We start from the raw sequence: 103,429 nt of genomic DNA on the forward strand, positions 1-103,429 counted from the left end.
GACTGTTTCGTTTATTCACGTTGTTGTTTTGTGTTTTCGTGTTCAGTCAACAAAAAAAACATGAACACGTGCTGCGCTTTGGTCCACACCTTCTTCCACAGACGATCGTTACACAGTTCCATAAATCACCTTTATAAATATGCCTTTCTCCAAAGTGGTGGGGAGTAATTCCATAATGGCAGGCATGTGCAACAAGAGTAAAAGGGGTCATATAATATTTGTTGTTTAACGGTCAATAAAAACACACAGTATCTTTGTTGTAAACCATTGAGTACAGAGCACTCATATCAGTACGGCATGAGACACCGACACCTTCTATAGTTACATTGTATTGACAGGGCAGAAGAGGACATCCTAGAGCCATATACAGGTATATAGACCTCTATATGACTCTGGGTTATTGTCATCTTTACAATTTAAAACAGGAGGATCCTGGAAACTGTCCAGGAGACATTAGGCGACCTTGACAATATGTACAGCACCTAACTTGAAGTACCCATCTTGAAAATGGGCAGAGAGACAATAAAAACCCAAGAAAATGCTGTGGGTCCATTTCTCTACCTCAGATGTCTTTCCAATAAACATGGAAATCAAGTCCAGTGCAGAAGTAGAGATGCTGTCAGAGTGCTGATAATAATGAACACTAGAGAGGCAATCTTCCCCCTGCTATTGAGCCTCAGTCCCAGACCATATAATAATACAACAACACCATCAACACAACAGATAGTATTATGCCTCTCAAATCACAAGGAGATGGATGGATACCTGCAATCTGGCGAGCTGGGCAGTCCTAGCTACAATCTTATTGTAGGGGTCAACGATCTTTGTCCTTCTCCTACGAGAGAAAACAAATAGGTTGAGTGCTGTTACTAGAGGTCTGATTTATTGAGGGTCTCTGAACACAAGTGGCGCAGCACTCTAAGGCACCGCATCTCAGTGCTAGAGGAGTCACTGCAGACCCTGGTTCGATTCCAGGCTGTATCACAACCGGCCGTGATTGGGAGTCCCGTAGAGCGGCACACAATTGGCCCAGCGTCGTCTGAGTTAGGATGTCATTGTAAATAAGAATTTGTTTTTAACTGACTTGCCTAGTTAAATAAAGGTGAAATAAAAAATGTTTAAAAAGTTATATTTTGCCTTGATCATTCCCTGTGATGATGTGTACCGGTCTTATAGGCTTGGAGTAGGTAGATAACGCACCTAACCACTGATACAGGGTAAGATGTTTTTTCAATACTGAGAGACGCACTGATGCTTATATCCAATTGTGTGACAGCAGCGCCCCCTATGGAATGTCTACAGCACTACAATGACAGCATATATTCCAACAGAGAAGTTCTTAAACTTTTTGGGTCTGGGGACCCCTTTTGTGATAGCAAATTCATCAGGGACAACCTCATTATCATTACACAAATAAATAAATAGTATTTTCTGCAGTGCGAAAATAACATTTAAAAAGGGCTCTCTTGGCTAATTTCCAGCAATTCTACACATTTCGTCATGGGGCACAGAGATTTTTTGTTGTTAGTGCTTTAAAGCTAATATACATCAATTCTACACATTTTGCCACGAAGCAGAGAGAAAACATTGATGTTTTAAACTTCAATTACAGTGCATTTATGTAAAAAAATATACTGTATATAATCAAATCAAATTGTAATTGTCACATGCGCCGAACACAACAGGTGTAGTAGACCTTACAGTGAAATGCTTACTTACAAGCCCTTAAGCAACAATGCAGTTTAAAGAAAATACCCCCCCCCAAAAAAAGTAAGCGATAAGAATAACAAATCATTAAAGAGCAGCAGTAAATAACAATAGTGGGGCTATATACAGGGGGTACCGGTAGAGAGTCAATGTGCCAATGTGCGGGGGCACCGGTGTCAAGGTAATTGAGTAACATGTACATGTAGGTAGAGTTATTAAAGTGACTATGCAAAGATAATAAAGAGTAGCAGCAGTGTAAAAGAGGGTGGGGGGGAATTGCAAATAGTCTGTGTTGCCAATGCAAATAGTCTGGGTAGCCATTTGATTAGCTGTTCAGGAGTCTTATGTCTTGGGGATAAAAGTTGTTTAGAAGCTTCTTGGAAGTAGACTTGGTGCTCCGGTACCACTTGCTGTGCGGTAGCAGAGAGAACAGTCTATGACTACGGTGGCTGGAGTCTTTGACAATTTCTAGGGCCTTCCTCTGACACCGCCTGGTATATATGTCCTGGTAGGCAGGAAGCTTGGCCCCGGTGATGTACGGTGCTGCTCGCACTACCATCTGTAGTGCCTTGCGGTCAGAGGTCGAACTTTGCCGTACCAGGCAGTGATGCTCTCGATGGTGCAGCTGTAAAACCTTTTGAGGATTGAGGACCCATGCCAAATCTTTTCAGTTTCCTGAGGAGGAATAGGCTTTCTCGTGCCCTCTTCATGACTGTCTTCGTATGCTTGGACCATGTTAGTTTGTTGGTGATGTGGACGCCAAGGACCTTGAAGCTCTCAACCTGCTCCACTACAGCCCTATCGATGAGAATGGGAGTGTGCTCGGTCCTATTTTTCCTGTAGTCCACGAACATCTTCTTTATCTTAAATCACGTTGAGGGAGAGGTTGTTGTCCTTGCACCACACGGTCAGGTCTCTGACCTCCTCCCTATAGGCTGTCTCATCTTTGTGTCATCAGCAAACTTAATGACGGTGTTGGAGTTATGAATGAACAGGGAGTACAGGAAGGGCCTGAGCACGCATTCCTGCGGGGCCCCCGTGTTGAGGATCAGCGTGGCGGATGTGTTGTTGCCTACCCTTACCACCTGGGGGCAGCCCGTCAGCAAGTCCAGGATTCAGTTGCAGAGGGAGGTGTTTAGTCCCAGGGTCCTTAGCTTAGTGATCACTATGGTGTTGAAAGCTGAGCTGTAGTCAATGAATAGCATTCTCACATAGGTGTTCCTTTTGTCCAGGTATGTTTATTCCATGTGCAACTCTGTGTTGTTGTTTCTGTCTCACTGCTCTGCTTTATCTTGGCCAGGTCGCAGTTAAATGAGAACTTGTTCTCAACTAGCTTACCAAGTTAAATAAAGGTGAACAAATTTAAATAAATGTTTTAAAAGGGCAGTGTGGAGTGCAAGAGATTGCATCATCTGTGGATCTGTTGGTGAGGTATGCAAATTAGAGTGGGTCTTGGGTTTCTGGGTTAATGGTGTTGATGTGAGCCATGACCAGCCTTTCAAAGCATTTCATGACTACAGACATGAGTGCTACGGGTCAGTAGTCATTTAGGCAGGTTACCTTAGTGTTCTTGGGCACAGGGACTGTAGAAAGGCCCATGGAGATGGTGGAATTGTCCTTTAATTCATGGCCACTTGCTCAGCCGGGCCAGGGGCGCTTTAATTAGGTCAGGTGGAAATGTCCGACAGATCTCAAATCAGTAAAAGGAGGACATCGCCACTGCCCAACCTCGCTGCTTTCTCTTCCTCAACTCCGTCTAATCCAGACATTCTGTGCGTCCATGAATCAACGTAACTCCATCGAATCTGTTACCTTTCATCTGAACTATGCTGCAATCGGGAGAGCGGGCCATCAGTTATTGTTTATAGTTATTACTGCGGAGCGAGGCTTGGAGCGCACGCTTCAAACCGGTTGTGTTATGTATATGCCCAATGATCACAGCCCTACAGACATTGATATATAGTTAAAATGTAATGAAATGACATGTACATATGAAGACTAACCTAGAAGGATGAAATATGAAACTTAATGATTTACTGACATGATAAATTCTTATATCAAATTTATGGAGATTATAGATTGTATAAATTAACAATGCATTTGCATTAATCCTTCTCTGGATTAACATGGTTATGATCATAAAGGACTCCATTCTGCTTCATATTGAATTCCTATGGAACCTTATTGCTGAATTATTCTGTTAATAATGACAATGATTGTTATCATTTGACTTTCTGATTTGAATTTTTATTGGGTACATGTTATTCTGTTTCTTTTGTTATACAGCACAGACAAACTAACCAGTACATATACCACTTTGTGGTTAAAGGAATTCCTGCCTCAGTCTCATCCATTCCTCTGTCACCTGACCATCTGTTCACCTTCACTTTTGCCAGTCATCCTACCTGTCCAGCTACCCACACAGATTCCAATAATCTTTCAGGGACTATGGTGGTCTGCTTGAAACATGTTGGAATTACAGACTCAGACAGGGAGAGGTTGAAAATGTCAGTGAAGACACTTGCCAGTTGGTCAGCACATGCTCGTAGTACACGTCCTGGTAATCCATCTGACTCTGCCTTGCTGTAAATTGTCAATGATTTGACTGCACAGTCAACTCGGTAGCTCTCATTCCTAAACGACTACGTGGCTGATACACCTAGTTAAATAAAACAAAACATACACCTACGTGAAGTAAAGCTGACTGACAGAAAAGTACTTAAAATGAATGTTAAAATATAGCATTTTACCATCATTTAGCAGTGAATTCGTTGATGCTTCTCTACTACCCTCCATGTTCGCCACTTCATCACACGATGACGTAGAATTTCAGCGACATGAAATGAACCAAACCAAACATTTTATTATTCTTAATAAAATATCAAATTATCTGTATTTGTATCAACGTGCATTGTTATAACGTTACTTATCAAATAAATCCAAAAATAAAAAATATTTAAATTCTTTTTAGGTTCAAAGGTAAAACATGAAAGGTTGTTCGGAGGACACGCCCACTAACATACCGCGTGTTATTGTTTGCATTCGGGTGTTTGTCATCTTTAGCTAACTAGCTAGCTTAATTACATTAAATATGAACGTTATCTAGTCACACCAACGTTAGAATAGGTCATAAACTGCATGCAACAAACAGTTTCGACTGTGGAAAGAAAAGCATTGCCATGCCAATCTAGCTAGCTGGCTAGCTAGCTAACTGACTAGCTCACTTTAGTGATTAAAACGTACTGTACGGTCTATGAAAATGACGACCACCAACATGATGGACATGTTTGAGGAAGGGAAAGTTCTGAAAATCTGTGCTCCTATGGTCCGGTATTCAAAGTAAGATTATCTGATATTCGTACATTTTCAATGACTTGTTCAGCGGTTTTGTGCAGATAGCTGAAATAGGTTGAGCAATAGCTATAACTCATCGTTTATTTTCAACTTTTCCAGGTTGGCATTCAGGTCACTGGTGAGGAAATTCGACTGTGACATTTGCTTCACTCCAATGATAGTTGCTCCTGACTTTATGCGTTCTGTCAAAGCCAGAGACAGTGAATTTACAACTAATGAAGGTAATATGAGATCACTTTTTTTCTTCAAGGAAATATTAGATGCCTCTCAAACTATAGGGATTTGGTGTCTGTTGTCATTGATGTGTGGAGACTGTCAATTTGGTGTCAATTAAATCCAACTTTAATGCTCTCTGTCTCTCCCATCAGCTGACCGTCCTCTGATCGTGCAGTTTGCTGCTAGTGATGCCCAGACCCTGGCTGATGCAGCCTGTGTGGTCGCACCCTTCTCTGATGGAGTGGACCTCAACTGTGGCTGTCCCCAGCGATGGGCCATGTCAGATGGCTACGGGGCATGCCTTATCAACAAACCTGAGCTGGTCAAAGACATGGTTCGACATGTCAGGAACCAAGTTGACAATCCTAACTACACAGCCTCCATCAAAATACGGTACGAGTGATCATATCAACAAATATAATTGTTTCACTTTTACTTCAATGACAAAAGAGCTTGTTAAAGCTTTATTTAGCAAATAACCTAAGTGTCATGAAGTTCCTTTTGTAGTTGTTGTTTCCTCTCTCTTTTCTCAGAATTCACAAGGACCTGCGACGTACGGTGGACCTGTGTCAGAAGGCAGAGGCGGCAGGGGTGTCCTGGATAACGGTCCATGGTCGAACCGCAGAAGAGCGCCACCAGCCGGTCCACTTTGACGCCATCAAGACCATCAAGGACAGCCTGTCAGTCCCTGTCGTCGCCAACGGAGACATAAAGACCCTCCGAGATGTGGAGACCACTCACCAGCTCACTGGAGTTGATGGTCAGTTCAATTTGTGCAAATCGCAATTGATTCTTTATTCCCAATATTGTGCACTACTTGTGACCAGAGACTCCGCAGTCACACGGGACTCTGGTCAAAAATAGTGCACTCTGTACTCATGAGACAGATCCTTAGTAACTACACATGTGTAGTTATTTCAATGGAAAATACACTCTTGAAATAGCTTCATATTAAATTCCCTTATATAGGCCAAAGTGATCCACAATGAAAATAAACCTACAACATGGGGGGTTTCTGGGGGGGAGCCACTATCATGGTTTATTTTCAAAGAACTGCATAGTCCACTGTTTACTCGTTATCATAAACACTTTATCTGCTTTTCATTTGCATTTATTCTGTAACCTCTCATTCCCTCCAGGGAAATCATTTTCTGTTTATTGTGCCATCTTAACATATATTCATTGTAAGTACATAAATGGGTAGCTAGAGGTTCCATTCACAGAAATAATTTGAGAAAGATGGAATATATCAATACAGGATCTTTATTGTTAAATGGCTCACTCAAGACACTTCCCACCCCACGTGCCCTGTCCTGTAGGTGTGATGGCAGCCCGGGGGCTGTTGTCCAACCCGGCCATGTTCGCTGGCTACAACGAGACCCCTCTTGAGTGTGTGTGGGACTGGGTGGACCTCGCCACGAACCAGGGGACCCCCTTCACCTGCTTCCACCAGCACCTCATTTACATGCTGGAGAGGGTCAGCTCCCAGCCCGAGAGGAAGGTGTTCAACTCCCTGCAAAGCACCGCCGCAGTCATAGACTACCTCCACAACACATATGGATCCCCAGACACACAGACAGTAGGCCTATCATGAACACTGGCTGGGTATAATTTATTGTATGTTATTAATCATATTTCCAATGGAATAAAAGCTTTTATTTACTATATTACCTTTTTTTAAATCTCATTCTGATAGAGGAGTGCAGTGTGTCAGCACGTGACCCTCTACCTGCAATAAAAATCAGATTCACTTCAACATGTCCAGTCAGAAATTGTCAAAAGGTACAAACAAAACCAAACACATTACACCGAATTTCAACATATTTGTAATTTCCATGATGTGTACAGTATGGTATTAACAATATATGGCAGAACCTTTTTGGTTCTCAGTAGAGGATAAAACCGTAAACGAACAGCTACTGTAAAACGTTGTGTATGACGTCGTTCCAATGAGACGAAATAGGAGGAGTGAAACAACTGTCTCCAAAGTTTGCTTTTCTCTTTTCAACCTCCGGTTTCTTTGTTCGGGTGCCGCAGAGTAAGTTACATACTTTGCATAATTATTACGATATTGAACTTGATCATATGTGTAGTTACTGTGTATTTCATAAAAGTGCTAACGTTAGCTAGTACCAGTTAGCTAGATAGCTATTGTGTCCTGCCTTAGAAAAATATTGCCAGCTATAGTACCTGGCAGATGTCACTGCATGAGGCAAAGTCTTTAGCAATATATAGCTAGCTACTATTTCTATGAGGCACAACTACTATTTCTATGATATAAGGACGTATGTTACACACTGAATGAAACAGCATACATTTAGTACTACTGGCTGTTTTTTACCAAGCATGTGAACTTTGTAACATTACGTATCTAGCTAGGATAAGAGGCTTATCACTGAAACAGGAACAGCACTGTTCGCAATACATTTGCATTGGTGGTTTCACAGTTAGCTGAAATATATCCATAAGAAACTAGCTAGCTACGTAGCCAGTTAATTGTTTCTGTTGTTGACATCAACTATTAAACCAGTCCGTTTCCATTCTGGCAAAATAACCTACTGCCAGACTGTAAAAAGGACCTCTGTTGCTTAAAATGTTTAATCTTTTACAGACTGTATTTTTAGAGATGACTTTGCAATGGACTGCAGTTGCCCTCTTCCTCTATGTGGAAATAGGTGTACTCCTTATCCTCTGTCTACCCTTCATCTCAGCCACCAGGTAGGAATGAGCCCTAGGCAGTCCTGATACTGCAACAAGCCAGTAAGCAAAATTAAGTTGAAATCATGTCTAAAATACGTATTTTCCAGACATTGAGGTCAGGTTCATTTTCAGTTCTGAATGAAAGTTAAAGACGTCATTTATAGACGTTTTTTTTTGTTGTTGTCATTGACGGATTACCAGGACGCGTACTCGGAGCATGTGCCGACCAGATGGAGTGTTTACATTCACATTTTTAACATCTCCCTGACCCAGTCTGTAATACCCACGTTTCAAGCAGACCACCATAGTCCCTGTGCCAATGAACGCCAAGGTAACCTGCCAAAATGATTTCCGCCCCTTGCACTCATATCTGTAGCCATGAAAAGCTTGGACAGGCTGGTCATGGCTCACATCAACACCATCATCCCAGAACCCTGGACCCATTCCAATTCACATACCGCCCAACAGATCCACAGGTGACGCAATCTCTATTGCACTCCACACTGCCCTTTCTCACCTGGACAAAAGGGACACCTACATGAGAATGTTATTCATTGACTACAGCTTAGCGTTCAATACCATAGTGCCCTCCAAGCTCATCACTAAGCTAAGGACCCTGGGACTGAACACCTCCTTCTGCAACTGGATCCTGGACTTCCTGACGGGCTACCCCCAGCTGGTGAGGGTAGGCAACAACATATCACGCTGACCCTCAACACGGGGGCCCCTCAGGGGTGTGTGGCTAGTCCTCTCCAGTACTCCCTGTTCACCCACAACTGCGTGGCAATGCATGACTCAACACCGTCATTAAGTTTGCAGACTACACGATGGGGGTAGCCTGATCACCAACAGTAATGAGACCGCCTATAGGGATGAGGTCAGAGACTGCCAGGACAACGACCTCTCCCTCAAGGTGAGCAAGACAAAGGAGATGATCGTGGACTACAGGAAAATGAGGGCCAAGCACACCCCCATTCACATTGACAGCGCTGTATGGAGCGGGTCGAGAGCTTTAAGTTTCTTGGTGTCTATATCACTAAGAACCTATCATGGTCCAAACACACCAACACAGTCATGAAGCAGGTACGACAACGGCTCTTCCCCCCCAGGAGGCTGAAAAGATTTGGCATGGGACCTCAAATTCTCAAAAAGTTCTACAACTGAACCATCGAGAGCATCTTGACTGGTTGCAACACAACTTGGTATGGCAACTGCTTTGCATCTGACCGCAAGGCGCTACAAAGGGTGGTGCGGACAGCGCAGTACTTCACTGGGGCCAAGCTTCCTGCCATCCAGGACCTCTTATACCAGGTGGTGTCAGAGGAAGGCCCTAAAAGTGGTCAAAAACTCAAGCCACCCAAGTCGTATACTGCTCTCTCTGCTACTGCATGGCAAGCGGTACCGGAGCGCCATGTCTGGGACCAAAATGCACCTTAAAAGCTTCTACCCCCAATACATAAGACTGCTGAACAGTTAATGAAATGGCTACCTGGACTATTTGCATTGACCCCCTTATTTTAATCTTATTTGTTCTTAACTTTTGCTATGACTCTCTTGCACAGGCTCAGTGTACACCCACTGGACTCTAACCACTCACTCACACATACTACACTGGCACTCCAACACACACACACACACACACACACATTGACGTCACACATATACATTCACACTCTTCACATACGCTGCTGCTACTCTGTTTATTATTTATGCATAGTCACTTTACCCCTAGCCACGTGAACAAATTACTTGAATTACCTCAACTAACCTGTACCCCTGCACATTGACTCGGTACCAGTACCTCTTGTATATAGCCTCGTTATTGTTATTTTGTTACTTTTTTCCTTTAGTTTATTTAGCAAATGTCTTACTTTTTAAAAACTCTGCATTGTTGGTTAAGGGCTCACAAGTAAGCATTTCACAGTAAGGTCTACCTAAACCTTTTTGTATTTGGCACATGTGACAAATACCATTTTATTTGATTCTATGGCCAAGTTTCAACTGCGCATGCACTACATCACCAAAAGTATGTAAGTATGTGGACATCTGCTCGTCGAACATCTCATTCCAAAATCATGGGCATTAATATGGAGTTGGTCCCCCCTTTGCTGCCATAACTGCCTCCACTCTTCTGGGAAGGCTTTCCACTAGATTTTGGAACATTGCTGTGGGAAGTTGCTTCCATTCAACCACAAGAGCATTAGTAAGGTCGGGCACTGATGTTGGGCGATTAGGCCTGGCTCGCAGTCTACGTTCCAATTAATCCCAAAGTTGTTCGATGGGGTTGAGGTTAGGGCTCTGTCCTGGCCAGTCAAGTTCTTCCACACCGATCTCGACAAACAATTTCTGTTTGGACCTCACTTTGTGCATGGGGGCATTGTCATGCTGAAACAGGAAAGGGCCTTCCCCAAACTGTGGACACTGTGAAGTCCATGGAGAACAAGAGCACCTCCTCCCAGCTGCCCACTGCACTGAGACTAGGTAACATGGTCACCACCGATAAATCCATGATTATCGAAAACTTCAACAAGCATTTCTCAACGGCTGGCCATGCCTTCCGCCTGGCTACTCCAACCTCGGACAACAGCTCCCCCCCCCCCGCAGCTACTCGCCCAAGCCTCTCCAGGTTCTCCTTTACCCAAATCCAGATAGCAGATGTCCTGAAAGAGCTGCAAAACCTGGACCCGTACAAATCAGCTGGGCTGGACAATCTGGACCCTCTATTCCTGAAACTATCCGCCGCCATTGTCGCAACCCCTATTACCAGCCTGTTCAACCTCTCTTTCATATCGTCTGAGATCCCCAAGGATTGGAAAGCTGCCGCAGTCATCCCCCTCTTCAAAGGGGGCGACACCCTGGACCCAAACTGTTACAGACCTATATCCATCCTGCCCTGCCTATCTAAGGTCTTCGAAAGCCAAGTCAACAAACAGGTCACTGACCATCTTGAATCCCACCGTACCTTCTCCGCTGTGCAATCTGGTTTCCGAGCCGGTCACGGGTGTACCTCAGCCACGCTCAAGGTACTAAACGATATCATAACCGCCATCGATAAAAGACAGTACTGTGCAGCCGTCTTCATAGACCTTGCCAAGGCTTTCGACTCTGTCAATCACCGTATTCTTATCGGCAGACTCAGTAGCCTCGGTTTTTCGGATGACTGCCTTGCCTGGTTCACCAATTACTTTGCAGACAGAGTTCAGTGTGTCAAATCGGAGGGCATGCTGTCCGGTCCTCTGGCAGTCTCTATGGGGGTGCCACAGGGTTCAATTCTCGGGCCGACTCTTTTCTCTGTATATATCAATGATGTTTCTCATGCTGCGGGCGATTCCCTGATCCACCTCTACGCAGACGACACCATTCTATATACTTCCGTCCCGTCCTTGGACACTGTGCTATCTAACCTCCAAACGAGCTTCAATGCCATACAGCACTCCTTCCGTGGCCTCCAACTGCTCTTAAACGCTAGTAAAACCAAATGCATGCTTTTCAACCGTTCGCTGCCTGCACCCGCACGCCTGACCAGCATCACCACCCTGGATGGTTCCGACCTTGAATATGTGGACATCTATAAGTACCTAGGTGTCTGGCTAGACTCTAAACTCTCCTTCCAGACCCATATCAAACATCTCCAATCGAAAATCAAATCAAGAGTCGGCTTTCTATTCCGCAACAAAGCCTCCTTCACTCACGCCGCCAAACTTACCCTAGTAAAACTGACTATACTACCGATCCTCGACTTCGGCGACGTCATCTACAAAATTGCTTCCAACACTCTACTCAGCAAACTGGATGCAGTTTATCACAGTGCCATCCGTTTTGTCACTAAAGCACCTTATACCACCCACCACTGCGACTTGTATGCTCTAGTCGGCTGGCCCTCGCTACATATTCGTCGCCAGACCCACTGGCTCCAGGTCATCTACAAGTCCATGCTAGGTAAAGCTCCGCCTTATCTCAGCTCACTGGTTACGATGGCAACACCCATCCGTAGCACGCGCTCCAGCAGGTGTATCTCACTGATCATCCCTAAAGCCAACACCTCATTTGGCCGCCTTTCGTTCCAGTTCTCTGCTGCCTGTGACTGGAACGAATTGCAAAAATCGCTGAAGTTGGAGACTTTTATCTCCCTCACCAACTTCAAACATCTGCTATCCGAGCAGCTAACCGATCGCTGCAGCTGTACATAGTCTATTGGTAAATAGCTCACCCATTTTCACCTACCTCATCCCCATACTGTTTTTATTTATTTATTTTTATTTTTCTGCTCTTTTGCACACCAATCTCTACCTGTACATAACCATCTGATCATTTATCACTCCAGTGTTAATCTGCATAATTGTAATTATTTGCCTACCTTCTCATGCCTTTTGCACACAATGTATATATAGACTCCCCTTTTTTTCTACTGTGTTATTGACTTGTTAATAGTTTACTCCATGTGTAACTCTGTGTTGTCTGTTCACACTGCTATGCCTTATCTTGGCCAGGTCGCAGTTGCAAATGAGAACTTGTTCTCAACTAGCCTACCTGGTTAAATAAAGGTGAAATAAAAAAAATAAAAAAAATAAAAAAAAACTGTTGCCACAAAGTTGGAAGCATAGAATCGTCTCGAATGAAAAACAGCCGTAGACCATTATTCCTCCTCCACCAATCTTTACAGTTGGCAATATGCTTTCGGGCAGGTAGTGTTCTCCTGGCATCTGCTAAACCCAGATTTGTCCGTCGGACTACCAGATGGTGAAGCATGATTCGTCACTCCAGAGAACGCATTTCCACGGCTCCAGAGTCCAGTGAGCTTTACACCACTCCAGCCGACGCTTGGCATTGCACATGGTGATCTTAGGCTTGTGTGCGGCTGCTCAGCAATGGAAACCCATTTCATGAAGCCCCCTGACGAAAAGTTATTGTGCTGACGTTGTTTCCAGAGCGGTATGGAACTCGTTGGTGAGTGTTGCAATGGAGGACAGATGATTTTTACGTGCTTCAGCCTCGGCGGTCACGTTCTGTGAGCTTGTGTGGCCTACCACTTTGCGGCTGAGCCGTTGTTGCTCCTAGACCTTTCCACTTCACAGTAACGGCACTTACATTTGACTGGGGCAGCTCTAGCAGGGCAGAAATTTGTCGAACTGACTTGTTGGAAAGGTGGGCTGTGACACTGTCACTAAGCTCTCCAGTAAGGCCATTATACTCCCAATGTTTGTCTATGGAGATTGCATGGCCGTGTGCTTGGTTTTATACACCTATCAGCAATGGGTGTGGCTGAAGTAACCGAATCCGCTAACTTGAATGGGTGTCCACATACTTTTTGTATATATACTTTGCTCAAAAAACTAAAGGGAACACTAAAATAACACATCCTAGATCTGAATGAATGAAATATTCTCAGTTCCTATGCTTCCTGGTTGATGTTTTGGTCACTTTTGAATGCTGGCGGTGCTTTCACTCTAGTGGTAGCATGAGACGGAGTCTACAACCCACACAAGTGGCTCAGGTAGTGCAGCTCATCCAGGATGGCACATCAATGCGAGCTGTGGCAAGAAGGTTTGCTGTGTCTGTCAGCGTAGTGTCCAGGAGACGCTACCAGGAGACAGGCCAGTACATCAGGAGATGTGGAGGAGGCCGTAGGAGGACAACAATCCAGCAGCAGGAACGCTACCTCCACCTTTGTGCAAGGAGGGGCATGAGGAGCACTGCCAGAGCCCTGCAAAATGACCTCCAGCAGGCCACAAATGTGCATGTGTCTGCTCAAACGGTCAGAAACAGACTCTATGAGGGTGGTATGAGGGCCCGACATCCACAGGTGGGGGTTGTGCTTACAGCCCAACACTGTGCAGGACGTCTGGCATTTGCCAGAGAACACCAAGATTGGCAAATTCGCCACTGGCGCCCTGTGCTCTTCACAGATGAAAGCAGGTTCACACTGAGCATATGTGACAGAGTCTGGAGACGCCATGGAGAACGTTCTGCTGCCTGCAACATCCTCCAGCATGACCGGTTTGGTTGTGGGTCAGTCATGGTGTGGGGTGGCATTTCTTTGGGGGGGCCGCACAGCCCTCCATGTGCTCGCCAGAGGTAGCCTGACTGCCATTAGGTACCGAGATGAGATCCTCAGACCCCTTGTGAGACAATATGCTGGTGCGGTTGGCCCTGGGTTCCTCGTAATGCAAGACAATGCTAGACCTCATGTGGCTGGAGTGTGTCAGCAGTTCCTGCAAGAGGAAGGCATCCAAAGAAGAAAAAGAAGCCTGAAGGAAGGAGGAGAGATTAAAAACTCATTTGGTTTACCGTTTTATCTGTGGATTAATTGTCGGAGTAGTGGACCTTGTGCATTTCATGTAAAATAACAACCCAATGTCTATATCCCAGGACAAATGAGCTAGCAACAGCAAGCTAGCTAACAAAATTGCCATAAATGTTTAATGCTTTTTGACTTGTCCCCAAATTAATATAATTGGTTCAGAGTTTGTTTTTGATATTTCTACCTGTGTTTACTGATCGCTTCTGGTGCGTGTGAACAAAATCAACGTGCTCAGGCATCCAGTTTGGTCAGCATATAAGTTGCTCTGGATAGGAGCGTCTGCTGAATGGCCAAAATGTAAAAACAAATACTTGCATAGCATGCTGGGGAATTTTCTAATGACCCTGAACAAGTTCAAATTTGGTCAGTCCGGACCAGACCAAATGTGAATGAGTCATAGACATCTAGGCCAGTGGTTCCCAACCGAAGTGCCGCGGCACACTTGTGTGCCTTCAAGAACTCTCAGCTGTGCTGCAAAACCTTTCATAATCTTGATTATTATTTTAGATGGCTCATTTATAAACCTGTGGAATGCACATTACTTTTTGACTTGGGAGTGCTAATTCCGGTCATATAATGCATTAAATAGCACAAGGTTACATCTGTCTAGTGCACTCACACTGTTATTACAGTTATGTCACACGTTTCACGAGCAAAGTAATTTGCATAATTTTACTTCATCTGTGAAAACAGGCAGGTCTGATTAGGATTAGCCAGAGTAATTTATTTCTTAATTATATGCCTCTGGGCTTAGCTATACCTTCCATAGAAACAACGTTTCTCCCATTCTTTTCTGCAGATCCTCTCAACCTCTGTCCGATTGGATGGAAGCGTCGCTGCACAGCTATTGCACAGCTAAGTCCGGGGTCTGACTAGGCAACTCAAGGACATTCGGAGACTTGTCAACGAAGCCACTCCGGTGTTGTTTTGGCTGTGTGCTTAGGGTCGTTGTCCTGTTGGAAGGTTAACCTTTACTCCAGTCTGAGGTTCTGAGCGCGCTGAAGCAGTTTTTCATCAAGGATCTTTCTGTACTTTGCTCCGTTCATCTTTCCTTCAATCCTGACTAGTCTCCCAGTCCCTGCCGCTGAAAAACATCCCCACAGCATGATGCTGCCACCACCATGCTTCACCGTAGGGATGGTGCCAGGTTTCTTCCAGATGTGACGCTTGGCATTCAGGCTCGAGTTCAATCTTGGTTTCATCAGACCAGAGGATCTTGTTTCTCATGGTCAGAGAGTCCTTTAAGTGCCTTTTGGCAAACTCCAAGTGGGCTGTTGTGCCTTTTTTACTGAGGAGTGGCTGTCTGGCCACTACCATAAAGGCTTGATTGGTGGAATGCTGCAGAGATGGTTGTCCTTCTGGAAGGTTCTCCCATCTCCACAGAGGAACTCTAGAGCTCTGTCTGAGTAATCACTGTGGTCTTGGTCACCTCCCTGACCAAGGCCCTCCTCCCCCGATGGCTCAGTTTGGCCAGACGGCCAGCTCTAGGAAAGTCTTGGTGGTTCCAAACTTCTTCCATTTAAGAATGATGGAGGCCACGGTGTTCTTGGGGACCTTCAATGCTGCTCAAATTTTGTGGTACCCTTCCCCAGATCTGTTCCTTGACACGCTTGGAGCTCTACGGACAATTTCGTTGACCTTATGGCTTGGTTTTTACTCTGACATGGACTGTCAACTGTGGGACTTTATATAGACCGGTGTGTGCCTTTCCAAATCCCGTCCAATCAATTGAATTTACTACAGGTGGACTCCAAGTTGTAGAAACATCTCATCTCTCATAGCAAAAGGTCTAAATACTTTATGTAAATGAGGTATTTCTGTTTTATTTTTTATATATTTGCAAAAAGACCTAAACCTGTTTTGGCATAGTTTTTTAGGGTATTGTGTGTAGATTGATTAGGGGAGGAGTATTTAATCCATTTGAATCCATTTTAGAATAAGGTAGTGTCTTTGGACTATCATTAGACTGTTATATTATCAAATTCTCTGATTACGTGATTAAACCATTCTTGTAAAGATGAATTAACTAGGAAGTCGGGGCACCACGGAAAATGTTGTTGAAGAGTTACTATTTCCCGAATGTAACTCTCTTCAGATATTTTCTTATCAATTACAGTCACTTATTAATCTATTATTACCTCAGTCTTATTCTGAATGTTGCAAACTCTTGGATATCTGCACAAACCCTAGCATAAATGATGAGTCAGCAATATACAAATTGACGTAATTTATTTACCAACTAACTAAATAATCACACAGAATTACATAAACACACACAGGATAGGTTACACATTGAGTACTACATAATGCAATGAGTCCTTAGTGGACTAAACCGATATGACGGCTTGTTACACAAAATTAAAGGGGAGGGCATGTAAGAAAGAGCAGGACAGAAGACATAGGAATTCACTATCGTACACACAGCTGATAACTAGGCTCATTGAAATGCTAATACTTTGCACATGAACACCCGCTCTTTCGAAAGGAAGTGCAATTTATATATTTACGACTGTATGTCTTGTTGTTTCTCTGTTGAAATCGCTGGTCCATCTGCTGGAGTGTCAGCGACAGAAAGTCTCTGGTTTGTCCACCAGAGATCAGTCTTTCGTAGTTGTAGCTCTGTTATAATGGATACGTCAGATGTACCAAGGGAAATGTTCTCCAGAATGGATCTTTCAGAGGACCAATCGGTAGTTCGATATGGAAGTGTTCTCTTGTTTTCGGTCGAGTTTACTAGACTATTTTACATATACAGCTGCAGACTGTGAATGTGTAGTCTTGTAGTTTTCTTAACCAGCTCCATGCTCTCTGGTCTTTAGAGTAGAAGCCATTTCAACATGGGGACTCCCGTCCCTGCGTTTTCTTGACTAAATGTGCTATTTACATCTTCTCACAAATAGTTTCATATTTAATCATATCAGTTTCCCAACATTTGGGTGTGACCCTGGTCACTGGGAAATATACACATTCAGAGACACAGTTATGTTGTTATACTGTCCTTCATGGGATCCCAAAACACAACTGATCTAACATAATTGTTATTTAAGTGCCCACGGATCATTCCAACCGTTTGGGGAATTAAAAAATATTTCTTTGTCCAATCTGTTGTAGTTTTTGGCGGGAGGACTCCCTTTGTTCCACAGAGGTTTCTTTCCCTCAATATTGCATGACAAGGAAGAGCGAGTTTCTGTAAGGTATTTACGACCATCATAAAATGGCCAACTTCACCCCTCTCCCCCTCTGTAGAGCGGATCCACTGTAACCTGATCCTTCGGATCCTCACAGGAGTCATGACACTGTAATGTGTGAAAAGGGAAGGGGGGGGTGGCCTTAGCCCTCACCCTCTGATCCAACAGTTCCCAGACCTGCTCAATGGGATTGAGATCTGGGCTCTTCGCTGGACATGGCACACTGGCATTCCTGTGTTGCAGGAAATCACACACAGAACGAGCAGTATGGCTGGTGGCATTGTTATGCTGGAGGGTCGTGTCAGGATAAGCCTGCAGGAAGGGTACCACATGCGGGAGGAAGATGTCTTCCCTGTAACGCACAGCGTTGAGATTGCCTGCAATGACAACAAGCTCAGTCCGATGATGCTGTGACACACTGCCCCAAACCATGACGGACCCTCCACCTTCAAATCGATCCCGCTCCAGAGTACAGGCCTCGGTGTAACACTCATTCTTTCGACGATAAACACGAATCCGACCATCACCCCTGGTGAGACAAAACAGCAACTCGTCAGTGAAGATAACTTTTTGACAGTCCTGCCTGGTCCAGTGACGGTGGGTTTGTGCCCATAGGCGACGTTGTTTCCGGTGATGTCTGGCGAGGACCTGCCTTACAATGGGCCTACAAGGCCTAGGTCCAGCCTCTCAGCCTATTGCGGACAGTCGGAGCACTGTTGGAGGGATTGTGCGTTCCTGGTGTAACTCGGGCAGTTGTTGTTGCCATCCTGTACTTGTCCCGCAGGTGTGATGTTCAGATGTACCGATCCTGTGCAGGTGTCGTTACACATGGTCTGCCACTGCGAGGATGATCAGCTGTCCGTCCTGTCTTCCTGCAGCGCTGTCTTAGGCGTCTCACAGTACAGACATTGCAATTTATTGCCCTGGCCACATCTGCAGTCCTCATCATGCCTCCTTGCAGCATGACTAAGGCACATTCACACAGATGAGCAGGGACCCTGGGCATCTTTCTTTTGGTGTTTTTCAGTAGAAAGGCCTCTTGAGTGACCTAATGTTCATTATTTGTTTATGGTTCATTGAACAAGCATGGGAAACAGTGTTTAAACACTTTACAATGAAGATCTGTGAAGTTATTTGGATTTTTACGAGTTATCTTTGAAAGACAGGGTCCTGAAAAGGGGACATTTGTTTTTTTGCCAAGTTTATATATCTGTGTGCGTGCGTGCATTCTGATCCCTTGACTTTTTCCACATTTTGATACGTTACAGCCTTATTCTAAAATGTATTAAATAAAATAAAAAGCATCAGCAATCTACACCCAATACCCCATAATGACAACGCGAAAACTAGTTTTTAGACATTTTTGAAAATGAAAAAAACATACCTTATTTACATACGTTTTCAGACCCTTTGCTATGAGACTCGAAATTGAGCGCAGCTGCATTCTGTTTCCAATGATCATCCTTGAGATGTTTCTACAACTTGATTGGTGTCTACCTGTGGTAAATTCACACACCAGTCTATATAAGGTCCCACCGTTGACAGTACATGTCAGAGCAAAAACCAAGCCATGAGGTCGAAGGAATTGTCCGTAGAGCTCCGAGACCAGATTGTGTTGAGGCACAGTTCTGGGGAAGGGTACCAAAAGAATTCAGCAGTATTGAAGGTTCCAAGAACACAGTGGCCTCCATCATTCTTAAATGGAATAAGTTTGGAACCACCTATACTCTTCCTAGAGGTGACCAAGAACCCGATGGTCACTCTGACAGAGCTCTAGAGTTCCTTTGTGGGGAAGGCAGAAACTTCCAGAAGGACAACCATCTCTGCAGCACTCCACCAATCAGGCCTTTATGGTAGTGGCCATCCATTTAAAACACTGTATCACCATCCATTTAAAACATCTCAAACATGTCCATAATTCTGCGTGCCCAGTTTAAAACCAAATTGAAAAGACCCCACACAATAAATCAAACATGGAATTAACACCAATAACAATTATTCCTAACTGGTGTGCGTGCATGTGGTAAACCATAGGACAAAAACACACAAATGTTCAGGCATTCCTTATCTGGAAGCTCCATTTACGGCCTAATCCAGATGTCTTTATACTTATAAAACTGCAGAATTTCACTAACTGCTCTCCCAAGACCACAGTTTTGGGAACATTGCAAAGAGCGAGATAATGACACCCCATCCTCTCCTGGAGGAGAGAGTGTACATTTCTTTAGCGAAAGTCCACTGTCCTCCCTCCAATCATTAAGCGTTTGTTTTAATCCACCCCAACGTTTATGTACCCTTTATTTAGCATATACTACCCATAGACACGGTGACTTTTATCTGGCCACTGAGTCTAACCATTTACTCCTGTATATGACTGGTCTCTCTTTTCCCCATGATTTTCCATAACCACCGCACCACCCGAACAAACATTTTTTTAAATTCATTTTAGGTTTGGTAACCCCAACTCTAATTTCTCGTGACCCCTCCTCCCTTTCGTTCATTCTATAAATCTATTTCATCATTCTTTTTTTAGACATTGTCTTTAATCCTCGCAGGGATTATCCGACCCCAAAATCGTCTCCACTTCCTCCAATGTAAAATTATCCGGGTCTTCGTTACTGGTCCTGTGTTTAAAGACAGGTAGTAATCGTATCGCTTTCGATGCTGCCCCTGTTACTTTGCTCAATGTAACGCTTTTCCCTGTCGTAAATGTAGCATATTTCTTATTGTAAGGAATCGGCGATATTTGATCCCAGGCATCTATTAGAAAGTTGTGTGAGACGTGGCCTCCAACGTCTCCCTTCACATAGAAACTGCCATATCTATGAACCCCTATCGAACAAACCAAGGCCGTACACCATTTTGTGAGAGTTTCCTGCCCTGCTCTCTTCAAGAATGTTCGCTGCTTGTTCTTTAGTAAAAAAATTCAATGCAAACGCTCGCATTGCAGCATTCCCTCTGAATGCAGCGGGTGCAGTATTCTCCATTACCACACTCCACGTATTCTTCCAATAACCAACGGCCCCACATATAAAACAGGAATCTATCGCCCTACACTTTGATGTTTTTTCGCTACGTTTCCCTCCCTGTTTTTTTGTCTTACCTTGGCCATTGAAACCACTGTTATTGACTTTCATTGTGACTGACTGTATTAACTAACCCCTTGCACAACTGCGAAATTAGCGGAGTTAGAGCATGATGCTTTGAGAGTGGAATCTATTTCATCCATATTCAAGCTGATTTGGTAGAATGCTTGTGCGCCTCTATGGCTTTTTTAAACTGCTCTTCCTCTAGCCCCGCTTTACAGGGAGAATCGGGACCGCTGGTCGCAAATACAATATTTATTATTCTGAAGCCTCTCCCGACGGTGTCCAGAGTGTATCGATTTCTTCACTCCCGGCTCTAATACACGCCTTTTTTATTAACTATTTCCCAAGGTAGCGATACCATAATTACTCTCCGGGGAAGTGGGTATTTGTGCCTATTAATTGGTCACGGCACCTAAAACCTTGTACTCGAACCAATGCTATAGCGTCTGCAAATGTATTACTGGAGAATACTGGTGACCTGTCTTATTCCAGTGTTATGCCACATATCACTGTTGTTGATAACACACATTACCAACATTATTCCCACTTGTCTTCCTATTTCCACATAATCTGTCACGGTTCCCTGTCCCAATAGGGCATTAACCAACCTCTCACCTTATTGCTACTGCTAATACACTCGAATTATGTTCAAACATCATTTTAATATATTTATTTATTTATTTTCTAACCATGGATGAGGCTCTCCTCCAGAACTTACAGGCAACCTTTTATCACTATCCACATACACTCTACTGCCTCACTGCCACTGTGGCTGGCACTTTCATCCCCCTTCCAGATCTCACAGAGGAATACCCCCACTAGGGACCTATCCTATACGGAACCTACCCTACACTGTAATGTCACTCATGGATCTCGGGACCTAACCTTATGGAACCTACCCTACACCATAATGTCATTCATGGATCTCGGGACCTATCCTTATGGAACCTACCCTACACCATAATGTAATTTATGGATCTCGGGACCTACCCTTAATGGAACCGACCGTACTAGTACACAAGCATAACAATTTGTCCATACACACTCTCTGCGGCCTTACGATCACCACAGCTGGAACTTTCATTCCCCCTTTACGGGTCTAGTGGGGAACCAACCCCACTCTGGATTTAACCCCTAGGACTTACCCTCGTACCAGCCTGGCGTACCTTCCGGGATTTAGCCTAAAGCTATGACCGGTCGTAATACAATGGGACTACTGAATATGCTCAGGCTTTCTAGGTCTGTATCCTATAATTGGTTCAGCCTACGGCAACTTCAGGAGAGTAGAAAGCCAGCGGGAGGGGGATGGTCAGGTTAATATGTTTTATTTTTCTTCTGGTTATCTTGATCTCTTGCTCCCTCTTGAGTCATTTGTCTCATTTAATCAAACAGATCACTTAAATCGTCAAACAAGCATCTTAGATTATCTTATTAAAACACGTGTCTATATATGAAAAAATACATGTATGAAAATGTAGACAAATCTATTAGTTCGAAAGAACAGACGACTTTCGGTCTACTAGGATTTGTTTTAGTCGGGAACAGTCCTAAGCTGCATCCGGTGCTATTTTATTAGACATTGACTTGCTGTTGCAGTGTTCTGAGTCTCAACATTATGTTTTTGTGCTGTTTTGCAGATGGCAGTGTATCTTCCAGCTGAGAATATGGAACAAAATGGCCAGGTTTTGGAATAAATTCTTCCTCGCCATGATCATAATCCTTATAGTCCTCTTCCTTGGTAAGCTGATGTCAAAAAGTGTCATGTTTTAATTTACTCACAGATCATAATGACAATCTCTCACCAGAGATCTTACAATCTCAGGTAATACTTTTGCAATCTCAATGTTTTACCATGTTTACCGATGTCGTACCACACCTGCACACCCTCCTGTAGATGCTTTGCGTGAGGTGAGGAAATATTCGGGCGTGGGAAACGGCAAAGATGCTAATCTGCATCCCAACATGTTTGACCACCTCCACATGAAGCTGTTCAGAGCCCAGAGGAACCTCTACATCTCTGGCTTTACCCTCTTCCTCTGGCTGTAAGTCCTGGATCGGTCTGTCCATCACTCACCCATCAACATACTGAGTCCTCGCTGTGTCGTCATCACATTGGGATGGATACTGGTGAAAAGATAGCCAGTGCATGGATCGTCGTAGTCATAGAGATGTCTTAATTCATTACAATGACCATAACACTCTGGTCGTTTTCAGTAGGGCACACCGTAGCAAAATGTTTATCAACGGAAAACAAAAAATGTGTTCGGAAGGACAAGTTCAGGTGGCAGCTGAAGTATTGAACACAATCTATGTGTGTTTTTTCCCTACAGAGTTCTGAGGCGGGTGATCACTCTGATCAACCAGCTGGCGACGGAGTCTGGCAGCACGGCCTCTCTGCAGATCAAGGCAGAGTGTGCCAACCAAACTGCCAAGAAATACATGGAGGACAATGAGCTATTGAAGCAGGTAAGATCATACCCAGTATCACTGCCCTTTCTGCACCTGAGCCCGTATTTAAAAGGGTCTCAAAAAGAAGAGGAGCGCTGATCTAGGATAAGGCCCCCCTTGTCCATGAAAGCGTATTCATTTTGATCTAAAAGGCGTAACTGATGCTATATCAGAATTCCTACTCTGAGATGTGGGCCTTCATCCACACTAAAATAAACTAAAGATATTTTGGTACTGCATATGGTTGAGAAGTGTGGTAAGTGGTTCATGTTTGTTATTCTTCCTCGCCATGACCTGTGTTTGTTTCAGACTCTGATGTATGGGAAGGGGGACAAGGCCACAGCGGAGGGAAACGAGCTGCTGAGGTCAGAGATGGAGAAACTGAGAGGAGAACTGAAAGGCTCAGAGGAAGGTAAGGAAGAAACACACAATCATTTTGTGACAGACTGAATAATAGAACCACAAATCCAATAATTTTTCAATAAAGTGAAAATTTACAACTACAATAACCAACCAAATGAAATCAGACTATAATGACCATAAAACAAACATGGGCTTCAATTTCTGTTCGAGAATGTGCACTCTGACCCATAGCATGTCACCTTGTAGATAGATTGGAGGATATGCATGGGAATTGGATGATAATGGGAATGCTTTGTGGTTAATGTTTTCCCTAGCCTTGGAAAAGTCCCAATCCGAGATGGAAGCTATGAAGAAACAATCCGATGGACTGACCAAAGAATACGACCGACTGCTGAAAGAACACCAGGTAACCCCAGACTTGCTCGTACATATAGTATCTACACTTAGCCTACAAAAGTATTCACACCCCTTGACTTCATCCAAATCTTGTTAAATTTCGCCAATGGTCAACACACACTACCCCATAATGTCAAAGTGGAATCATGTTTTTTGAAAATTGCTGAAATGTCTTGAGTCAAAGTATTCAACCCCTTTCTTATGGCAAGCCTAAATGAGTTCAGGGGTAGTGATAGTGAATGTTCCTGAGCGGCCAAGTTAGTTTTTACTTAAATCTACTTGAAAATCTATCTATGGCAAGACCTGAAAATGATCAACAACCAATTTGACAGAGCTTTAAGAGTTTCGAAAAGCATAATGGGGAAAATACTTCTCAATCCAGGTGTGAACAACTCTTAGATTTACCCATAAAGACACTCCGCTATAATCGCTACCAAAGGTGCTTCTACAAAGTATTGACTCAGGGGTGTGAATACTCATGTAAATTAGATATTTCTGTATTTAATTTTCAACAAATAGTGCCAAAAATGCAACTTTCTTATCACTTTGTCTTTATGGGGTATTGTGTATAGATGGGAGAGAATATTTTTTTTTATTTAATCCATTTTGAATTCAGGCTGTAACACAACAATGTGAAATTAATGAAGAGGGATGAATAGTTTCTGAAGGCACTGTATATATTTGATATTACTGCTCACCCTGCCTTGTTCAAAGCTGTATATTATTACCCTGCTCAAATGTAGACAGAGAACTACAGCTCTGACTTTAGTACTACTATTGTACATTTACTTGTGCCACTTCAGATATACTGTATATATTCTTTATTTTTCCAGGATCTTCAAGAGAGTGGAGATAAAAAGGATGATTGATCGGGCTTATGACTACAGCGGTCAGAATGTTTACAGATCGTACCAAGAAACCAGAAATACTGTCAGGCACGCTGTCACTTTCCTTTGACACACTGAAGCACTGTGCATGATGTCACCAAAATACTCCTCCAAGGCCTCACTGAGCCGCCAAACCTCAGATAAAAAGCACCTGAGCACGTTTGTAATAGAATAGCTACGAGACCAGCCTAGAAATAGTGTTTCTATAATTTGCTGACTTTTGGAGAATGGATGGCAGTACAAGCTTCAGATTACAGTGGTCGTCTACTGTGAATATATTTTTGATGTAATGTGCTTGCTATGTCGTTTTTTTCCCCCTGTATATCGCAAGAGCACCACCATTGCATTCATCCTTCTTTTCTTTTTTTACCTTAGCAGCAATGCATATTACAGATTTGAGTTGTATGTGTTTTATAAAACAAAATTAGCATTGAGTTCATAGGGGTAGAGAAGCTATATTGAGTCATTTTTGTTGTTGAATATTTGATATCAATGTTCTTCATTCCTCTTAGATGTCGAGGGTTTGTGAATATTACACAGGGTCACGGTCATGATTTTCTGTTTTGTAATAAGGATACTGAAATGGAAAAGTCTGGGGAAATTCATCTTTCCTCTTCTCACCCTGACTCCCTGTATTGACTGTCGTAGCCCAGGGTTTGGGTTGGGTAGACTGGGTCAGCACTTGTGGGATTGATAAGCGACCAACAAATCTTCCTCTAGCCTCCATCCCCTAAGTACTTATCTCTTCGGGCCCCAGTACTGTACTGTACATCCCCTAGTACTGTACATTCCAAAACTAGCGGACAGTAGCATCGCTGACAGAATAAGTGCCTTTCAGATGATTGTAGATATAATTTCAAGTACAAAAATCTGGTTGGAGTAATATTTCAGTATGGCTCATTATTAAAGTTGTTTTTGCGGCTAAATCTGTTATTTTTTACTTTGGAAAAATTGTCTCCACATACCAACATGTTATCCCATATTAAAAATGTTTTATTATTGTAGATATTCTCTTTGTTTAATCGAATAAATACAACTATATACATTCAGATGTTTTAAGGGTGTGAGAAATGCCATCCATTTCATTTGTTTTTAAAAAAACCCCGAAGGGATTCAATTAAAAATGTTCCTTGGTATCACTTACCAAATCCACATATATTTGGCCCACGAACCCCAGTGATTGAAATAATCACCTGTATAATATTTAGTGTTTATTCACTAAATGTAGGTCCAAACTTCATTCAACCTGAGAATTGGCTATGATGTTTTTGTTCTGATATTTTGGCACATTACGAACTCTATTCAATTCGTATCGTGGAAATTCAGCACGCGTGTGATTAAAATATAAAGGCAGATTCCAACGTCAGCGGAGACTGCATTCACGGTAAACGCGGCATACAGTGCATTCGGAAAGTAGTCAGATCCCTTGACACTTTCCACGTTATGTTACAGCCTTATTCTAAAATGGATTAAATGCAGTTTCTCAGCAAACGACACACAATACCGCATGGCAAAGCGAAAACAGAAATACCATATTTACACAAGTATTAAGACGTTTTGCTATGAGACTCGAAATTGAGCTCAGGTGCATCCTGTTTCCATTGATCATCCTTGAGATGTTTCAACAACTTGATTGGTGTCCACCTGTGGTAAATTCGATTGATTGGACATGATTTGGAAAAACACACACCTGTCTATATAAGGTCCCATGTTATCAGTGCATGTCAGAGCAAAAACCAAGCCACGAGGTGGAAGGAGTTATCCGTAGAGCACCAAGACAGAATTGTGCCGAGGCCCAGATCTGGTGTAGTATACCAAAAAATGTCTGCAGCTTTGAAGGATCCCAAGAACACAATGTCCTCCATCATTCTTAAATGGAAGAAGTTTGGAACCACCAAGATTCTTCCTAGAGCTGGCCGCCTGGCCAAACTGAGCAATCGGGGGAGTCAGGGAGGTGACGAAGAACCCGATGTTCTCTCTGACAGCTCTAGATTTCCTCTGTGGAGATGGGAAAACCTTCCAGAAGGACAACCATCTCTGCAGCACTCCACCAATCAGCCCTTTAAGGTAGAGTGGCCAGAAGGAAGCCACTCCTCAGTAAAAGGCACATGACAGCCCACTTGGACTCTCAGACCATGAGAAACAAGATTGAACTCTTTGGCCTGAATGCCAAGCGTCACATCTGGAAGAAACCTACCACCTACTGTGAAGCATGGTGGTGGCAGCATCATGCTGTGGGGATGTTTTTCAGTGGCTAGACTGGGAGACTAGTCAGGATCGAGGGGAAGATGAACAGAGCAAAGTACAGAGAGATCCTTGATGAAAACCTGTTCCAGAGCGCTCAGGACCTCAGACTGGTGTGAAGGTTCACCTGCCAACAGGACAACGACCCTAAGCACACAGCCAAAACAACGCAGGAGTGGCTTCGGGACAAGACTCTGAATGTCGTTGAGTGGCCCAGCCAGAGCCCGGATTTTAACCTGATCGAATATCTCCGGAGAGACCTGAAAATAGCTGTGCAGCGACGCTTCCCATCCAACCTGACAGAGCTTGAGAGGATCTTCAGAAAGGAATGGGAGAAACTTCCCAAATACAGGTATGCCAAGCCTGTAGCGTCATACCCAAGAAGACTTTAGGCTATAATCGCCAAAAGTTCTTCAACAAAGTACTGCGTAAAGGGTCTGAATACTTATGTAAATATGATATTTCAGTTTATGTTTTATAAACTTTCTATGTCTGAACCTGTTTTTGCTTTGTCATTATGGGGTATTGTGTGTAGATCGATTGGGGGGGGGGGATTAATCAATTATAGAATAAGGCTGTAACTAAATGTGGAAAAAGTCAAGGGGACTGAATACTTTCCCGAAGGCACTGTATGTGGGCTCAATTGGAAATTGCCTTTACATTTCTATCCCGCAATCGTAACGCTTCAGCGATAAGGATTGAATAGAGCCCTAAAACGTTCAAACGTACATACACAACCTATACACATTGACAAGCAGACTGATTGACCAATAAATTACGCAAATTTTCTTTACTTCTCATAATGAATGACACCTACAGTGGATGGTCACTGATGGTAGAACTATAAAACTGTAATGGTTCAGTGGATGTGCATTTGATATCTATAATGATCTTTGCGTTGTTAATTGTATGTATCACAATTCATTGTGATTTTACTGTAACTTTCTAGACAGAGATTAATTTACTACCAGTATACAATACTTCCACCTAGTGGATTTGATCAGAATTGAAATAAGAAAGGTCCTGCTGCACAACAAAGGCAGAGAACAGCTATGGTAAGCTGGCACAGTGGCATCCTGTGGCACAACACAGTCACACAGACATGAACAGTAGCCCTGTTTATACTTGGTGCTAACATGTGTCCATTGTCCTCATTCTGATTGTGCCCACATTTTTAGACCGGTGCATTGTGATGTGATTGTGATCAGATCTTACACAGCAAATTCTCCAGTGTTAAATCAATACTGAGTGTTACATTTAACACTGGTCCTTGTCTATACTGGTCTACACTTTTCAGTGTTAAATTAACACACTGCTTAGTGTAAAGACTTAATTGAATGTTTCCCAGAGTGCCTTGCCTTTCGAGTGAATTGTGGAGTTACCACCCATGACTGTATTTGTTAGTGACAAAGATATGGTTGTTGCATTCATCCAAGTTTGGTCCTTTGGACTTCACCAAGTGAGAACTTAAGTGAATATGTTATCATTAAAATAAAATTATAAAAGACAGTACAACACAACTCATGAGTCCTTATTTTGAGTTTGAACCCTAATACAGTGGCCAGAAACTCACAGGCAAAATCAAAACAAATCAAATGTTTTGTCACATGAGCCGAATACAACAGGTGTAGACTTTACCGTGAAATGCTTACTTACAAGCCCTTAACCAGCAATGCAGTTCAAAAAGAGTTAAGAAAATATAACACAATAAGTAACACAATAACAATAACGAGGCTATATACAGGGGGCACCGGTGCCGAGTCAGTAGGCGGGTGTACAGGTTAGTTAAGGTAATCTGTACATGTAGGTGGGGGTGAAGTGACTATTATATAGGTCCTGGATGGTAGGAAGCTTGGCCCCAGTGTTCTATTGGGCCGTTCGCACCACCCTCTGTACCGCCAAATGCCGAGCAGTTGCCATACCAGGCAGCGATGCAACCGGTCAGGATGCTCTCGGTGGTGCAACTGTAGAACCTTTTGAGGGTCTGGGGAACCATGCCAAATCTTTTCAGTCTCCTGAGGGGGAAAAGGTTTGGTCGTGCCCTCTTCATGACTGACTTGGTATGTGTGGACCATGATAGTTCATTGGTGATTTGGACACCAAGGAATTTGGATCTCTCGACCCGCTCCACTATAGCCCTGTCGATGTTAATGGGGCCCTATTCGGCCCTCCTTTTCCTGTAGTCCACGATCAGCTCCTTTGTCTTTCTCACATTGAGGGAGAGGTTGTTGTCCTGGCACCACACTGCCAGTTCTCTGAGCTCCTCCATATAGGCCGTCTCATCGTTGTCAGGCTGTTGTGTCGTCAGCAAACTTAATGATGGTGTTGGAGTCGTGTTTGGCCACGCAGACATGGGTGAACAGGGAATACAGGAGGGGACTAAGTACACACCACTGAGGTGCCCCAGTGTTAAGGATCAGCTTGCCTACTCTTACCACCTGGTGGCGGCCCGTCAGAAAGTCCAGGATCCAGTTGCAGAGGGAGGTGTTTAGGTCCAGAGTCCTTAGCTTAGTGATGAGCTTCGTGGGCTCTATGGTGTTGAACGCTGAGCTGTAGTCGATGAACAGCATTCTCACATAGGTGTTCCTTTTGTCCAGGTGAGAAAGGGCAGTGTTGGGTGTGATTGAGATTGCGTCTGTGGATCTGTTGGGGCGGTATGCGAATTGGAGTGGGTCTAGGGTGTCCGGGAGGCTGCTGTTGATGTGAGTCATGACCAGCCTTTTAAAGCACTCATGGCTACCAAAGTGTGTGCCACGGAGCGGTAATCATTTAGGCAGGTTACCTTCGCTTCCATGGGCACAAGGACTATGGTGGTCTGCTTGAAACACGTAGGTACTACCGACTCGGTCAGGGAGAGGTTTAAAATGTCAGTGAAGACACTTGACAGTTGGTCCGCACATGCTATACGTACACGTCCTGGTAACGTCTGTCTGGCCTAGCGGCTTTGTGAATGTTGACCTTTTTAAAGGTTTTGTTCACATCGGCTACTGAGAGCGTTATCACACAGTCATCCAGAACAGCTGGTGCCCTTGTGCATGTTTCAGTGTTGCTTGCCTCGAAGCGAGCATAAAAGGCATTTAGCTCGTCTGGTAGGCTCGCATCACTGGGCAGCTCGCGTCTGGGTTTCCCTTTTGTAGTCCGTAACAGTTTTCAAACCCTGCCACATCCGACGAGCGTCAGAGCCGGTGTAGTAGGATTCAATCTTAATCCTGTATTGATGCTTTGCTTGTTTGATGGTTTGTCTGAGGGCATAGCGGGATATCTTATAAGCATCCAGATTACTCTCCCGCTCCTTGAAAGTGGCAGCTCTTGCCTTTAGCTCGATGCGGATGTTGCCTGTAATCCATGGCTTCTGGTTGGGATATGTACAGTGCCTTGCGAAAGTATTCGGCCCCCTTGAACTTTGCGACCTTTTGCCACATTTCAGGCTTCAAACATAAAGATATAAAACTGTATTTTTTTGTGAAAAATCAACAACAAGTGGGACACAATCATGAAGTGGAACGACATTTATTGGATATTTCAAACTTTTTTAACAAATCAAAAACTGAAAAATTGGGCGTGCAAAATTATTCAGCCCCCTTAAGTTAATACTTTGTAGCGCCACCTTTTGCTGCGATTACAGCTGTAAGTCGCTTGGGGTATGTCTCTATCAGTTTTGCACATCGAGAGACTGACATTTTTTCCCATTCCTCCTTGCAAAACAGCTCGAGCTCAGCGAGGTTGGATGGAGAGCATTTGTGAACAGCAGTTTTCAGTTCTTTCCACAGATTCTCGATTGGATTCAGGTCTGGACTTTGACTTGGCCATTCTAACACCTGGATATGTTTATTTTTGAACCATTCCATTGTAGATTTTGCTTTATGTTTTGGATCATTGTCTTGTTGGAAGACAAATCTCCGTCCCAGTCTCAGGTCTTTTGCAGACTCAGGTTTTCTTCCAGAATGGTCCTGTATTTGGCTCCATCCATCTTCCCATCAATTTTAACCATCTTCCCTGTCCCTGCTGAAGAAAAGCAGGCCCAAACCATGATGCTGCCACCACCATGTTTGACAGTGGGGATGGTGTGTTCAGCTGTGTTGCTTTTACGCCAAACATAACATTTTGCATTGTTGCCAAAAAGTTCAATTTTGGTTTCATCTGACCAGAGCACCTTCTTCCACATGTTTGGTGTGTCTCCCAGGTGGCTTGTGGCAAACTTTAAACAACACTTTTTATGGATATCTTTAAGAAATGGCTTTCTTCTTGCCACTCTTCCATAAAGGCCAGATTTGTGCAATATACGACTGATTGTTGTCCTATGGACAGAGTCTCCCACCTCAGCTGTAGATCTCTGCAGTTCATCCAGAGTGATCATGGGCCTCTTGGCTGCATCTCTGATCAGTCTTCTCCTTGTATGAGCTGAAAGTTTAGAGGGATGGCCAGGTCTTGGTAGATTTGCAGTGGTCTGATACTCCTTCCATTTCAATATTATCGCTTGCACAGTGCTCCTTGGGATGTTTAAAGCTTGGGAAATCTTTTTGTATCCAAATCCGGCTTTAAACTTCTTCACAACAGTATCTCGGACCTGCCTGGTGTGTTCCTTGTTCTTCATGATGCTCTCTGCGCTTTTGACGGACCTCTGAGACTATCACAGTGCAGGTGCATTTATACGGAGACTTGATTACACACAGGTGGATTGTATTTATCATCATTAGTCATTTAGGTCAACATTGGATCATTCAGAGATCATCACTGAACTTCTGGAGAGAGTTTGCTGCACTGAAAGTAAAGGGGCTGAATAATTTTGCACGCCCAATTTTTCAGTTTTTGATTTGTTAAAAAAGTTTGAAATATCCAATAAATGTCGTTCCACTTCATGATTGTGTCCCACTTGTTGTTGATACTTCACAAAAAAAATACAGTTTTATACCTTTGTTTGAAGCCTGAAATGTGGCAAAAGGTCGCAAAGTTCAAGGGGGCCGAATACTTTCGCAAGGCACTGTACATACAGACACTGTGGGGACAACGTCGTCGATACACTTATTGATGATCTCTCTTTCTCCCTGATCTCTCTTTTGAAGAACATATCAAGACCATTTCAAGGACAGCTTTTTTCCATCTACGTAACATTGCAAAAATCAGAAACTTTCTGTCCAAAAATGATGCAGAAAAATGTATCCATGCTTTTGTCACTTCTAGGTTAGACTACTGCAATGCTCTACTTTCTGGCTACCCGGATAAAGCACTAAATAAACTTCAGTTAGTGCTAAATACGGCTGCTAGAATCCTGACTAGAACCAAAAAATGTGATCATATTATTCCAGTGATAGCCTCTCTACCCTGGCTTCCTGTCAAAGCAAGGGCTGATTTCAAGGTTTTACTGCTAACCTACAAAGCATTACATGGGCTTGCTCCTACCTATCTCTCTGATTTGGTCCTGCCGTACATACCTACACGTACGCTACGGTCACAAGACGCAGGCCTCCTAATTGTCCCTAGAATTTCTAAGCAAACAGCTGGAGGCAGGGCTTTCTCCTATAGAGCTCCATTTTTATGGAATGGTCTGCCTACCCATGTCAGAGACGCAAACTCGGTCTCAACCTTTAAGTCTTTACTGAAGACTCATCTCTTCAGTGGGTCATATGATTGAGTGTAGTCTGGCCCAGGAGTGGGAAGGTGAAGGAAAGGCTCTGGAGCAACGAACCGCCCTTGCTGTCTCTGCCTGGCCGGTTCCCCTCTTTCCACTGGGATTCTCTGCCTCTAACCCTATTACAGGGGCTGAGTCACTGGCTTACTGGGGCTCTCTCATGCTGTCCCTGGAGGGGGTGCGTCACCTGAGTGGGTTGATTCACTGATGTGGTCATCCTGTCTGGGTTGTGCCGTGGCGGAGGTATTTGTGGGCTATACTCAGCCTTGTCTCAGGATGGTAAGTTGGTGGTTGAAGATATCCCTCTAGTGGTGTGGGGGCTGTGCTTTGGCAAAGTGGGTGGGGTTATATCCTTCCTGTTTGGCCCTGTCCGGGGGTGTCCTCGGATGGGGCCACAGTGTCTCCTGACCCCTCCTGTCTCAGCCTCCAGTATTTATGCTGCAGTAGTTTGTGTCGGGGGCGCTAGGGTCAGTTTGTTATATCTGGAGTACTTCTCCTGTCCTATTCGGTGTCCTGTGTGAATCTAAGTGTGCGTTCTCTAATTCTCTCCTTCTCTCTTTCTTTCTCTCTCTCGGAGGACCTGAGCCCTAGGACCATGCCCCAGGACTACCTGACATGATGACTCCTTGCTGTCCCCAGTCCACCTGACCGTGCTGCTGCTCCAGTTTCAACTGTTCTGCCTTATTATTATTCGACCATGCTGGTCATTTATGAACATTTGAACATCTTGGCCATGTTCTGTTATAATCTCCACCCTGCACAACCAGAAGAGGACTGGCCACCCCACATAACCTGGTTCCTCTCTAGGTTTCTTCCTAGGTTTTGGCCTTTCTAGGGAGTTTTTCCTAGCCACCGTGCTTCTACACCTGCATTGCTTGCTGTTTGGGGTTTTAGGCTGGGTTTCTGTACAGCACTTTGAGATATCAGCTGATGTACGAAGGGCTATATAAATACATTTGATTTGATTTGATGAAGCCGATGACTGAGGTGGTGTACTCCTCAATCAAATCAAATCAAATCAAATTTATTTATATAGCCCTTCGTACATCAGCTGATATCTCAAAGTGCTGTACAGAAACCCAGCCTAAAACCCCAAACAGCAAGCAATGCAGGTGTAGAAGCACGGTGGCTAGGAAAAACTCCCTAGAAAGGCCAAAACCTAGGAAGAAACCTAGAGAGGAACCAGGCTATGTGGGGTGGCCAGTCCTCTTCTGGCTGTGCCGGGTGGAGATTATAACAAAACATGGTCAAGATGTTCAAATGTTCATAAATGACCAGCATGGTCGAATAATAATAAGGCAGAACAGTTGAAACTGGAGCAGCAGCACAGCCAGGTGGACTGGGGACAGCAAGGAGTCATCATGTCAGGTAGTCCTGGGGCATGGTCCTAGGGCTCAGGTCCTCCGAGAGAGAGAAAGAGAGAAGGAGAGAATTAGAGAACGCACACTTAGATTCACACAGGACACCAAATAGGACAGGAGAAGTACTCCAGATATAACAAACTGACCCTAGCCCCCCGACACATAAACTACTGCAGCATAAATACTGGAGGCTGAGACAGGAGGGGTCAGGAGACACTGTGGCCCACTCCGAGGACACCCCCTTCAATGCCATTGGATGAGTCCCGGAACATATTCCAGTCTGTGCTAGCAAAACAGTCCTGTAGTGTAGCATCCGCGTCATCTGACCACTTCTGTATTGAGCGAGTAACTGGTACTTCCTGCTTTAGTTTTTGCTTGTAAGCAGGAATCAGGAGGATAGAATTATGGTCAGATTTTCCAAATGGAGGGCGAGGGGAGAGCTTTGTATGTATCTCTGTGTGTGGAGTTTTTTTTCTCTGGTTGCACATGTAACATGCTGGTAAAAATGTTGTAAAACTGATTTAAGTTTGCCTGCATTAAAGTTTCTGGCCACTAGGAGCGGCACTTCTGGGTGAGCATTTTCTTGTTTGCTTATGGCCATATAGAGTTGGTTGAGAGCGGTCTTAGTGCCAGCTTCTGGTGGTAAATAGACGTCTACAAATAATACAGATGAGAACTCTCTTGGTAGATGGTGTGGTCGACAACTTATAAGGTACCCTACCTCAGGCGAGCAATACCTCGAGAATTCTTTAATATTAGACATTGCACACCAGCTGTTATTGACAAATAGACACAAACCCCCACCCCTCGTCTTACCAGAGGTAGTCTCTGTTCTGCCGGTGCATGGAAAATCCCGCTAGCTCTATATTGTCCGTATCAACGTTCAGCCACGTCTCGGTGAAACATAAAATGTTAGTTTTTAATGTCCCGTTGGTAGGATAATCTTAATCGTAGGTCATCAATTTTATTTTCTAATGATTGCGTATTAGCAAGAAGAACGGATGGCAGTGGGAGTTTACAGTGGGAGTACGGATTCTCAGAAGGCTGCCCGATCTGCTGTCCCTTTTCCTGCATCTTTTCTTCATGAAAAAGGCGGGGATATGGGCCTGTTCCAGTGAAAGCAGGATATCCTTCTTGTCAGACTCGTTAAAGGAAAAAGTTTCTTCCAGTTAGCGGTGAGTAATGGCTGTTCTGATGTCCAGAAGTTATTTTCGATCATAAGAGACGGTAGCAGCAACATTATGTACACAATATGTTAAAGAATAAGTTACACAAATAAACTAACAAAATAGCACAATTGGTTGGGAGAATGTAAAACGTCAGCCATGTTCTTCGGCGCCATCTTGATATAATCAGGTGTGCAGGTCACATTATGCTGGGTGTTAAAGTGATGTGTAATTCCTAGTAGAATCCAGACAGAGTGGGATTAGCCTACGTTTGGAGCAACCTGGCATTCGCCAGCAACCTGCATTCAGAATGATTGGCGGGTTGGGAAAAATAAGAGATGAGACTACCTAAAGCATCTAAACTGGAACAACCATTTCAGTGCCGGGTGCAATAAGTCCAAGTAACATATTGGATTAGTTTAGAAAATTGCATGTTATTTATATTTGAGTAGCATAAGATAAATTAATTAATCAATGTACATGCAAAAACATAGATATTGAAATAAACCATTTTAAAAAATCTACCTGCAATAGAGCATTCTGGGAAATATAATGATGGGTGTGGTTTAACCCTTGTTATTAACACCAACAGTGGGGTTCTTTTACACCACTGAGTGTTAATTTAACACTTGCAGAGCTACAAATGTTAAACTGAAATATCAACACTAGGTAACACTGACCAATTTGCTGTGATTAAGTGTAAACGGACAAGATCAGGATGAAGGATGCATGTTCGAACCAGGTATAAACAGGGCTATTGCGATCATATTTTGGCAATGTTTACAGTAGAGAAACACAGAGTGTCTGACATTCTCTTTCAACAGATTGAGGCTGTCTAACAATATTATAATGTAGACGACCTTGGGAGTTGTTGCAAAAATACTCAGTGACCGAAACTGGACTCTTGCTGCAGTAAAAACAATTAACCAATGGTTAACAAATCCAATCAAATACTTTCTTTGTAAAAAAACAACAAAGATGACATTCTTTGTTGTTACATTTGTGTTTTTGTCAAATACAGCAGGTACATCCATGAAATACGTCAGTTATATCAAAACATGTTTTTTTTTTTTTTTAAATATACATGACCTAGACAGGTTCAGTACAAATATATAATTTATGTTCTATGAGATGGTCTGGCGCAGAGTGTTGTTGGTTCCTGCACATCTCGCGTGTGTGTGTAACATGAGAGATCAGGGGAGATTGTCTCAGACTGTCACAGCCGTGTCTCTCTCTCTGTGTTGTTGTAGTCTGTTGTGGAAGTCCGTAGCGATTGGTCCGAGTTGGAGGCTAGGACTTCCTCTTTCCTGAGTACCTCCAGTTCTGCTCCTCCGTTGGCCACTTGGTGGGCACTGCGTTCCTCTCTCCGCAGGTGTCGTTTGAGCAGCATGAATCCCAGTATACACAGCAGGAAGGAAACTGTCCTCAGTCCCATAGTTAGACCCAGGTAAGCTATCCTGAGGAGAGAGAGACCAGGGGATACACACACTCAACGTCTTGACATTACACTGGTGATTCAAGTGGCAAGGCTACTGGGGTTGCCTTCAATATTGTCTTGAAAATCAATGTTCAGCAACTGATGTTATAGAGGGTATGCCTCTCCGACATTATCACATTGAAGTAAGTGTGTGCGTTTTTGTTGTGTATCAGGCTTGACCAGTAGTGTGTATGTGTGCATTACCTGTATGCTGTAGTGTTGTATATCCGACAGGCTCCTCTCCCTCCGCATCTCTTCTGGCCCCACTTCAGACACGTGGTGTCGATGATCGCCCCAAAGTAGATGGGCGCTGGGATGCCCGCTGTTATAACACAAGTACACACAAAATGATCTACCAGTAATACGGAGGTGGCTAATCTTGGTCATGGAAAAGGGCAATGTGAGCAGGATTGTGTTCCAACCCAGAGCTAACACACCTGATTAACAAGTAATCATTTTTCAAGGATTACCTTTGCAACAGAGTGGATGTTTAAGAGGATTTTGTTCAGGGTATTACTCCTAATAGAAGCTTATTAGTGGAGAAATGTGTGACTTGGAAACAAACTGGCTGCAGCTAGTTTTATATAAGGGTTGCTAAGCTGCGTTGGCTCTGAGACAGGTATGGCTTGATCAGACAGGAGTAGGAGGAAGTTGCCCCTAGACGCTGATCTAAGGATAGTTTTGTGCCCCCCCCCCCCCCCACATGTTAACATTTTGGGTGGTAAACGGATCCTAGATCTGTGATCTGACAGTATTGACTCACCAAGTGTACGTGTGGACAGAGTATGGAACCCCAGAGCCAAGGACTTCAGTTGAGGCTTGATACACCTGCATGGGAGAACACCATCATCAACTTGAACTTTACCATAACTATGAAAACAGATAATAGATATAGATCTGAAGATATTATAAATTAAATGTCATGATATGATAGTATCCACAATTTAGTTATGGTTCATTATTAAGTTTGCTTCCTCAAACCGCTTTAACTTCTTATGGCTGGGGGGCAGTATTGAGTAGCTTGGATGAATAAGGTGCCCAAAGTAAACGGCCTGCTTCTCAGTCTCTAATATATGCCTATTAATATTGGATAGAAAACACTCTAAAGTTTCTAAAACGGTTTGAATGATGTCTGTGAGTATAACAGAACTCATATGGCACGCAAAATCCTGAGGAGAAATCAAAACCGGAAGTCAGAAATCTGATCTTGGTATGTATTCACCACAGTTCCCATTTGAAATCCCCTTGAGATATTAATGATGTTGCACTTCCTAGGGTTTCCACTAGATGTCAACCGTCTATAGAAATTTGAATGAGACTTCTACTGTGTTGTGGGACTGAATGAGAGCAGAATGTATCAGGTCAGTCAGCCATTTTCTGATCATGCGCATTCCTCATGGTATCCACTTGTGTTCCATTGCTCATCAAGACACAAAGGAATACTCCGGTTGGAACTTTATTGAAGCTATATGTTAAAAACATCCTAATGATTGATTCTGTACTTAGTTTGAAATGTTTCTTCGACCTGTAATATAACTTTTAAAAGTTTTTGTCCGATGTAACGCTGACCAGAATGAGCGTTTGGATATGTATACCAAACGCGCTAACAAAAGGAGGTATTTGGACATAAATAACGGACATTATCGAACAAAACAAACATTTATTGTGGACCTGAGATTCCTGGGAGTGCTTTCTGATGAAGATCAAAGGTAAGGGAATATTTATCATGTAATTTCTTGTTTATGTTGAAGCCAAAATGGCGGCTATTTTGACTATTGTTCTGAGCGCCGTCTCAGATTATTGCATGGTTTGCTTATTCCGTAAAGTTTTTTTGAAATCAGACATATCGGTTGCATTAAGGAGAGGTATATCTATAATTCCATGTGTATATCATCTACATTTATGATGAGTATTTATGTTGAATGATGTGGCTATGCAAAATCACTGGATGTTTTTGGAACTAGTGAATGTAACGCGCCAATGTAAACTCATATTTTTATATAAATATGAACTTTATCAAATAAAACATACATGTATTGTGTAACATGAAGTCCTATGAGTGTCATCTGATGAAGATCATCAAAGGTTAGTGTTTAATTGTATCTCTATTTGTGCTTTTTGTGACTGCTATCTTTGGCTGGAAAAAATGTATATGTTTATTGTCGTTTGGTGGTGACCTAACATAATCATTTGTGGTGCTTTTGCTGTAAGGCATATTTGACATCGGACACTGTGTTGGGATAAACAACAAGATTACCTTTAAAATGGTATAAGATACATGTATGTTTGAGGAATTTTAATTGAGATTTTTGATGTTTTGAATTTGGCGCCCTGCACTTTCACTGGCTGTTGTAATATCATCCCGTTAACAGGATGTCAGCCCAAAGAGGTTTTAAAGGTCAATTCAAAAGACTAGTGTTGACATAATGTAAGTTGACTGAAGACGTTCTGACGAAGCCAGTGAGTACCAAAGAGTGAGTACTACTGACCTCTGTTGGTAGAGCAAGGCAGTACACTGTCAGAAATGTCTGCCCTTACTACCTTGCTATTTTGTTTTTATTTAATTTAATTTGGCAAGTCAGTTTAGAACAAATTCTTATTCACAATGACGACCTACCAAAAGGCAAAAGGCCTCCTGTGAGGCCGAGGGCTGGGATAAAAATAAAAAAATACAAATATAGGACAAAACACACAAAGAGAGACCTAAGACAACAACATAGCATGGCAGCAACACATGAAAACACAGCATGGTAGCAACACAACATGGCAGCATCACAACATGGTACAAACATTATTGGGCACAGACAACTGCACAAAGGGCAAGAAGGTAGAGGCAACAATACATCACGTGAAGCAGCCACAACTTTCAGTAAGAGTGCCCATGATTGAGTCTTTGAATGAAGAGATGAAGGTAAAACGGTCCAGTTTGAGTGTTTTTTGCAGCTCGTTCCAGTTTCTAGCTGCAGCGAACTGAAAAGAGGCGCGACCCAGGGATGTGTGTGCTTTGGGGACCTTTAACAGAATGTGACTGGCAAAACGGGTGTTGTATGTGGAGGATGAGGGCTGCAGTAAGTATCTCAGATAGGGGGGAGTGAGGCTATTCAGCTGTTCTCTCAAGACCCAGAGCAAAAACAGAAGCAGACCCATCTCAGACAACTAAGAACAAAAGGAAATAGGCCACTGCCAGTAACTTCATTTGTCCCAGTAAGGGCAACACATTTCGCCAGGGTCAGCTGATCGAGCTTTGGGCCGATCTGCTGGATTGTGGTTTGTGTTTGTGTGTGTGTGCGTGCATGTACATGCGTGTTTGTGTTTGTGTGTGCGCATTTGTGTACATGCTCAAAGCTGGCCAAGGCTAATCAAGGACTAGTTTTAGCCAGTAACAGTACCGCACCAAATCACATATTCTACTTTCCTGAAATACAGTAAAACCTCTATTGCTGACTTTCCTATAACCCCTATGAAGTATGCCATGGGATAAAGATTTCAATTAAATGTACTTAAAGTGTACTGAATCTATGTTTCCTGCTATAACCCTGAATGGACACACAAGCAGAGAGTAGGAAGAACAATGAGCTGACTCATAAAAACTTCTCATTCCAGTCAGACCACGTAATTCAATCACCTGAAAGCATCATGTGACTGTCTCCTTGCCCTCCATAAAGTCTGTTGCAACCATAGAGATAGATAGAAGACTAATCTTTGTATATGTGCCATTATAGCGTCTGTGACAGCATGTGCAGCGCCATAGTGCCCCACAGTGGAGGTATCAAAATACCTATAAAACCCAGTGGTCAAACAAGGAAATGGTTCCAATCGTTTTTCCACCATTCATTTTTTATGAATATTATGACTAGAATATTATGAAAGGCTATTTACATTTTCTTCTTCCCAATTGGCGGATCACTCCGGATGACCCGGTTGGACATGACTCCAGCCAATAAAGTTGGAAGTCCAATAAAGTTAGCGGAGACCGCGTTCATCATAAACACTGCATATGTCACCTCAATCAAAAATGACCTTGAAATGGAGCTTCTGGTCAGCCATTCTGTCACCCATTGTGAGCCAATGTCACTACAGTGAAATGTGAGAACTTTCTGGGTGAGATCATTCTGAACAAGGTGGTGCAAGTAAATGTAGTAGACTTTATGCAGGTTAGGTTATCTCAGTAGCCATGGTTACACCTTGCATTAACGTGATTGTCATCATCCGGTCACTATCTGATCGAGATTTTGTTGCGTCGACACATGGTAATATATGTCTCTTATCTGCCCACTTCGTCCCTATTGTGACCAGATTCCCTGGTCCCTCCCTGTATGCAAATGAATCCAACCTCCCTTGGACCTCCCATTATGACACAAGCTGTATTAAATCGACAGGAAACAGCACACTTTTATAGTCAATAGTTTTAGACTCATCATTACAGCCTAATTTTGTTACCCAACGATTCAAGTTTGGGCGTAATAGACTACTGTCCCGATAACCTCGACTTGTCCACAGATGGACAAATAACAAGTCAGAGAATCTCTCCCATCTCTAAAAACGTCACCACACAAATGAGCTGAGTATCTGGATGTGTGTACAAAATACAATTATTGCACAGTATAAATAAAAATTATACTTAGGCCCTAATGCACACAGTGAAAACAGAAACAGGTTAAGTTACAGGGAATGCCTCTCTGAATGCCTTGGCATTTCTGTAGCCTAAAATGTTTTCAAATATTAGAATTTGCGCTGGCATTGGACGTGGGAAGGGGAGAACCTCTTTTCTCTTATTCGGGACAATATCTCTTCATAAATATCTTTATTTCTATTTGCCATTTTAATCAGAGCTGGACGGGGTATTAGACTGTGGCATATCTGGCCACAGTGTCAGTAGGCAGTTGGTTTCTAAAAACATGTTCTTAATTCAATTGGCTGGTGTGATTTTTTTAAGAGGCCGGGACAACTGTGACGTTGGCCAAATGTATACACTTTCGATTTGTTTACACCAAGGATATCCGTACAAGATGCGTCTTTCACTACCACCAGAGGTGGTCAGAAAAATACAATCACAATCAGATCACATTGCGTCTTGATTGTCTACACCTGTCAACACACAATACGAATGTGGACATGATCAGGACAACGGACGCATGTTAGAACCAGGTACAAACGGGGCTTCTGATTGTTTCCCCTTTAAGGTACCTTGTTGAAGCCGGAGTCCCAGATTTCTTTGTGCTGTCTTGCCAACTGCTATGACCATCCCTTCTTGTTTGTGTATGGGTGTGTGTGTGACTGACCTGATGAGGACCATGTAGCCTGGCGTGCCACCCAGGGAGATGATAAAGGAAGTGATGACAGAGAGAGCCAGGAAGTAAGGGAAGACACGGTCACAGTCGTCTCTGTGAGGACAGTGGCCTACACTGGCTGTCAGGTTACCACTGCTCAGCCCTGCTGCCACCGCACAGCTACAGTTAGAGAACACCTGCAGAAGCACACATACAGACAGACAAGACAAGACAATTTGACACAAAAACAATTTGACACAAAAACAGAAACAACATCATAACTTGCTGCTTCAAAAGTTTTCCATAAACCCACAAGGGTGCGAGTCAATTCCGACTGAAATCATACTGAAATTAAATTGGAATTGACCTTTACCCTGTTGGTCACAAGTCAGTTTCCATCTCAAATGGCACCGTATTCCCTATATAGTGTACTACTTTTAAACAGAGCCCAAAAGTAGTACACTACATAGGGAACAGGGTGCCATTTCGGGATGCAGCCTCCGTGCTGGCTAAGATCCTCATCTCACCGTGTTCTTCCCTGATCCTGTGGAGGTCTGGCAGCCAGCCAGGCAGGGAGAGACGTACGTGATGCCGTTCTCTCCACAGACAGGGTCCCAGTCTCTGTCTGAACACACACAGTCTGAGTTACAGGCTGAGAATACTGAGCGCTCCTCATACGATACACCAACCACCCTGAGAGAGAGAAAAAAGGGAGAGAAAGAGAGAGAGAGAAAGTGGGGCTGTTATTAATAGGAGATTTAATTCAGATGGCGCTTTTCTTTAAACAGATAATCTAATGAATACAGACATGATTTGACCTCTGCCCGTTCAGATACAGAAAGTGTGTTAATCAAATGCATAATAAGATATATCCTGAACAAAAACATAAATGCAACAAGTGTCATTCCCATGTTTCATGACCTGAAATAAAAAAATCCCAGAAATGTTGTGCACAAAATTGTCAACATCCCTGTTAGTGAGCATTTTATCATTTGTCAAGATAATCCATCCTCCTGACAGGTGTGGCATATCAATAACCTGATTAAACAGCATGATCATTACAAAGATGCACCTTGTGCTGGGGACAATAAAAGGCCACTCTAAAGTGTGCAGCTTTGTCACACAACACAATGTCACAGATTTTTGAGGGAGGATGCAATTGGCAGAGATATAATGTTAATTTCTCTACCATATAGTTTTAGAGAATTTGGCAGTACGTCCAACCGGCCTCACAACCGCAGACCACGTGTAACCACGCCAGCCCAAGACCTCCACATCCTGCTTCTTCACCTGCGGGATCTTCTGAGACCAGCCACCCGGACAGCTGATGAAACTGAGAAGTATTTCTGCCTGTAATAAAGCTCCTCAGTGGGTGGGCCTGAGTCCCAAGTGGGTGGACCTATGGCTGTGCCCCTGCCCAGTCATGTGAAATCCATAGATTAGGACCTAATGGATTTTTTTTTAATTGACTGATTTCCTTATATGAACTGTAACTCAGCAAAATCATTTAAATTGTTGCATGTTACGCTTCTATTTTTGTTCAGTATACTTTCACTGATTCAATGAATACTAATGTTATCAACCAAATTCAATGCCAGTTCTGATATTGACATTAGCAGCAAACAGTCTTGACAGAACCAGGGGGCGTACAGTACAGTAGATGGGTGAAATCCCTGATTCGCTATTCTAGACCACCTCTCTCCAGTGTTGGAGGTCTGCTGTCCTCTAGGAGCAATTATTAGCATACGCACTTCAGCAATTTACCCGTTTGTGGTGCTGGGAATAGAACATTTACAGAGGGTAAATATGTATGTACCTAAAGGCAACTTCTACCAAGAGCTGTGTGTGTGTGTGTGTGTGTGTGTATCCACCCACCGGTTGTAGGGCAGCGTGATCCCAGCCACTTTGGCGTTCTCGCAGCTCATGACGAAGAAGAAGAGGGATAGGAAGTAGCCTATCAGAGAGGTGCCGAATGCAAACTTGGCCGCTCCCATGATGCTCAGCTTCAGCCTCTTCATGAGCAGGCCGCCAGTGAAAATTCCTAACGCCACGGCAGGGATGTTGATTGTACCTGGAACAAACACACACTCTGTAAACATTAAGACATAGGACTCATTCTTTAGAAATGTTCTTCATTCCTAGTCATGGAGGATTTAGGCCAGGACTAAGGTCTTGACGACAGGTTCAATGGGACTGAAACACCAGGTGAGCCAGCCAAAGCCAGTGCTATTCCACAACCAATTACATACAGTACAGCAGAGTAGAACCAGGCCATACCGCCTGAGACTCAGCCTTTGATATAGTTGACAGTAGAGAGAACACACAGTAGCGCTGTCCAACTCCCACTCAAAGACCAAAGCGCTTGGTCTTTTTCATACATCAATGTACAGATATCATATTCTACAGTGCCTTGCGAAAGTATTCGGCCCCCTTGAACTTTGCGACCTTTTGCCACATTTCAGGCTTCAAACATAAAGATATAAAACTGTATTTTTTTGTGAAGAATCAACAACAAGTGGGACACAATCATGAAGTGGAACGACATTTATTGAATATTTCAAACTTTTTTAACAAACTGAAAAATTGGGCGTGCAAAATTATTCAGCCCCCTTAAGTTAATACTTTGTAGCGCCACCTTTTGCTGCGATTACAGCTGTAAGTCGCTTGGGGTATGTCTCTATCAGTTTTGCACATCGAGAGACTGACATTTTTTCCCATTCCTCCTTGCAAAACAGCTCGAGCTCAGCGAGGTTGGATGGAGAGCATTTGTGAACAGCAGTTTTCAGTTCTTTCCACAGATTCTCGATTGGATTCAGGTCTGGACTTTGACTTGGCCATTCTAACACCTGGATATGTTTATTTTTGAACTATTCCATTGTAGATTTTGCTTTATGTTTTGGATCATTGTCTTGTTGGAAGACAAATCTCCGTCCCAGTCTCAGGTCTTTTGCAGACTCCATCAGGTTTTCTTCCAGAATGGTCCTGTATTTGGCTCCATCCATCTTCCCATCAATTTTAACCATCTTCCCTGTCCCTGCTGAAGAAAAGCAGGCCCAAACCACGATGCTGCCACCACCATGTTTGACAGTGGGGATAATGTGTTCAGGGTGATGAGCTGTGTTGCTTTTACGCCAAACATAACGTTTTGCATTGTTGCCAAAAAGTTCAATTTTGGTTTCATCTGACCAGAGCACCTTCTTCCACATGTTTGGTGTGTCTCCCAGGTGGCTTGTGGCAAACTTTAAACAACACTTTTTATGGATATCTTTAAGAAATGGCTTTCTTCTTGCCACTCTTCCATAAAGGCCAGATTTGTGCAATATATGACTGATTGTTGTCCTATGGACAGAGTCTCCCACCTCAGCTGTAGATCTCTGCAGTTCATCCAGAGTGATCATGGGCCTCTTGGCTGCATCTCTGATCAGTCTTCTCCTTGTATGAGCTGAAAGTTTAGAGGGACGGCCAGGTCTTGGTAGATTTGCAGTGGTCTGATACTCCTTCCATTTCAATATAATCGCTTGCACAGTGCTCCTTGGGATGTTTAAAGCTTGGGAAATCTTTTTGTATCCAAATCCGGCTTTAAACTTCTTCACAAATGTATCTCGGACCTGCCTGGTGTGTTCCTTGTTCTTCATGATGCTCTCTGCGCTTTTAACGGACCTCTGAGACTATCACAGTGCAGGTGCATTTATACGGAGACTTGATTACACACAGGTGGATTGTGTTTATCATCATTAGTCATTTAGGTCAACATTGATCATTCAGAGATCCTCACTGAACTTCTGGAGAGAGTTTGCTGCACTGAAAGTAAAGGGGCTGAATAATTTTGCACGCCCAATTTTTCAGTTTTTGATTTTTAAAAAAGTTTGAAATATCCACTAAATGTCGTTCCACTTCATGATTGTGTCCCACTTGTTGTTGATTCTTCACAAAAAAATACAGTTTTATATCTTTATGTTTGAAGCCTGAAATGTGGCAAAAGGTCGCAAAGTTCAAGGGGGCCGAATACTTCCGCAAGGCACTGTATCTGTCCCTTCTATTACTGTAGTTATGCTAGATATTGCATTACCTTTCATACACAGCATGCAATGGTCAGGTCAATAGTGGAGCATGAGGCCTATTTAGATCCGCATTCACATTTGAGGGTTGAATCATAACACATTGTATAGCTCAATAAAACAGCGCCTTTGAACTCCTATTGCTTGATCTAGTCTTAACAATATTGCATGCATGTGCTTATCTATCCATAAAGCGAGTCCTTTCAAGTTTCCAATCTAAATTGAATTAGCTCATGCATGAGATGAATCAAGGCCAGTGTCTGGAGTTACGGGGTAAAGCGTTACGGGGTAACGGGGTAAAGGGTTACGGGGTAAAGGGTTACGGGGTAACGGGGTAAAAGGTTACGGGGTAAAGGGTTACGGGGTAATGGTTACGGGGTAAAGCGTTACGGGGTAATGGGTTACGGGGTAAAGCGTTATGGGGTAAAGGGTTACGGGGTAATGGGTTACGGGGTAAAGCGTTACGGGGTAAAGGGTTACGGGGTAAAGGGTTACGGGGTAATGGGTTACGGGGTAATGCGTTATGGGGTAAAGGGTTACGGGGTAATGGGTTACGGGGTAAAGCGTTACGGGGTAAAGGGTTACGGGGTAATGGGTTACGGGGTAAAGGGTTACGGGGTAAAGGGTTACGGGGTAAAGCGTTATGGGGTAACGGGTTACGGGGTAAAGGGTTACGGGGTAATGGGTTACGGGGTAAAGGGTTACGGGGTAATGGATTACGGGGTAATGCGTTATGGGGTAAAGGGTTACGGGGTAATGGGTTACGGGGTAAAGCGTTACGGGGTAAAGGGTTACGGGGTAATGGGTTACGGGGTAAAGGGTTACGGGGTAAAGCGTTACGGGGTAAAGCGTTACGGGGTAAAGGGTTACGGGGTAATGGGTTACGGGGTAAAGCATTACGGGGTAAAGCGTTACGGGGTAAAGCGTTACGGGGTAAAGCGTTACGGGGTAAAGGGTTACGGGGTAAAGCGTTACGGGGTAACGGGTTACGGGGTAAAGGGTTACGGGGTAATGGGTTACGGGGTAATGCGTTATGGGGTAAAGGGTTACGGGGTAATGGGTTACGGGGTAAAGCGTTACGGGGTAAAGGGTTACGGGGTAATGGGTTACGGGGTAAAGGGTTACGGGGTAAAGGGTTACGGGGTAAAGCGTTATGGGGTAACGGGTTACGGGGTAAAGGGTTACGGGGTAATGGGTTACGGGGTAAAGGGTTACGGGGTAATGGATTACGGGGTAATGCGTTATGGGGTAAAGGGTTACGGGGTAATGGGTTACGGGGTAAAGCGTTACGGGGTAAAGGGTTACGGGGTAATGGGTTACGGGGTAAAGGGTTACGGGGTAAAGCGTTACGGGGTAAAGCGTTACGGGGTAAAGGGTTACGGGGTAATGGGTTACGGGGTAAAGCATTACGGGGTAAAGCGTTACGGGGTAAAGCGTTACGGGGTAAAGCGTTACGGGGTAAAGGGTTACGGGGTAAAGCGTTACGGGGTAACGGGTTACGGGGTAAAGGGTTACGGGGTAAAGGGTTACGGGGTAAAGCGTTACGGGGTAAAGCGTTACGGGGTAAACGTTACGGGGTAAACGTTACGGGGTAACGGGTTACGGGGTAACGGGTTACGGGGTAACGGGTTACGGGGTAAAGGGTTACGGGGTAAAGGGTTACGGGGTAAAGCGTTACGGGGTAAAGGGTTACGGGGTAACGGGTTACGGGGTAATGGGTTACGGGGTAAAGCGTTACGGGGTAAAGGGTTACAGGGTAAAGGGTTACGGGGTAAAGCGTTACGGGGTAACGGGTTACGGGGTAAAGCGTTACGGGGTAAAGGGTTACGGGGTAATGGGTTACGGGGTAATGGGTTACGGGGTAAAGCATTATGGGGTAAAGGGTTACGGGGTAATGGGTTACGGGGTAAAGGGTTACGGGGAAATGGGTTACGGGGTAAAGCGTTAGAGTACTCATTACTTTTTTTTGTGGTAACGAGTCATTTTTCTATTTAATTATTCAGTTACTTAATTACGTTTTCAAATAAGCAAGTCATTAATTTACAATATTATTTATATATTATTTTTTCTAACTAGTGAGACGGCAGAGAGAATCGCCTTTGCATGGTGGAAGAATTCGCATTACTTTGAATTGGTAAGGGGAAAAGGACAGGAACGTCACAGTAAAATGCTAACTCTGCCTCGGGGATAAGTGCCTGTCCACTGCGAAGAACTCCACTTTAAATATCCAGAAGCACCTTCAGTCTTTTTCTTGTGCCGTATAACGTTAATCGCTACTTTAGAGGAAAGCAGTGAAATAAATCAACAAGGCGTTTTTATTTTTGATTTTGAGTTCTGAATGTTGGAACGTGCATACGTTGTCCTTTTGAAAAGGCTACGCTGCTGCAACTTCTGTGAAAATAATACAACTAATTGGTATCTAGACAATCTGGTCGTTGTGGTTCAGGAATTGCATGTTTGGAAAGGGCTATTGCTCGCCTTAACTTGTGTGTTTTCAAATCCCTGCGCCAAGTTTGTATCTGTGTTTAAAACAGATTGGTAGCCAGTTGTCCTTGTATTTGAGCTCTCCTTTAACTGTGGCCAGTTAGTTTTATACCCCGCCTTCGGAAAGTATTCATACCCCTCGACATTTTGTTGAAAAAACAGCCTGAATTTAAAATGGATTACATTGAGATGTTGTGCCATTGGCCTACACACACAATACCCCATAATGTCAAAGTGGAATATGTTTTTTTATTTTTTTATTATTAATTCAAAATGAAAAGCAGAAATGTCTTGACTCATTAAGTATTCAACTCCTTTGTTATGGCAAGCCTAAATAAGTTCAGGGGTAAAAAAAAAAAAGGTGCTTAACAAGTCACATACTAAGTTGCATGGAATCATAATTTAACATGATTTATTAATGACTACCTCATCTCTGTACCCCACACATACAGATAATTGTAAGGTCCCTCAGTTGAGCAGTGAATTTCAAAACAGATTCAACCACAAAGACCAGGGAGGTTTTCCGATGCTAGATGGGTAAACATAAAAAGCAGACATTGAATATCCCTTTGAACATGGTGAAGTTATTAATTACACTTTGGATGGTGTATGAAAAAACCCAGTCACTACACAGATACAGGCCTCCTGTGGTGGAAACAGACAAGAGATGTGAAGATGTGAATCATTTCTGGAGGCACTGTATATTGTATGTATTATTTTTTACTTATGTGTAAATAATTCAACATAATCATGTATTTATTAAAGAATTGTAAAGGATATATTGAATCTGTCATTATTACTTGAGCTGGTATAGAGCTGGAATAGGCCAGAGTTATCGATTAAGGACGAAAGGCACATTTTTGATGGTAGCCACTAGGCCAGGGATTGGCAACATGTGGCCCACGGGCCTAAACCGTCCCGGAAGTGATTTTCTGGGGGGTGAAGAACACTGTAAAATCACAAGGACTTCAGATGAAAGAGTTTAATTTAGAAAATCTGTTCTTAAGTATTACCACAAAAAAAAAAAAAAAAAAAGTGATCGTGTCTCAATATAATCATGGTATGAAATTATTATCCTTTTCAAATACAACCTCTTTTTGGGCTTAGTTGTGTTAAATTTGCAGTGTTCAAATGATTATAATTATGTTCCTTCCCCCCAACCATCTGCTCGGCAAAAATTGTCCGGTGGCTTAATCTAGTTGCCTACCCTTGCACTAGGCCTATCAGTCGTCAGAGTCTCGCCATTCAAAAGTAGTGTGCATAAAGCTCATTTTGATAGCCCCTTAAAGGTCCAACTGCTTTCATCTCAATTTCAAATCATGTCTAGGTAACAATTAAGTACCTTACTGTGATTGTTTTCAATTAAAATGGTCAAAAAGAAACAAAAATAGCTTCTTAGCAAAGAATCTCAAAGAATCTTTTCAAGCAAGAATTTACCTAGGACTGTCTGAGCAGGGAGGGGAAAACTGAAAACGATCTGTTATTGGCAGAGAGAGGTTTGGAACTCTTTCTTATTGGTCTATTAACTAATTTACTGCCTGGTGATGTCACCGTGCAGGCCAAAACTTTGTCCCACCAAAACAGGCAAAAATTTCAGGTTGTCTTTTCAAAAAGCTCTTACACTAAAAGGGCATTATCATCATTTTCACAATTTCACAGTATTATTCCAACCTCATAGTGTGGAAATATATATAAAACACAGGAAAAACATGCTTTTGACTGCACTGGGCCTATAAGATTGACCTAGAGGCGAAAGAAACGCACACCTATTTAGGCGAGGTGCTGGCTAGCGGAGTGGACCACAAAAAAATACCACACACTCTTGGAGAACCACACACTCTAGGAGAACCACACACTCTAGGAGAACCACACACTCTAGGAGCTCAGATGCAAAAACGTTTTGTCCAACGTTTCGACAGACAAGCTGTCTTCATCAGGGTATTATGACAAACACTGCCAGGGTGACTCATTCATATAGTGTCAAAAGACACTTGTTTTTGGTAACACAGAAGTAATGTAACAAGTTACTTTCCATAGTAAATAATGTTGTAACATAAGTTACTTTTAAAAGTAACGTTCCCCAACACTGATCAAGGCAAATAAGCAATATGATTGGCCAACCATACGTACCCATCAGGAAATTGGCTTTTGATGCGGACTGTCCGTAATGCTGCTCTATGTACTTGGGCTTGTAGGTTACCATGCCGATGAGAGAGTTCAGCTGAATGATGGTCACACACAGGTAGATTAAGTACACTGGGTTCCCCAGGAGGGTTTTCAACGTTGGTATGAAATCTACATTAAAAACAATCAACAGAACATCATCACTTGTCAACGACATCATCAATTGTTAAGGTCATTTTTGTCTACCTTTTTCCATACTATGGTAATTTCATCCAAAGCAACCTGAATTTGATATACCATTGTACCTGACCAGACTTTAAAAAAGCCTTTTTAAACTCCAATCATTATCTAAACCGGAAAATGTTCCAACTTCATCCCCATTCAACAAAATACCTTTGGCCATCTCCAGAAAGCTGGCTGGCTCGTCGGCTTGGTACTTATGCTCCAGGAGAGGGGAGTCTTTGATGAAGCTAGTCTGCTCCGGGGTGCACTGGGCTGGGCCTCGGTCTGACGGGATGGGCAGGGAACGGGGCAGGAACCAGAAGGGGATGGCTGAAAGCAGGGTGATCACCCCAGCTACAAGGTAACCTAACCACCAGGCCCCCACCCAGCGAGCATCACCAGGGCTTATGGTGATGCTCTCTATACAGGGAGGGGAGACACAGAACTTGATTTAATTGGATTGATTAGGATCCCCATTATCCGACACCAATGGGGACAGCTAGTCTTACTCGGGTCCGACATATAACGAAAAAGACACTACAGACAAAAGACTTTACAATTTACACACATTTAAAAACATGAACATGTAGTGTGTGTGTGCATCTATCAGTTACACATACATGTCAGTACATATATGTAGCAAGAGAAGGCCATGGTGATAGTCTCTATAGAGGGAGGACAAGCACAGAAAGAGAGCTGTGACTGTTGGGGACAAAATACATTATGAGTAAACTAGCAACGTTCCTAGCGACAAGACTTACTGGAGAGAGAAAACAAGCACAGCACAGCTGCTTTTTGTGCATATCTTAATAACCATCTCTCCTGCTTTATATTGGTTACTCAAATGTAGTAGCTGACGTCACTGAGCAGTGTTCTGGAGCACACTAGTTCAATTAGTCTGATAACCTAGAATCTAGAAGCATGATCATACATAACAAACACTTATTGAACACAGTCAGCGAGTGCACTCTAGGAACGACAATGAACTTAACTCAGAGCGCTGTTTGTTTGTCTAATAGTAACAGAACAGAGGTGAATGCCCTGTCTCTGTCTAAACTGGAGAACTCACTATTACAGTCCAATAGTGTGTAGGCGGCCTAGACAGAATACTCGGTGTTTCGCTAGATACCGGTTACTCACCCATGTTGACAAATCCAATGTCCACATATATTTTGGCACACAGGGATCCCAGTAAATAGCCAAACACAGGACCAATGACAGCTATGGTCTGAACGCAGCCTGAAATATGAAAGACACACACACACACACACACACACAGCAATTGATTTCTAGGGAGTTTTTCCTAGCCACCGTGCTTCTACACCTGCATTGCTTGCTGTTTGGGGTTTTAGGCTGGGTTTCTGTACAGCACTTTGAGATATCAGCTGATGTACGAAGGGCTATATAAATAAATTTGATTTGATTTATTATACTAACCAGAGACAGTTCCATTAGGCAATAAACAATAAGATGGGTGTGTGTGATTTTTAAAAGGTCAAAGAGATGCCTCTGCTTATCTGGAGCATTTGTCCATTCATGTTATCACAAAGAGCTAGATTAGTGTTAACCAGCGACAGCAGACACCTGTATGGCAGATGTTTTGGTAGTGAGCAGCCCCACTTGAGTTAGAAGTTCAGAACGAGAAAGTGTAGGCCATATAGAAATAATTACACTCAAATTGAAAAATCATGAAATCTAAATAATGACCATTTTTTATTATCCTAATCGAGATGAGGATTACATTTCACATTCCAGTGTTCAAACTTGTAAAAAAAGGCTGCATGAGATTTCTGTTAATGTAACTGGCAATGTCTGCTTTGCATGTAAAGCTGGGAGCCACTTGTGGCTCTAACGCAGTTCCACCTCCCACACTGTCTAAACATCAGCTATGCGGATGTTGGCTAAAGCGGATCTGATTGAATCGGATCCTTAGTGTATGAATCAGATTGAAAGGCAGTTTATTCAGACTGTCAGATCTACTTAGCATATTGTACTTCAAATCATGCACAGTGACATTCTCTAAAATGTGTTTGTTTTTCCAATTGGTCTATTACCAATGTAAAATGCAGCATTTTCCTCCCTGGCGAAATCATCTATATACGAGATCCCAAGGGGCTGCACTGGAGTCTCCCCGATCCCTCGTAAGACATTCCCCAGGAACACATAGATCCACATGGAGAGGTTGGATTCTCCTTCACAACCTACTGGGAAGGGGGAGAGAGAGAATAGTTACAGCACTGTTTGTGTGTGTGTGTGTGCGCGCATATCCGTGTGTATCCATGAGTACATGTTTGTGTGCGTACAGTTGTGTGTGCGTGGGTTTGTGTTTGCGTGGTGGCATGCATGTACATGAGCATGTGTGCGTGTGTTTAGGTGACACACCTGTCCCTGTGCTTGGTGTCTTAGAAAGCGGGTCACCCGAAGCTAGCGCGGCGGGTGACAACAGACGCGCTGGACATGGAGAGAGGTTATTGGTTGAATTCACTGACGATCGGATTGATGTTTCGAACTTATAGCTGCGTACAAAACACCAATGCGACTGTTTAGCGAAGGGAGGGGAGAAAGCACCACATTATACAGTTAGAGAGGACAGAGACAAAGCAGAACAGGAGTGCAATGAAACATTTAGGAATCAACATTTTATACATTGAAGTACATCATGTTATACGCGCTACTTAACGATAGGAAGAAGCTTTCCTGGCTTCCGCTGTAAAATACAAAACAATTGGCGACTGAATGTGTTTTTTGGAAAAACATCCCACAGCTGTAAAAATGCATATAGTAAAACTTCTCTTGTCATTCAGTAAAAAGAGACTCCATACATCGCAGCATATATTCTTTAAGATTCACTATGTTCCCATCTTGTGGGAGGGATTAAACATTCTGACTGGTCAAACTTTCATGACCAAGCCAAGCTAATGAGAACACATGATAACACACACACAACCATGCGTCATCCCACAAACGACGGTATGCAACATAGAAAATATGTACAAAATACGGTATATTAGCATATCACTACAGAGTCACAGTGATGTCTGTCCTTTCCCAGACTTTATCCAAACACACGGAAACACAGAGCATTCGGAAAGTATTCAGACCCCTTGACCTTTTCCACATTACGTCACAGCCTTATTCCAAATGGATTAAATACATTTTTCCCCCCATCAATCTACACACAATACCCCATAATGACAAAGCAAAAACAGGTTTGTAGAAATCTTTGCAAATGTATGTAAAAAAAAAAAAATAATAACATTCACATAGTATTCAGACCATTTGCTTTGAGATTTGAAATTGAACTCAGGTGAATCCTGTTTCCATTGATCATCCTTGATATGTTTCTACAACTTGATTGGAGTACACCTGTGGTAAATTCAATTGATTGGACGTGATTTGGAAAGGCACACACCTGTCTATATACAGTGGCTTGCCAAAATGTTCACCCTCTAAGCATTTTTCCTATTTTGTTGCCTGGAATTCAAATGTATTTTTTTTGGGGGGGGGGGGGGGGTTGTATCATTTGATTTACACAACATGCCTCCCACTTTGTAGAAGCAAAATATTTTTTATTGTGAAACAAACAAATAAGACAAATAAACTGAAAACTTAAGCGTGCATAACTATTCACCCCCCCCCCCCCCCAAAGTCAATACTTTGTAGATCCACCTTTTGCAGCAATTACAGCTGCTAGTCTCTTGGGGGTATGTCCCTATAAGCTTGGCACATCTAGCCACTGGAATTTTGCCCATTCTTCAAGGCAAAACTGCTCCAACTGCTTCAAGCTGGATGTGTTCAGCTGGTGTATAGCAATCTTTAAGTCATACCACAGACTCTCGATTGCATTGAGGTCTGGGCTTTGACTAGGCCATTCCAAGACATTTAAATATTTGCCCTTAAACCACTTGAGTGTTGCTTTAGCAGTATGCTTAGGGTTATTCCTAAAACCTTGTCTCTGGAAGAATGAAACAGGTTTCCCCTCAAGATTTTCCCAGTATTTAGCGCCATCCAAAATTCCTTCATTTCTGACCAGTTTCCCAGTCCCTGACAATGAAAAACATCCCCACAGCATGATGCTGCCACCACCATGATAATGTTCTCGGGGTGATGAGAGGTGTTGGGTTTGCGCCAGACATAACGTTTTCCTTGATGGCCAAAAAGCTCAATTTTAGTTTCATCTGACCAGAGTACCTTCTTCCATATGTTTGGGGAGTCTCCCACATGTCTTTTGGCGAAAACACCAAACATGTTTGCTTATTTTTTTTTTAAAGCAATGGCTTTTTTCTGGCCACTCTTCCATGTAGCCCAGCTCTGTGGAGTGTACGGCTTAAAGTGGTCCTATGGACAGATACTCCAATCTCCGTTGTGGAGCTTTGCAGCTCCTTCAGGGTTATCTTTGGTCTCTTTGTTGCCTCTCTGATTAATGCCCTCCTTGCCTGGTTCGAGAGTTTTGGTGGGAGTCCCTCTCTTGGCAGGTTTGTTGTGGTGCCATATTCTTTCCATTTTTTAATAATGGATTTAAAAATGGTGCTCTGTGGGATGTTCAAAGTTTCAGATATTTTTTTATAACATAACCCTGATCTGTACTTCTCCACAAGTTCGTCCCTGACTTGTTTGGAGAGCTCCTTGGTCGTCACATTTCCCCTTGCTTGGTGGAGCCCCTTGCTTAGTGGTGTTGCAGACTCTGGGGCCTTTCAGAACAGGTTTATATATACTGAGATCATGTGACACTTAAATAAAGTCCACCTGTGTCCAATATAACAAATGATGTGACTTCTGAAGGTAATTGGTTGCACCAGATCTTATTTAGGGGCTTCATAGCAAAGGGGGTGAATACACATGCAAGCAACACTTTTCCATTTTTAAATGTTATATTTTTTTTTTTCACTTCACCAATTTGGACTATTTTGTGTATGTCCATTACATGAAATCCAAATTATAATCAATTTAAATTACAGGTTGTAATGCAACCAAATAGTAAAAACGCTAAGGGGGATGAATACTTTTGCACTGTAAGGTCCCACAGTTGACAGTGCAAGTCAGAGCAAAAAACAAGCCATGAGGTCAAAGGAATTGTCCGTAGAGCTCAGAGACAGGATTGTGTCGCGGCACAGATCTGGGGAAGGGTACCAAAACATTTCTGCAGCATTGAAGGTCACCAAGAATACAGTGGCCTCCATCGTTCTTAAATAGAAGTTTCGAACAACCAAGACTCTTCCAAGAGCTGGCCGCCCGGCCAAACTGAGCAATCAGGGGAGAAAGGCCTTGGTCAGGGAGGTGACCAAGAACCGATGGTCATTCTGTTAGAGCACCAGAGTTCCTCTGTGGAGATGGGAGAACCTTCCAGAAGGACAACTATCTCTGCTGCACTCCACCAAATCAGGCCTTTATGGTAGAGTGGCCAGTCAGAAGCCACTCCTCAGTAAAAGTTACATGACTGCCCGCTTGGAGTTTACCAAAAGGAAATGAAAGACTCTCAGACCATGAGAAACAAGATTCTCTAGTCTGATGAAACCATGATTGAACTCTTTGGCCTGAATGCCAAGTGTCACGTCTGGAGGAAACGTGGCACCATCCCTACGGTGAAGCATGGTGTTGGCAACATCATGCTGTGGAATGTTTTTCAGCAGCAGGGCCTGGGGAGACTAGTCAGGATCGAGGGAAAGATGAACAGACAAAGTACAGATAGATCCTCGATGAAAACCTGCTCCAGAGCGCTCAGGACCTCAGACTGGGGCGAAGGTTCACCTTCCAACAGGACAACGACCCTAAGCCCACACCCAAGACAACGCAACCCGTGAGTGGACCAGACAGAGCTCGGACTTGAACCCAATAAAACATATCTGGAGAAACCTGAAATAGCTGTGCAGCAACGCTCCCCATCCAACTTGACATAGCTTGAGAGGATCTGCAGAGGAGAATGGGAGAAACTCCCCAAATACAGGTGTGGCAAGCTTTTAGCGTCATACCCAAAAAGACTTGAGGCTTTAATCTCTTCCAAAGGTGCTTCAACAAAGTACTGAGTAAAGGGTCTGAATACTATGTAAATGTGATATTTCCGTTTTTCATTTTTATTATACATTTGCAAAAATTCCTAAAAACTTGTTTTTGCTTTGTCATTATGGGATATTGTGTGTAGATTGATGAGGAACCGAGATTTAATACATTTGAGAATAAAGCTGTAAAAAAATGTGAAAAAAAAAAAAAAAAAGTCTGAATACTTTCTGAATGCACTTTAGACTGACATTTCCCTTAAACACAGGATAACTGGAAACGTGATTCATTCTAGAGTACACACACATGCACACACTTATACACATATTCAGATAAGCTTTAGTTTACTGTACCACAAGTGCATTCAGAAAAGCATTTCACTAGACCCACAATAACATCTGCTAAATATGTGTACGTGATAACATTTTATTTGAAAAGGAAGCTGGAAACGCAAGCATTGTAAGTTAATCCTCCTTCAAAATAAAAGTCAGTAAAACCTCACCGTCCGATGAGGAAGTGTGGCAGAGCGATGATGAATGTTCCCATGGCCATCAGTACACAGCCCATGGCTATGATCTTGGGCCGATGCAGCTTTGCACCAAAGTAACTCACGAATGCTATCACCAACAGGTTACCTGGTAGGGCGACAGACAGACAGACCAGACACAGAATTTGACTGTTCTTAGCTGCCATTTAAATTCTCAAATTGACAAATCTGATGAATCGAGATTAAATTTTGAAATTTCAAAAGTGAAATGCATTTTCAAATAGAGTTATTCTAGTTACAACTCTATTTGGATTCCGTTCCTGAATGGATTCTTGAATTGTCGAGTTGACATGGAACTGACTCCAGCTCTGACACAATGGTCTGCTTCGATTTATTCACAATCACAATGCCTAATTCCTCTAATTGATGTACAGTTGAAGTCGGAAGTTTACATACACTTAGGTTGGAGTCATTAAAACTCGTTTTTCAACCACTCCACAAATTTCTTGTTAACAAACTATAGTTTTGGCAAGTCAGTTAGGACATAATTTTTCCAACAATTGTATACAGACAGATTATTTCACTTATAATTCACTGTATCACAATTCCAGTGGGTCAGAAGTTTACATACACTAAGTTGACTGTCTTTAAACAGCTTGGAAAATTCCAGAAAATTATGTAATGGCTTTAGAAGCTTCTGATAGGCTAATTGACATAATTTGAGTCAATTAGAGGTGTACCTGTGGATGTATTTCAAGGCCCACCTTCAAACTCAGTGCCTCTTTGCTTGACATCATGGGAAAATCAAAAGAAAAACAAATTATACCTCAGGAAAACAAATTATAGACCGCCACAAGTATGGTTCATCCTTGGGAGCAATTTCCAAATGCCTGAAGGTACCACGTTCATCTGTACAAACAACAGTACGGAAGTATAAACACCATGGGACCACGCAGCCGTCATACCGCTCAGGAAGGAGACGTGTTCTGTCTCCTAGAGATTAACCAACTTTCGTGCGAAAAGTGAAAATCAATCCCAGAACAACTGCAAAGGACCTTGTGAAGATGCTGGAGGAAACAGGTACAAAAGTATCTATATCCACAGTAAAACGAGTCCTATATCGACATAACCTGAAAGGCTGCTCAGCAAGGAAGAAGCCACTGCTCTAAAACCGCCATAAAAAAGACAGACTACGGTTTTCAACTGCACATGGGGACAAAGATCGTACGTTTTGGAGAAATGTCCCCTGGTCTGATGAAACAAAAATAGAACTGTTTGGCAATAATGAGCATCGTTATGTTTGGAGGAAAAAGCAGGAGGCTTGCAAGCAGAACAACACCATCCCAACCGTGAAGCACGGGGTGGCAGCATCATGCACTTCACAAAATAGATGGCTTCATGAGAAAGGAAAATGATGTGGATATATTGAAGCAACATCTCAAGACATCAGTCAGGAAGTTAAAGCTTGGTTGCAAACGGGTCTTCCAAATAGACAATGACCCCAAGCATACTTCCAAAGTTGTGGCAAAATGGCTTAAGGACAAGAAAGTCAAGGTATTGGAGTGGCCATCACAAAGCTCTGACCTCAATCTAAAAAAAAACATTTTGGACAGAACTGAAAAGGCGTGTGCAAGCAAGGAGAACAACAAACCTGACTCAGTTACACCAGCTCTGTCAGGAGGAATGAGCCAAAATTCACCCAACTTATTGTGGGAAGCTTGTGGAAGGCTACCCGAAACGTTTGACCCAAGTTAAACAATTTAAAGGCAATGCTACCAAATACTAATTGAGTGTATGTAAACTTCTCACACACTGGGAATGTGATGAAAGAAATAAAGGCTGAAATAAATCATTCTCTCTACTATTTTTCTGACATTTCACATTCTTAAAATAAAGTGATGATCCTAACTGACCTAAAACAGGGAATTCTTACTAGGATCAAATGTCAGGAATTGTGAAAAACTGAGTTTAAATGTATTTGGCTAAGGTGTATGTAAACTTCCGACTTCAACTGTAGGTGTGTTGCCATGGTGAGTTACAACATAGTGGCACCGTTGGTTTCCTAATTCCCACTACAAAGTGATTCCTCACGAAACGCAGAAAGAAGGACATATTGTTGACATATATTTGAAATTTGTATCTAAAAACATAATTGAGAAATAATGAATCAAACTTGTTATATTTTTAGCCTCCCTTAAGACTCCATAATGTCTCATCTGTAGGTGCTACAAAGCAAAAATTGGTGTCATATGAAGTTTTACCGCTTGCTCTGTAATATGAGTAGTATTTTGATTTCAATAACAACACATTTTTTCAATAATATATTAAAATAGAAAAATATAAACATGTATTTTCCGAATGAACTGCCAATGTATTTGGCAAATGTTTCAATATATTGTTGTAAATAATATATACAGTTCATTCGGAACGTATTCAGACCCCTAGACTTTTTCCACATTTTGTTACGTTACAGCCTTATTCTAATATTGATTAAATGTTTTTTTTTCCTTCATCAAACTACAAACATGTATTAATGCATTAAAAAGCAAATGTATTAAAAATAAAAAACTGAAATATCACATTTACATAAGTATTCAGCGTCAAGTCTTGTTGGGTATGACGCTACAAGCTTAGCACACCTGTATTTGGGGAGTTTCTCCCATTCTTCTCTGCAGATCCTCTCAAGTTCTGTCAGGTTGGATGGTTGAGTGTTGCTACACAGCTATTTTCAGGTCTCTCCAGAGATATTCGATTGGGCTCAAGTCCGGGCTCTGGCTGGGCCACTCAAGGACATTCAAAGACTTGTCTTAAAGCCACTCCTGCATTGTCTTGGCTGTGTGGTTATGGTTGTTGTCCTGTTGGAATGTGAACCTTTGCCCCAGTCTTAGGTCTGGAACCTTTGCCCCTTCCTGCACTATGTAGCAGGTTTTCAACAAGGATCTCTCTGTACTTTGCCTCGATCCTGACTAATCTTCCAGTCCCTGCCGCTGAAAAACATCCCCACAACATGATACTGCCACCACCATGCTTCAGCGTAGGGACGGTGCCAGGTTTCCTCCAGACGTGACGCTTGGCATTCAGGACAAAGAGTTCAAGCATGGTTTCATCAGACCAGAGAATCTTGTCATTAGGTGTCGTTTGTCTACCTCCAAGCGGGCTGTCATGTGTCTTTTACTGAGGAGTGGCTTCTGTCTGGCCACTCTACCATAAAGGCGTGATTGATGGAGTACTGCCGAGATGGTTGTCCTTCTGGAAGCTTCTCCCATCTCCACAGAGGAACTCTAGAGCACTATCAGAGTGACAATTGGGTTCTTGGTCACCTCCCTGACCATGGCCCTTTTCCCGCTATTGCTCAGTTTCACCGGGCGGCCAGCTCTAGGAAGAGTCTTGGTGGTTCCAAACTTCTTCCACTTAAGGGGCGGCAGGTAGCCTAGTGGTTAGAGTGTTGGGCTAGTAACCAAAAGGTTGCTAGATCAAATCCCTGAGCTGACAAGGTAAAAAGCTGTCGCTCTGCCCCTGAACAAGGCAGTTAAACCACTGCTCCTAGGCCGTCAATGTAAATAAGAATTTGTTCTTAACTGACTTGCCTAGTTAAATAATGATGGAGGCCACTGTGTTCTTGGGGACCTTCAATAATGCAGACATTTTGTGGTACCCTTCCCCAGATCTCTGCCTTGACACAAACTTGTCTCTGTGCTCTACAGACAATTCCTTCGACCTCGTGGCTTGTTTTTATTGTTGACATGCACTGTGGGACCTTATATAGAGAGGTGTGTGCCTTTCCAAATCATGTTCAATCAATTGAATTTACCACAAGTAGACTCAAATGAAGTTGAAGAAACCTCTCAAGGATGATCAATGGAAACAGGATGCACATGAGCTCAATTTCGAGTCTCATAGCAAAGGGTCTGAATACTTATGTAAATAAGGTATTTCTGTTTTTTATATTTATAAATTTGCAAACATTTAAAAAAAAACTTTTCACTTTTGATTATGGGGTATTGTGTGTAGATTGCTCAGGATTTTAAAAAACGTAATCCATTTTAGAATAAGGCTGTAACGTAACAACATTTTGGAAAACGTAAAGGTGTCTATTGGTATATCAAAGTTCCAGAGTTGGATCTCTGCTAGTTTTAAAGTTATGGCCCATTTAATACAGAGAAATTGGCATAGTAGGTAACATAACCAATCACAACCCTCCTTTCACTTATATCATTGCACTTCCTGCAAATCACCAGAAGGTGACCATTTGGAATCCATTTTCACATTCCCTCCGTTGGTAATGCTTACAAATTGGATCATAAGAAAAGAAGAACCCTCCAAATCGAATGACCGAATTGAATTACTGTGCCGTGGCCTGGATAGAGAGAGAGGAGAGCGGGGGGTTGGGGTAGAGTGAGAGAGAGAGAGTGAGAGAGAGAGGTAGGGGTGTGTGTGAGAGAGAGAGAGAGAGAGAGAGAAAAAGAGGGGGGGAAGTTGATAGAGGAGAGAGAGGGAAAGTTAGGGAAAGAAAGAGCGAGAGAGTTATAAACTTAGAGAGAGAGAAAATTGGGTAGTGGAGGAGAGCAGTGGGCAATAAAGACTTTAATGAGGTAAAACAAAAGCAGCCATTTCATGATTGAACCAATTGTTGTTTTTCAAGGATGGAGGGATGACGTCCATTCCTTAAGAACCTCCATCAGCTCTCATTATTAAGAGGAGTGAGTAGGCTATTCTCCCAGTGTGCTGGGTTTGGAAAGTCCCACTTCAGAAACCTGTTGTAGAATGTCTAAACTTCTGAACTCCTGAAATAACTGTTCTCTGACTAAGGCCAACCTAGCACTTGGAAATACCAGATAGTTAATCATTTTCGCCTAAAATGACATACCCAAATCTAACTGTCTGTAGCTCAGGACCTGAAGCAGGAACTCTGGAACTTTGATATACCCATAGACACCTTTACGTTTTCCAAATATGCATATTCTTGATACCATTTGAAAGCAAACACTTTAAAGTTTGTGGAAATGTTAAATTAATGTAGGAAAATGTAACACATTAGATCTGGTAAAAGATAATACAAAGAAAAAAACATGCGTTTCTTTTCTTTTTTTGGTACCATCATCTTTGAAACGCAAGAGAAAGGCCAATATATGACTTAGGAATCTAGGTGCAATTCAGATTTTGGCCATTAGATAGCAGCAGTGTATGTGCAAAATTTTAGACTGATCCAATGAACCTTTGCATTTCTGTTAGAAATGTTGTATCAAGACTGCACAAATGTGCCTGATTTCCTTGTTATTTACAACCTCATGCTAATCGCATTAGCCTACATTAGCTCAAATGTCCCGCGGGAGACCAACCAATCCTGTAGAGGCTATTAAAGAGTCATTGTCATTAGTTCAAAATATTGCTTACGGAAAATAACTTTTTTTTTTGTGCTGAGAGCTATTATGCTGAAAAAAACTGAACTCACTGCTCTCTGATTGTGAGTGTGTTGTATTTTCCTTCATTTAGAATACTGTGTGGACTAGAATAACTGCTTTGTTTGTTACTAAGGGTTTACCAAAAGGGATACGTCTCTATGATTTGAGCACTTCAAGAGGCACAGAGTACATCCTGCTATTAGAGAGTTGTTAAATACCGAAAGGCCTTCGAGGCTAGTCTATGGAGCTCTCCTGAGTTGCTTCAGCACTTTTATCTCTCCCTGTGGTTGGGGGCATTGGAGCCATGACAAGAGGCACACATCGCATCCTGGTTTCCGTCTACTCTATACAGAAAGGCCCTTGAGGTGAGCTGAAGGGTTGGACTAAAAATATTTATTTTTAACTTAGCAAAAAAAGAAATATCCCTTTTTCAGGACCCTGTCTTACAAAGATAATTTGTAAAAATCCAAATAACTTCACAGATCTTCATTGTAAAGGGTTTAAACACTGCTTCCCATGCTTGTTCAATGAACCATAAACAATTAATGAACATGCACCTGTGGAACGGTTGTTAAGACACTAACAGTTTACAGACGGTAGGCAATTAAGGTCACAGTTATGAAAACTTAGGACACTAAAGAGGCCTTTCAACTGAACCTGAAAAACACCAAAAGAAAGAAGATGCCCAGGGTCCCTGCTCATCTGCGTGAATAATATAATTTATATGTTTAAAGATAATGAGTAAATAATTCTACCCTGAAAATAGGGATTATAGTTTATGTACACACACACACACACACACACGTTTGGAATTTTTATTTGAATTAAACACGTGAATTCTTTTGATAAAGGAATGTTCTGGGAACCTGGGATACAACATGTAGAAAATGTTTGACAGTTTTTCTTTAATTTGTCTAATAGAGTAAGAAACACTTCTTTGAAAGGCTGGTATGACTTTTGACCTCTTTCATGGCTTTCCTGTGTGGTCTGATCAGCCTCACGGGAAGGCCATTTGGATAATGAATTTAAGATCATTTGTAATACTGATTTTAAGGTAATTTGTGTCATTGGTAATTATGATGGAGTTTATAGTTCTTTGACATATTTGTAATTTGAACCAATGAGAAGAAAGAAAAGGGCATAGCCTTTGACTGAGGGTAAGCTTCCTTATGTCTATTTTCCTATGACCATAAGAGTACAATATTTTTTCTTCGTGGAGTTTTTCATAGTAGTGATTTTGATCTGATTATGTCATTTGAAATGTTATTTCATCTTTTGACCTGTCGTAGTATTTTTATACATTACCTAGCTAAGTTTTACTCTCCCTTGGGTAATCAGCTGTTGTTGTATGCAGTGTAAGAAATTTAACACAACAAGGCTGTGAAATTGATATAATAGTATTATTATATTTTGTTGTTGAACAAGGTTATAAAATTAGCAAGAATAAGTTTAATAATGGTAGACTTATGTTAAGTATTTAGGACATATTCTGTCACGACTTCCACTGAAGGTGGCTCCTCTCCCTGGTCAGGCGGTGCTCGGTGGTCGTCGTCGCCGGCCTACTAGCTGCCACCGATCCATTTTTCCTTTTCGTTTGTGTCTGTCTGTTTTTGGTTACACCTGTATCCTATTAGTTAATTCCGGTGGGTTTATTAACCTCCGCTGCCTTCTAGTCTTTGTGCGGGATTATTTGCTGTGTTTGCTCCGTTAGGGGTGCGTGTTTGTGCCACAGGGTTTTTTTTCTCACAGTCGTTGTACCGCTGGTACTGTATTAGGAGTAGAGGTTTCTCCTCTGTGTGTTTCGTGATTTTCCCTATGTGTGGCGACTTCGTTGGGGTGTGTTTCCCCACCTGTTGTTGTTGGATTGGGACTTTATAATAAAGACTGTGCCACTGGAAATTCCTTTCTCTCCTGCTCCTGACGCCTGCACCTACCTCTTCTTAGGAGGCACCTAACATATTCTGAGCCAACAGGACAGGGATATATGACATCTGTGGTGATTCAGGAGCATTGAGGGTATCGAGATAAACTTGATCAACCTGGTAATAATCTTAGAGATTACTACCATTGACATGTTGAATTTTCTAAATATCCATGAGTGCAGACAGGGAGAAAATATTTGGAAACAACCCATATTTGATACTGACTGTTATAAGAAAGAGCAACAGACAGATAGTAGAAAAGGCAGATGGAGAAGGGCTCCCCCGCCCTTTGCTGAGCCCTAAAGTGACCTTGATGGTTTGGGAGTATTAGGAGGAGGAGGAGGAGGAGGAGGGGGGGAAGGAAGTGAGCAAGATAGAGAGAGAGCAGAAGGAATTTGAGGAGAATGAGAGGGAGAGACTGGGAGTGAGGAGCAGGAGACCTGGAGTGTTACGAAGGTTAGAATCTCATAATAATCCAGGATTGAGAGAAGATAGAAGTGACACGGAATAGTTAGATGACGATGAGAAGATACCCCAATTCCCACTCATAACCTTACCCAACCCCAGAGCTGGGGACGGAACATAACCAGACACGATAGAAGTCTATAGTGCATGGACACAGAGGAATGTAGCAAGGGCATTAGAAGGACTCGCACATCCTAAGACAGGAATAGAGGGATTCAGAAGAGATTTGGTACAAGGATAAGTTGCCCATACTACCTAAGTCATTGTTTAGATACAGTGAGGCAAAAAAGTATTTAGTCAGCCACCAATTGTGCACGTTCTCCCACTTAAAAAGATGAGAGAGGCCTGTAATTTTCATCATAGGTACACTTCAACTATGACAGACAAAATGAGAGAAAAAAAATCCAGAAAATCACATTGTAGGATTTTTAATGAATTTATTTGCAAATTATGGTGGAAAATAAGTATAAAGGTTAATCTGGGTAAAAAGGAAGTGAGAGTAGAGCAAGGAAAGGATGTCTCAGGTGAGTTCTATGTAGACCAAATGGGTTCTCTGACCCCTTGGCAGTCTATAACTATGGGCCTTTATGGAAGATATCTGTGCAGGTCCCCGTGTAATTCATGGAATCAGGTCATAGCTCATACATAGAGAGAAGGCTATGTAAATTCACACACCCAATATGGAAACAGATTGAGTATAGTAAAGGTGAGGGTTTTTGACTGTGTACCGGAGCAAGGGAAGTATTGCATAAAGGTACAAATTACCATTAGAAATATAAAGAAAGAGGATCTCGGGTTATGGTATGTTAGTTTTGACCAGGTTTCGGTCGACACTACGAGACCATTCCGGGTAGCAGAGGTTAGAGCCGGTGATAGTTCTACGGCCAGTCAGAGTCCAAGCAGTTCCCCATACAAAACGGATGTAGTCATCCAGAGCCAAGGACCGGTGCGGATAGTTCAGACGAAAGATCTTAAGGAATTGATTGAGGTGGAGACTGGGTTTGGGGATTCCAACCTATGGTTGGAATGGATTCAGTATACAGCTAGATCAGTAGCTAAAGAATAATGTTATGCCTGCGCCACAGCCAAACCTCAGTTGACAACCATCCCCTTTCCACTCAATGGAATTAATTCAGCCAGGGGAATGGCCTGTATGTTAAAGCTGTTCATGAAGGCAGGGAAGCCAGACAATGACAATTGCACTGATCTGCATTATCTGAATCCCCATGTGCACATTACATCCAGACTTCCCCCTTTCACAGTTGCAGGAGGAAACCATTATTGTATGGCTCGATACAACACACACGGACGGAACGTATTGGAAGTAAGAACATGCAATAGAATAGAGAATGTTACAACCTACGAGACAATGAGGGACCTGACTGGTAGGTTGAGTTCCGAGGACTTTAGTAAGATAAAAAGGCCTAGAGCGGATGTCTGATGGTTGTGTGGAGGTATGAAGCTGTGGCCTAACCTGCCTACAAATCGGACCGGTATTTGTGCATTAGTACAGTTAGGCATGCCCTTCACCCTTATCAGACAAAGACCTAGTGCCAAGAGAGATAAGGAGTGCTCCGTCAGGGTCCTTTGACAATAGAGTTTACATTGATAGCATTGGGGTTCCAAGGGGGTGCCTGATGAGTTCAAAGCTAAAAAATCAGATATTGGCTGGATTGGAATCAAGCATCTTCTGGTGGTCAACTCTCAATAAAAATGTAGATTGGATAAATTATATCTACTATAACCAACAGTGTTTCATCAACTATACTAGAGATGCGATAAAAGGGTTAGCAGATGTTGGGGAATAATCAGGATTGGTTGATAACATAGGTAAGATGTTTTATATTCATCATATGTTTGTAAGTTACTTCTCATCAGAATGTTATTTTTGTATAATACTATGGCGGGGTTGCAGTATCTGTTCTATGTCAAGACTAAGTTGCTTGGGCCGGAGAGAGGGGAGAGGTCAAGCGTGTATCTCTTGGCTCCACAATGTCTGTGTGCCAGTCAGTGTGTCTCTGTGATCTTGTCAAGATAGGATGGATTTGATATATGCCTGTTTATGGTTCTGAGTTTGAGAAAATAACATAGTTTAGGAGACAAAGCTGAACGATAAATTATGCCTATGCTGTCTGGCTATGTGTGTCTTTTGCTATTAAAGGATCTCAGCTGCAATGTGTAAGGGACTCTCAGAGAATTCATTGATAGACACTGAATTGATCTGAGAGTCACAGGGTTGTGATAGATCTCATATATTTAAAGATGGACTTTGTGATAACTAACTCTGACTTGTGTGTGGTTTGCTCTCATGATTTGGTAAATAGAGGAAATTTCCACGACACAGAACAAACAGCTGCAACTAGTATGATGGTATGGCAGAATAGAATAGCATTGGATATGCTACTGGCTGAGAAGGGAGGGGTGTGTGTGATATTCGGATCAGAATGTTGTACTTTTATCCCCGATAACACAGCTCCAGACGGATCAGTGACCAAGGCCCTAGCTGGTTTAACCACGTTAGCTTACGAATTAGCAGAGAACTCTGGGGTGGATAATTCTCTAACAAATTGGTTTGACAGTATGTTTGGGAAATGGAAAAATGTCATAATCACTGTGTTGTGGGCAACCTTCACCTGTATGACTGTGTTGGAATTATGTGGCTGTTGTTTGATTCCGTATATGCAAGGTCTCATTTCCAAGACTCTGGAGAGGTCAATGATGCAACAAATGGTGAGATACGGACCGATTCCGAGCTTCGACCAGTGGGAGGACGAATACAGATCTCCAGGCCTAGGAGATGGCTCTGTTTCTTTTAACCACGGGCAGCCAATGTTAGATGATACTATCTTCAATGTTTAGACAGACGGTTCCTTTCATGAAGATTATGATGAAAATCCTAACAGGAAGAGTTATAATTGGACATAGGCCTAGAACAGTCATTGATGAGTATTGAATGTAAATACATGTATTGGTTTGGTTTATTCTTGTATAACGTATTTTTCCATATAGTGTTTGATATATCAGTGTGTATTATTTAGTCATTAAGGGTGGATTGATAAAATAATTTATATGTCTAAGATAATGATTAAATAATTCTACCCTGAAACCTAACTATTAGGGATTATAGTTTATGTAGCATGTATAAGGAATAATTAAAGTATTACATGTAAGTCCAACTAGGCTCAGTAGAGACCTGTAAGGGAGAGAAATACATGTGCCTAAGAAAATACAGAGAACAATTAAACTGTGTTTGACCCAACCTGGCTAGAACTCTGAGAAACTTATGATAGGACAGGGAGTACTTCTCAAGGTTTCCATAATCTCGGGGGAATGGAACTGTCAGCTGGGTAGTGATACACAGTGGTGAGAACTATGGAGAAGGATACAACTCACCTACTGTTTGTGTGTATGTATGTGCGTAGGATACCTACTGTTTGTATGGAAGTATGTGCGTAAGTAAGGAGCAAGGTATAAAATGGAAGTCTTTGTATAATGGACTTCAGAGTACTCTCATGAAAAAACATTTGACTATTGTAAGCTGGGACTCTTGTCTGTTTCATTCAACCAGAATCTTACAAACTCTGGGTTGCAGACTGAGTAGATTACTTGAAGTTTATGAACATTGATAACGAAATTATCATAACAACATCACACCTGTGGGACTGGTACAGGATGGCAACAAAAACTGCCCGAGTTTCACCAGGAACGCACAATCACTCCATCAGTGCTCAGACTGTCCGCAACAGGCTGAGAGAGGCTGGACTGAGGGCTTGTAGGCCTGTTGTAAGCATCACCGGAGTCCCTGGACCAGACAGGACTTACAAAAAGTGGTCTTCACTGACGAGTCACGGTTTTGTCTCACCAGGGATGATGGTTGGATTCGCGTTTATCATCGAAGGAATGAGCATTACACCAAGGCCTGCACTCTGGAGCGTGATCCATTTGGAGGGGAGTGTCCGTCATGGTCTGGGGCGGTGTGTCACAGCATCATCGGACTGAGCTTGTTGTCTTGCAGGCAATCTCAACGCTGTGCGTCACAGCGAAGACATCCTCCTCCCTCATGTGGTACCCTTCCTGCAGGCTCATCCTGACATGACCCTCCAGCATGACAATGCCACCAGCAATACTGCTTGTTCAGTGCCTGATTTCCTGCAAGTCAAGAATGTCAGTGTTCTGTCATGGCCAGCAAAAGAGCCCGGATCTCAATCTCATTGAGCATGTCTGGGACCTGTTGGATCGGAGGGTGAGGGCTAGGGCCATTCCCCCCAGAAATGTCCGGGAACTTGCAAGAACTGGCAAATCTGGTGCAGTCCATGAGGAGGAGATGCACTGCAGTACTTAATGCACGTGGTGACCACACCAGATACGACTGTTACTTTTGATTTTGACCCCCCATTTGTTCAGGGACACATTATTCCATTTCTGTTAGTCACGTCTCTGTGGAACTTGTTCAGTTTATATCTCAGTTGTTGAATCTTGTTATGTTCAAACAAATATTTACATATGTTAAGTTTGCTGAAAATAAACGCAGTTGACAGTGAGAGGACGTTTCTTTTTTTGTTGAGTTCAGGTTCAGAACTTTTGTGAAACAGCACAGTTGGAGAATATATGGCAAATAGAAATCCATTTCAGATGGTCTTCGGGGATAGATGGGAGGGGTTGGGGGTAGCTGAAGGATGGGACTGAAAACAAACAAAATATAACTAATGTAAAATGTACTGTGTCCGTAAAATGCATATAATATGTATAAGCTGGAAGTAGAAGCCCATGTGTTGTTCTCCATTAGTTTACTCCAATTAGGGGAAGGATGCTAGGGTTAGGAGAAAACCGGTCAAAAGTTTTAGAAGACCTACTCATTCAAGGGTTTTTCTTTATTTGTATTATGTCTAAAATGTAGAATAATAGTGAAGACATACGAGCAACGGACATTCGACTGGTGGAAATTTGTTGTTTGGTCTGATGAGTACAAATTTGAGATTTTTGGCTCCAACCGCCGTGTCTTTGTGAGATGGTGTATTTCCCAACGTAAAAGCATGAAATAGGAGGTGTTATGGTGTTTGCTGGTGACACTGTCTGTGATTTATTTGGAATTCAAGACATACTTAACCAGCATGGCTACCACAGCATTCTGCAGCTGGTTGAGAGAATGCCAAGAGCGTGCAAAGCTGTCATCAAGGTAAAGGGTGGCTATTTGAAGAATCTCAAAAATAAAATATATTTTGATTTGTTTAACACTTTTTTGGTTACTACATGATTCCATATGTGTTATTTTATAGTTTTGATGTCTTCACTATTATTCTACAATGTAGAAAATAGTACAAATAAAGAAAAACCCTTGAATGAGAAGGTTTTCAAAAACATTTGACCAGCAGTGTATATATTTTATATACATATAAGAAATACATGGGGGATTGGAAATTATGCGTGATAATTTGGAAATTATGCAGACAATTACATTGATGGAAGCCACAATCTGTCTGTATTATTAACGCTGATCTAGCCCCCCCCCCCCCCCCCCCCCCCCCCCAAAAGAAAGGCTTAAGGTAGAGAGGTGTTTCTATATACTCCTAAAGCTTGGGCTGAAGGGAGACTCTACGAGGACACTGCAAAATGGCTAATTATAAACTAAAACTGACCCCTTACCTTAACCTTAACCAAACCCATAGAGACGGAATCCACAGTAGGGGGAAACGGCGCAATTCGCTGCTAGAGACATGAGCATTTCACTGCACATGCGATACCATCTGCAAATCTGTGTACGTGACCAATACACTTTGATTTGGATTTGATTTGATGTTTGAACTGGGCCATGACAGTTTCTCAAAGAAGGTGCAATGGTAAGTTTGATCAGATTTCTAAAAGGTGTAGGCAGAATATGTTTCAGTGACTTGCATGCCGCCTATAGCGAGAGCCAAACAAGCGCATTCTGCAAGATTGATTGTCTATTCAAACCATTTAAAAGTAAATGCTTCAGCCAACACCTCCTAATCAAAACACAAATTGTTGTTCAATATTTTGTTTATCAGTGCATCATTGTGTTTATATCTCCTTCCTTGGTATAGGCTCTGAGATTAAATAGGCTATGATGTTGCCCTCTTACCACACAGCAATATGGTAGCCTACCCATCATGTCAAATATTTTAAGTAGGCACGCTTGGCTATTGAATGAGCGTTGGATAAATGGTAGCCTAATATTTGTTCTGTAGCGGGAATAAACCAGTCATGTCAGAAAAGGAGAGACATGTCCTGCAATATGATTATGATTTAGGCCTATATAATAAAATATATTAGGCTACATGCTGCTATGCTATCTTCTTAACAACATCTAATGCATCTGTTTTATCATTAGGCAGACGTTTGAAGTTTTGTATGAATAATTCTCGTGCATCAAACACCATCTCCCCCATAAGAACAATATCTGCTTGCAATACAATCGATCAACCACTAGAAGTTGTGCGTACGAATGGTCTGGGCTGTACACTTTCCCACAAGTTCAAAATTAATAAATACTAACCTTTGTGGGAAATCTGGTGCACACAAGGTTGATCGTTTTTTTGTGCACACACACCTGATAAATGAGACTCCCTAGAAGGCCTTGGTGACCCATTCATTCACATCTCTTCTCTTTCACAACAACATGGATAGAACGGAAGCCCAAAATAGCCCTGGGGATGAGGACGAGGTGAGGACTGGGGGATGGGGACCTGTGACGCAGACACTTACTTACCAATCTCAAAGCTCCCGTCGATGACGCCGGTTAGGTAACTGGGGATGTCAAAGCGCCTCTCCAGCTGGGTTATTGTGCTCTTCATGTAGCTGCCAGACAAGGCCTTGGCAAAGTAGGCAAACGACAGAGCCACAAGGAACATCTGAAGAGCATGAGGGGAAAAAGAAAGGAGAAAGGAAGGAGGCAGAAAGTGAGACATAGAAGAAAGGGGATGGGGAGAAAGAGATATTGATTGTTAATAATTAATACATATCGGGTTGTACTTGTATCCAGATTTTCATCGTCAGAGAGAGGGAGAGTTACCCCTGTGTTGCTCTAATGTACACCACAGCTCTACTTTTCATAGGCTCATTAGCCTATTTTAGCTCCTGCTAATCACATTTCCTGTTTAATATTCAACTAGGCCTACATCATAGAAGCACAGAGGAGAGGAGGATAGAAGAGGGAAAGGAAAAGGGGGGATGGAGGATGAGAGGGAAGGCAGAGTGTATCTGTAACTACAGGGTATTGAGGAAGACCCGGACAAAGAGAGGATTAAGAGTCTCCATCAGACTTAAGATGGCTCCTTATGTGAGAGACCGATGACTCAACCCTAGCAACTGATGAAGAAAGGATTGGTTTTGACTAGGAGAGGGAACTTATTCATTATGGATTGGCCTTCAATCTTAGAAAAAAAGGTGCTATCTAGAACCTAAAAGGGATCTTCGGATGTCCCCATAGGATATATTTTAAAAGAACCCTTGTTGGCTCCAGGTAGAACCCTTTTGGTTCCAAGTAGAACCCAAAATGATTCTACCTGGAACCCAAAAGGCTTTTACCTGGAACCAAAAAGTGTTATCCTATGGGGACAGCTGAAGAACCCAGTGTGTGTCCCAGTCTGTTTCTGATGTCCTTATGGAACTGTCGTGCCAAACATGTTTGGAAATTAGTGACAAGGTGTTGGCAAGTTAGCACAAACAGATCGGGGACTAGGCTAGGAAAGATGAGCTCCAGCATCCATTGCATCAGTCTTCCCGCTCTGGGCCAGTCACGACTAGCAACACCTCCCATCTCTCACAATGAGTAATGTTTGTCTTCTCACAGCGGCACGTCCACATTCCCATGGGCTTTTCCACATCAAAGACTAGCCCGGGAAACTACACTGAACAAAAATATAAACGCAACATGTAAAGTGTTGATCCATTGTTTTATGAGCTGAAATAAAAGATCCCTGAAATTTTCCATATGCATAAAAAGCTTATTTCTCTCAAATTTTGTACACAAATTTGTTCATATCCTTGTCAGTGAATATTTCTCATTTGCCAAGATAATGTATCCACCTGACAGGTATGGCATATCAAGAAGCTGATTAAACATCAGGATCATTACACAGGTGCACCTTGCGCTGGGGACCATAAAAGGCCACTCTAAAATGTGCAGTTTTGTCACACAACACAATGCCAGAGATATCTCAAGTTTTGAGGGAGCGTGCAATCGGCATGCTGACTGCAGGAATGCCCACCAGAGCAGAGCTCTGTTGCCAGAGAATTTAATGTTAATTTCTCTATCCTAAGCTGCCTCCAAAGTTGTTTTAGAGCATTTGGCAGTACATCCAACAGGCATCACAACCGCAGACTATTTGTATGGTGTTATGTGGGGGAGAGGTTTTGGTGGCGGTGTAGGTATGGTATGGGCAGGAATCGGTTACGGACAACGAAAAAAAATTGCATTTAATCCGTGGCAATTTTAGTGCACAAAAATACAGGTACGAGATCCTGAGGCCCATTATTAGGCCTGTATTCGGTATTCACATTTGTGTGAAATCCATAGATTAGGATCTAATGAATTGATTTAAATTGATTTAAATCCTCATATGAACTGTAACTCAGTAAAATCTTTTAAATTGTTGCACGTTTATATTTTTGTTCAGTATATTTTCTGAAAGGCACCAGAACACTCTTCTAGTACACATTAAAATGAGCATGTCTTTGGCATTGTAATAACTGAAAACCCAAACATTATACAGACGTTCCTGTGGCACTGTGAAAGAAAGAAAGAAAGAAAGGCGGGGTCCGAATACTCGTACTCAAAATAGAAGGCATTTTGAGTACATGTGATATGTACACTTTTTTCATAGAATTGCAAGAAAATGAGCTTTAAAACGGCAAAATGTCTGCATCCCATGAAAGAAATTGTAGAATTGCAGGAAATACGTTTTAAACCTGCAAAATGTTCTCTCCGCCAACAAGAGGGGTGTGAACGGTTTGTGTCATGATCAGTGCTTCTGCCAATTGAAATAGGAGTGGCACACACATGCGGGATGTTCCCCAATGCTGGAAGGGGGTCTGAGTGAAAAACTTTGGGAACCACTGCATTAAATGACGTATTCTTAGTATGGGTGTGTCTAGTACGTTGATATTTGTTGCTTACTGTATACAGTTTTACTAAACAGTACGTTCTAAATAGTATGATTAGTACACCGTATGTAGTTTTAGTAAGTGGTAAGAAAGACAGATTTTGAACACGACCAGAGAGTGAGAGTGAGAGAGAGAGAGAGAGAACGAGAGAGAGAGAACGAGAGAGAGAGAGATAAAGCAAGAAAGAGAGAGATGAAGCAAGAAAGAGAGAGAGAGAGACAGAGAGTGAGAGTTGAAGAGGAGACCATTTGTGGATTAAATGGCTGGTTAAACGAGTGTTTTAATGGAGTCCCTCAGCAGTGATGTCCTCTGCATGCAGGCTACAGCACACACCATCAATCCATCCAGCCAGTCAAAACTATAAAACAAACAAAGCATAGCAATCCGTTATGGTACTATTATTGTTCATTTGAGGCATTAAGAAATTAACTCATGAATGATAACACCCCAGAGAGTTTACGTTAGTATGTATGATCTACACTGGCAGCCAGACAAAAATCACTAGAAAGCACAAGCCCAATTACAGAGATAAACATCAATTCAGGCTTGCAACCACAACTGGAAGACAAGTGATAATTCAGGGTCTAATTCATGGTCGGATGGGACATTATCTCTCCCAAGTGCATTGTAATTCAAATTGGTCAGAGGGTTCCTAATGAACCTTCAAGGCTGTTCGCTTGCAATAGCGTATGCTTCATTAACAACCTCCCCCTCTTTCTAACCATACTACATTCTATTTAAAACATACTGTTTAGTACAAACGTATGCAGTAAACAACAAATATCAACATACTTCTCATCCATACTGAGAAGGCGCCATCAAATGTGAAATCACGCTTGTTCCTCGCCTGTCGTACATTATTGTGGAGCACATCCCCTATTCTGATTATCAGCTGTTGTCGAACACATGTGGGTGTGAAAAGACGATTATCTTCCTCAATAGTGTGCAACGCATTCTACTCTATGAAATAAGTATGCCCTCCTGGCATTTAAAGTATACTCGATTTGCTAAATGTCACAAACGCAAAAAAAATAATTATTATGCATACTCAAACGGCCTACTATTTAGGAAGCAAGTACGAGTATCTGGACATGGCCAATATCTCCCTCTATCTGGGTCTCCCTGTGTCTCTCTCTCTCTCCCCCCTTTCTATCTCCCACCCTCCTCTCTCTCTTAATTTTCAGACAGTCAAATCCAGAGCAGCATAGACTGTTGGGCAGGAGAGGTAGGAGAGGAAAGGCAGGAATAAGGGAAGACAGGAGAAAGGAGAGATATCTTCCCTTATTCCTTCCTTTCCTCTCTCCTGCCTGGGCCCAACAGTCAATTAGTTCTCTAATTCCCTCAGGATAGACAAAAGACACGTGAAGAATACAACCTTTTTGTTGTTCTAAGCTAATCACAGCTTCAATTCTGTAATCTCTCTCACTCTCTCGGGGGTTTGAAAATGGGTCAGAAAACCTTGGTCATGGTTCTCCCTGTGCCTTGTAGTCCTGATTGAGGGAACCAATTTCAATCAATCAAAATGTATAGAGCCCTTTTTACATCAGCCAATGTAACAAAGTGCTAATACAGAAACCCAGCCTAATACCCCAAACAGCAAGCAATGCAGATGTAGAAGCATGGTGGCTAGGAAAAACTCCCTAGAAAGGCAGGAACCTAGGATGAAACCTAGAGAGGAACCAGGCTCTGAGGGTTGGCCAGTCCTCTTCAGGCTGTGCTGGGTGGAGATTATAACAGTAGATGGCCAAGATGTTCAAAAGTTCATAGATTACTTGAGATCCACTTCACGCATGTAACCAATTCTTTCCTGCAAATAATTTAGTGTGGGTGAGCGGTTTGCTGATGTCAACATTGTGAACAGCGTGCCCCATGATGGCGGTAGGGTTATGGTATGGGCAGGCATAAGCTACAGACAACGAACACAATTACATTTTAGCGATTGCAATTTCAATGCATAGAGATACCGTGCCAAAATCCTGAGGCCCATTGTCGTGCCATTCATCTGCCAACATCACCTTATGTTTCAGCATGATAATACACAGACCCATGTCGCAAGGATCTGTACACAATTCCTGGAAGCTGAAAATGTCCTAGTGCTTCGATGGCCTGAATACTCACCAGACATGTCACCCATTGAGCATGTTTGGGATGCTCTGGATCGATGTGTGCGACAGCGTGTTCCAGTTCCTGCCAATATCCAGCAACTTCGCACAGCCAATGAAGAGGAGTAGGACAACATTCCACAGGCCACAATCAATAGCCTGATCAACTCAAATGTGAAGGAGATGTGTCGCACTTCATGAGGCAAATGGTAGTCAAACCAGATGCTGACTGGTTTTCTGATCCCCGCCCCTACCTTTGTTTCAAAGGTTTATGACCAACCGATGCATATCTGTTTTCCCAGCCATAGATTTCAGATGTCTGACTTCCTTATATGAACTGTAACTCAGTAAAATCTTTGAAATGGTTGCATGCTGCGTTTATATTTTTGTTCAGTATACATGTTCATAGAGGAGAATAATTATTTAACTTTTTTTATTTTTTTATTTTACAAAATAGAGGCATACAAAGACAAAATAAATGTGATACAGTGTGGAAATAATAACATGACTGAAGGAAATGCATGCACTTACTCATGACATTTTTTTTTAAACTTTGTTATTCAAAAACATAAATTAGTCAAAAATATGATATTTTGGCCATATTGCCTTACTCTGAGCTAGATCACAGTTAGATCACATTACACATGCATGGAAGTAGCAACCTGACCAGCAGTCAAACCTTGCACGTGACCAGAGCCCTCTGGGGCCTAATTTCCCAGAATTTACCACTACGGCTTCAGGATTTGGTAACTGGTAACTGGTAACTGCTGGTAACTCTATCGGAGGCTATTAGGATACAGAGAGCAGCAAGAGTAATCTCAGGTGCCTAAGGGTTTAGAGAAGAGCTAACAAATCCTAGCTAACAGCTAACAAATCCATTCGGCACTTCTATAAATGACATGGCATTTCTAATGTTTAGTTATTCAGAGACAGACACAGCAGCCTGGTAGATTGAACACTTTGCATAAGCTTGTCTAGTGGGACTACATAATTACACTGTCTCCTAAAATAAATATCCTGTATCAACAGAGCAAAGTAGAATCGCATGTAAGGCCTAGAATATCTCTTACACTAATAGAAAACCAATAACTCAGTGATCTGCATTTAATTGAAAGGAAAACACCGTCTGAGCCCAGCTCTGAATTTATGTCATCACATCTATGGTCCACATGTGTGTCAACATGTTTAAGTCAAATCTCACTGGCAGCAACTAGCATAGTCACAGTTAATCAGCTTTAGTTAGTCATACAGTTTCAATGCAAGGCCATACAATAGATCCTTTCTTAACACCCCAACAAAGGGTCTATAGAGTGTTCGCAGTCACAATTAACCCATGATCAACCCAAAATGGCTTTTTTTGCATGGTCATATTATGCCTATCTAGGAAACACGTGAATTAGCCATATCTATGACTAAAAAGAGAATACTTTTACAATCTGAGCTCTATTGTATCTCTTTTTTTAGATCTTTGATTTCTAAAATGTCTTCTAGCCATAGAAATGGCTACATGTGAATATTCAAACATTAGTTGATCTTAGCCATATTAGCCCCATTGCCTCATCTCATTGTGAATATGAAAGAGAAAAAGGTAGCACTTTACCTTAAAGAACAGAAATGACCAGGAAGCCCATTTAATAAGAAATAACATGGCAAAATGGTAATAAACTGATCATCTATTAATTACTCAGGCTATTTGTTTCTTTGGGGTTCATTTGAATCAAGCACCACTAATGTCACCTTAGAGAGCTTTTTATGTCTCTATTTTGGTTTGGTCAGGGTGTGATTTGGGTGGGCATTCTATGTTCCCTTTTCTATGTTTTGTATTTCTTTGTTTTGGCCGGGTATGGTTCTCAATCAGGGACAGCTGACTATCGTTGTCTCTGATTGGGAACCATACTTAGCTTTTTCCCACCTATGTTTTGTGGGTAGTTGTTTTCTGTTTAGTGTTCTTCACCTGACAGGACTGTTTCAGGTTTCGTCTATTCACCTTGTTATTTTTGTTTCAGTGTTCAGTTCAATAAAAGTCATGAACACTTACCACGCTGCACTTTGGTCTGATTCCTCCTCATCCGACGACGACACCCGTTACAACTAGGCACCATTTGGTTACACCATTTGTGTACCAGAAAGTACCCAATCGAGTTACAACGTACTTTCCTGTTAAATAGTCTACCAATACCAGTGGAAACAGTCTGACGATATGCTAACGAGTAGAATATTGTGATATGTATTTATCATGGCATTACAGTTCAAACAAGCACCATAGAACCCTGAGCCACACCGGCGGGCTAACTAACAATCCTGAGAAACTGACCTTTTTCAACTTTGAACGTACTTCAACAAACAGTCTTATTTTAAGAGGCTGAGACACCATTGTCTCATGTAGCTTTAATCCTGAAGAATAACAAGCTGCTGCTCTCTGAGCTCTGAGGTGGACGCAAATCCTTTGTGTCAGGGGGAAGGATGTTTTTAGGCAATTAAAGGCCTACTCCTTGATTAAAAAAACAGCTATAAAGCTGAAGGATGGGGCTTCACAATAGGTTGAAAACTCAGTGTAGTGACTAAAATATTAATCAAACACCTATTTTACAGTGCCAGTTGACGAGACTATATCTGTGTGGGCAGAAAAGCAGACAGGCGCCGCTCCGGCTCCATTTATACATAATACGCAGGTGACTCTCAGGCTTCACTTGAGCTAACCAATCACCACCAGCCTTCTATTTAGCTACCCTTTGCCTTAAGAAACACACACTGCTTTACGAAATAAAAAACAATAGCAGCACTGAGTTTAATAGTAAAGCAAAAGTCTAGCTATGTTTTTCTCTCCCTTGAGTGGGCTATAGAAAAGTAGTCTTTCACACTGCATTTCATACACAGGTTCTGTAGCCAACGTAGCCAAGTCCACCTCTATTCCTGAGAGAAAACTGATTAATTCTAGACCTTAGGCTACCCTTCAAAGGACATGACCCATAATACCGCTGCTACGTTTGTTGGGCCACTACACTATATCTGACTGGGTAAATAACTTTATTTTGAGTTAATGTGGACCCAGTGGCTCAGACTTGAACACTTGGACCAAGACACGAACACTGGGACTTGGACTTCAGCCATAGGGACTTGTGACTCAGACTCGATCCGTAGCTTATGCCTACCCATACCGCTACCATGGGGCACGTTGACATCAGAAAACCGCTCGCCCACACAACGCCATATACGTGGTCTGTGGTTGTGAGGCCGGTTGGACATACTGCTAAATTCTCTAAAATGACATTGGAGGCGGCTAATGGTAGAGAAATTAACATTCAATTCTCTAGCAGTCACCATGACAATTGCACGCTCAAAACTTGAGACATCTGTCGCATTCTGTTGTGTGACAAAACTGCACATTTTAGAGTGGCCTTTTATTGTCCCCAGCACTAATATGAGTCTAATATGTTAGTATTTGTTGCCTACTACATACAGTCTTACTAAACAGTATGTTCTAAATTGTATGTAGTGTACACAGTTTTAGTAAGTAATAGGCAAAACAGATTTCGCACACGGCTATGGACTGTCAGCCTTAGCATCCACTGTGTCTATGAATTTGAGGGTGGCTACAAAATTTCCCTTGGCCCATTCAATTTATAATTTCTTTGTATTTTTTATTTAACTAGGGAAGTCAGTTAAGAACAAATTCTTATTTACAATGACGGCCTACCCCGGCCAAACCCAGGCGACGCTGGGCCAATTGTGTGCCGTTCTATGGGACTCCCAATCACGGCCGGATGTGATTCAACCTGGATTCGAACCGGGGCACATGTTTAGTATTAGTGAATTTAATATATCTCTTTGCCCGAGTGGCGCAGTGGATACATCAAAGGAATTTAAAAGGGAGAAAGAGGATGTATGCTGAGAGTTGTGAAGCAAGTTCAGGGAGTGAATAAATGTAATAAATAAATGAACAAAACAAGAAACACAAACAGCGCACCGACATGAAACAGGAACAATGACAATTGGGGAAGAAACGAAAAGGAATGACATATAAAGGGCAGGTAATCAAGGAGGTGATGGAGTCCAGGTGAGTGTCATTATGCTCATAACGCTGGTGACAGGAGTGTTCAATAACGAGCAGCCTGGTGACCTAGAGTCTGGAGAGGGAGTACACAGGCCGGAGAGGGAGTACACGGTCCACTCCAGGATCAGTAGTGAACCGGTCACCTCTGCTAAGGCGTGGGAACCTGTCGATCCGGCTGAGGCGCGGAAACATGATGACCTAGAGTGCCGGAGAAAGAGCATAAGAAATCCTGCTAAGCCCTCAGACAAACCATCAAACAGGCAAAGCGTCAATACAGGACTAAGATTAAATCCTACTACATGTGTCAGGACTTGCAAACTATTACAGACTACTAAGGGAAACCCAGCTGTGAGCTGCCAAATGACGCGAGCCAACCAGACGGGCTAAATGCCTTTTATGCTCGCTTCGAGGCAAGCAACACTTAAGCATGCATGAGAGCACCAGCTCATCCGGATGACTGCGAAATCACGCTCTCCATAGCAGACGTGAGCAAGAACTTTAAACAAGTCAACATTCACAAGGCCACAGGGGCAGACGGATTACCAAGACGTGCACTCAGAGCATGCGCGGACCAACTGGCAAATGTCTTCACTGACACTCTCCTCTCCTGACTGAGTATGTAATTCTTACATGTTTCAAGCAGACCACCATAGTCCTTGAGCCCAATAAAGCGAAGGTAACCTGCAAAAATGACTACCACCCCATAGCACTCACTTCGGTAGCCATGAAGTGCTTTGAAAGGCTGGTCATTGCTCACATCAACACTGTTATCCCGGAAACCCTAGACCCACTCCATTTCACATACTGCCCCAACAGATCCACAGATGATGCAATCTCAATCTCACTCCACACTGCCCTTTCTCACCTGGACAAAATGAACACCTATTTGAGAATGCTGTTCATTGACTACACATCAGCGTTCAGCACCATATTGCCCTCAAAACTCATCACTAAGCTAAGGACCCTGGGACTAAACACTTCCCTCTGCAACTGGATCCTGGACATCCTGACGGACCACCCCCAGGTGGTAAGGGTAGGCAACAACATACAGTGCCTTGCGAAAGTATTCGGCCCCCTTGAACTTTGCAACCTTTTGCCACATTTCAGGCTTCAAACATAAAGATATAAAACTGTACTTTTTTGTGAAGAATCAACAACAAGTGGGACACAATCATGAAGTGGAACGACATTTATTGGATATTTCAAACTTTTTTAACAAATCAAAAACTGAAAAATTGGGCGTGCAAAATTATTCAGCCCCTTTACTTTCAGTGCAGCAAACTCTCTCCAGAAGTTCAGTGAGGATCTCTGAATGATCCAATGTTGACCTAAATTACTAATGATGATAAATACAATCCACCTGTGTGTAATCAAGTCTCTGTATAAATGCACCTGCACTGTGATAGTCTCAGAGGTCCGTTAAAAGTGCAGAGAGCATCATGAAGAACAAGGAACACACCAGGCAGGTCCGAGATACTGTTGTGAAGAAGTTTAAAGCCGGATTTGGATACAAAAAGATTTCCCAAGCTTTAAACATCCCAAGGAGCACTGTGCAAGCGATAATATTGAAATGGAAGGAGTATCAGACCACTGCAAATCTACCAAGACCTGGCCGTCCCTCTAAACTTTCAGCTCATACAAGGAGAAGACTGATCAGAGATGCAGCCAAGAGGCCCATGATCACTCTGGATGAACTGCAGAGATCTACAGCTGAGGTGGGAGACTCCGTCCATAGGACAACAATCAGTCGTATATTGCACAAATCTGGCCTTTATGGAAGAGTGGCACAAAGAAAGCCATTTCTTAAAGATATCCATAAAAAGTGTCGTTTAAAGTTTGCCACAAGCCACCTGGGAGACACACCAAACATGTGGAAGAAGGTGCTCTGGTCAGATGAAACCAAAATGGAACTTTTTGGCAACAATGCAAAACGTTATGTTTGGCGTAAAAGCAACACAGCTCATCACCGTGAACACACCATCCCCACTGTCAAACATGGTGGTGGCAGCATCATGGTTTGGGCCTGCTTTTCTTCAGCAGGGACAGGGAAGATGGTTAAAATTGATGGGAAGATGGATGGAGCCAAATACAGGACCATTCTGGAAGAAAACCTGATGGAGTCTGCAAAAGACCTGAGACTGGGACGGAGATTTGTCTTCCAACAAGACAATGATCCAAAACATAAAGCAGAATCTACAATGGAATGGTTCAGAAATAAACATATCCAGGTGTTAGAATGGCCAAGTCAAAGTCCAGACCTGAATCCAATCGAGAATCTGTGGAAAGAACTGAAAACTGCTGTTCACAAATGCTCTCCATCCAAACTCACTGAGCTCGAGCTGTTTTGCAAGGAGGAATGGGAAAAAATGTCAGTCTCTCGATGTGCAAAACTGATAGAGACATACCCCAAGCGACTTACAGCTGTAATCGCAGCAAAAGGTGGCGCTACAAAGTATTAACTTAAGGGGGCTGAATAATTTTGCACGCCCAATTTTTAAGTTTTTGATTTGTTAAAATAGTTTGAAATATCCAATAAATGTCGTTCCGCTTCATGATTGTGTCCCACTTGTTGTTGATTCTTCACAAAAAAATACAGTTTTATATCTTTATGTTTGAAGCCTGAAATGTGGCAAAAGGTCGCAAAGTTCAAGGGGGGTGAATATTTTCGTAAAGCACTGTATCTACCACGCTGCTCCTTAACACGGGGGTTCCTCGGGGATGCGTGATTAGTCCCCTCCTGTACTCCAGGTTCACCACGACTGTGTGGCCAAGCACAACTCCAACACCATCATTAAGTTTTCTGATGACACAACGGTGTTAAGCTGATCACCGACAACGATAAAACGGTCTATCGGGAGGAGGTCAGAAACCTGGCAGTGTGGTGCCAGCACAACAACCTCTCCCTCAACGTGAGCAAAACAAAGGAGATTATCATGGAATACAGGAAAAGGAGGGCTGAAAAATTCCCCCATTCACATCAACGGGGCTGTAGCTGAGCAAGTCGAGAGTTTCAAGTTTCTTGGTGTTCACATCACCAACAAACTATCATGGTCCAAACAAAACAAGAATGTTGTGAAGAGGGCACGACAATGCCTTTTCCCCCTCAGGTGACTGAAAAGATTTGTCATGGGTCCTCAGATCCTCAAAAAGTTATACAGCTGCACCATTGACAGCATCCTGACCGGTTGCATCCCCACCTGGTATGGCAACTGCATCTGACCGTAAGGCGCTACGGTCAGTGCGTACAGCCCAGTACATTCCTGGGGCCAAGCTTCCTGCAATCCAGGACCTCTATACCAGGTGGTATCAGAGGAAGGCCCTAGTCAACGATTCCAGCCACTAGTCATAGACTGTTCTCTCTGCACCGCACGGTTAAGTAAGCATTTCACTGTAAGGTCTACACCGGTTGTATTAGGCGCATGTGACAAATAAAATTTGATTTGATATAAACTCATTATTGATATTTCATTGTGTTACTTTTTTAGTTGTTATTTTTTACTTTAGTTTATTTGGTAAATATTTTCTTGACTCTATTTTCTTAAAACTGCATGGCTGGTTAAGGGCTTTTAAGTAAGCATTTCACGGTAAGGTCTAAACCTGCTGTATTAGGTGCATGTGAAGGTAAAATGTGATTTGATCATGGACCAGCAAGCTGCCTGCTTTCACAGCATTTTGGGGAATAATCAGAGGTGGAAAATATCAGTGGGAATTCACAGGAATTAACAGAAATATATGCTAATTAATATTAATACCATTTAAATATTTTTTGCATTGGATATACAGTGCCTTGCGAAAGTATTCGCCCCCTTGAACTTTGCGACCTTTTGCCACATTTCAGGCTTCAAACAGAAAGATATAAAACTGTATTTTTTTGTGAAGAAGCAAAATTATTCAGCCCCCTTAAGTTAATACTTTGTAGCACCACCTTTTGCTGCGATTACAGCTGTAAGTCGCTTGGGGTATGTCTCTATCAGTTTTGCACATCGAGAGACTGACATTTTTTCCCATTCCTCCTTGCAAAACAGCTCGAGCTCAGTGAGGTTGGATGGAGAGCATTTGTGAACAGCAGTTTTCAGTTCTTTCCACAGATTCTCGATTGGATTCAGGTCTGGACTTTGACTTGGCCATTCTAACACCTGGATATGTTTATTTTTGAACCATTCCATTGTAGATTTTGCTTTATGTTTTGGATCATTGTCTTGTTGGAAGACAAATCTCCGTCCCAGTCTCAGGTCTTTTGCAGACTCCATCAGGTTTTCTTCCAGAATGGTCCTGTATTTGGCTCCATCCATCTTCCCATCAATTTTAACCATCTTCCCTGTCCCTGCTGAAGAAAAGCAGGCCCAAACCATGATGCTGCCACCACCGTGTTTGACAGTGGGGATAATGTGTTCAGGGTGATGAGCTGTGTTGCTTTTACGCCAAACATAACGTTTTGCATTGTTGCCAAAAAGTTCCATTTTGGTTTCATCTGACCAGAGCACCTTCTTCCACATGTTTGGTGTGTCTCCCAGGTGGCTTGTGGCAAACTTTAAACAACACTTTTTATGGATATCTTTAAGAAATGGCTTTCTTTGTGCCACTCTTCCATAAAGGCCAGATTTGTGCAATATACGACTGATTGTTGTCCTATGGACAGAGTCTCCCACCTCAGCTGTAGATCTCTGCAGTTCATCCAGAGTGATCATGGGCCTCTTGGCTGCATCTCTGATCAGTCTTCTCCTTGTATGAGCTGAAAGTTTAGAGGGACGGCCAGGTCTTGGTAGATTTGCAGTGGTCTGATACTCCTTCCATTTCAATATTATCGCTTGCACAGTGCTCCTTGGGATGTTTAAAGCTTGGGAAATCTTTTTGTATCCAAATCCGGCTTTAAACTTCTTCACAACAGTATCTCAGACCTGCCTGGTGTGTTCCTTGTTCTTCATGATGCTCTCTGCGCTTTTAACGGACCTCTGAGACTATCACAGTGCAGGTGCATTTATACGGAGACTTGATTACACACAGGTGGATTGTATTTATCATCATTAGTCATTTAGGTCAACATTGTATCATTCAGAGATCCTCACTGAACTTCTGGAGAGAGTTTGCTGCACTGAAAGTAAAGGGGCTGAATAATTTTGCACGCCCAATTTGTCAGTTTTTGATTTGTTAAAGTTTGAAATATCCAATAAATGTCGTTCCACTTCATGATTGTGTCCCACTTGTTGTTGATTCTTCACAAAAAAATACAGTTTTATATCTTTATGTTTGAAGCTTGAAATGTGGCAAAAGGTCGCAAAGTTCAAGGGGGCCGAATACTTTCGCAAGGCACTGTATTTACCATATCATATGGAGACAGAAAAATAAACATTTTACCTTATCATAAGTAGACATAATTGCAAATTATTAAAATCCTTCCAATAGAAATAAAAAACAATTTAGTTACACATTGAACTTTAATTTAAGGAGTTGACTCTTCACATTTGATGATTTCACTGAACAACAAAAGGGAATATTGAATGATGTCCAATGATCCATCGCACCTCCCAAAAACATTTTCAACATAATTATGCAAAATGACAGTCTAGAAACTAAAGCTTTGGTTGTATTCCTCTCAGGCTTCAATTTCTTCTCCCCGGACCTCCTCAATGTCCACCTCTTGAACATCAGACTCTGAGGCCTCATCTTCACTGTCACTTTCCAACCTTATTGAGGATGGCTCGTTGTCAGGCTCAAAAAGCCTCAAATTTTCCCGGATGGCGACCAATTTCTCAACCCTTGTTCAGCCTATTGCGTGCTTTGGTGTGTGTGTTCACAAACAAGGACCAGTTGCGCTCTGAGGAGGCTGATGTTGGTGGGATTTGTAGGATGATGGAGGCAACAGGGGAAAGCGCCTCAAATCCACAAAGTCCTTTCCACCAGGTGGTTGATGAGATATGTTGGCACGACTGACATATTGCATCTCCATCCCAAAGCCCTTGCTTGGAAGTGTACTTCGCCAGACTGCCAAGAACCTTGCCATCATCCAGGCAAAGGTGACAAGACACGGTAGTGATGACACCATAGGCCTTGTTGATCTCTGCACCAGACAGGATGCTCTTGCCAGCATACTTGGGGTCCAACATGTACACTGGGGCGTGTATGGGCTTCAGGCAGAAGTCTTCGCACTTTTTGATGTATTTCAGAACTGCAGTTTCCTCTGCTTGGACCAACAGTGAAGTGGGCACGGCAGTACGGATTTATTCTCTTACATCTGCAAGCAGAGTCTGAACATCAGACAGGATTGTCTCGCTCAATCCGTGCAATGGCTACTGCTATAGGTTTCAGGACGTCAGGACGTCAGGCTGATCCTCTCGATGGGGCTGTCCATATCAGCAGACTGTGATATGGCCATTTCTTGGAGAGACTATCCCCTCCAAGAGACTGTCAAACATGATGACAACACCACCCCAACGAGTGTTGCTGGGCAGCTTCAGGTGCTCTTATTCTTCTCACTTTGCTTGGTGAGGTAGATTGCTGCTATAACATGATGACCCTTCACATATATAACCATTTCCTTGGCTCTCTTGTAGAGTGTATCCATTGTTTCCAGTGCCATGATGTCTTTGAGGAGCAGATTCAATGCACGAGCAGCACAGCCAATGGGTGTGATGTGAGGGTGGGACTCCTCCACTTTAGATCAAGCTGCCTTCATGTTCGCAGCATTGTAGGTCACCAGTGCAAATACCTTCTGTGTTCCAAGGTCATTGATGACTGCCTTCAGCTCATCTGCTATGTAGAGATTGATGTGTCTGTTGTCCCTTGTGTCTGTGCTCTTGTAGATGATGTAGGGGTGGAGATGATGTAGTTAATTATTACTTGCCCTCAAACATTCGACCACCCATCAGAGATGATTGCAATAAAGTCTGCTTTCTCTATGATTTGCTTGACCTTCACTTGAACTCTGTTGAACTCTGCATCCAGCAAATTAATTGATAAAGTATGTCTGGTTGTAGGGGTGTATGCTGGGCGAAGAACATTCAGAAATATCTTCCAGTACACATCGCCTGTGAGCATCAGAGGTGAACCAGTTGCATATACAGCTCGAGCAAGACATTCATCAGCATTTATCTGACTATGTTCCTCCATTGAGTCAAAACACCTTCTGATTCCAGGAGGAACATGAGCTGTTGCTATCAATAAGGTGTCTGAATCATCGTTTTCATCTCGAATAGAAGTAGAGGGACTTTTGTCAGAGGTTGCTTGTTGTGAGCGCTGAGGGAACTTTATGCACTTGGCCAGATGATTCTGCATCTTGGTTTCATTCGTCACATATGATTGGCACAGTATTTGCAAATGTACACAGCTTTCCCTTCTACATTAGCTGCATTGAAATGTCTCCACACATCAGACCGTGGCATTTTCCTGTAAAGATTAGAAAAAAAATTGTACAAATAAAATACAATTCCATGTACAGATAAAGTTAGATTAGTAAGATAACTTTAAAAAAAAATTAAACATGTATGGAAACATGTGAAACAGTTAGCAGGCTCAAGTAAGGTAAAACCCACATGGTAGCAAAAACTAACTAGCAGAAGTTGTTAACGAGTTAGAAATTATTTAAACACACTTTGCAGTAGGCTACTATTTACTAGTTTACTAGTTAACAAAAAAATAACTGTGGTATAAAATATATTCCCCCACCCAATATTGTAATCAAAACTTACCAGAAAGCGTGTAGTCCTTGGCTTAGAAAGTATAGTAGTGTGGGCTCAATAGCATCTCATTAGTATGCAAGATCTTGAGAATCAGCTGTACATGTGATGGAAGAGTGCACTGCACATGTGATGGTAGAACGCACTGTGCATGCAGAGGGTTGCAATTCCATTGAATTGGGGATAGTTTAACCAAAATATGCCACAAGACCTAGAATTGCCTTATGTGTATCCCACAAAAAAAGGTTCACTGTTATAAGCTAACTTTTTTGATGAATTTAAAGCAAAATTCCCCAAAATCTCGGGCTTAACTCCTATGGAAATTTACCGGAAAGTTTCCGACCCTTTGCAACCCTATCCCAGACCATACTATAAAAATTATTGCATGCTGGTCCTCTAAAGCCTATCATTCCTACATCCGCTCTGACATCAACATTAGGAGAGCACACAACATGCTCATCTCTCAGAACCTGCATTAACTCAAGCACTGTTTTCTAGTTCCTGCCTCCTTTCACGGACACTGTCTATCTCCCGCACCGATTCCTACCCAACCAGCCAAAAGAGGGTTGGCTTGCTAGCTGTGCCTGAATCCTCACGGTTTTCTTCCTTCCAGAGTTATTTTCCCTTGCCACAGTCACTTCTGCTTGCTCTCCTGGGGTCTAAGATAGGGTCACTCCGTGGGCAGCTCGTCCATATGCTGTACTACCTCAACTATATTGCCAAACATTCAGCACCTGCAGTCCAGAACAACTCACTCCCTGTCCAGGGTTTGACTAATTTGGAGTTCAAATTTTGGGGATTGCATTCACCACAGCAGGCTAACTACCATGGCCTGTTGTCTACAAACCAAACTCTACAGAGTTTGCATGATTAAAAATGTAAAGGTAATTTCCGATTGCGCCGACATGAATGCAGTCTCCGCCAATGCGGGAAAATTGCCTTTAAATTTCAATTGTTCTGTAACACTGAACCTCCGTAATACGGATTGAATACCTTAAGCGAGTCAGAGATAGTCTCAGAGAGTCAGAGGCAAAGAGAATCAGAGAGCGGCAGAGGGAGGCCTAGAGGTTCTGATCGTACCTTGAGGCTGGTGCAGGAGGAGCGCTGCGCCCTCGTCGAGGAGCTGCCTCCGTTCTCTGTCGTCCCTCTCTCCTTGGCCGCCGGCTCCATCCTGCACAGATGGCTCACGTTTTCCTTGGGCAAAGTTACCCTTATGGAATTTCTTGGCATTGACGCATGCAACCCTGCAAATAGATGATTCAAGCATGTGACCCAGATCTCTTCCTATCCAGAAAATAAGTGTGTTTGCAGCAGCATTGCTCCAGTCCGAAGGCTAGGAAGGCCAACGGATTCAATTAGAATTTAAGAGTTTTTAGGAATGCAGTCCACAGGAAATAAATAACAGTATTTTATTAGAAAAACAAATGGTTTTAGTAGCATATCATAGATTAAGACTATGGACTGAGATTTGACACACTTTGGGCAACAACAAAAAAAGAAAATCAAAGGGGAGATGACACTCAAATACTGCCTAAATCCTAGAATCTTGCTCCTACTTCCAGGAATGTATTGATGAATCATTCATTCAACCAAAGAGCCTTAGACATGAGAGAACCAAGTGATCTAGATGCAACCTGTCCAGAGCACCCACCCAACTCTCTCTCTCACACTCACACACGTTCTCTTTCTCTCATCTCTCTCCCCCTGTCTCTCTCTTGCACTCTTCCTTCCTTCTCCCCCTTCCCTGTTTCTCAGGCAGCCTACAACCTTATGCTCGGGTTCAAGTTTTGGCCCTGCAGTGTAATCATCAGTGTAATCATCAGGACAAATTGGACAATACACTCTTGGATGAGCTACACTAATATACAGTGGGGAGAAGAAGTATTTGATACACTGCCGATTTTGCGGGCTTTCCTACTTACAAAGCATGTAGAGGTCTGTAATTTTTTATCATAGGTACACTTCAACTGTGAGAGATGGAATCTAAAACAAAAATCCAGAAAATCACATTGTATGATTTTTAAGTAATGAATTTGCATTTTATTGCATGACCTAAGTATTCACCTACCAACCAGTAGGAATTCCGGCTCTCACAGACCTGTTAGTTTTTCTTTAAGAAGCCCTCCTGTTCTCCACTCATTACTTGTATTAACTGCACCTGTTTGAACTCGTTACCTGTATAAAAGACACCTGTCCACACACAGTCTCCAACCTCTCCACAATGGCCAAGACCAGAGAGCTGTGTAAGGACATCAGGGATAAAATTGTAGACCTGCACAAGGCTGGGATGTGCTACAGGACGCTGGGATGGGCTACAGGACAATAGGCAAGCAGCTTGGTGAGAAGGCAACAACTGTTGGCGCAATTATTAGAAAATGGAAGAAGTTCAAGATGACGGTCAATCACCCTCGGTCTGGGGCTCCATGCAAGATCTCACCTCGTGGGGCATCAATGATCATGAGGAAGGTGAGGGATCAGCCCAGAACTACACGGCAGGACCTGGTCAATGACCTGAAGAGAGCTGGGACCACGGTCTCAAAGAAAACCATTAGTAACACACTACGCCGTCATGGATTAAAATCCTGCAGTACAAGAGCTCACAGCATGTAAAAATTGTCTGTCCTCAGTTGCTACACTCACTACCGAGTTCCAAACTTCCCCTGGAAGCAATGTCAACACAATAACTGTTCGTCGGGAGCTTCATCAAATGGGTTTCCATGGTCGAGCAGCCCCACACAAGATCAACCATGTGCAATGCCAAGCATCGGCTGGAGTGATGTTAAGCTCGCCGCCATTGGACTCTGGAGCAGTGGAAACGTGTTCTCTGGAGTGATGAATAATACTTAACCATCTGGCAGTCCAACGGATGAATCTGGTTTTGGCGGATGCCAGGAGAACACTACCTGCCCAAATGCATAGTGCCAACTGTAAAGCTTGATAGAAGAGGAACAATGGTCTGGGGCTGTTTTTATGGTTTGGGCTAGGCCCCTTAGAATCATTCTAGATGATTCTGTGCTTCCAACTTTGTGGCAACATTTTGGAGAAGGCCCTTTCCTGTTTCAGCATGACATTGCCCCCGTTGCACAAAGTGAGGTCCATACAGAAATGGTTTGTTGAGATCAGTGTTGAACAACTTGACTGGCATGCACAAAGCCTGACCTCAACCCCATCGAACACATTTGGGATGAATTGGGTCACCGACTGGGAGCCAGGCCTAGTCGCCCAACATCAGTGCCTAACCTCACTAATGATCTTATGGCTGAATGGAAGCAAGTCTCTGCAGCACTGTTCTAGTGGAAAGCCTTGCCAGAAGAGTGGAGGCTGTTATAGCAGCAAAGGGGGGACCAACTCCATTATCTTTTTTATATATTCGACAAGTTGCTGTCCACATACTTTTGGTCATGTAGTGTACAACTGTACTTCTTACCACGTTTCCCAAATATCAGAACTCAAAATCAAACAAGATCATCCAATATGCTTTTGATAGATTTTGGACCATTTTAATGATGTTGACTATTTGAAATGTCTTCTACTCGAGAACCGCTTAACCGATCAGCACCAATGTTTTGGTGACTCTTGTTCAATCAACATGGCCATTATAAGCCAACAGCACCACCATGAGGCCAAACAGAACCAAACTCTACAGGTTTGCTAGATTCACGTCGCTGAGCTGTCGCTGGACTTCGGGATTGTGGAGAGAACTCGGGTGGAAAGTCTTGTGGGGTATGCATGGGTGTCTGAGCTGTGTGCTAGTATTTTAAAGACAGCTCGGTAACTTCAGCTTGTTCACAGCTCTTACAATAACATGTAATGAGGAAGTCAATCTCTCTTCCACTGAGCCATGAGAGATTGACATGCATGTCATTAATTTTAGTTCTCTGTGTACTTTTAAGGGCCAGCCGTGCTGCCCTGTTCTGAGCCAACTGCAATTTTCCCAAGTCACTCTTTGTGGCACCTGAGACTCAGGGAGTGTTTAACCTCTCTGATCTCCCAAACCCGGATCCGGTATCGTGACTACAGCCTCAAGCTCATTACCATAACGCAACGACAACTATTCATGAAAATCGCAAATGAAATGAAATAAATATGCCATCTCGCAAGCTTAGCCTTTTGTAAACAACACTGTCATCTCAGATTTTCAAAATATGCTTCTCAACCATAGGAAAACAATAATTTGTGTAAAAGTAGCTAGCTAGCGTAGCATTTAGCGTTAGCATTAGCGTTAGCATCCAGCACGCAACATTTCAACAAAAACATAAAAACCTTCAAATAAAATCATTTACCTTTGAAGAACTTCTGATGTTTTCAATGAGGATACTCTCAGTTAGATGGCAGATGCTCAGTTTTTCCAAAAAGATTCTTTGTGTATTAGAAATAGCTCCGTTTTATACATCACATTTGGCTACCAAAAAAACCCGAAAATTCAGTCCTCAAAACGCGAACTTTTTTCCAAATTAACTCCATTATATCGACTGAAAACATGGCAAACGTTGTTTAGAATCAATCATCAAGGTGTTTTTCACATATCTCTTCATTGATATATCGTTCTTGGACACATGGTTTCTCCCCTATATCAAATGGAAAAGTACAAGCAGCTGGCAATTGCGCACCGAATTCCACGCAGGACACCAGGCGGACACTTGGAAAATGTAGTCTCTTATGGTCAATCTTCCAATGATATGCCTACAAATACGTCACAATGCTGCTAAGACCTTGGGCGAACGACAGAAAGTGTAGGCTCATTCCTTGCGCAATCACAGCCATATAAGGAGACAATGGAAAACAGAGCTTCAGAAATTCTGCTAATTTCCTGGTTGATGCATCATCTTGGTTTCACCTGTAGAATGAGTTCTGGGGCACTTACAGACAAAATCTTTGCAGATTCTGAAACTTCTGAGTGTTTTCTTTCCAAAACTGTCAAGAATATGCATAGTCAAGCATCTTTTCGTGACAAAATATCGCGCTTAAAACGGGAACGTTTTTTATCCAAAAATGAAATAGCGCCCCTAGAGATCTAACAGGTTTAACGTCTTACTCCAGTGGTTCCCAAACTCGGTCTACGTTTTGGTTTTTGCCCTAACACTACACAGCTGATTCAAATGATCAGAGCTTGATTAGTTTAATATTTGAATCAGCTATGTAGTCCTAGGGCAAAAACCAAAACGTACAGCCCTTGGGGTCCTGAGGACTGAGTTTGGGAAATCCTGTCATACATCGGCTACGGAGAGCGTGATTAAACAGTCATCTGGAACAGCTGGTGTGGTCATGCATTCTTCCGTGTTGCTTGCCTCAAAGCGAGCATAGAAGGCATTTAGCTCGTCTGGTAGGCTAGCGTCACTGGGCAGCTCGTGGCTGGGTTTCCCTTTCTAATCTGTGATAGTTTGCAAGCTTTGCCACTTAGAGCATCAGAGCCAGTGTAGTAATATTCGATCTTAGTCCTGCATTGATTCTTTGCCTGCTTGATGGTACGTCAGAGCCCGTAAAGAGATTTCTTATAAGTGTCTTGGTTAGAGTTCTGCTCCTTGAAATCAGCAGCTCTAGCCTTTAGCCCACTGCGGATGTTGCCTGTAATCCATGGCTTCTGGTTGGGATATGTACGTACGGTCACTGTGGGAATGATGTCACCGATGCACTTATTAATAAAGCCGGTGACTGATGTGGTTTACTCAATGCCATCGGATGAATCTCAGAACATATTGCAGTCCGTGCTAGTGAAACAGTCCTGTAGCCTAGCATCCGCTTCATCGGACCACTTCCGTATTGAGCGAGTCACTAGTACTTCCTGTTTGAGTTTTTGCTCGTAAGCAGGAATCAGGAGGATAAAGTTATGGTCAAAATTGCCAAATGGAGGGCGAGGGAGAACTTTGTACACATCTCTATGTGTGGAGTAAAGGTGATCTAGAGTTTGTTTTCCTCTAGTTCTGGGGTGGGCAACTCCAGTCCTCAAGGGCCTGATTGGTGTCAGACTTTTTCTCCATCCCGAGCAAACACAGCTGATTAATCATATTGTGTTCTAAACTAAAGATCATGATTAGGTGATTATTGGAGTCAAGTGTGTTAGCTGAGCCTGGGGAAAAACTGACACCATTCAGACCCTCAAGGACTGGAATTTCCCACTCCTGCTCTAGTTGCACATGTGACATGCTGGTAGAAATTAGGTAAAACCGGATATCTGTTTTCCTGCATTAAGAAACACCACCTCTGCATTAAGAAGCGCCACCTCTGGATAAGCATTTTCTTGTTTGCTTATGGCCTTATACTGTATATTATCAATGTCCTTGTTCAGCCACGACTCGGTGAAACATAGGATATTACAGTTTTTGATGTCCTGTTGATAGGATAGTCTCGAATGGAGCTCATCCAGTTTATTCTCCAGTGATTGCACATTCGCCAGTTGAACGGAGGTAAAGGCAGATTATCCACTCCCCGACGCAGTCAGCTCTTCGACCTCTGTAACGGTGTCCCCCTCTTCATACGATAGACGGGGATGTGGGCCTGTTCCGGGAAGAGCTGTACATAATTCGCTTCAGACTCATTAAAGAAACAAATCCTTGTCCAGTTCGAGGTGAGTAATCGCTGTTCTGATGTCCAAAACCTATTTATTTTGGGTCATAGGAAATGATGGCGGAAATATTATGTACTAAAAAGTTAAAAACAGTGGGGGAAAAACACACACAAAATAGCACAATTGGTCAGGAGCCCATAAAACGGCAGCCATCCTCTCCGGCACCCATGTTAACTGATACCAGTTTTGACTTAAAGTGGTTTGACAATCTATGGCAAGACTTGAAAATGGCTGTCTAGCAATGATCAACAACCAACTTGACAGAGCTTGAAGAATAAAAAATAAAAAGGTGCAAATATTGTCCAATCCAGGTGTGCAAAACTCTTAAGAGATTTACCAAGTAAGACTCACAGCTGTAATTGCTGCCAAAGGTGATTCTAACATGTATTGAACACATGAAAGCAAGATATGTGTTTTATTTTTCACACATTTATTACAAATGTTAGATTTTTTTCCACTTTGAAATTACAGAGTATTTGGTGTAGATCGTTGACAAAAGAAAAAAATATTTTTATCCATTTTAATCCAACAACAAAATGTGGAAAAAAAATCAAAGGGTGTTAATACTTTATGAAGGCACTGTACTTTTTGAATTGATGACTCACTTTAAACACAGAGTTCAATTGTTACAACATTCTCAATGCGCAACAAATATAGCCTCTTACAAAGCACACCTCAAAATGTGTTAATGAGCCAAACGCTCTAACCACCAGGTTACCTGCTGCCTTATATATGGTAGGGCACTGTATTCTGTGGGGTGGAATTACAGTATCTTTCGAAATATAGACATTTTCCGAAAATGCGCCATTTCCGACAGTGTGCCGCACAGTTAAACAATTCCGAGTTTTTGTGTGTGTTGATAATACCTCAAATTACCGTATAAAATGTAGTTGTCTGTTACAGTGTAGGTAGGCAGATTCCTCACTTAAATTCACTGTGAATCTTTGATGCACACAAAGCATTAATTACATGATTTGTAATGGAGTACGAGTCATGGGTTTCCAAAAACACTCGAACTGCAAGTAGCCTAAATAAATAAACGCTAACTAACATATTGTTGTCTTCCTGGTCGACCTATCTGACAGCTTCGGTCTATTCCAGCTGTGATGCTCAGCATAAGTAAAGCTTCACAACAAAAGCTATCAAACACTTGTGTAGGGGAAGAAGAAAAAACGTTGAGTCACTTACCAAGTCCACCACGAAACAATCGCCCTATATTTTCCAATGAGGTAATACAACAACCTATGACAAAAGCGCGTAATATTCCCGGTGGAAGAGAGTTTTGGACAGCGCAGAGTGCGCGGCAGATGTCTCGAGCTCAGGGGAAACTTCTCATATGGATGAAGAGCAGTAAAGCCACCGGCTATTTAAGGTCATAGAAGAAGGTATTTCTCAAAAGTTCTTCTTCCCGCCTCTTGTCTTCATCACAATTCCAATTATCTAAATATTTGACCTCAATCAGACCGAGTTTCCACAACATTCTCGCTAAGAAGTTAAATCTGTGTGCAACCCTAACGCTGCTTGTAGAAATTAGCTCACGCACGTGATAACACTTGAGAGGGAGAGAAGCTATGCGCACGGTATGGTATGATGATATGTATCCTACTTCCAGAGTTGATTCGCTCGAACACAAAGCTTCTCGATGGACAAAAAGTAAAACAACCGTTTTTAATTTGTTAACCGTTATTATGTTGTGATTGAAAATAGGTAAAGTGATGGGAAAGTCATTCATCTTCAAAGGGGCGTTGTGGTGTTTGGGCATGATGCTTCACCAAAACATGTTCTAAAATAATCCTATCTCATGCCAGACACAATTTAGCATGTGACGTCTGCAATGCAAATTTGATGTCAGTGAGAGAAACAATAAGGCAAACAGATGTTATAGTGTATAGAATTGTCACATAACAAGGCATAATACAACATAACAATTCTACTTATATAAGGTAGCCTAGTCCATATTATAAACCGGGTGGTTCGAGCCCTGAATTGCTGACAGCCATGGTATGTCAGTCCTTATACCAGGGGTATTTTTACTACTCTAATTATGTAGGTGCCCGTGTGTAATAACAATAAGGCACTCAGAGGTTTGTAGTATTTGGCCAATATACCACGGCTAAGGGCTGTATCCAGGCACTCCGCTTTGCGTCGTGCATAAATATCTGCCCTTAGCTGTGGTATATTAGCCATATACCACACCCCCTCTGGCCTTATTGCTTAAATATAACACTTCCACTAATCACACACACAGGCACACACACACACACACACACACACACAGAGTTGGGTAGGTTACTTTGTAAATGTAATTCGTTACAATTACTAGTTTCCTGTCCAAAATTGTCATTGATTTGCATTGGACTTGTGCCACAAATACTAACAAGTTAGCGTTTGAAAAAAAGTGGCCATACAAAACCGAAGCATGGGTTGCTGTCATACCTTGTCCATAGACTGCTTACAGGTTAAGGAAACCAATATGTCATTTTATAATTTGGGTGAACAATCCCTTTAAAATTGAGATTTCTTAAAAAAGGGGATTTCTTAAAAAAGAAACATCACTTAATAGCAGGAACAGCACCAATTTGAGATGGTGGATTTCATGGCTTGCTGAAATGACATGGAACGACCCAGTAGCTTACAGGCAGCTCAGTGGCAAGTATAATTCTGTATTTAATATTACCATACACCTACTGTACTGTGATATAAATACAGTATCAAGGCAAGTACTGTGTAATGACACAGTAAAATAGACTGTATTATACTGCAAAAAAAATTAAAAAGTAGATGCACCCATAATTTGAATTAATTAATGGACATTTATTGATTGGAGGGGTTTATTTTTTTACAGTATTTTACTGTAATTACAAGGTATTGGTGTAAGCAGGTTGGCTGCTAGGTAAAGTGTTTACACATTACAGTATATTAACATATTTTGTGTTTTATATCACTTGCACTTCTCGAGGTAATAACAAAGGCTACCGAACTGGTAGTTAGTTGCACAGGGCAAAACCATACCAAAAGGACATGGCAAAATACTCATCCATTAAAGAATGAACACTTGCTGCCACTCCAATCTGTCCACTATACACATTCAGGGGGCACTATTATCACATAGGAGTTAAATTGTTACAGCATTCTCACTCGTGTGTGCAACAAATATAGTGTATGTAGCATCTTACAAGGCACTCCACTATGTTAATGAGCCAGAAACAACAATACCATGCACCTAGCGGTCAAAAGGTTTTTGGGGCTCCAAAGATACGGTACGGTACTGTATTCTGTGGGGTGGTATTACAGTAGCATTCCAAATACAGCAATTCTTTCCCCTCCCACAACCTTTTCCCCCAACGCACCATAATTGACAGAATGCTGCAGTAAAACGTTTCAGAGTGTTTTACTGTTGATAATACCCCAAATTACCATATAATTACAGTTATCCGTTACAGTGACTGTAACTGATTACATTTTTTGTAATCAGATTCCATGTAATCTGTTACTCCCCAACCCTGGACACACACAACTCTTTGTTTTACTATCCTTGTGGGGACCAAAAAATGTATTCCCATTAAAATCTTATTTTCCCTAACCCACCCTAATTGTAACCCTTTCCCTAAACCTAACCCCTAACATGCTGACTAAACTGCCCGCCTTTGTGCATGAGCGTTGAAAAATAAATGTATACATACATGTTATTCAATCATTTCATCCAAATTGCTTGCGCGCAACGGCATCTGTGTAGCGAGGTGTTAAGATCGAACGTGGTTCTATTTTAGACTCTTGACAGGCTGCAAATCCCACCTCTCCTATCGACTCATTGGTTTTTATCAGCCTACTAACCCATGTGGGTGATTGAAAGATGAACAAGATCCACACTCCAGTCCAGTTGGTGGCGGTAATGCAACTAAAGTTGGTTTCCAACCGTCATATATAATCCACAGAAGGAGAAGCAAGATGGAGAGATTAAACAAAGAAAACTAATTTAAAACTTCATTCAGGTTGTACAATAACAACCCAATGTTATCTACCAGGACAAATTATCTTTAAAAAACTATAGGTGGTATTCTGCCTTCTCCCTACAGTTTTCAGCAGTTAGCTTCGCCCACGGCTGCCTCATGTGAACTGCAATCCCGACTCTGTGTTTTAACATTTAGAAATGTCAATAACCATTGCTTGCAATACGGCTTTCTAAACATAAATGGATTGCCCTTATCTGTCTGTTTTCCGTAAACAAGCGCTGTAACATGGAGATATGGCCGTGTGGGAACACTAACCCTTTAAAGGTGTGAATCAATTTAAACTTTTGTTTTTAGACAATTATTTCTTGCTGATATGAAAGATAACATCCAACAGGTCCCAGACCTGCTCAATGGGATTGAGATCCGGGCTCTTCACTGGTCATGGCAGGACATTGACATTCCTGTCTTGCAGGAAATCACGCACAGAACGAGCATTGTCATGCTGGAGGGTCATGTCAGGATGAGCCTGCAGGAAGGGTACCACATGAGGGAGGAGGATGTCTTCCCTGTAATGCACAGTGTTGAGATTGCCTGCAATGACAACAAGCTCAGTCCGATGATGCTGTGACACACTGCCCCAGACCATGACGGACCCTCCACCTCCAAATCGATTCTGCTCCAGTGTACAGGCCTCGGTGTAACGCTCATTCCTTCGGCGATAAACGCAAATCCGACCATCACCCCCAGTGAGACAAAACCGTGACTCGTCGGAGAAGAGCTCTTTTTGCCAGTCCAGTCTGATCCAGAGGCGGTGGGTTTGTGCCCATAGGCGACATTGTTGCCGGTGATGTCTGGTGAGGACCTGCCTTACAACAGGCCTACAAGCCCGCAGTCCAGCCTCTCTCAGCCAATTGCGGACAGTCTGAGCACTGATGGAGGGATTGTGTGTTCCTGAAGTAACTTGGGCAGTTGTTGTTGCCATCCTGTACCTGTCCCGCAGGTGTGATGTTCGGATGTACCGATCCTGTGCAGGTGTTATTACACGTGGTCTGCCACTGCGAGGACACTCAGCTGTCCGTCCTGTCTCCCTGTAGCGCTGTCTTAGGCGTCTCGCAGTACGGACATTGCAATTTATTGCCCTGGCCACATCTGCAGTCCTCATGCCTCCTTGCCTAAGGCATGTTCACGTAGATGAGCAGGGACCCTGGGCATCTTTCTTTTGGTGTTTTTCAGAGTCCGTAGAAAGGCCTCTTTAGTGTTCTAAGTATTCATAACTGACCTTAATTGCCTACCGTCTGTAAGCTGTTAGTGTCGTAACGACCGTTCCACAGGTGCATGTTCATTAATTGTTCATGGTTCTTTGAACAAGCATGGGAAACCTTGTTTAAACCCTTTACAGTGAAGATCTGTGAAGTTATTTGGATTTTTACGCATTATCTTTGAAAGACAGGGTCCTGAAAAAGAGACATTTCTTTGTTTGGTGAGTTTATATGTGCATATATAGACTATGATTGCATAAATTGCTTCTAATCTAAAGTATCATGCACACTAATAACAAATGGTTCTATATAGTGCAAAATAGAGTTATTCCTTTAGCGGATCTTTTCATGGTGCTATAAAGAACCCCTTCCAAAGTTTCTTTAAAGAACCATTAAAAAAAGGTTAGCGCATCAAACAGGATTCTGCTATCGCTGCAACCTTTTTTGGTGCCACAGAGAACCCTTTTTAATTCATCTTTATAGATCCTTAATGGAGAATGGTTCTATTAAGAACCTTTCTCAACATAAAAGGTTCTTCAAATAACCGTTTGACGAACCATACAGGGGCTCTTATTCTGGTTCACCAAACAGTAAAAAACATAAGTTACTGGCAGCCCTTTATAAAAAAAAGTACAGTATGTTTCGATACATTTCAAAGAAACTTTGGTTTAACAGTAGATTACTGTAAAGAAGTGCTGTCTCCCCGGAACAATTGTTTATTTATTTTTTAAATGTCCAAGAGAATCCGACATCCTCCCCAGACCTAGTGCTGTTGCTCTAGGTCTGGGATTTCCGAGACTACTAACTATCACTAGTTAACAGGGAAGAAGTACAACCTACAACACATAAATGTCTCCTAGCCTCCCATGCATAGGCTACTTTCTGCCCCTACACTGTAGAATGTACAATAACTTGCTGGTAGCAATTAGCCAGTAAATAACAGTGATGTATTTTACAGTAGAGCTACTGTAATCCATTTTTTGGTTATCCATTTTATTGCACACATATTTTTACTGTAATCAAATGTACGGTATATTATTGGAATTACTGAATGTAGCGACATATTACCCAGTGTTCTTTGTTAGTTTTCATTTTTGGTCATTATGTGAGCACTCTTGTCCTTAGCAATTTAAAGGCAGGGCGTTCAACCAAGGTTGATTCAAGAATATATCCCAGTCATAGCAAGAAAAATATTTCTGTAACTGTTGTTGTAGTTAAGGATACATTGGTCAACAAAATAATTGTATTTACAACAAGATATCTTATTATATATATCTTAATATCTCTGGATAGTGCCAATACAATCAAACAAAGTTTTTTTTAAATTGACGCCTTTCGGCTGCATGGCCTTCATCAGGGAGTACAACCCTGACGAAGGCCATGCAGCAGAAAGACGTTGGTTTGTAAAAAACGTTGTTTCTATTGAACATGCCATACTAATAAAGGCATTTTAATTAATTATATGAAGATTGCCTTGGTCCTCCTTTCTTTTTGATGACCAATTTACCCATTTTACCAAAGAGCACCTTCCATCTACCAAAATGTACTATTGTGTATCTTAGTAGCACTTCCCTTCCTCCTCTTTCTACTAGTGCCAATACAATACAGAGATATTCATGGTATCTTGATACACAGTACAATACAGTAAAAGTGTAAACGTAAAAAAAAAAATATATATACAGGATTTTACTGCAATTACAAGTGATTAAAACAAACAGGTTGGCATTTGCATTTTACAACATATTAATAATTACTAGGTGTTTTATATCACTTGCACTTCTAGAGGCCTAAACAAAGGCTTCCAAACTGGCCATGATTACAGGGCAAAACATATTGAATGGATATGGGTAAATATCCAACCATTAAAAGGTGTAAGACCCTCTACCAATCTGATCTGTGCCCTATATATACACTGTACTGAACAAAAATATAAACACAACATCTAAAGTGCTGGTCCCATGTTTCATGAGCTGAAATAAAAGATCGCAGAAATGTTCCATATGCACAAAAAGGTTATTTCTCTCGATTTATGTGCAGAATTTTCTCTACATCCCTGTTAGTGCGCAATTCTCCTTTGCCAAGATAATTCATCAACCTGACAGGTGAGGCATATCAAGAAGCTGATTAAACAGCATGATCATTACACAGGTTCACCTGGAGACAATAAAAGGGCACTCTAAAATGTGCAGATTTATCACACAACAAAATGGCACAGATGTCTCAAGTTTTGAAGGAGTGTGCAATTGGCATGCTGACTGCAGGAATATTGCCAATACAATACTGTCCAACAGAGCTGTTGCCAGGGAATTTAATGTTTCTGCCTACCATATGCCGCCTCCAACGTCATTTTAGAGAATTTGGTAGTACGTCCAACCGGCCTCACAACTGCAGACCACGTGTAACCATGCCATCCCGGGACCTCTACACCCAGTTTCTTCACCTGCGGGATAGTTCTGAAGAGTATTTATATATGTAATAAGCCATTTTGTGGGGAGAAACTCATTCTGATTGGCTGGACCTGGCTCTCCAGTTAGTGGGCCACTGCCCACCCATGGCTGAATCCCTGCCCAGTCATGTGAAATCCATAGATTAGGGCCTACTGAATTTATTTAAATTCACGGATTTCCTTCAATGAACTGTAACTCAGTAAAGATTTAGAATTTGTTGCATATAAAGTTTTTGTTCAGTATACACTTAATTGTTAGGGAACTACTAACACATCAATTGAAATTGGTACAGGACTCTCACTAACGGCGGAAACAAATATAGCCACTTACAAGGAACGCCTTAAAATATGTTAATGAGTCAGTGATTCGTTCTCCTCCCACAATGTACCATAATTTACAGTATGCTGAAGTAAATATATAGAAAAACAACTATACAGTGCTTTATTGTTGAATTGTATTCTAAATCAAATCTGCAATTGCTAATAATGAATATTTAACTGTATATGACTTGCCTTAACAAATGCTTCTAAACTGACAGTGACTACAGAAAACAGGTTTGAGACTTGCTGCCTCTCCGATCTGTCTTCTACATGAATGTAATTGCTAGGGAACCACTACCACATATCACTTTAATTGGTACAGCACTGACGTGTACAACAAATATAGCCTCTTACAAGACATGTCTCAAAATATGTTAATGAGTAAGAAACAACAATACCATGCACCCACTACTTTTCAAAAGGCACACAAAATAATGCAGTACGGTACTGTATTCTTAATTACAGTAAATTACTGGCAGCAATTTGCTGTAGAGTTACAGGACAAGATTTGTAGATTTCCTAAAACACAGTATATTACCGTATCCTGTGGGGGTACATCATTCTCACTCACGGGTGCAACAAATATAGCCTCTTGTCACGAACCGGCTCAAAGCCCGTAACAAAAAGGGAGACAACGTGGCGATAAGGAATAACAAACAAAAAATATATTAACTGAGGTAACCTATATACAAATAAACAAGGGGGTGTGTAATCAGTAGTGTAAGTGAGTGGTTGCATGTAGAGATGTGAGTGTTGAAAGATGCCAAAGCAAACAAACAAACCGTCCACAAAAAATGCTACATCCAAAATCAAACAATGTGTCTGCATGGAGAGAGTCTCAATGAATGGGGAAAAGGTATATTTATCCCGAGACACACCCGGGCCCAGGAGTGTCCCATTTTGCTAACAACTCTCCCAGCTCCGTCCACCGACATCCTAATAAGGAAAACAACAGCAAAGAGAAAGAATTTGTCAGACA

At 42.4% G+C, this 103,429-nt stretch overlaps 3 protein-coding genes across 7 annotated transcripts; 2 read left to right on the forward strand and 1 right to left on the reverse strand.

The window, feature by feature from the left end:
• The first annotated feature begins 4,688 nt into the window (after positions 1-4,688).
• On the forward strand, positions 4,689-6,943 carry LOC149978110 (tRNA-dihydrouridine(20a/20b) synthase [NAD(P)+]-like). Its single transcript, XM_090200398.1, has 5 exons — positions 4,689-5,046; positions 5,161-5,282; positions 5,430-5,670; positions 5,811-6,037; positions 6,597-6,943. The coding sequence occupies exons 1-5, from the start codon at positions 4,961-4,963 to the stop codon at positions 6,869-6,871; spliced, it is 951 nt and encodes a 316-aa protein (XP_090056524.1). The 5' UTR covers positions 4,689-4,960; the 3' UTR covers positions 6,872-6,943.
• Positions 6,944-7,000: 57 nt separating this feature from the next.
• LOC110490283 (B-cell receptor-associated protein 29) lies at positions 7,001-25,701 on the forward strand. Of its 2 annotated transcripts, XM_021563581.3 has the most exons (8): positions 7,001-7,315; positions 7,889-7,995; positions 22,193-22,293; positions 22,450-22,597; positions 22,886-23,021; positions 23,313-23,415; positions 23,681-23,772; positions 24,596-25,701. In XM_021563581.3, exons 2-8 carry the CDS (start codon positions 7,904-7,906, stop codon positions 24,629-24,631), a joined length of 708 nt encoding a protein of 235 aa, XP_021419256.3. In that variant the 5' UTR covers positions 7,001-7,315; positions 7,889-7,903; the 3' UTR covers positions 24,632-25,701. The 2 variants fall into 2 exon arrangements, with proteins under 2 accessions (XP_021419256.3, XP_090056525.1); XM_090200399.1 differs by lacking the exon at positions 7,001-7,315 and having other exon boundaries at positions 7,856-7,995.
• Positions 25,702-35,463: 9,762 nt separating this feature from the next.
• Positions 35,464-96,164, reverse strand: slco1c1 (solute carrier organic anion transporter family, member 1C1). 4 transcript variants are annotated; one of them, XM_021563582.3, is made up of 15 exons: positions 95,660-96,164; positions 88,987-89,150; positions 71,682-71,823; positions 57,181-57,313; positions 53,067-53,200; positions 52,739-52,888; positions 51,825-51,923; positions 50,856-51,104; positions 50,469-50,633; positions 43,672-43,867; positions 42,324-42,489; positions 41,809-41,993; positions 37,290-37,354; positions 36,731-36,848; positions 35,464-36,506 (listed from the first exon to the last, which is right to left on the reverse strand). In XM_021563582.3, the coding sequence occupies exons 2-15, from the start codon at positions 89,134-89,136 to the stop codon at positions 36,266-36,268; spliced, it is 2,193 nt and encodes a 730-aa protein (XP_021419257.3). In that variant the 5' UTR covers positions 89,137-89,150; positions 95,660-96,164; the 3' UTR covers positions 35,464-36,265. The 4 variants fall into 4 exon arrangements, with proteins under 4 accessions (XP_021419257.3, XP_021419258.3, XP_090056527.1 ...); XM_021563583.3 differs by having other exon boundaries at positions 52,739-52,885; positions 95,660-96,016; XM_090200401.1 differs by having other exon boundaries at positions 52,739-52,885; positions 53,067-53,135; positions 95,660-96,003.
• Positions 96,165-103,429: the final 7,265 nt, after the last annotated feature.

This window comes from Oncorhynchus mykiss, chromosome 15 (assembly GCF_057628025.1).
Source record: "Oncorhynchus mykiss isolate SJ-2025 chromosome 15, ASM5762802v1, whole genome shotgun sequence".
Taxonomy (NCBI): Eukaryota; Metazoa; Chordata; class Actinopteri; order Salmoniformes; family Salmonidae; genus Oncorhynchus; species Oncorhynchus mykiss.

Excerpts from the sequence above, each read along its gene's own strand:
- LOC149978110 (XM_090200398.1), top strand. The coding sequence starts at position 4,961 with ATGAAAATGACGACCACCAACATGATGGACATGTTTGAGGAAGGGAAA. Across the intron at positions 5,047-5,160 it reads CCTATGGTCCGGTATTCAAA|GTTGGCATTCAGGTCACTGG; the intron begins GTAAGATTATCT and ends CAACTTTTCCAG. Across the intron at positions 6,038-6,596 it reads CCAGCTCACTGGAGTTGATG|GTGTGATGGCAGCCCGGGGG; the intron begins GTCAGTTCAATT and ends CCTGTCCTGTAG.
- LOC110490283 (XM_090200399.1), top strand. The coding sequence starts at position 7,871 with ATGTTTAATCTTTTACAGACTGTATTTTTAGAGATGACTTTGCAATGG. Across the intron at positions 23,022-23,312 it reads ACAATGAGCTATTGAAGCAG|ACTCTGATGTATGGGAAGGG; the intron begins GTAAGATCATAC and ends TGTTTGTTTCAG. Across the intron at positions 23,773-24,595 it reads GACTGCTGAAAGAACACCAG|GATCTTCAAGAGAGTGGAGA; the intron begins GTAACCCCAGAC and ends TTATTTTTCCAG.
- slco1c1 (XM_021563582.3), bottom strand. The coding sequence starts at position 89,136 with ATGCCAAGAAATTCCATAAGGGTAACTTTGCCCAAGGAAAACGTGAGC. Across the intron at positions 57,314-71,681 it reads CGACGGGAGCTTTGAGATTG|GTAACCTGTTGGTGATAGCA; the intron begins GTAAGTAAGTGT and ends TCGCCCTACCAG. Across the intron at positions 43,868-50,468 it reads AAAAGCCAATTTCCTGATGG|GTACAATCAACATCCCTGCC; the intron begins GTACGTATGGTT and ends TGTTTGTTCCAG.